Below are 142,971 nucleotides of genomic sequence, written 5' to 3'. Positions count from 1 at the left end.
GACATAACTTGTCTTTCATTTATTTCATAAATATAAATTTCCTAATGGCGGAAAAGACTTACAAGACAATAAGTACTTATATTACTAATGCAATTTTTTTATAATGGTGCTGTCTTTTTACAGTTATATTTTAATACTCAATTTACATTCTACTTGTTAAATAATGTGAACATTAATTTCTAGTTTAATATCGAGTGCCTAATAGATGTTTATCTATCGATAATATTGGAAGGAACCTTTATTTTTACTAATATTCGCTTTTATAATAACAGGCCAGTAACTTATTTAATAATCCCACCTTTCTCCCACCTCTTTGAAGTATTGAATAAATTATAAAATAATATTAATTTTAGTAATGTCAACCCTGAATGTATCATTTTTTTATTAATTAATAATGTCAAATTGTATCTAATATTCCTGCCTCACGTACTGTTTAAAAATTGGTACAGAAGTGGATATTTCTATAAAAGTAGCATTTAACAACAACAACAAGTAACATTTAATTCATGTTAACAACAAGTAACATTTAAAACATGTTAACAACAAGTAACATTGAATACATGTTACATGCTCAACTGTTATAATTTTTCAAAACATAAGACGACATCTAGTGAACAATTTTGCAACTAATTTTTACTTTTTAGACAATTTTTATATATATTCTACATAGGTACATACGATAAATTAGTTTATATCTTCAATAAATTAATACTCGTTATAATATATCTGATGATATCTAAACATTATTGCTTTATAAGATTCGTAAATTCCAAAACTTGAGAATATTAACGTTCATTTTTCAATCAATTGTTACTGCCGAATTCACGATACAAATTTTAAACACTTACAAATACATAATATTATGTTAATAATTGGACTTTATGTAATTTTAATAAAAGAAATACAATTCTTGCCAAGAACCACCTCATGTAATCCCGTAAAGTTAAGTTGTAATTATTATTGTACAGTATTATTTGCTGGATAACACTATTTATTCTAGCCGTATTGCTATTTTTAAGTGCTTGTTAAATAAAATAATGAAAAATCCACATTTTGTTTTATTCCTGAACTCCTAGGATACAAAGAGCTAAATGAAAAATTATAAGAAATTTATAGAAATTTGATATGAAATAAAAATATATATAACTAACACAATATATTAAATGAAGTGATTATCTTGTCACTTGTGACATATCATCATCATATTATATCATAATCAAGCGGCCACGTTACAAATAAAAGAATTTATGTATAAAAAGAAAACATTTATTTACACACAATTGTAATTTAGCCTAACTTTAAAGCTAAGTACTATAAAATTACATGTATACGTATATCTTACAAAACAAAACCTCTTCAAAAATATTTCATACAAAGCCAATTTTATATTGAACTACTGATGTTAAAAACACGAGTTTATCGTAATACTAATAAGGTTAAAATTTTATAATATTTTTACAGTTTTCTTAATAATACATTTATATTTGAACATTTTAGTTCAAAATGTATGTAGGTATTTTATTCATAATTTCATTTTACAATCTAATTTGTACACAGGTAACACAAATGTTGTAAAAGTTCAATGAATATTGAAATTACAGATTAAAAAAGCAATGAAACAATTTTAAAATAATCAGTTGCCAACACAATATTATGATCAAAACAAATATGTAGGTACATATTAACTAAATGAATCTTAAGATAGGTATTAAAATTCTAAGTGCAAAATGTTTACATACAAACAAAGGTAGTTAACTCAATATTTTATATTATATAATCATGCAGCTAAAAATACATAGATAAATCCATGTATTATGAAACAAATATATACATAAAAGTTTAACTATTATATCTTAAGAGCACACAAAAGAGCCGTTTTTCCATATAAACGTAGTCCCCTGTTTCCTCCCTGGATTGTGCACATTAGAGCAATATATTTTTTACTATTCATCTATCGTAACTTTCGCCATGTTCCTATATTTTCCTTTTTGTCATATCTTAACTATTAAAACAGATATGAATCTTTCAAAACGTAAGAAATAGGACAGATTTTCCGTTATGTTCCGTCTTCCATAAAACTAATTTTTGCACATTATTAAAAAAAAAGCAAAACGTAGGAACATAGCCTATACTTTTCTCTACTAAATTATGAAAAAAGTAATGAAATCGGTCCAGTATCGGAGGAGGAAACAGGGGACTACGGAACGTCGAATTTGCGTTATTTTCCTAGGTATGTTCCGCCCGAACTGCAGTTGTCCCTGTCGCGCTCTACGAGGGAAGCTCAAGGCTTAGTGTGACAGCAATAGATAATAGGAAAACCTAATTTTGAATTCTCTCACTCGTTTTATTGGCTCTCAATAATAATCCTATATACATGCCTTGGGGTGTATTGAAAGCTACTTTCAAAACTTATAAAATACAGTAATATTTCTACAAATAAGGAAAAATTCATGGTAAAAATTTGTTGAGCAACATGATCACTGGAGGGAAAGTTGCTATAAAATTATAATTAGTTTAAATGTGTGGTATTTGCTTTAGAAGGTTAATTTACATTTATGGTTTTGGACTTGCTACTTAAGCAATTAAAAAAGCAGCTGGATTAGGTACAATATGAAGTCTCTATGAGTTACGAGAAAGAAAGACAAAGGAATAGTTTTACATGCTGTTAACCCATTGAGCCCCGAACGGCCCGATCGGTCCACAACACAATAGATTTTCTATTGTGTCTGTGATTCCGGGGCCTGAGTTATTAAAGTAAACTTGTAAGCTTGTTTTAAATCAAAAATACCCCGTGCCCTGTGTGCTGTGGGTGACATAATATTATTATTAAATAGAATTTTGGATGATTTAATTTTATACATTATGTCATTAATACTTTCAATGAGAGCTAACTATATAAACACACATTGCAGCAGCTTTCACTTAAAAAGAGTTGTATAAATTATAACACTATTTTTTGGTGTATCTTATGTCAGTAATTGAAACATGATAAATCCACCATATTTTTCTTTCTGATAGACCTACCTATATTTAAAAGAAATCTAAACAGTAAAAATTACTCTTTATTTAACTAATTGACAGTTAGATGTGGGAACTAGTTGCGATAAATATTTTTTTATTTAATATATGTACCTACCTAGTTTACATTAATAAACAATTTTATTATGCAAATGTTGATTTAAAAATAGTAGCTCAAAAAGGTTTTTCCCTTGTTTATGTTATGTTTGGAAATGTCACTTAAATTATTTATGAATTTATACAATATTTTTTTGCCACACATTTAAATGTGTATATCAAGTAAACTTGATACAATATCAAAGAATTCCATACAATATTTGATACTTAAGCCTTTATACTCAAAATTGAGTTTCAATAAATAGAACTTACACTTATACTTACACTATATTAATCAGCGAGTTTATAGCTAACCACAGTCTCCATTTTATGCAAACTCGTCGAAAAAGACTTAAGCTGCACATTTTGTGCGTTTGTTATAGCTATAGGCTCGGCTTCCGACCACTTTTCTGGTATATCACAGTCTGTTTTCGCATGCACTAGTACATCAAAAGAGCACCTACAGTCTAAGAACGGTAAATACGATATTGTAGCGGCTACTTGAAGCATTACAGCCCTTATTTCTTGTTGTATTTTCTTTAGATCTTTGCTACCGACTTGCTCGTTTTTCTCCTTTGATAATGCAACATCACCATCTTCATACTGTATGTTGAAATCCCAGCATTCTAATATTTCTTTATTCGCTACATTTATAATTACTAGTGATAGCTTGCTAACTTTCTTGTTTATTATCCATTCTGAAATGTGTGAAAAACAATATTAGTAAATATTCAAATATAACATAGATTTTTATCTCATAGGATTTGAGTATTGGGATTATAATGTTAAAGATTTTGACAAACTAACTAAAAATGTTGCTTGTCGTAGGCAGGTAGTGACTGGTGAGCAGCTAGTTAATTAAATATTTTCAAGCACAAGTAGCAAGGCTCACCACTGTTAATAATAATAATAAAGTTTTATTAATAAGTACAAAGTTTTATAAAACAAGTATTATTATTATATTAGTAATGTATTATCTATTATGTAAGTATATTAGGTTGCTCACAGTCACATGGAAAGATTAAACATAAGAATGAATAAAAATTTGAATTACCTTCACTTTGTGACAGAAGATTATTTAAAAAATTTTTGATTTGTGGATCTTCTGATAAGAGTAAAGTTATTCCATATTGCTGTTCTGCTTTGAATGTTTCATGTGGGTATAATCCTCTTTGAAATAGAACTGAATTGATTGCAAACTCTGAAAAAAGATACATGCTGTAACTTGTTAGCAAACTTTGTAAGTATTTCATTAGGAACTGAGACTGTATTTTGTAAAGAAATTTCTGCAATTCAGAAAATTAAGTTATACAAGAAGATAATCGTAACTTACTCAAATATTCGCAAATTATTTGCGCAGATCCTCGTAACGTAATGCAGTTTTTCGTTTGCTGTTGCGACATGGTGTTATTGATAGTGATACAGATGATAATCTTACGTCTAAAAAACTTGATTTTTAAGGCGTTTGAATACGTACTATTAAGATATTAATATAAATTATTTTTTAGTCAAAACTAATCATCATTACAAAATACAAACTAAAAACTTTAAATCTTTTAGAAATTCAAAACCGTTTCTTTCGAGTTTTGACTGTTGACAAATACAAATTACAAACTTTTAGTCTATGGTCATATTTATTGCCCAATCCATAATCACGTTACTTTTGTCTATTAATATTTTTATTTATCAAAAAAATAATTAATAATTCACACATTTCCAATTAAATTAATGAGAATTAATGTATAAAAAAATGTTTTTATAAAAAATAAAAATTAACGTTGCGGTGCAGCGCCACCTAGGAATGCATATAAAAACGAATGATTATTTATAAGATATAAAGATGGCGCTGAAACCAATTGAAATTAGTTTATAATCATACCACTGTCCACTAGATGGCGAAAGTTTGCGCATTTAACTTAATACCGGCGTGAGATGTGGTGATTACCGGCTTCTCGTTTAAAATTATTAACTGCTGAATGGCTGTAATATCGTTTAACGTTTATTTACGAGTGATTTTTTTTATTGTGAAATCTGCTTCCAATGAAATACCAATAACGTATTCTCGAAAGCTGTGGCAAGTAAGAATGTTTTCATAATTTTATGTTATCAATAGTCTAACGATTGAAACATCATTGTAAACTTTTTTATATTATTTCCTTCAATAGCTGCGAAAAGTTTGAATCGTAGACAGAGAAACCAATTTTGGTTTCTCTGTCTACGGTTTGAATGCACGCACGTTGCATAGGTAGGTAGGTACCTAATAGAAATAAGTATTTAGTAGACCGTAGGTACCTATTAGAATTTTGAAATGAAGATATTCTTTCAAAAATAAAATTGTATCTAGGTAACTAGTTACGTACAATCTGTTCGAATAATTTATATCTATTTCAATATCAATAAATCAATTTCTATGTTACCTACCTACTTAAAAATAGATGTACAAAATCGATTCACGTCGTAAATCGATTATGTCGTCGATATGCAGTTCTAATTCGATGCATGGATGAACAAAGTTCAATGAATTTGGAATGCATTCAAGTATTCGATTAATTCGGTCCATCGATTCCTCTCTGCTGTGTTAATCACCGTTACATGTTACTTTTTACAAATAAATCTTTTGAACTCCGAAACTATTTGACCTGCCTTGATAAAAAATTGTTTATAATAATAATAACTTAGGTCCTATTGAATGTAGCATAGTTTTTAGCTTTTAATTTATACCTACTAATGAGCCGCTTACCACGTTTCCGTTCGGGTTGATCCGGGATAAAAATTAAAATAACATAAGTAGTAGGTATCTACCTACTTGTACATCACCTTAATACATAATTCCTATGTCAGATATATTCCTATATAACATCACAAATAAAATAGCTTTCTGGTGTCGAAAGAATCGATTCTTCAGTTTGTGATTCTGACAATTCGACGTTGTTATTGTATGAATAAATATTAAGTACCTACTAGATATGTACCTATATGTAATAATAAAATTGATCCTATCCATTTATTCTAACATTTCTATGTAATAATACGAAATACCTTAAAAATAATCCCTCCGCAGTCGGTTAAAAATAAACAAAATAAAAATGAAAGAACAAAGTTCGTTGATACAACTAAGAGACTATCAAAAAACAATAACACCGTTTTATTACCCATTACCGAGTATTTGAGATTGTGGTATCGAATCAAACCCGATTGAATTTCACTAAACGAATTTTAAAAGTGACAAATAACCACATATTTTGATAAAACAGTAGCTTTCCTCAAATATAAAATTACCACCTATCTTTTGAATGTATGTTGTTAATAGGGCTGCCAACATACTGTAGCAAAGATACATATTATGTTTTTGGATAATTATGGTGTTGACCACAGACATGTAGGTAGTGTTGACGTAAGGAGTCGTAAAATTTCCCTTTTTCTGAAAGTGAAGGTCAGTTAGAAGAATTTTGACAAGCTATATACTTCTTTTTCCCTGTAGGTACCTATAAACTCCTTTATTTTAACTTACTTTTTTTACTAAGTAAAAACTAAATTCACAATTTAGCAACCATATTTTGTTTCTATTAGGGTTACGTAGGTACTTATCTAGTTATCTACTAATACTTACCTACCTGATTATTTTGGTACCTACTGCTCTGTGAAAATGATTTGTAATGTAATTAATACTTTGCTTACATTGTTTTAAATTTTGTAACTGAGAAAGGGAAAAAATGTAAAGTAATCGACGTATTTTTTTATAAAGGTTTTTTCAAATAGATTCTCTTTTCCCATTTTTGGAAGATTGAAAAATAGATGATATCTATTTAAAAAAAAGTAAACTGCGACTAAGATCTATCACCGAAAACAAAAAAAAAATTTTTTAGTGTAATCAACAAACCATTTTAACATATTTACGATTAACATATAACTACAAATACATATTGTCAACTTTCTTTTAAGTAATTTTTTCACCATAAATTATTATTAACCTGCAACTAGGGCATGCAGAACCGAGTCCGGTTCCAAGTTTTTGAAACCCGGTTCCAAATCGAGCTCAGAACCGGGTAGAACCGGGTTACCCGGTTCTTTTATAATACCTCGGAAAAAAAATACGAAATTAAACAAAAGTAACTGTAAAAGTACCTGATGGGCCTTTTATTTTACGCGGCTTGTGTCTTATTTTATTAAATTAATAAAGAAACAATTTTTCTAGCAATTTTTCCTTTATCTGTGTTATTAGACGTTACTTTTACCAAATTCATAGGCTCTGTGTTCATGAGAAGTACCCTGTAGGGTTTGAGTCCCATGCGAATGTCGAAATTTGCTAAAATTTTCAGCATTTACGGCTGTATCTTTTGATGCGTTGGCTTGTGAGTTTGACTTTTTCACATCATCAAGGGAACGAAGACTTGAGAACTTACTTACTTACTCCTCTGGCGCTGAAACCCCAAAGTGGGTCTTATGGCCTTTGAGACGAGAACTCTCCATCTTCCCCTGTCCCGAGCGGTCTCTTGCCAATTATTATTAGATCGTAGCACGCGCAGGTCCACCTCTACTCGATCGCGCCAGCGATACTTAGGTCGTCCAACTGGCGGTCGGCCCAGGGGTCGCCCCAAGTATGCCCTCTTCAGTCCTCGTTCCTCACCAATTCGTTCTACATTACCGAGCCAACGGAGCCGTTGTGCTTTTATTTATCCAAGTATATTTGGCTCGGCCATTAGTTTTTCTAGTTCGGCATTTGTTCGGACTCTCCAGCTTCCATCCTCTCGTCTGGTGGGACCAAAAATCTTGCGAAGAAGCCTTCTTTCGGTGACTAAAAAAGCTTGCGTTCTTCATTCTGGGTCAGGGTCCAGGCTTCACACCCATACATAAGTATTGGTCTTTAACCGTTTTGTATATACGCAATTTGGTGTTTTTGCTCAGAAGCCTGGACGCGAGCACCTTATGCAAGGCTGCACCACATTTCAGGGTATTTTGGATACGGATATTAATTTCTTCCTCCCTGGAATGTGAGTCAGTTATAGTGCAACCCAGATATCTAAAACTAGCAACTCCTTTGTACGTCGTATCTCCAGCCTGTAGGTCTTGGCGTTGAGCTCGTGTATCTCTATACCGCTTCATGTGGAGATATTCCGTTTTTTGGCATTGATTTTTAGTACAACCTTTTCTGCTTCTTCTTTCAAGATACTCGTGGCTTCGCTCACTTCATCGCGGGTTTCACCTAACAATGCGAGGTCATTAGCATACCCAATCACCTTATGCTTTGACTTGAGTATTCGATATAAATTTCAGCTTGATACCAAAAACAAAAACATGACTGGATCATTATATGAAACAGTAATCAACAGCTTTTCAAATTCACGACAAATCTAATAAAAATATTTCAGTAGCCTAATTTTTGTCATTTTCTAAGCCTAATTATTTTTTTTTTTTTGGTAATACACCCGTAGGAAACTTTTAGTATCTAAGGTTAGACAACCAATCAGAGCCACGCTTGAAGCGTGGCACGAAAATTCGCGATGCACGTGAGTCTGACGTTGCCAGATAGAATAAATTTGTTAAAATAATGCAGCAATACAGCAATAATACTTTATGTTTTAATATTTTGTTCGGAACCGGGAGAACCGGGTTTCATACTATTCAGACCCGGTTCTCAAGATCATCAAAAAACCCGGGTTTACCCGGGTTTTTCGGAACCGGGTAAACCCGGGTGCATGCCCTACCTGCAACCCTATGTATGGTCTACCCGCTACCGTCATAAAGTCCTCATGTTTATCACCAGCCGGCACCTCTTATCTGGGGAACTAGGCGAGTGCCGCTAGAACATTCCGCCGCTTTCATTATTGAACTTATACGAACTTATCTGATGGTGAGGTGCCCACACGGTGAGATTTGTCGGGATAATGGGGCATACGATTTTATTAGTCATTTTTTAAACTAATCTAAATATTGAGATGTTAATTCTAAATCATTAATAATTTACATACAGTATTTATTATTATACATAATAAGTAATAACAAAGTACTTAGATAACCTACACAGATTTTATAGATGCTATTGTATGTAGTACTTATAGAATTTTATTGACTTATTGATTAAGGTTTTAAATTACTCATGCGTAGTAGTTACTTAATTAAGAGTTAAGACGTGTGTAGATACAAATAAGTAAATAAAACTACCATTATAATTAAGTAGCAGAATGAAAATTTTATTAAAAAATAACCCAAAACAAGTAACTTTACCCTAGGCAAAATTTATTTCGTCCCAAAATCCCCTAATCCCTAAACCCACGGTCACCAATCTAAGTCCCATCGAAGCCCAGTAGCGGGAGCTCTTAAACCCGACATTTTTATACCTCTCATAAAGGGACCACTGACCGACCGATAATTTTTCTTATTGTCTCGATAAATTAGCTTAATTAGGGTATTAAAGGTGAGGATCTAGCTCCTGGGTGGGCCAGCTGATCTTTAATTAGTCAGGGGTCCGCGAACTTCCTTGTTAAGTGTTAGTTTATCAATGATATATTGAGCTGTGGGCACCTCCGTACCTGCTCTTGCGTTTAAATGTTGATCAATGAAACGATTTGTAATGTCTTCTGTGTGTATCTTTTTGTTTTGGATGTTTATTGCAAATGTTACCGGATAAATAAGAAATGAGTTTTTTTTATAAATAAAAACACGTTAATGATAATGTTTTGTTTGAAAGCAAAGCAATTTACAAGGCCTTTGTCGAGGGTAGTAACTAGGTACCTATACTCTAACATAACATACCTAATTGATGACATGATGTTCATATTATTATATTAGACTATTAAAAGATATACCTAGGTAATTTGTAAGAGTATATTTTTTAATGTACCTACATATACCTAAATTGATCAATAGATAAGATGATACAAGTGAAGTAAATTGCTTACCTTCGAAGTGCGGCATGGCAAATGCTTTTTGATCAAATGACAGATATTAATATTTCTCTTGAATCCTAGGACACTTAGGTACCTAGTTATTGAAGCTGCGTTAGCAAAATGGGACACTAAAAAATATCTACGACTACACTTACAATCTTGCATTTTGTCTATTCGTTTTTGTTATCTACTGTATAAACATATGTAGATATTTTGTAAAATTAAATTGTAAAACTGACATGATTAAAAACTATGGAGTTTCTTGCCGGTTCATCTCCGTAGATACTGCTTTCCGAATCGGTGGTAAATGTTAAAAACATGTACCTAATGACGTTTCAAAAGTGCTTCTAGAAGAAGTCTAATTGAATAAATAAATGTTTGAGTTTGTGTTTGAATAACAGCTATAGGTACATGACAAAATGTTACTAAACGTAGCCAAATATACCACCTTTTAAAGTTGGTTAAAATTACCAGCCCCGTTGGACATTCTTGGCACACGTAGGCCATCAATCATCGTCCGTCGTAAACCAGCGCTTATCTACCAGTTCTTATCTAGCAGATAACGTACCTATGCACTAATTGAAATATGAACACTATGACAGCTTTATGTGTTACCTAATTACCTAAAGATAAGGGAAATGCCATTACGCCTGATATAGAGTTAAAGAAATGTTTATTACTTTGTGGGTAATAAATCTGGTTTATTTTTGCTAAGAAATAAAATAAGTTTAGGTATCTAAAGATAAGAAAAATGGATGAGGAAAGACAACTAACAATTCGATTTGTTAATTTTTACCTCAGAAAAAAAAGGGGAACAAAATATAATAAAATATGTACCTACATCCTATTCCTATAAGAAGATAAGTACTACAAACTACGAAAAGCAATGAATTTTGAAATTAGTTTCGACTTGATTGTTAGAACACTTAGAACTTAGAATCTTTTCATAATTCATAGGTAGATAATAGAGACGGATAAACTCGAAATAAATTTGTAGTACCTAAAATGACTGTGCTATCCTGTGATGCTATCTAACTGGCTCTAAGCAGAACTGAATCAAATCAATTGTAAATAGTAAATACCTACCTACATATTTTTATTTTTTATTTGCGATATGGTATCTACCAATAATATAATCACTAGATCTTCTAAAACCGGTTTATAAAAGAATTAATATCCCGAAGCTATTTGAGATGGCCGAAGGCTGCTGACCATAAAATTATATCTCCAAATTTAGATCTCGCTTTTAGATAACAATAGATCAAAGACTGATGGATTTTATAAACAGATTAGGTACTCAACTAGCTTTGCACCAAAGGATTTGCGTGCACTTTATAATTTCAATATAAACTCAAATTTTTTATTAAAAATTCTATGTTTCGTTTAATTAGAGTTGTTTACAGAATCAATTGTTTAATAATACAAAGCCAAGACGTAACATACTAATTCAAGGTCATATTAAATATTTTATCCTCACTTTATTATGTAAATAATTGTATATGTATACCTCATAATTACCGCAAACCAATGCTCACACGAAAAATGTTTTACACTCGAGCGTGGAGATAAAAAATGGCGTCTCTGAAGATCAATAACGACTACTTATTGTGCGCGTGCGCAGGGCGGGGCCGCTTTGATCTCGCCGCGGTACGCCCACGGGATGTATGGAGGGCTTAAGTTACTACCACAGATATAATATAGTATATACCTACTAGTAGTTACTATGAATGCTTTATCAGTGAAATAGTGGCGGAAATTTCTAGTTTTGTTAGTGGATTTGTTATTTGTTATAAAAGCGCTTTTGTTTGCTAAAAATGTTTAAGAGTGTAACATAGGTAGGTATCTGTAAATGATAACAATATTAACTACAATAGGTATAAGTAGGTAGGTAGGTAAGTAAAAATGGACACAATATCGTATTGAAAATCGGATTCGTTTATACGGAAGTAGAGCCACAGATGCTAAATGAACAAATGATATAACGTAGGTAGGTACCTACTTTTAGAGACTAAATATTTGACAAAATGTAGACAAATGTTGCTCGTGTGCTCAAATAAACGTCTAAAAAGTCTAAACAAAAACATAATTTTACTTAAATTGTTGATACGCTAAAATCGATCAAACTCAGTGAACATATCTAATCAATATCATATAAGCTATTGTAAAAACATAAACGCAGTTAATCTATTCAATATTCACTCTAACAAAACCTTCTCAAATAGGCATTCTCGTAAAAAAGATATCATTATACAATCAACTTATAGCATAATGAATATCTAAATACACTTTCTCACTAGTTAATCGTATCTAATTGAAGACAATTAGATAACAAACAATGAGATGGGAGGTCCTTTGTTTTATCTGCGGCATTGTGAAACCGCGGGAACTTTGTTTCTTATCTGTGGGAGGAGATGTTTCAGTCACGGATTGGAGAATCATTTAACGAATTAATAATTGCCGTATTATAAGTAGATATTAAAATTTAAAAGTAAAATTTAATTATTTAATTTAGATAGGTAAATGTTTTAACAAATAGGTACTTACGTAGGTACCTACTTACCAATATTTTCTTCAAACTTCGCTATTTACGTTCGTATTTGAATGAGTGAATTGCTTCTTCAGGATGAACATCGGTAGGTAAGCACCTAGATATATACCTAGGTATTCTTCATTTATTTTTTGCAAATGTAGTTATATCAATAAATTTACCAAGAAAATAATTGGTCTAATTCGTCACTGGCAGAAATACCGAAACTGCGTGAAAGTAGGCATTTTCATGAATTTTTGTATACATAATAGAATTTATTCCACCCACAACAGTTCATTCTATTCGTAACGAACAAAGGCATAATTGTTTAGATACGCAATGCTATTATAACAATCCTAAGAAGATATCAAGCTGATCAAAATGCTTCAAAAAGCCCAAATTACCACACAAAAACGAATCTCACCGCAAACATCCGTATTCACATTTTTAAACATTATACCTACTCCCAATTATATACGTATATAATTACTTGTAAATATCTCGCTACCGAAAACAGGCGCTAATTACAATTTTAATTGCTCATTTATAATGCTGAAAATATTATCCGAGAAAAATGCGCTTATAAAAACATAAAAATTAATATAATTAACACTGTATTTTAGTTAACGACTTCGCTTGCGAGCATTCAAATTTTATATCGTTTTTAATATAGTTGTTCACACTTCATAATTTTCATTTAAAAACCGTAAATTCCTTAGAGTTAAATCCAAGTATTTTGATTAGATTTTATAATTATTTTCAAGATAAATTAGACGTGATTGTAAAGTTTTAATAAATACCTAACTATATGTATGATAATATTATAACTTATCAATAAATATAAGTAATTATTGTTAACTTCAAGTAGCTTAGGTATATCTTTACAATCTATTATCCTATCTATTATGCATAGCCATATCTGTTATTAGGTGTTATTAGTTATCAATGATAACTTATCATGTTATTTCCTAATTTATGAAAAATATTGATTATAAAATTTTATTGTCCTGTTCATTATCAATATTTTGTTTATGTTAGTAATTATCCAAGATTTTATTCCAACCCCTTAGAGACGACTAACAGCATAAATTCAAGATGGAGTCACGTACAAAATTAAACGCCCTTTATTAGAGGAAAGGGTTCGTGAAATTGCAGTAGCTAAATCTTACAGTTCATTTAAAATTTTCATTACACCGACGTAAGTGCTTCGTGTAATTAATTTCGGTTTACTTTTTAATTTAGTTCGACTTTCATTGCTTGTTTAATTAATACACGAAAGCGTCTACGGGAGATATTGTATATATATATGTAACAACCAAATTTCTTAAAATCATAATTGAATATTGATTCACAGTCTTGTTTACCTAAGAACATAGCTGGTATACTATGCTGGTATACGTCCTTACTCGTTAGGTATTAATTTGTGGACATTTGGATAAAATAACAAAAGCACAGAATATATAATAGTACCTACTACGACAAAAGTTCCTATTTCCTGAAAGAAAACTCCTTAGAGCCATAAGGCTCTTAGCCTTCTAACTTCCATCGTCTATTCATATAAATGAATAGACGATGGAAGTTAGAAGGCTAACCACTTGACCATATTGTAAGTTAAACCATTATATGCCCCGTATTTGGTACCCATAAATTTAATGACCCCACAGTCGCGTACATTTCAGCGCATTAGGTATATTTCCATATTATTTAGTTATTTGCTTTTATTATTCTTTAAACGGATGCCATAAACATAGAAGCAATGTTCACTGCAATGGAATGCCCATAATATTTTAAGGTTAGTAATAAAACATGATTGATGTTAAAACAAGCGGTACGGAGGTAATGTGAGGTAGTTACCTCCTATTAATCACTCTATAGTATTTTTACGAGAGTCATACGTTCTGAATATGCACGAATGCTTTCCTAATTATGACATTTTTGTATTTTTACGACGGCAACATTATTGCTTCTTAGAATAATTACATGAAATGGAACAGGTGTTGAAGGTGTAATGTGCAATCCGCCATTTTATGAAGTCCTCCGTGTGTAAACATAAAAGATAAAAAATGTGTTTATTGTTACCTAATAACAACTTACAAGGCGACATCTGCGTTACTCTATCACGTTCCTTCTAGTATATTATAACACCTATAATTAGGTACTAATAGATATTATTTTGAACTAGGTGATCCACGCAACTTACTCTGTTCACCAAAAATGGATCCAATATTTTCATTGATGCTCTGCTTCTATAGCTCGCCTATAGCTTTCCTCATGCAAAAAATAAAAATTTTAAAACCAATAGGTAGTTTATATATAGGTTGTTCAGCTTTATAAATCAGTCCAGCTATTTGAAAGCTATCGAAAATGTATCAAAATATATTTATTGCTCGTATGTTAGAAACAATAATTCACGAAGCACCTGATAGTGACTGAAAAACCTGAAAATATTAATAAGAGAGCAGCTTGAGTTCGGTACTTCGGTATCTACGTCAAATCGGGGGGCAAGCCGAGCCAGTGCCCCATCCAAGTCGCGCTTGAATTTATTCATTATTGTGACAAAATAAATAATTTATTTATTATCTATTTGCATATAAACATCCAAGACATTTGTCGCACTAAACAGTTTGTAAGTAGACTGATAAGCATACACAGAAAACTGAAAAGCATCACTCTCCTTTACGTAATCGAGTAAAACAACTTTTTCATTCTAGAACATTTCCCGTAACATCTTCATGCGAAGTTGGTTCATTAGACGCAAGGCAAAGTTATCGCAAGAGCTATTAATCCACACTCTCTAATAAAGTGGGGGATTAAGTTTCCCTCGCATGATAAATCAGCTTTTCATAAAACATTTTTCATAAAATAACGTGAGTTCGCAGTTTCAGAAGTGTATGGGGAAAGATGGGAGTTTGTATGTTGTTTTTATATGTATAGACTTAAAATAGGAAATTGTTTAAGATCTATTTGTTGGAATTTTTGTATTGATTGTAGCGTCATGTCATAGGGAAAACTTCCTCGGTGAAGGACGAAGGTGCTATCCTCCACTAAAATATACTATTGAGCAAATAAAATATACTACCTTACTGTGGAGATAATTCTCTGAAGAAGCGTAAAAAATTACTCGACCAACTAAACTATAAACACTACTTCGAAATCATTGCCTCAAAATAATTAAATTCTCAAACGTATATTTCTATGCAAATGCTTTTCATGAAGTGTGCGACAGACGGACTGACGGACACGGCTACATTATTCATCAACATCAGGCGGCCACGCGTCCAAACGTCACACAAAAACGCAAGCGGAGCAGGATGTCGCATATTTACTTACATACCTGTGCAATTGCCGTTGCGAATTTATTCGCTGGATGGTTGGATGTGTCAATGGTGGATGTTGGTTTAGCTTATGGCTGGGGGTGTACTAATTTTAATATTTTGCATATCTGTTGTTCGGTTGAATAGGTTGCGCGGAAGATTTCCGACGGGGTCAAAAATCTTGTGGATTTTTAGGTACTTACGAGTCACGAGTCTCTACTAATATTATGAATAATATTTGGTCATTTGTAACCAAATAATCTTAAAAATTAAAAAACTTATAATCCTATAGTATAGTATAAAAGACAGGTAGGCAGTAAAATAACTAAAAAAGTGTCATTACAAAGTAGTTTAAAATTATAAACATACTTAAACTATACGTATAGGTAATCAAAGTTTATAACGTTGCTAAATAGACACGGCTGATGCCAACATATCTATATTCAAATATGCCGTAGATAAATACTAAACACGTCATGTAAACACATATAGGTAGAATGTGTTTTGCTTAGTCCCAGAATCCAGATACCATTCGAAAATCAAAGAAAAATCCCTATACACGTAAACACAGAAGCTAATTATATTTATCAAGATTTAGTCACAAGAAAGTCAACACAAGATTGAACAGTCGTAAAGGTGTAGTCACAGTCCACCTGCGGCATTGTGTGCAAATATTACTTCCGACATGTTTACCTCCTTGTCCAATTTCAATAAAAAACCTTTTCTTTTTTGTTTTCACCAAGTGGCAAAATACGACTTTTATTTCATGGCTGTCCGTCTAATTGTCTATATGAATTTAAACATGTATACCTAATGTGGGTAATAGCATGTAATACATAGTATGTAATTTATTTTATTTCCTGTCGAAAAAGTTTATTAGGACTAAATGTTGTTCAGAGAGCCTACTATAATATGTAGATACCTAGTACATATTAATGAATATGGTAATCGCATCGCATCATTATTTATTCAAACGTAAAATATCAAAACAACTACAGGTTCTTACGGACTCTTCTTCGGAGAAAAAAAACCAGACTAGGTACCATATTATATTTCCAACAGTGTACATGCAATATGTTCGCTTTTACCCATCTTATAAATTTCACAGTTAAACCACAGATTCGATACTAGGTTAAACTAAGGTCTCTTCATACGAACATTACATAACTATTCAACTGAATAGTCAATTAGACACTGCACTAATGCGAGCACGAGTTTCAGACACAGTACAGTCTGAAGAGACCGAGTACTGATTAACGATAGTAATTAGTCAGTCGTGTGCTTCATTCACCGATGCTTTCATCTCGCCGATCATGGGCGTAGCTAGCCATGGGCACAGGGTGGGGCAAAGAAAAACCGGCCAAGTGCGAGTCGGAGTCGCGCACCGAGGGCTCCGAACAAACCTACTTTTTATTAAGTTGTAACTCTAAAATGTATGTTTTAGCAATTTTTCCTTTGCAGAAACAGCAGCCAGATCCAGGTGGAGCTTTGCTCGCAATCTTATAGTTTTTGACCGATATCTCGAAAACTATCCACTTTAGGGCAAAAGTTGCTTAGACTTTTTTGTAGAAAGTAAAATTTCGCATATTTTATACCATGTAATATTTTTTGTAAAACTTACTATTTACGGTTTATGGCCTATTTGATGAACCGGTTGATCGTTAAAATATTGGATTAATGAAAAAAATGCATGTATGTACATAGTTTTCAGGTCACTTTATTGTCTACAAGTTTTTTTGAGTTGTTCCACGTATAATGTAGAAATGCCGCCACTCGGCGGGTAACGTGGCAGGCCAAAAGTTTTTTACGGATGTAATAAAAACGAAGAAGAAATTTCCAATGCAAGTGTATTTTCACCGTTTCCGAAACGGCAAAATTTTTGATTTTTTTTTACTTCTAGAAAAATTTTAATAGATTTTTTAAAATATTTTCCTTAATTTTATTCTTGCATCCGAATATAAAATAACTGCTCAATATTATTTAGTTATATATACGAAACATACATAGGTAGGTACCTTGTACTATTTATCGCCCAACGTTAAATATCTCAAAAAGCATTAGAAAAACAAGTTTCAAATAAAGTAATCTTAATAAATGGATAATGCATATGTATAATATATTGATGCCTATGCATTTCATTGATTAATCCAATATTTAAAGAGTTACTTGCCAAAAATGATTAACCGGCTCATTAAATAGGTCATAAATCACTCATAAATCGTAAACGGAAAGTTTTACAAAAAGTTTACAAGGTATTAAAGATGTAAAATTTTACTATCTACAAAAAATTCCTAATATTTTTTGCCTTAAAATGGATAGTTTCCGAGATATCGGCCAAAAACTTTTATATAAGACTAGCCGCTCCGCGCGGTTTCACCCCCGTGGCTTCTCTCCTGTTGATCGTAGCGTGATGGTATATAGCCTATAGCCTTCCTCGATAAATGAGCTATCTAACACCGAAAGAATTTTTCAAATCGGACCAGTAGTTCCCGAGATTGCGAGCGTAGCTCCACCTGGATCTGTCAGCATTTTGTGCTTTTATGGTCAGTAACTTATCCTAAAACAAAAGTGAAATTGGATGGGAAATTTAGTGCGAATTTGGCTAAATAAAAACAGCTTTGAATGGGGTAACAGTAGGTACTACACTACTTTTTCTGGCACCAAAAGTGGTTTAAATCATGTAACATAGAAGCGCAAGCTTTTTGTTTAGATCGTATTTTTTTGTGTCGCCTGACAACTTTCGAGTGAGAATTTCATAACGGATATTAAGTTTTGTAGTCAGTACCTAGATAATTACGTTTCCGATTTGGTTAGGTACCTTCCAGGTCAGAGCCAGGGTGGGGCAAGTGCCCCACCCTGCCCCACCGTGGCTACGCCCATGTCGCCGATAGATGTACGTATAGCAACGAACAAGGTACTGATGGCAAAATAAGTATTTCAGGCTTTTTATTTTTTATTGTAAGTTGTGTTGGTTTTGAAACTGATTTATCAATAATAACAATTATTCAAAAAAATTCGTTTAACAATTATTTAAAGCAGTGTAGGCACTTTGAAGCTTTGAAGAGTTGGATAGGTTTATTTTTTTGTATTTTATGGCAAAATTTAGCAAATAATTAAAATCTTAAGTATTTTAAAGATGGATTATAAAGTAGATATTTTTATAATAATGAAAGATCGCTAAAATAGAGACACGCAAGTAATAAAAAGTATAGGAATAACAATCTTATCATTTACAATTATATGTCCCTAACATTGAAGAGGGAATGCAATAAATTTCCCGGCTCCCTACATACGTACTGGCTACTGTGGGGTATGTGTAATATGTGAAGCCGAAAACAGTATATTATATATCGTTAGATACATTTCTCGTTATTAATTAATCTTCCCATCAGTGATTCTTCTTAAGTCCCTGAAAGAATTAGTAGGTATACAAAATATACCTAATTATACATACTAGGTAGGATAAGATATCAATTTGCTTCTATTAGGATTCTGCAGTGTCATAAACTATGTAATAGAATAACAGGAAGAGTCTCATAAGTTGGATTTAAACTTCATACAAATGGCATGTTACAAAGTAGAGCCAAATTAGTTTTAATAAAGGATACGAAACAATATTTCATTCAAGCTATGCTCCACCGAATATTGAAAAATATCTTCAATTCAAATATCTTCAATTAACCTAAATTGATAACAATAACATTTTTTACTCATTTCTTTTAAACTTTAAGACTTTTCGATTCCATTTTTTATATCCATCAAGCATGTTTCATCAAAATGTTATATTTCAATGGGATCGATGTCTGTTCCCGTCGCACGCATGCGCAGCGCCGGCCAATGGTTATGGCGATCAATTTCATAGACCTCGCACACACCGCCCACACTCGAACCATAGATGAGAAATGTATAGAGCTGGTAAAATTAGGATTTTATGGATAATTTGTCAAAGTTAAAGTTATTTGTAGAGAAAATTGTAGAGCACTGAACAAAGGTGTGTTGAGTGAGTTTTTTCAAAATTATAAAACAGCTGCATTGAGATTTGTGGAGTTCCTGAAAATAGGGTTATTAGTGTTAGGAATCTTAAATTTAGAATGGACCTATATTATTAATAGGATGTTTAAAATAGCTAAATTATTAGAATTAAAAGAAATAGATGTACCTACAACAAATGAAGTTAAGTGGTAGTATGCATATTTATCAATTTAAAGCCACATTACAAAGTGTTACATGGCATTTACAAACGATATTGTAAATTTCTCAAAGAGTCACTTCGTACATTATTAAATATTCATATCTGTTAAATAAGACTTAAATTGTACCTCTACTTAAATATTTACTGAATAGGTATCTTTACTTTACAAATCAATCAAAATATAATAAAGCTCTACAAAATTCTACTCTGTACAATTATGAATATCAGGTATAATCTGTGTTCACTCAATTTCAGTTATTGAACTGTTATTCAGTAACACCGCAACAAGGCAAAATAAGGGCTCGTTCAGTTCCTTCATTATGCTTTACCGATTTCACTTCACAGAGCACCGATTTATTCACTTTAATCCATTTGCGATGAAGGAAAGTTTTAACCGACTGCGAATATAGAAAGTTGTAAGTATTATCAAATGACAAATTGGATGTATGTGTATCTAATTAAGCAATTAAGTAGGTATTTTTACTTTGTTTTGCTCAATATATACTTGAACTAGGTACATTTTTGAAGTAATTTTGTTTGGCTATTCTGTAGTCAAGCTATACGAAATAGGCCTGAGAATATCTTCTTGAAATTAAATGATTAATCAAGCTTAGATACGTGACTTACATGACAATAGACAAAAAGGTTTTTTTTTACTTATATCTGCATTGCCCCAATCAATCATCAATTCTCATTTTTACAAGCAATACATAAATTGTTTAAGAAATTAAATCTAAATCTGTACACAAATTAAAATAAAATAAAACACATAGTTATAGAAATTAAAGATTTTTTGACGGATCTTAAACGCGATTTATTCAAATCAAACACTAGAAAATCCATACTAATATTATAAATGCGAAAGTAACTCTGTCTGTCTGTCTGTTACTCAATCACGCCTTAACTACTGAACCAATTTGCATGAAATTTGGTATAGAGATATTTTGATACCCGAGAAAGGACATAGGCCACTTTTTATTGCGAAATATGTACAATTATAATATTGGCTAGGATGTAGTAGTTAATAATATCAAATCTTTTTTATTTCTTACTTTTCCGTTTTTGAAGTCGGTTGTTTTTAACGCAGTTATTTTTATTTAATACTTTTTAGTGTATTTTTCAACACGAATCAAACGAGCCCAAACTCGATAAAGTTGAGTCAATATATTACTGAGTTCCTATGGCCACCTTCCGATTCCATCATCAAATCAGCTTCATGTCATGATAATGTTTCATCGCTATCCAATTTACATACGTATACAAAATTTCAGCTCAATCGGTTACCGGAAAGTGAATCAAAGTTACTTGCTACATATCAACTTAGTCATCGAGTACAGACAAAAATGCTCATAAAATAAAAACTACTGGGCCTATCCGAAAAAAAAACTTATGGGACCAATTCGACACCATCCCGCATCGAACAAAAAAAGAATCACGTAAATCGATTCAGAAACCTCGGAGAAATCTCTCGGAGGTGTACATACATAAAAAAAAAATATACCGGCCGAATTGATAACCGCATAAAATGGCATGGAGAGATTAATTTTCATTAAAGGCTCTAATCGCACGGAAAGCTAAATTTTCACAAAAAAGCTCTAATCGCACGGAGAGCTTAATTTTCACAAAAAACACTCATCGCACGGAGAGCTTAATTTTCACAAAAAGCTTTAATCGCACGGAAAGCTTAATTTTCACAAAAAGCTCTAATCGCACGGAGAGCTTAATTTTCGCAAAAAGCTCTAATCGCACGGAAAGCTTAATTTTCACAAAAAACTCTAATCGCACGGAAAGCTTAATATTCACTAAAAACTAATCGCATGGAGAGCTTAATTTTCATTTAAGGCTCCAATCGCACGGAGCTTAATTTTCACAAAAAGCTCATATCGCACGGAAAGCTTAATTTTCACAAAAAGCTCTAATCGCACGGAGAGCTTAATTTTCACAAAGAGCTCTAATCCCATGGAGAGCTTAATTTTAACAAAAAGCTCTATTCGCACGGTGAGCTTAATTTTCACAAAAAGCTCATATCGCACGGAAAGCTTAATTTTCACAAAAAGCTCTAATCGCACGGAGAGCTTAATTTTCACAAAGAGCTCTAATCCCATGGAGAGCTTAATTTTCACAAAAAGCTCTAATCGCACGGAGAGCTTAATTTTCACAAAAAGCTCTAATCGCATGGAGAGCTTAATTCTCACAAAAATCTCTAATCGCATGGAGAGCTTAATTTTCACAAAAAGCTCTAATCGCACGAAGAGCTTAATTTTCACAAAAACTAATCGCATGGAAAGCTTAATTTTCACAAAAAGCTCTAATCTCACGGAGAGTTTAACTTTCACAAAAAGCTCTAATCGCATGGAGAGATTAATTTTCACAAAAAGCTCTAATCGCACGGAGAGCTTAATTTTCACAAAAAGCTCTTTTCGCACGGAAAGCTAAATTTTCACAAAAAAGCTCTAATCGCACGGAGAGCTTAATTTTCACAAAAAGCTCTAATCGCACGTAGAGCTTAATTTTCACAAAAAGCTCTGTTCGCACGGAAAGCTAAATTTTCACAAAAAAGCTCTAATTGCACGGAGAGCTTAATTTTCACAAAAAACTAATCGCACGGAAAGCTTAATTTTCACAAAAAGCTCTAATCGCACGGTGAGCTTAATTTTCATAAAAGCTCTAATCGCACGGAGAGCTTAATTTTCACAAAAAGCTCTAATCGCATGGAGAGCTTAATTTTCACAAAAAGCTCTAATCGCACGGAGAGCTTAATTTTCACAAAAAGCTCTAATCGCATGGAGAGCTTAATTTTCACAAAAAGCTCTAATCGCACGGAGAGCTTAATTTTCACAAAAAGCTCTATTCGCACGGAAAGCTAAATTTACACAAAAAAGCTCTAATCGCACGGAGAGCTTAATTTTCACAAAAAACTAATCGCACGGAGAGCTTAATTTTCACAAAAAGCTCTAATCGCATGGAGAGCTTAATTTTCACAAAAAGCTCTAATCGCACGGAGAGCTTAATTTTCACAAAAAGCTCTAATCGCACGCAGGCAGAGCTTAATTTTCATTAAAGGCTCTTATCGCACGGAGAGCTTAATTTTCACAAGAAGCTCTAATCACACGGAGAGCTTAATTTTCATAAAAAGCTCTAATCGCACGGAAAGCTTAATATTCACTAATAAAAATAACTGCGTTAAAAACAACCGACTTCAAAATCGGAAAAGTAAGAAATAAAAAAGATTTGACATTATTATTTACTACATATTATTTATATGTGCTATTTATTAAAAAGGTTTGATGTCGGTGCACGGGCTTTTATACTAAGTGCTTAATGTTCGGCACCAACTTCAAACCTATTTAATAAATAGCACATCCATACTAATATTATAAATGCGAAAGTAACTCTGTCTGTCTGTCTGTTACTCAATCACGCCTTAACTACTGAACCAATTTGCATGAAATTTGGTATAGAGATATTTTGATACCCGAGAAAGGACATAGGCCACTTTTTATTGCGAAATATGTACCACGGGCGAAGCCGGGGCGGACCGCTAGTACTATATAAAACACATACATAATCTAAGCAAACGCAGTGGGCGACCTTATCTTGCAGATAAATGAAACTGGATAAAAACAAAGTTGCACCTAGACGCGGTAGGTACATTAATTACCATCGATGAGGAATGTATAATACCATCACTTTTTTGTATCGTTCAGTCGATACTGTATCCATATCAAAAGAAGAAAAATACAAATTACAACAAAATATAGTTAAGCGTTTCGAAAAATTAAACACAACATTAATAATTATTATTAGATAATAATTGTTATAACAATTCTTATATACAGGGTGTCCCACTATTGGTATACTAAGCGCGAAAGGACTTGTAGTTTTGCATACACTGATCACGTAAAAAATACTTAAACAACAAAATTACGTCAAAAAATCTTTGCTAATTTTTTCCTGAAAATCCATGTTTTCATCTCTAGCTTCGCGCAGCCGGCACATACCGCTTTTCTAATGTGGACATTTTGTCTATGAAAGCATAATCTTAAACGATAGGTCACGTGCTGGTGGTAAAGTTGGGCGGGTTGCCTGTTATGGGTGTTCACATAGAGTTTTAAGAATTCATCTATTTGAAAAAAAAATGCGTCTGGAATTTTATAAGTATTTTTTACGTACTCAGCGTATGCAAAACTATAACCTCCTTTGAGCTTAGTATACCAACAGTGGGACACCCTGTATATGTATTAATTGTATTCTATACCTATGTGTATCATGTATGTCTCCATGATGTTGTTGTCATCTGCAGATACACTTAAATATTTAAATGGCTAAAACATAGTTTTCGGATTAGAAAATTAACATAAACAATCGTTTTCACACATTCTACAATCAACAAACAAGCATATTTATCGTAATTATACCTACAATGTTACCATTTAGCACATCGCAAACAAACCTGTCAATCATCACTGACCACCAAACGCTCGGAATGCGCCTAATTGACACAGGCGCGCATAAATGATATGTAAATGTGATGTTTAGCGTAATGAGGTCGTGCGGTGCGGGGGGAGGGCCTTGTATGGGCAAGATATGCCCGCGCCTCTCGCGATAGCGTCGCGCTCGGGACACCAGCATCCAGGGATCTTGGGGATAAAGTACAATCGTAGTTATAGGACAGAAGAAAAATAAGAAAAAATTGTCATAAGATACGGTTACGAGATACATATATTATATAATATTTTGTCCAGCTTGTACCGACGGTTTTGTTGTTGCTAAGATAGTAGACTAAAATTCAGAACATAAGCAATATGCATCGACTTAAATAAAAGAAGTAAAAATTGATTTTTTAATTTAGAAATTTTCTCTATAAAAAGAAAAAATTTATAATCAAATCGTGCTATTAATATTTGTCGGTTTAATCGACTATCACGCAGCATAACTTGGTACAATAGCGAATAAAATAATCGAGAAACTTTTCTTCATCGGAGCAATTTAAATATCAATTTTTTACAGGGAACCTATAATTTTTTGGGCACAGTCAGTCGTATCATTTTCTTGAAATAATAAATTTTTATAAATTTTTTTATATACATATGTTTTTAAAACATCGTCTTTCATTATTCATCATTCATTCATCGCAAACATCTTTGCGTCCGCGACGTTATAAGACTACCTACACTACGCCGTTCCAACAATCCGGAAAAATCCCAAAACATTTGCACACTCGCAGCTATATAAGACGTGCCCACATTCATCTAGTTATCCCGCTGACAGGAGCAATTACGTTTTTTGCGGCTCACTTAGTGGAAATGTATCAGACAATGAGCTAACGCTAACTCTTATATAAGAAACACTTGCGAGAAAATGGCCCCAATGCATGTTTGACGCAAAAACAGATCACACGTAAGGGCATTGTTCCGAGAAGAGACATCAGGGTCTTGTTTTAGGAATTCAAATCAATGTTTGGAGCGGTGGACTTCTGAGGGCATTAGTTTTGCCCGGTTTTACGTGTGCGCCTTTAGAAGCCCTAAGTAGTGTTAATTGGAAGTTTTTCCTGGTGTCGATCAGCGCTGAGCTGATTACTTGAGTCAAATCGGATAGTGTTTGCTTTTTCCAGAAGATGGCCGAGCTAATAGCAAACTGGTAATTTGAAGGAAAAGAAACAGAACAGTTTTTACAGAGCATATCACAATATCAAGGACGTTCAGTTGATGCTTCCATAAAAAGATCTCTCTTAAACTTAAATTGATTTACCTTTCGATACAGGCTTATACTACATGACATGTGTAACTTGTGGTATTTTTTTTATATTTCGTTTCTAAGAAGATATTATAACAATGTTGCTTTAAAAGTGTCAAGTCCCATGCCGAATTAACAAAAAAATATTAACAAACGGTATTTATAATCGAATTAAAATTAATATTAACAATTAAATAAATAAATTCCTGCAATTTTCATTAAATTCTGTAATGTTGATTAAGTTTATTTCCCGCGACAAAGGAAAGCCTTCCTCAAAATGTAACAAAATACCTATAAGTAAATCTGTAAAATTATCATCCATTAACACTGAAAGTTTAGCATTTACAACACACGGATAGCATCCCAAGCGAACCGAAGCGCCAGGAAATCTACTTGAACAGATGCCAGCGATCGGCTGGTTAGCTGCAAACGGGGCGCTCCACGCTTGCATAGCGCGCATGCCTTCCGTGTTCATAGCGGAGACTGACCATTGGGAAATGATCTTATATTATTTAATATCAATGCTCTCTTGTTAATTGACGTGCGAATGAAATGAATACAGTAAATTTGGAAGCATTTTTGTTTGGGCAAGATTCTATTGCATGGCTTAGGCGTGACTCCACTTTTGGTTGAATGTTTTCTGATAGTGTAGATTGTAGATGAAAGATCTTGTTGTTTTATTTTCCTACGAATATGTAGTCTGAATATAATAAGGTTCTTGGCTTACGTTATTCATTATATTCAATAAAATAGGTTCAGGCCGAATTATTTATTCGCTTGTGTTTTAGACTGAAGAATTTATTAAGTAGCTTCACCTTGGTTTTGAGTGGATTGTTGAATTAGCGAAGTAGGTACCTATATATTTTTATCCTGACAGTAATTTACGGGAGAAGAATTGAATGCAATTAAATTTAAAAATAAATCGTTCATATGTTCTGTATGAAATGTCCTATAATAATTATTTATTTAATATTTATTTATTTAAAAATAAATCGTTCATATAGCTTTCAGGCCGTAAATTTTCCTTCCACACACACGCATTTTCAACCATTATTTAATACGAATTTCCATTAATATTATTTTTATTGTTACGACTAAAATACTGTAAGTGGCAAAATACTCCAAAAATAAATCACACCCATCACTTACACTTAATTGAATGACAAGCCGTGTTTAATTTAACATTTAATTTGTCTCCGCATAAAATCGACTATTTTTACATAAAATTATCATATAGGTATGTTAAATATTCATCGGTGACATAAGCCCTTGCCAGTACCTTGACTCTTATAGGAACAAGTTTACACTATATAAGTCAATTTTCTTTTTGTAGTTTCTTTGCGTGGCAGTTGGCACACTTACTTACTTACCTTACTATTTTATTTTATTAATTATATGTACCTACTTATATCCATTTTATAGCTTTAATTTGCATCTTATCTGAAAAAGTTTATATAATTTGTAGTTGAAGTAAATAAAATCTTTCTTAATATTTATATCACTCCTAGATAGATAATATTATATCACAAGCATCTGATTTGAGATAAAACACAGTTTTAATAGTTATCATTCTATCATTCTACACATATTAAAGACAATTTACAAACACGCAAATCACCGTAAAACCTATTTTAATTCCTGTTTAGTGTAAATATCAATAATTACACCATTTAAAAAATAATCATTAAATGTATGTAATACTTGCAAAACTGTAGATATTAGGTAGTTACAATGTAAGCCCTTTACATATGTGTTTTACAACCATTAAGGCGTTAATAGGGGCTAGCGACCTTGACGACGATTTACAAGGCGGGATCGGGGGACCGGCGCGAATCTACCGTAGTAAAAGTACGTATAAAAATTATTTAAAATGATATTTGGGTATGGAATCAAAATTTAAAACAACCATGCCCTGTGTTTCAATTTCATAAACACACTGTAAAAATACTACAATAATTGACGTTATATTGACTTAGCGTTTTGGTTTAAAGTCCAAAAATCTACCTCAGTTCATGATTTTTTTCCCAAAAACCTGATTGTAAAATAAACAAATTAAAACAATCATGCCCTTTATCATATTCGAAACTTTAATATACATTTTTTTTAGATATGTACATTAAGAATCTAAGAAGAAAAACGGTTATAACTAGAGTTAATTTTCGGTATTAAAAGGTCATTCTACCCGATTCACGCCTTAAGCTACGTTAGTTTTTGCCTGCGGCGTCATCCGCGTTTACTTTTTAACACTCTTGTAGGTATTAGCTTCACCTGCAAGTTTGTATGCTTGTATGTTTGTATGTAACCATTTTCTTTAGACTCGATTTTGAACTACTATAAACGGAAAGATATAATTTAAATTTTGTTGACTTATGAAGGATCGGGGATAATACCATAAGTTCATAAGTTTATCTTGTTTAAGCGTGTTTTTTACAATAACCAGACCAAGTCAGAACGTCCTACGTCAGACTAGATGGTTATGTTTATTTATTACTGACCCAATAGATTCGGAGATGGATTTTGAAGAGTAATATGAGGTATTAACTATTATTCTTAATAATTCTTTCTTTCTTTTATATAAGGAAACCAATAAGTCCCCAAATTCCTTCTGGCATGAAAAACTTGATGCATTCAGCAATTTTACTTCGTTTGATAAGAACATTACATTTTTGCAGGTGAGCTCTCTAAAATATGGAGATTTCAATTTTGAGAAAATTGATATTAAAATCGACATGAAAACTGCAAAATATTTACTGAGCATACCGTATCAAAGTAATATTACATACTTAGTTTGAACCATGCGAGCGACATGTCGATAACAGACACGCCTTCCTTGAAAATGTGTTCCATATATTTTTATAGCCCTGCTCAAATCTCAATTAGTTGTTAAAAACATTAATGGCCCTCATGTATTATGTATAGAAATTATTAGTGGGTAATTAAGAGGAAGAAAGACTTGCTTTAAATTCTATGATATCGTTAATCGTTATGATTTTATGATCGATTCTACATAATGTTTTTTTTTTTTTTTTTTTTGTGTGGTGTCTCTCAATGTTAGCCAGAAGGGCTTCTACATTTTAACGCGGACGCGGGGGTGAACTGAAGGTTCACCCTGATAGCGACATGCACAAGGGCGTCCCCCCTTGACGGGGACCACGAACCTCGGCTTGAGCTGTCGCTTGAGTGGAGGAGGCCAGAAGGGCCCTAATCGGACGGGTCTACATAATGTTGCATTCGGGATGGTTTATGTGAACTTCTCGGTAGCGTCCGCGTCGGGTGCTTTTGAGATAGTTATGTTATGCAATGGCTTTTGGGAAAATTGTTATTGTAATAAGAAAAGGCTTTTGGTTATTAATAATGAACTTGACTTGAAGCTTGCCTCTTGATGAGAATTTCTTAGAAAATACAGTATACCTACACCTAGTACTTCACATCTAACAACTGCAATGCATCTACATTTGAACCTTTTAGGTGGATGGATCGATGTTTCTAACTTACACACATGAACGGCTGAACAGATCTAGAATTAGAACAACAAAATATAGATAGACTAAAATTTCATAAAAAAAGAAATAAGATAGCGTTACAATGGCTTGCAAAGAATCTCACAAACCGCGAACGACGTCAGCACAAAATAATACATAAATAGCCACCCACTGGCTTATCATCAATTAAAAAGACAGTAGACCGCAAAGCGAGAGTGATAAATAAAATTACGACAATTATCAATTCTACAAGCGAAATAATAAATCAATCGTTGCAGGTTATATTTACCCACTGTTCAATGGGCGCTACCGACGCGTTTGGCGCGGTTCAAATACTGAGAGCATTAGCTGTTTATGGCACGACCTGCGCAGGCGGTTGGACGCTGCGTTTTTAATTATAAGCAAATCTATTTAAGAAATAATTTTGGTGGTTATCTTATGATTCATGTAGCATTTTATACGTAGTTGACTGAAGTGTATAGCATAATACAGAGTCCTTACATTTATTATTTAGTGCTTGAGCGGTAGGTAATGGTCTCATTCCATCAGGCGAACCGCCAAGTCCTTTGCCAGTTCTAGCATAAAAATACACTTGAAATTAATTTTGTATAGTTTTTGTGAAATAGGGAGTTGATTTTTCAGAAAATATCATTGGACATAGCAATCCACAACCCAAAATGTACCTATAGAAATAACTTAAAACAAAAGTAGATAAACTACAAAATCTAAAAAAGGTCTTTGAAAACACAAAACGGTACTTGGCAATATTCATAATGTAGCAAAACGAAAACCGTTCGTCTACAAACAGCCTAAATATTACACACAGTTCGCCTCCGTGATTGATGTGTGCGTAATAATTGCTCTTAATTGTCATTGATTGAAACTAGGAAGATCTTTAAATGTCATACGTCTACTCTATACTCTATAGAAATAAAATTATTCTTCATTACTATCTATAATTATTAAATACGTATGCAAGATAAGTACTGCGTTTTATTATAACTTGTGTTAATATCTCATGATTCATTTAAAATTTAAAACGCTACTAAAAAAAAGGAAGAAGAGGAACTATGGAGTTTCTTGCCGGTTCCACTCCATAGATATTGCTTTCCGAATCGGTGGTAAATGTTAAAAATATGTATTGACGTTTCAAAAGCGCTTCTCGAAGAAGTCTAATTGAATAAATAAATGTTTGAGTTTGAGTTTGAAGTCCATATTATAGCTACTTATAATATGGATTTAAGAAACTAATGCAAATTCCCAAGGGTTTTCCAATTTGAAAGTTATATAAAACAATATATTTTTTCTTGTAATAATTGACAAATAATTTGGAAAATCCAAAAGTGCACGCCTCATAATTTTTTTTAATAATTATTTATTAATTATTATTTTTGTTTATTTAATAACAATTAAACCACATCGAATCAGACCCTGAAAAATGAAAGGGTTCTATTCCTGAGCATACTCAAGCGTAAGAGAAAAAAAGACTCGATTAGTAGATAAAGTATTTCGGTCGCTATCGTGTTAACAAGAAAATCCTCCGCACATACAGACACACGGACGTCCAAGACAGAACTTTTTTAAACTGTTTTTTAACTAGTTTAAATAACAAAAATGACATCAAAAATATCATGAATGTTAAAAATAGTGTTTTTTCTTAATATGTGTGTGTATGTATTATCTTACAAGTGCAATGTATGATACATAAAGACATTTTAAGTTTGAAAAATCAGATGTTTTGCGCGAAGTGACAGTAGTACCCACCTCAACGCTTCGCTTATGAGGCGTGCAACAACGCTTCGCTTATGAGGCGTGCAATAAAGGGCGCAAGAGTACTTAAAAATCGAACTGAAATAGTTTTTTTTAAACTCTACATAAAATGTTGTACATAGAGCCTGAACGAAAAGGAAAATCATTTCACTTATTTTAAATTATTTATTAACAATAATCAAAATAATATAAAGCTAAACACAATATTATCCGATATTTTTATGCACTTTAATTGATAATATTATATTCATATCTTCTGCCAGCACCTTACGGCTAACAGCAATATGTGAACCAATTTCCTAAACGCTGAGTGTCAGTAATTGTTCAATAGTGCTTAGCACATTTTCAATCCATTTATATTTTAATGTACCTACTGTCTGATTATTACATTGGGGAACTTCATCCACTGGACGGATTTGGCTGAACGTTGACATAATATGAAATCTTGACAATTATATCCGTTGAAATACGTTACCACTAGCTGCACCCCGCGGTTTCACCCGCGTGGCTCCGTTCCTGTTGGTCTTTACATGATGATTTATAGCCTATAGCCTTCCTCGATAAATGGGCTATCTAACACCGAAATAATTTTTCAAATCGGACAAGTAGTTCCTGGTATTAGCGCGTTCAAACAAACAAACTCTTCAGTATAGATTATACCGATACCAACAAAGCTTATATAAGACATGAAATAAGCGATAAAATGTATATAGAGTTACGTAGCATAAAAAACAGAAAGTGCATAGGTATACCGGAAGCTATTCAGATCAAGAAAGTTTGCCAATAACAAAACGAACACAATCGAAATTATTAATAATCACCCTAAACAGAACAACAAATTCAATTCACAAATATAACTACAAAGCACACTGACAGATGAAGTGCTAATTTAGCTCCATTGAAATGAACTAAGAATAAAAATAACTAGGTTAGGAATAGTGTAAGAGCTCGGCCGGAATGCAGCGGCTGACATATTGATGCATAGCGCGTGATTGCGCGTCACTGAATGTCACTCATTGTCACATATTGTCACTCGTTGTGGCGAGTTGTCACTCGGCCGCACCTAAGTGGAAATAGATATTCGCAATATTGGTAAGTTGTTGTGTAGTGTAGTTTGTAGAATGTTAGCTTGTTGACGTTGAGTAGGTACGTTAGTTAGTATTGTTGGATTCAGGGTGCATTGTTATCTGTAAGTATGTGAAGTTTGAGAGGTACTAAATTCTAAAGCGAAGCACATTATAATATGGATAGGTACCTACGATGTTTGCGGCCTATAGCGGCCATGGCATGGCATTATGCAAATATTGACGTTTTGATTGTTATGTATATTATGTCACACACAGGAGGTCCAAGGTTATTATAAAAACATATATTAATATTGTTCAGGCAATTGTGCCAATATACCTACAATGCCAAGTTACATGAATGAACAACATTTCATCAAATAAGCAATAACCTCCGACGTCTTTCTACTCTTACTGATTATGCTATTTCCCTTACGATTATTTACGGCATACAGCTGGACACAAGACTGGTCCGCCATATTATAATCGCAGACGACCATAGACTGTCTAATGTTTCAAAGATAATAAATTGACCATAATGTTACAGAGCTATGATGAATTGGCCATTAACCCAGTCTAATGGACCAGTTTTGGCAATCACCACGTTGTATTTTAGTATAATGACCTAGTATTTGAATATTTAATTCAACTAGGTACATACAAAATGCAAAAAAATGTTGTTTTTGTTTCTTGTAATGGAATTTCAAAATAACGAATTGCACTCCAAAATCCAATTTTAAAAACGATTGTCTGTTACGGCTTTCCTTTAAAAGAGTAACTTTCTATTATTATTTAGAAACTGAATCAAAGTCCGGCGCAATACATTTTGCGCGGTCGAAAGCAAAGTCCAATTACTTAGTTATTTATTCATTTATTCTGTGCTTCACTGTGATACACTTACCTTCTTTAGGATATAAAGTTAAATCCAACTGCAATTGCAGATTACGACTTTGTCGTATAATTTATTACAGTCAACCAATACTATCTACTTATAATTTAATTTTCATTGATAATTGCTAATTTAATATTAAAAAGTTCTCTCTTTTTTGTTTGATTGTTTGATACATATGATTTAACTGAAAACGTGCTCTATCGATTTTGAAAAATATTTTTTCCTATGTCTAATACGAAAAAATATTTTTCTACATGTTTACCGACTAAAATTGGCTATTCTTTTCTTCTACTCTTTCAACCCGAGTAAAGCCGGTTCAGTAAGCTAGTAACTAATCAACAGAAACTCACAAACAACGCCGAAACAATCTGCTAGTCTAGCACAATAAGCTATTATCGAAACAAAAGCAGCACAAGCTATCATATAGATCTAAATATAGGAGAGGGCTTTGTTCTGAGGGCATTGAACTGTGAATTCGCTTCGAGACAGATTTATAGAGAGAGGACATCTCATAAACATCGCCGATCGTGCTATATTCGGGGAAACGTTGATTTCGCGAATCGATTATATAGACACCCATTATCATATATTATTGCCTTCTAATTTATAGGTTTTCCTGGAGTACCTTTACCTTATAATTTATTGAATAAAAGAACATAGGTACGATGTGAAATAATAATTCATTTACCTATTTGATGTTTGACACAGAAACAAATTTAGGTGTAGACATTACAATTAAAAGAAATGGATGATAAGTTTGTTTTTTGAAAATACGCGGGGGGGACCGTGGCGAGTTGTTAGTTATTAATTTATTATGGTCATATTATGGTGTAAAATCAGATAAGTTAATACACATTTATAAAAATAAGTTATATCAGTTTGATTAAATTGCGCTATAATAAAGACTTAAATCAACATACATACAATACATTTCTTACAATTACCAGTTAAAATCACGTCGGCAGCCACAGAGAACACACAGATAAAAAATGTAACAAGCATGAATTATTATTTGACTCGGTTGCAAATATGCGAAATAATACCGTGGGAACAGTCTGCAAACCTGGTGTATGGGTTTTGGAAGATATTGCATTGGCTAGCAGTTTATTTATTTAGTTTAGCGACTTACAGGTCGCTTCTGGAGGTATGAAATATTAGAATTAGGAGCTATATAGTTTAAAAGCGCTTTTAAATGGTTTATAAAAGATATATTTCAAAATAAATAAATTTTAGTACTTATTTTGGCTTTAAACTTTTTTTTCGTATTTGTGTAGGTAATATCATATTTGATTGAAGTTGTAACACTTGTAACATTACAAAATCTCCATCAATTGTTTTATTCGCGTTTCATTAGAAAATCGCTTGCATCCATCAGTTTCGCGCCAAAAGCAATTAAATGCCTGTAATTAATATAATATAAGTGGTGAGTGTCATGTTTTGGTGTAGCGAGGCGTGGCAGCTTGCCAAGCCCATTGTAGCGGCCATATTTCAAGTGACGTCACACTTCAGCTAAAACCGATTGTTAACATTGGTTTATATTTGACAGCTCGAAAGTTTGTTCTCAATTTGAAATTGGTTAATTAAAGAATATTGTGTGAAATGTGTGTGGATTAGCTGTGAACTGCTGCTGTGAAACTTTTTGAATTTATCAATTATGTATAGGTATTATACTTACGATTTTAATTATTGTAATGATACATGATAAAGTTTTGGTAATTATGAGATTCATTTTAAGCGTATAAAAACAATTAACTGCTATTTATACATATTATTGCACATTGAAAATTATTTCAGAGAAAATCTTCAAGTACTAGGTACCTAACTAAAGAATTGTTATTACAAATAACGAAAATACAGCAGTAAGTACAAATAATACGACAAATCTTCTTTTTGAAAACAAATATATCTCCTTCCAAATATATCGTTGCCGACCGTACCTAAAGAATTAAAATTCGCGAGTGACAAAGGGCGAAAACATATTGGTTGCACCCCTACGCGTCATCAAAGGAAATATAGGTATGGCGCGAGGGTTGTCGCCGCGAAAAAACTAATATGGTGAGCGTATCGAGGGTTGTCGACTGGCACGAAATGGGAACAATTGATATGGACACTTAGGGATGTGTAATCGTTTTTGTGACGTAATTGTTTATTTCAATATTGAGCGTGGCAAGTTGTTGTTGGTACGTTTTATTAAAATTGTACTTTTAGTTACGCTCGCATCGGAGTTATCACTAGCTTAAAGAGAATGAGTAGATTAGTGGTTACTGCAAGATTTTTATTTCAATTAAAAATCTATAAGGCAGTAGATAGATGAATATATTTATTTACGAGGATCTCCACGAAACAATTACTTGGAAATATGGTGTGCAGACTGATAATAGGTACTTTAGCGTGAATTTAATTAATTTTTGTGCTGGTGAGCTGGTACCATGTGACTTGTAAGTTGTAAGGAAAGGAAGAATAGGTATAAGTTTAAAGAATTAAGGAGATATTACTAGATAATTACACTTTAAACATCAAAGACAATCCTCATCCATTTAAGTCATTTTATATTAAAAACACTTAACTGTCAATTGTAAACAGCCGAACAAAGCAGAGTATAAAAAGAAAAAGGGGATGAGACCCGGTGAAGTGAGTTTATAAGCGCATTCCGGTCGCATTGGCGAAATTAAAAATCAAATAATGTTGTAGAGAATTATCCCCATTGCTCACCCGCTGGGGCAAAGGGGCAAGAGGCATAATTCGCTTAATATTGCTACGTAGGACGTGTCCTTTTGTAGGAGATAGTCATTATGGATCATAATTTATAGATTTCTATGACATTTATTATTTGATAGTAATGGCATATTGAATGAAATTAATAATTTATTATTTATGGTGGATTTAGTCAGACAATGAATGGATATAATCTCTAGTAGTAGAAGTTTCAAAAAGTATTAAGTTTTTGATAAATAATGATGCATTTTTAATCTTGTAGTTCGTAGCTAATTTTCATTGCTTGTTTTAAATGCAGGTTACTGCCTAGTGCCTATATTTTACTATCTACCTTTTGGGTCTGATCTGTCTCTCTCTCTTGAAGAAGAGCGTATAACTTACTAAAAAGATACATTTGAGGTTTAAACACAACCAAAATAATCGCCTAAGGTTTCCAATTCCACCGATATAATACTTTTTCTTTCTTTTGAAAAACATCTATCTCTCTAGAAAAATAAACCTACTTATCGAGTAGGTACCAGACAATATTTTTAATTATTCATAGTACAATGACTTCACCCTATATCAAAAACTAATAAAACGGCTCATAATTAATTTTACAAGCATAATCAATTTAGCACAGATAAAATATGCTGCAAGTTGCAGGTGGCCACGAGGGTCAGGGTTCGAGTCCAATAATGAAAAGTTTAATATCGCCGCACGTGTGTGCTCTCAACAATTTATAGAGAGCAATTTCGCATGTCATAAAACCGAATTAATATTGTCCTGTGCCGCGTGCCTGAATTGTGTTCTGCTTGGCGCTCTGGTGCGCCCAATAGGGAAATTTATTTCATCAAAGATTTGATAGGTACAGCATTAACGATGTTTGAAAATAATTTCACTAAATGAAATATAATTGTAAAACGGGATGTAAGAACAAAATAAAGTAGGTTTAAACGTTACGTTAAAAGCATGTAACGTTGAAAGATTTATTAAATAAGGTATACATACATACCATTGCACTGTATACATTTTTTGATTAGAAGAATAAGTTGAAATTTGAGGAAAATAAATATATTTTAATAAAATAAAGTACTTAGTTAAGTTAGTTTTTAAAACTTCGTTCAGTTGTTACACAATTAAGTGGATACTTAATTTACTGTCAAACGTTGATATAGTACAATTTTATAAACCTGTCACAGTGAAAACAGTAAATACAAAGCGGAGTAAACCCAAAAACAGTACGGACTATTCGTCAAATCGCGAGGAAGATGTGTTCATCTTCCACAAGACTTGTCTGCGGCGTGGGGCGAGGGAAGAGGGGCGAGGGCCACCATAGTATGCAAGTTATGTATAATTATGTATGTACTTGTAGAATAGTAAATAGCAATATCATTCAATGTGATTGTATACAGTTTGTAATTAGTTCGCATCTTGTGTGGAAAATAAGATGTTTAATATGTGCAAGATAGCTACTTTTCTCTTAAATCTTATGTACACAAGCAATATAATATGTATAAATGAATTTGAATTGGAATAACTTCTGCCCTGTTTCATTTTACTCATAGAAAGTTATATCTCATTGATATTCAACTATAAATGAAATCGTGAATAATCAAGTGTAAAATGTGTTTGAATAATAATCATCGTGAATTGAAAATTAAAAATATAATAATGATAACTACAAGTTATAGAAAAACGTCAATAATTATTACGATTTTGAGTACTACGATTGACACGTGCAATTTATCTTAATGTCAATTGTTTAAATTAAGTACCAATAGGCTATTTATTTCAATACAGCACCAAAAAACAGCGTAACATTTCCTCCCCAACCAAGTCATCAATTAGGATAATTCGTCTTCTTTACGCTGAGATGTTGACAATAAACGCGTAAAGTGCGTAAGGTGACGCTCGGTGACGCGTGAAATGGCGCGATTGACGTAATCAAAAGTCTCTCGTCGCCCCTCGCTTTATCAACTGCTATGGAAAATTCTCTTTTCGATGTTGTGATCGAATTATTTACAAGGTAACGGAGATTCTGTAAAGGATTGCCTCTGTGAAACGTATAGAATTCAAACGGAAATAAATTTATTTGCAAACAACGATCATAATTCATACTTCATGTTCATACCTGATGAAAGCCTCTGTTTTCTAATGATCAACTTTTTTTACTTAGATGAAGGATTGGTCTCCGCGCGCGCGCTACGACTAGATACCGCACCACCTAAAAACAATAGCTCTGCGAGTGCGGCAACTCATTTCTGTAGTGTGTGTTAGGCAATTTGTAAAGACGCTAGTGTGTGTGAAGAATTGGGCTGCCAGCTACCTAAAGTTTACCTCATAAATGGGAAATCTGGCATCTTGGAAAGAAGTTTGAAAAATATTTTTTTTCATCCTGACCTGGCCGGGAATCGAATCCATGAACATGCGACTGAAATCCACTTGCGACGCTACTATACTATAGTCACAAAGGAAAGCGGAAATAAAAAAAAAACATATTATATGAGTCAGTTAAACATGGTTAAACAGAAATAAATTATTGTTATTATACTTTTTTATACATGCATTAGTAATAGTATTAAAAAAAAGTTCAAATTATTGCTAAAAGATTTCCTCAACCACGTGTATTTTTTGGATATGCAGTACGGCAACACTGTATGGCGTCGTATTTTCGTAGAAAAAATTTTCGATGTAAAGGAGAAATTTCGATTAATACGAAACTTTAGTGATGGTACGTGATCCTAACTGTCTTTCTTATTTTTTGTTGTACTATTTTTAAATAGTTTTATGACACAAATAGGCATTTTACTTCAGATTTTGTTCAAAATCTTTATTAACTATCGGTTCGCCCTCTCCACACAATGCATGTGACACGACTGGCTTGGGTACGCCGAATTCGGCGTACTATTAGTTGCCGCATTTTTCAAGTACGCCGGCGGTATCTAGTCGTAGTGCGCGTGCGGAGACCAATCCATAATCTAAGTTTTTTTAATTACTATTTAAATAAAAACAAATTATTCTCTCTGTCTCGACTCTACCAAGACTCCAGCTTGTTTACATATTTAAGTATTTATCTTTGTGGTCACGGTTATGTTTTAGCTTTTAAGAATATTCTTAGTCCGTGTTTGACGATAGGTCTCATTTTAACATGAAAGGTACAACTGCTTACAACTAAGCCCACCTACTGCAATTCTGAAACATATATTATATTCATCGTTCATAATTCTTTTACCGCCTCTAATCATAATGTTAGTCATCTTGAAACTTTGCACATTATTCCCCGCTTTTGTAACATGATTACGGCTTAATTTCAAATAATTCTGTACAAATTGTCTGCCGGGGTACGCTCGGGAGATTGTTGAAATATTTCCGTCGTCAACTCTCCCTCCGTTTGATTACACGTAATGCGGGGAGGCAAGGGTTGTAGGGACAAGGGCCATGAATGTAGCGGGGAATGTTTTTTATAAGAATTAAAAAAGGCTAAATTTATTAAAATTAATCTTTTTGATTTTTGAGATGAAACTTACATCTTCTTTTAAAAAATTGAGATGACCTGTGAACAATTTTATCATGTAAGTGATGATCATAATATCTTTAGATTTACCAGTGGTGGCACGTGACACATATTAAAATTACATGAATTCCCCATATACCTAAAGAATACCCCCCTAATTTATTAAGATTGCATAAATTTCGTACAATATCATACATATTTTATTTTGTACACTTTTATAGGTTTTCGCAATTGAACAAAACAACGAAAATTAAAATCATATAATATATTATAATCTCTTACTATATCTGTATATTCAAACTAAATCCACACATCTCATAGCCCATGCCGTTATAAGGTCGAGAGGCTTACCCGAGCTTACCGTAATCGATGTTAATAGATGTGCAAACAACCCTGCTCTCCCCTCGGCGACAGCCACGGCCCACGAGGCTGTTTATATGCATTTTGACACTGGTGACGTGTTTGTTTGTATGTTTGTGTAACCTCAGCAAAGCAATTTGTAATCTGTGATCACTAATAATTATAAGTTTATTTGTATTGTGGGCTGACCTGAAAACAATACATCGAAAGATTATGAATTATCTATGTACATAACCTCCTAAGGACCAAGCTAAAAAAATCCTATTCTGCATTACCACCCATTGTTCTCACCTGAGTACATAAAAATACAACAGGCCTGCCACCCAATGGTATTTTTTTGTTTTTTTTATTGTTAGAGTTAAAATTTACTTGTGGGATTTTTTATCTGTGTAAAATATAGCTTATAGAATACATTTCTGAAAAAAAAACTCGTTTTATTTTGTTCCCATGTGATCACATCAGACCTAAGTGAATCCAAAAATTTTTTTATTAAAATTAGGTTTTACTTGTAGATTTTTTTATTTACTTATGTTATAACATATGAGATCATACAATAACCTCTAAAAAGTATACAAAAGAATTAAAAACAGTTTTTCTTAAATTCTAAATGTGTAAGTTTACTACATATTAGGTAATACAATATCTAAACTATCTGAACATATGTTAAAAAAAGAAATAAAAACATTGGAAGTACAATATTAGGAACTTGAAATATCAATGAGCTAACTAAAAATCGATTTGGAAACAAATGGGTCTCCTAAGTCTTCATCACTAGGAATAAAATCTCCGTCAGTCGGCTAGGAAATCGACGATATTATAATCGTCACGAATAACTGAAAAAATAAGGAAGATAACTGTTTATTTTGATTGCAATAGTAATTCCTGTTGACAGTTTAAATAAATTATAATCATAAAACAGGACAATTATACTCAAAATTACTGTAAAACAACAAAATAAATTATTAACTAATTAAATGTTTTATAGTCATTGACTACCAATGTTTTCAACTGAGTACAAAAAAAATGAAAATAATGTTGTAAGTAACGACCAATGTTCTCACATGATCACATAAAAATTATCCGTGAATTTAAAAAATACAATAGGTATGAATTGTTTCGTTAAATTTAATTAAAATACGTTCCTGTACTGTTTTTACTATTTATTTTTCAATACCAAATGAAAATCAAGTGAGAGATTAATATGATAATTAACGATTTAACTTACCTCTGTTACGTTGACCAGCCATTTTAAAAACTTGAACTAAAGTATTTTAAAATTCTGTGATTGGATAACCCATTTACCTACCAAACCTAATAGTTCAATTCAGCCAATCGCGTTACACAGTGATCATAGGCAGAAAAGCGCGGTATTTTTTAAGATATTTCGAATTTTCGATTTTGTCATCGGATGAGGACGGTGGTTGGTAATTTAGTTAAAACTTTTTGGTGCTTTGGGTGGTAATGGTGATGGTGTTTATGTACTTATATGAGGCCATTGGTCCTTAGGAGGTTAACTGTAGATTATAATTTAAGAAGGCTTTTTAAATAAATCTAGTAAAAGTGATCAAATGTATAAATTTTAATCATTCCAATTATGGAGTTAAAAACGTTGATTTTCAGATCTTCGAATCCCTTGAAAACAAACTCATTACCAGAACAATTTATACGATTAACGTCAATAAAAGTTATGAAGGAGAAAACAGCGCGAAATATTCGCTCTTACGTGTGTGTGTGTGACCGGAAGCTGCTGGCCTCTGACGCATTGTCTCGGTATTGTAATCGTATTTAATGAATAGCAAAGGCATCTCAACACGAAAAAACGTCCATGATTCTTTGCAGGTTTCACACAAAAAACTGCCAAGTGCCATTGTACAAACAGAGGGAAAAACTTCTTTTTTATGCCAATTTCGTGCGGGTTAAAATATTTTAATGAAATAGTTGTGTGTGGATATAAGAATAAAACATTTTTTAATTTATATAAATATCAACAATCCGTTTTTGCGATATTTCTAGTGAAATTGCATAAAAAACGTTAACACTATCATCCACGCGGGCCTAATGAGTTACCGATACTTGGAAATTTAAAAGAAAATTTTTAAAATATTTCACAAAGGACGGATATAAGTGCTAATTGAGTCCATATTTATAGAATAATATATTACAGCATTTCTAGATAAGTTAACGGTAATTAATAATTTCATCGAATACTGGAAACGTCACATACTTATTAAGTAATTCTTAGGTTAGTTGGTGTGTCGATTTTGTTATATGCTCGCTCAGTCGCTAATTGTATAAAATTTACTACAACGGGCCAAATTCATTTGTCATCCGAATTTTCTATTTCATGTGTGTGGTTGCCTTTTGTACTTAGTCAATGAACAAAATATTGTCACTGTCTTTAACTTTGTTTTTTATACTATGTAACTATATGCTTAATGCTGCTGATGCTGACTCTAGGTCTATTATTTATGATGGCATTATTTATGGTACCTACTGACGATTTTCAAAATAATATAACATTAAATAATAAATATCCATTTAATGCTAAATTACACAATCTAATATTCAGGACCTACCAAACAAAGGTTAATATAATAATTGAACATGACGGTGTCCTTACGAGAGATGTCACGTGTCGATAGTTAGATCTAATTGTGTTTCCCAGATATTGCTCAGTCGCTTATAAATTGATTTCATCTATTCAATTCATTCGTAAAGGGTCATCGGTTCAGTTTCAATCAGAGGGAACATATTAAGGGATTTTGCAAATTAGGCGTGCACTTATTAGAAACATATTTATTGTATTTTTCAGCCATAAAAATAGAGATAGACCGATTCTGACAAAAAGTTACGAGTAACCAACATAAAGCTATTTGATTGATACCTATACTTGGTAAAAAGGGTTATCCTAAACAGAGTTTTTGTTATTGAAGTTAATTTATCAAAAAAATAAAGTTCGAAGAAATATCTGTCATGTTCTTAGATCATTGGTGAGTTTCATTATATTTTCTTAACCTATTTACAATGCCTCTGTAAATATAATGATTTTGATGACTTGTTATATTGGCATCTTAAATTTTGTCTCTGGTTTGTGAATTTAAATTAAATTTGCTTTGTTTAGCTCTACCAACATTTTCCTCATCATAGGTTGTCTTGTGGAATTTAGCTACCTAACTAAATTCACTCTGCCATATTAGATTCATTGGGTTACCAAATCACCCACCTAAACTTTTTGATATACATTATATTACTAAGACTTCAAACATGTTAGATGCATTACGTGTATATCTAACAATCGATTATGTATGTCCAAATAAGTAGCCAACTGGTCAGGCTTCTATCCACACATATTTTTTTTATTTCTCCTCTACCACTTTCCCACACTACTCTCCCACTAACACGACTGTAGAATCCCTCACAAAGAGGTTCATTAAACCAAGTCCCAAGCAAGGTGGTGACAACGTAACCGCAAGTCGCAGCGGACGCCCCGCGGCGTCGGAACGGAGTCGGAGCGATCCGTATCGCGGGCAACGACATCAATCTTGTCGGGTCGCCTCCGTCCCGGACCCGTCTCGCACGCGTGACGTCCTATCATTTGTCACTCGTAAAAAATTACCGGACCTGCTACGTCATTGCCAATTGCGTTGTTTCGATTTTGATGTTTTTACGTTCGATTTGTAATTAATTTATGGATCTGTCAAGCCAGAATTTCTAAAGTTTTAATTTTACGTCTGTTGATACAAATTTATGAAATTTAATGAAATGCAATTCTGTAAGTTGAGTTATGAATGTACTTGATGCAATTATTTGCTAATGGCCTGTCAACTAAGATAGCTAGAGCAAATATTTTCAGTGGACAGTTAGAAATATTGTGTCTCGAATACAATAATTCAAAGTAACGCAATAAAGAGCCTTCCTTTCCCTTATTTTTCAACTTTAACAATTACCCAACAAAAACATTTATAAAAACGTATTTATTACGCGTCAAACTTAACTGTTAATTAAAGAACTGTCATTAAACGTCAATATAAGTTAGATTAAACTCGAATAGTCGAGAGGACAATTCTTCTTTTTCATACATAGAAATGTCGGCTATAATGTTATATCACCTGCCTAATGATGTCGTTGAAATGTTTAAATTCCATGTTGTTTTCAATTCGCTTTTACTTCTTCGTAATGATTGTTACGGTCTATTGTCACCAAGTGTAGTAATTACGCTAAATGGTTAGGGGTAATTACAAAATCTAAAAACAACACGTCTTGTGGTTGGTCCACCACATAAGGAGAGGTAGCTGTAACGGGTGGCATCTGCACAACACTGATATTATTTTCACCACCAACCTGCCAAATGCCAATCCATCAAACAGTGGCCAACTAATCAATAACAACCTTTCAATACCAAATATTCAAGCCCTCAAACATTAGAGATATCTATTGTGTGCACTTCTTAACCTTTTTGCAATCCACGGTCAGTTCTCACAGACTCCGAATTCCGAAATATTCGTTGAGTTTTTGCATTCGTTTCCCACAAGAGATAAACGCGATAAATTTAATTAAAAGCGGTGTCGCGTGTAAAGGTTTACCGCAAATTTGTACCCGATAGCGACTGTTTATTTGGCGGCAGAAATGTTTGGACGGACGTGTCGTTTGTATGTAACAATCCCATTAGTGCGACAGGTACTGTATGTAATCATATATTTTTATGTATAGAGAAAAACGTGGGAATGGTTTTGTAGAGCAGTCAATGTAAGCGTATTGAAAGTATTTATTTCAATAAATAAATAATACAATTTGCCCATACTTACCTTAGATCCATCGCATCTTACTCTTACTTTAATCATCAGAAATATCAGTACGGTCTATCACATCAGTTACAAGTTACAACAGAAAACTTAAGTAAAATACCTATTTTTACCTTTGATTATTTTTACCTTTTGAATTTCAGGTCATTAATTGTGCTTTCAGCATAGACCAAGTTCAATAACTTGTTATAATTTTTACTGTATATCATTTATTCTAAAAACTTCAACAATTATTTGAAACACACCTTTATTTATAACAATAGGTAATTAAAGTCTTACTGTTACGTAACAATGTTAACAGTGGATAGAAACATTAATATACGGTCGTTAGCTATCATTTATTCATTGCCCTACACTTGTTTTGTGAAAAAAAGTACCTACTACAAATGTACTTATTTCTGCTGGCAATAAAATGTTACAAGGCAATAGGCGGGGGAAGGAAGATATCGGCTTGTATCAAACGATCAAAAAGCCCGCGAAAATGACGGCTCACAAAAAAACATGGCGGGTGCTTTGTCGGCTTGCTCCTATAAACTCCTGCGCATACCACTCTACCAATTCTAATCTAATTGGTTGTTTTAAGTGATATACGTTTTTATTTTAATCAATAAGTATGTTATGCTTATGTTTTATTCTTGATATAATTGAAAAGTATCACGCAAGTTACGGTTTTCCGATTTCCATTATCATAAGAATCGAGATTTATGTGAGTGATTATTATTGAAATGATTAAGGTATGAGGATTTGATATAATTGTATGGCCGTTTAAAATTAGTGAGGCAATGCAATCAATAACATTTTTTAATTCCTTATAATTTCTATAGATGTTGTAACTCTTCTAACCAAGTTCCTTAGCAATGTAGACTACGACCATTAAACGTGGTCGGTGGTGGCAACTGCCAAAGCCCATGGACCATGAGCGGTTATAGCGCTACAATAATACCTACCATTAAAAGACAAATCTTGGATATCCACACAGAAGACGCATCACATGAGTATAAACATAAAAATATGATGTATAAAAGTAATAGAATCGACATGTCAAGAGCCATCCTCAGAACTGCGTCGAACTCTCAATTATAAACAAACAGCAGCGCCGATTTTCAGCACCTGACTTTCAAATTTCTTCATTACAAGTAAAAAATAAAAGCAGTTGCTAATGACATGTTTATTATAAATTGTTGGGCAGATGCGTCGCCCGCTGGTACTTCCCCATATCTGGGATATCAAATACTTCTAATTTTATTTCAGTCGGTGGACATTTTTTGCCGGCTTTCAAACATCGGTTCCACTAGGGTTGTTCCTTGATATTAATTAATTAGTTTTGATATCATACCTCTGTTTTTTACGTAACGCCTGGTATGTTTTCACAGTTGTGAGTTAGAATAATGAATTATTATGCGGAATGCGATAAAAACCTTGGACATTCAGAGAAAAACTAACATATATAAATGTTATAAAAATAATTGAAAACAACCAACAGCTGGGTTGGCTTATTATTAGTATAGAAAAATGTATCTAAGTTTTTTGTTTCAGAAAAAATATTAGATATACTAACAAATAGGTATCTAATGCAGGAGTGGTAACGATTCTTATTACTCAAGAGGATGTGGGTTCATTCCCACAAAGAATTTTTCAATAGCTCGTAATGTGTGTTTGCTATGTCCTTAACACATGTATACAAATAAATAGGTACGTATGATTAATATACGCTTTACTTTCTTTACCTTTTTCAGAACAAAATTATCTCGACACTCAGTTTACCGCTTTCGACGTGTAGTCACATGACCAGCTGAAAATCAGCGCCATTCAAATATCTTTCGTTCAGCATTTAGCTAAAGTTGTCTAAAACAATAACACTGTAAAAGTAAATTTTGGAACAATGTTTTTGATAACAAATACTTTCTCTTTCTTTATTTTTGGCAGCCCTACTAATAAACGTGTGTTTCCCAAACCCGCGGCGACTATTTAGGGATTCCACTTCGATTCCAATTCCGATATATTCTGTTAATCCCACCGACTATTAATGTTCCTTTGTTTTAAGTCGCTAGTCGCCACGATTCGTGAACATTGGTTAATATATAGGAATTGAATTAGACATTGTTATTCATAGCCCAGAATAGCGTTGTGGTTAATCTTTAATTGAAATAGATGTTGGTTTGATTGCTTTGGAAAATACGATATGAAATTTTCAGGTTTGATTCATTTTATGCAGATTTGTAATTAATAAAATAATGTTTGTGGTTTAGCTACTATTAAGTGTTCTGTAACACCAGTTTAATGTTATGGAAAAACTTGGGAGTCATCATTATCTTTTATTCAATTATCGACGGGATACATGACAATTTTTATCATGAACAAAGATAAATCAAACTAGGAATCGACTGTGTGTGTGCTTTTTGCATTGCTTGTTTATCTATAACAACAGAAATCTATTTTACTTTGTATGTATTTATTTATTTATTATTTATTTGTATGTATAACTGAGATTATTCCACGTAGAGTCAATCACTCATATTTCAAGAATGTAATCCAAGACATACCTAATGCGAAATATATTAATGTAAGCATAATCACATCAATGTAGAGAACATTTTAGACTACAACATAGGTATCTCACGGTAGCATACCTAGCTATCGATATACGTGGGAAACCTCACATATAACTAATTAATGATCATTTAAGACTTTCAAATCACTCCAATTTAGTCAAATCTTATGCTTGCATGCTCATATAATATTTCATACGCATTAGTTATATCCTTATTAGAAGTTTAAAGTTTGTAATACAGTGTAAAGTTGGTAATGTTTATGATTTTTTGCTCTAAAATACCTGCACTTATGCAAAAAATATGGCAAATTATTTCGCGCAGTTTGAGAAAATTTACAAACTCAATGTGGTATTAATTAAAATTTATTTGATAATCCTGATGTTTTTCAGTTTTAATGCTTATACCTATAACTGGTGATTCAACTATAAATGTGTAAATTCGATACATTGAAGAAGAATTTAGAATATTATATGCAAGAAATGATACGATCGATATCATTATGTTATGATGTTACACTATACCTATTTACCATTCATGAGTTTAAGTTGATCATCAATTGCGTGATTCAGGGAACATACGACCTCTTAGTGCAACAAACGTAGCAAACGAATCAGGATTTGCCTTACAACCTCTATAATATGTACCTCATGAACTATGAACCGTTATGCAAACACTGCCCAATTACTAACCAATACATCAACCAAGCTGCGACATCCCCCGCCCCCCGCCGCGCAGGAACAGTTGCAATCACCGCGGGTGCACTCTAAACGTCTCTATCGACCAGCACATCACGTTGTCTACGATTTATGGACGGTAGGTGGCGCCCCGTAGGAAAATTACGACGAATAATAATTGATTAATAGCCCCAGATTGTATCTGATGGCATTCCACCGGCGAGATCAGTGGCTAATTAATTTCAGTGAGCCGATGGGAACGGGGATGATGTGACCTTTTCTATTTGAGAGTAACTTTTTCTTCTTGCTCTAGGATTATAGCAGACTATATCCTAGAGCAGATTTGTTATATAGGTACCAGAGTAGGTACCTATATAACAAATCTGGGAAGTTTAGTTGTTTGGTAGAACCCGCTACTCTCAAGAACTACATATACAATCGATGAAGAAAAAAATAACAACAGTACGTTTCATAATTTTTGCTATATTTTCCATCACTGGTCAACCCAGGCAGAGCTGGAAGAATCATAGTAAAAAACAGCTCAAAGTAGAATATAGAAGTTTTGGGTTCGATTTATGGTAGAGACTAAAGAACATGGCTATACACTATACAGTATACATATATCACGGTTTTACGGTAGGAGAAGACTTACTCTCCTGCTAAGAACCACTACCAGAGGACAAATTTATATGCAAATAATATTATGTCGCAGTTAGCACACATATTATTGGAATTGATTGTTGAATTTCATGTCAATTGTTACCTTAAAATTCTGCAACTATCTTTGAAAGATAAAAAATTTCTGTGTGCAGTAAAACGTGGAAAAAGTAAACCAGTCATATCGTATGTATTGTACCCAAAAAGTCAAAATTTTTATTACCTACATACATTTCCTTGCATTAGCTCACCTACAGAATCCGAGGATGGTTGCAATTTCGTCCCACGAACCTTTCGTACTACCTAAAGCTATCCTAGAAATCAATAAATACACACACTCATAATAATAAATCAACAGAATAAAAAATATCAAAACACAAACCCAATAGACAAACTAGACCCTTGATTCCTAGCGGAGGTCAAAAAACAAAAACCCTTTATTGATTTAAAGTCATCGATGGGCGATAGCCGATAAGGAAGCGCCGGGTTCGGGCTAACCATTACACAATATTACCAAACTCATAAATATCAACACTCTTTACTGGAATATCAATTTAATTATCTTTTTTGCTTTATGGACACCGTCTCTATCATAGAAATCTGTGGTCTCTATGGTGTAGCCTTGTAGGTTGCCTACAGAGTTACGAACCAAATTAGAAATTTGGTGAAGACAGAATTGATTTCTTTATGTTATCGTTTGCCTACTTACTATGACATGGAAAATCTCTTTTTTTAATAAGAAAATTATCTATATAGGCGTTTACACACTAGAAGTTTTTGATGGTTGCTTGTATAAAACTCCACACATTATAAAATTTGAAACCTATTTTTTCAATGCTTGGATAAAACTAAGGATAAAACTTATCCGTCCAATAAAGTATTACACGAATGTCACGTAAACTGTCAAATACGGACAATTAGAATAAGTTTTTAAAATGGTAGTTTTATACATTATTCGACGAATAAGTTTTATCCAAGCATTGAAAAATCGGCCCTTAACTGTAGATATGTATTACCAAGCTACCACATAACGACGCAGACGAACAGAGATGTCAAAGTTTTATACAAAAAGCTAATATTCGAGTCATTAATTCTCAAAACACGTAAAGAATGTCCAACCGTTGACCCCGCGCACATATTTCGGTACTAATATATATTCAAAACTTTTTCATGTCCAATCGATTTATCGGTTCTATTAATAAAACAAATAAAGCGCTCCACAGAGCTTGTAATCTAATTTAAAAGCCACATACTTGTGTAAATTTATGGCTCCCGTGTTTTAGATAGCATCTATCTAATGTTAGTTAACAGAAGCTACGATATTACTGTGTCCGAAACTATTTCTTCAACGACGATAGAACGCAAGCTTCTGGTCTCATTGGTATTTACATGAATGTATGTAAACAGGAGATTATTCTAGTTGGTGATATCTTTCGGATTTTTATTCGTCTCGTTTATGTCAGAAAACCTACTGTTTCGAATAGTTGACCACATTATATAAGCAAATGAAATAAAACCACACATGTATCGATGTGAAAAATATCTTTACTGTTAATTGAGGAAGTTATAGACTATACAAATGTTATATTCGGTAGCAAGAAGTAACAAGTTTGTAGTGTTTGGATTAAAATAATTTATTTTATTAGAAATTCTATTGTTGTGGTTCAAAATCATCCGATTGGAGCAAATATTGTGAAATCTAGGTCTATTATAAAAATCATCAGCACAAGCTGAGTAGGTACGCAAGTAGCCACATCATTAGGTTTATAATATGTCATGAACTTAATAGACCAATAATTATCCAAATAAGTAGGATACGATACTTTTCACATAACGTAATTGTTGATGATTTGAGAATAGAATGAACTACGGCATTGAACTTAAAACAAATTTTCTATGAAATATCCGAACACGCGGCCACAAAACTTGAGCACTGTTCTGTTATCAGCTACACGTTCAACAATTGTTCCTTACATGATAAGGAGGCCGTAAACCTTGCAGCGGAAACTCCACACCACCACAACACGTACTCGGTACAGTAGCTGCAGCATTCCTTGGCACGGCTTGGTAACCGCGGAAGCGGGGGGCGTCGCGTGATTTATTCTAATTTTTCAAGCGAACTAATTAATTACCCTAATTTATTGCTCCGCCAACTATTCTTACATTTGTATACGCAATTAGTGCTCAAAAGAATGTTGATTGCATCTCGCCGGCACGCTGAAATTGTCCACGGTTAACAATTAAAATTAACGCTGTTGTTATAATAACATTCTTTCTCAGTCTATTAACATTTTTGGGCGATATTTTTGATAAGATTTTCGGTAATAACGTGATGTCGGGCGCGATAGTCTGAGTGACGATTTGTCTGCAGGCCGCTCGCTATAACTAGGTAAACCCTCTTATCTGGTTTAGGGTTCTTTCGACACCCTTTGATGTGCGTAATCTGGTCCTTATCTCTGCGCAGTAAGGTGCAGGCCGCGGCGCTTTATCTCCGTGTACTCTAATCGTCGGATGCTAATTAAATTCAATGGGCCACCTGTCTGTTGGTCCGATCGCTACCGAATACTTCTAATTAATAAAAAGGCCGCGTTCAAGTTAATGACACGTTTTGTTGAGATCTTCTTGTTGATATGGATGGGTGCGGGCTTGGAGATGTGTTTCATGTTTTTCAAGAGGTTTTTTAGAAATTTTATGTTAAGTATTGAGTTTGGATGCTGGAATTTATTTGATGTTTGAATTTAACGGATTTTTAGAGTATCACAATCTATAGATGTTAGATACAAATAATTTAAATTAAAGTGTTTGTGTTTAATGTTTATCGTCTTAATAGATTTTTATTAATAGCATATTAAAGTAGGTACTAGGTAGGTACCTATCTTTAACTAGTGTAGCGTCAATTACTCAAACGTTCGTCTGTTTGTTATAGCATCTCTTAAAAAGTTGCTGATTTTGTCGAATTTCTACTTGCTAATACATCAGAGAGAATGAACTTAGACTAAAGTTTTATTCCAAAAGAATTTGTCCTCGTGCACAGAATTGGTTTACAGTTAGTGTTGGCCTGTTAAAAATTATCATTTCATCTGATATTAATAAAGATTTCATCAATGTAAATTATTAAATTAATTATGCATGTACATCTTAAGATCTTGTATCGATAATAATCAATAAGGGCCCATAATTGCGAAATACTTTGACACATTCTGAGATGTTGTTTTGTTCGTGACGTTACAAGATGTCTGACATTGTTACACGTATTTTGCCGTAACACTACTTATAAATTAATTTCTTAACTACGAAATACATAAAATGGTAAACTATATCTTAAACTTCAAGTTAATTTTATACCTATTGATTTAAATAAAAGAAAAATAATCTAGAAAAATAATTTATGCTTCCGTGTGATTGATTTTCCAAGCCGACTTCAAAAGCAATGAAACGATATTAATGGAAATTTTTCTTTGTGCCTTTGCCTTCTTGAGGCTTCTGCAGAGGTCTATTTAAGTATTTTGTTTATTATCTAACTTTAAATAATACATTTTCTGAATCTTCAATTCTTGATCGCACATTGAATTAAATAAAAGACATCGAAAGTTCGTTCACGAAAAATATGTGAATGCAAACTGCAAAGGCATGCCAATATGATGCTCGGAATTTGAAACATTTAGCTTATTATGTAAATATGTAAACAGATGCTGAGCGGTCCAGACTGTGCGGAGACGGACATTCCAACGAGATTTGTAATTGTGAATACGTTCGCCAAATGTTTAACAAGTAGGTACTAGGTAGGTATATCTATACTGATATGATACAGCATGAATGGTGAAGGAATATACAGTATGTCCGGACATGACATACCGATATTTGAAGGGGCTATTCTCCAGGTATTTTTATCGACAATTCAACCCCTCTACAGTCCCCTACCTCACCCCCCTCAAAATGGCAAACCTATCAATTCGGATAGTGAATTTATGAAAATTGTAATAACTTCGAAAGTGAGTGTCACAAAATACTAAATTTGGTTTTATTTGAACAATAACAAGTTATTCTAGGGACCACTAAACAAATTTAATTGATAAGAGTGATGAAACATACTTTAAAAAATTCGAAAACCATTTTGAGGGGGGTGAGGTAGGGGACTGTAGAGGGGTTGAATTGTGGATAAAAATACCTGGAGAATAGCCCCTTCAAATATCGGTATGTCATGTCCGGACACACTGTAGGTATTGTGAAGAAACATTGAAGAAATCGATATGTCCAAGAAAAAAGGAGGATAATATCTACCACCTGCAACGTGGTGGAATATAGCCTATCATAAGGCTGCAGAGTTTTTTTCGTAGTTTATTTTGAACGAGCACCGAAGTAGGTAGACTTACCTACCTATGGCCACAGAATAATAACTAGTAGCTTGCTATAGCTTACAAATGACGAATTATTTTTGCAGAGCATACTCATTAGAGTTATGCTCTTTGATATTTATCATAAATATCGGAGAGAACTTGGGCTATTGTATTGTAAGTTGTAACACCAAACGTCGACCAAAAAGCGGAACATTAATGTGAGATTGCACTTTTTTTAAATAATCCTTTTGAAATAGGTATCTACAAATTACAATACAGAAGTTGCCGAGAAAATGAGCTTAACGTAAGAAGGTAGGCACTTAAAAATAGAACTAAGCAATTGCTTTGTAGGTACCTATAAACAGGTAATTTCATGGAGTTTTATTTCAAAAGAGTTATTCGAGTCATGTTTCAAAATGAAGGTTCGCTTCAAAAGCCAATATAATTTGACATTAGAGAGCTGTCCAAAGCTAACCCTCTGTTGTAGGTACAATATCCCTTACACCATAGGGACCAAAAGTTAAAAGGGGCTCGTTGATTTCATGTCCTTCAGGCTTCATCCCTTTGCTAAAACTATTTTAGTAGCTCCAGTAAGTACCAACCTACCTACCTAAAATTTAGAAATACTTAGTACAAAACAAATAACGGTAGCTCACAAATAAATTATTGGTAGTAATTTAGTAAAATAATTTGGAAAATCCAAAAGTGCCCGCCTCATAATTTTTTTTTAATAAATATTTATTAATTATTATTTTTGTTTATTTAATAACAATTAAACCACATCGAATCAGACCCTGAAAAATGAAAGGGTTCTATTCCTGAGCATACTCAAGCGTAAGAGAAAAAAAAAGACTCGATTAGTAAAGTATTTCGGTCGCTATCGTGTTAACAAGAAAAAGGATCCGCACATACAGACACACGGACGTCCAAGACAGAACTTTTTTAAACTGTTTTTTAACTAGTTTAAATAACAAAAATGACATCAAAAATATCATGAACGTTAAAAATAGTGTTTTTTCTTAATATGTGTGTGTATGTATTATCTTACAAGTGCAATGTATGATACATAAAGACATTTTAAGTTTGAAAAATCAGATGTTTTGCGCGAAGTGACAGTAGTACCCACCTCAACGCTTCGCTTATGAGGCGTGCAATTGGAAGTATTATTACCTATATGTATCTTTAAAAATACATATAATAATACTTCCTACTTTTTGGAAAATATTTGCAACCCATAACGCTAACATAATTTTAAAATTTTATCTTCTACAGATTTTCTCTACGCTAATCAAACGAAAAACATCTCTCCACAAACGAAACCAAAAAAACCCACGTAAATCAGTTGTTTATGTTAATAGCGTATAATTGAGCTTCATAAGTCACCAGCAAGATGGCTGCGCGGTAATTGGTTTCGCGGAACCGCACCGCCTATGGATTGTGCAAAAACCTCTCCAATTACCCCCCCTCCCTGTCCCTCCGCTCTCCTCCTCCCCCGGCCACGCCCCGCGGATACATTACAAGGGGGTTAGGAATCTGGTTTCGTGGGCTACAAAGGCGCCGACGTGTGGTGCGAATTGCTTTTGATGCAGGCTTAATGGAGAGGTGGATAGTCGAATTGTACCTAAATATAGTTGGTTATGTAATAGATATAGAACTGGCGTGGACATCGTTTAAATTACTTACATCTTTTGGATATTATTTAATAGTATGTATTCTACGACATTAAACCTATCCTAGGTCTAATGACGACGGTATTTAGGAATAAATCATAATTGATTCTTAATTAGATATCTAGTATCTACTATAGGAAAATTGATGGATTTCAAGTAGGTATCTAGATATTATAAATGCAAGTTAGTATTTAAAATTTAAATTAATTCTTATTATAAGTAATGCGTTAATGAATATCACATATCACTGTTAACTCATTATATCTAAACCTGTGTCATAATAAATACTAGGTACCATAAATTCTGCTTCTAATTCATACATTTTTATAGGTCAACATCGTTAAAATTTTTATTATTTCATGGACATGTCTTAGAATAGTAACTTATTAAAAAAACACGTTTAGAAGCACTAGCTTTTTTAATAATATAGCAATTGATACCAATCGAAATCCTTACCAAAACATGAAGGTCTCATAGTTTGGCGTCGGCAGCCCTAATTACATTGTACATAGGGTTGCGAGTATCACGAAAAAATGACAAGTATCACAGTTTCTCAGTACAGAGTACAGGTAGTTAATAGCGAGCTCGTTCATAATGCAATGCTAATGCGATCGTTTATATACGTGGGTACGTACGTGTGTGGCAGTGTTGCTGCTAAACTTGAGAACATGGCATATTGTTGAACGTCTGGTTTTCAGGTGCATGCGGATGAATTAAACTTAAGTTGAAAATTGTTTGTGACTTTTTAAATTTCCGTTGAAAAAATAATAAATTATACATACAATTATACTACTTAAGTAATTGTTGGATATTTGTGTAAAAACAGTTGAGTGTGATTTGGTTAACTTGAGTCTGAGTAACCTAAAAACGTAGGTAAACGTAGGCAACCGCAACAAATAGATCAAATTGAATAAAACATATTTACAGATCTTTCTAATCCGACTAGAACGCTCTCCAACCTGCAACGCATCCATATAGCATCGATATGAATGCCTCGCGCGCCAATGTCCAGTCGCCATTTATCTAAATCAAGCCGCGCCTCAATAGATTCTGCTAAATCGGAGCGTGATTGCGCCGGTGGTACATGGAAACATCTAGAGGCAATCAGCGGACATTTGTATCAAGAAGCTATAACTAATGACTATTAACTTATAAAATCTAATGGCATTAAATCAGATTGTTTTTTTTTTCAGTTGGAGTTGAAATTGTGATCTTAATGAAATTGGTACTATGGCTTTGAAGCTTACGTACGTACAAATATAGGTACGAAAACGAGATTTTCGTGGTCTATTTCGGTTCTACTTGAAGAATATTTACAACTGAAGTATCTCTATCATTTGTTGACAGACCTTAATTTATTTCTAGACAATATGAAAAAAATACAAAAACCCATACCTATGTACATATCTTTGAGTACATAAAGTGTAAGATATGACCAAGAGGTATACCTAATTAATTACATTCAACAGAGTATGATGGAATAAGGGCGAATTTGTAGTTGCCTTAACGACAGTCCTCAGTAAAGATATAGTGTAATACACAAGCATGCATTTAAAGTTCCGGTGCAATCAAGTTCATTAGAATTGAAATGGATACAACGAGATATCCATTTCCATTGTACCTACAGTCATTCAAAGAATGACAATAAGGGAAAAGAAATGGAAACGGCCGATCATCATATTCTGGTTGATAATAATCGATAATTTCGTCTTACTGCATGATAGATTGATTTGAAATATTACTAAATTCCGTAAAAAAAAACCTTCGTTTGACATATTGTAATTGAAAAGCATATAATATGTAAGGTCTTGTCATTGTATCAGCCGTTGTTACAATCAGTTACAATGATTAGACTGATGCAATCATCCAATCTACCACCAAAATCACACCAGGATTATCTACTATTTATTCAATTTGCGAGTGGCGCACGTGATGAAAATTGCGACATTAGCCTAGATACAGATTTGTCTCGGCGCCATTTTGGTGTCAACGTACGATTACAGCATGCAATGATTTTAATGAATTATAAATGCGAAATTCACATACTTTAAAAATTTGGAGTGCTACATTTGTTTTGGTTTGATTGGATTGAGAATTTGTTACCATTTTAGTATAATTAGTTTAACTGAAAAATTTAACGGGTGTAGTTTGGACTGAGGCTAAAGTGACTATCATTTTGGTAAAGCTTCATGCAAAGCTATAATTCCAGATTGACAATATCTAAATTGACAGCGGGACAGCATTCGAGAGGTATCTCCATACACTTTCGTGTATAAGTATCAAAGCTTGTATCAAAGTGTTAGCTAAGAACATATTCTTCACGATCGAAGCTTAGAACATTTTAGAGTTTTCCTGAGATGCTAATCTATGAAAAATTATATCTAAGGATAATATTATATAAGTAATGTGAGCTTTTTCCAAGCTTAGCCTTTCAGAAAAATATCTTCCGCAATAGACAAACAACTACTGAATCCTATGACTATTTGATTTATCTAGGAAGAACATTGCTTTCTATATAATTTATCACCATCAGTCTATATTTGTATCCATTGCAGGAATATAGAGCCTTCTTCGAGAGCCATAAATCACTAGGAAGGCGAAGTGTGGGGTAGCATAATATGTAGCATTTCTACGAACATTTTCCAACGGGTTTTTCTCATCACCGTTTCCTCACAATATTTTTTTTATTTCTTCGATCAAAGAGGGATATATGTAAATGTAGGTACAAATAAATTGTAAAGTAAGCGTATAGAGCTTAAAACTTTTAACGTTATTACAATTTTGGGGTTTCATTGTAGCTTAATCGCTAATCGATTTTATCCTAAGGAAAAACTATTTTAAAAATTTCAGCATAAATCAACATGTGTAGTGTGTACGTTTCTGCTCTTTTTATCTTGCTCTTCAACTTTTCATTACCAGGCAATTTAGTACCTTGTGGTCTATTAACCTAGTTGGTGGTAATCATTAATTAGGTAAGTTAAGTTGAATGCCATAAAAATGCCAAATCTTTGGCTAGCCAGCAAATTAACCCCCTCATCCTCAACCACAACCAATTCATAATGTTCCTCACAATGAATGGCCATAATGAAAAGTGTCAACGCGTATCGCACTTCTAACCTTGCAATGTCGTCGCGAGGAACGCGTGGCATCCCTGGCTCGCGTGACGTCACAGATGGTGCGGTGGGCGTGGCCTGGCCCCGCCTACCCGCACACTAGCACACACGTATAACGAAACAATTGCGTTGAGGCGGCATTTTTTAAGACGGCAAATGAGATAACGTGACACGAGATACGATGTTCTGCCCGCTCGACGACTATAGTGTGAGGTCCTTAGGTTTGTATAGTTATTGGATGTTGATATGGACCAAGTTAAATAATAGACATTTTTAATAGTAGACATTTTTAATAGATACGGTGAAGATGGAGCTTATAGAATTTCTCAGTCTTTTAATTAGGTAGGATCGAGCGTTGCTAGGCTTACTCAATTCAGATAACATTTTTTCCCTATGACTATGACTTGTTAATTTTAAGGGATGTGATATATATGTATCCTGTTGAGAAAAGTATAATAATAATTGATATATTACTAGGCCTTAAATGACATTCATAGATAAAAAATGAATGAAAATTAAGCAATTGCAAACCAGTACACAAAAAGACAATTAATTAATAAATACCTACTTGAAAAAGCCTAAACAAATTTAAAATCCATTAGCTTTTTATCTTTAGAAAATTTCCTACCAATAGGGGTATTATTTGCAATTTTAATAAGAGAATCGGTGACCTACTTGATAATGTTAGAAAACAAAAATGAAAATGGACTCTACATGACTGACTATAAGACACATAATAGCATGAATGAGTATTAGAAAGAGGGATGCGGGCTGCATAACCGGGATGCATATCGCGTGCATAATTTGTGCAATATTAATTCACTGATAGGAATGCACCCTATTCACTATGCGATATGAAAATCACTTAATATAAACCGACACATATTACTCTACTATTCATAACATAGGTAGGTACCTTCTTGAAATTTTTATTGATTATCTGGCAAAAAATGGGCACCTACCTACTATAGTTTTTAAGTATCTTATATACTTATTTATACACTAAATGTGGTTCATAATACTTTTTTTTCCATTTAATACAATTACACAAACGAAGGTAACAATAGATTTATAATTATCTACCAATTAAGATTTATACGTGGAAAGTATATATAATTCATAAATTTTTTTGGATGTTTCCCACGATATTAAAGTATTTTCTAGAATAGTAGAAAGTCTACCAGTGCAAAATTGAAATAAGAATTATTTGTGACATTGTTAACGAGCTTAATTATTAGCTCTTTTTTAAAGATATGGATTTTAAAGTTTAGCTGTAACCGCGTTACAGATAGCTACAGTAGGTAGGTAGTAGGCAGTAGCGCTACTACGCATATTTTGTTTTGAAGTTAGGAAACTCAAAAACACCGATTAGTTTTTTTTTTATTTAGGTGGATATTCAAATGTCAAACTCATACACAGACTGAAACTTGTTACCTTCTTGTTACCTACTTAGGTATTCAATTAGGTAGACTTCTTCTAGAAAGAACTTTTGATTCCTCATAACATAGTTTACCTACCATTTAGGTAGGTACCACTTGTTTAACCAAGTGTAAACCCTGCAATTCGAGGGTTGAAGGTAATGATAAATCCTTTTTTTTATTTTTATTATTCTAAACAATTTACAATGCTGTAGTAATTTCATGTGTATTTTTTTTAAATTAGATTATAATTTGTATTGTTTGCTCGAACGATTTCAAACTTCTAACGCAATGAATTATTACTCCATACGACATTGTCGTAATTTATTCATTCACAACATGCACTCCCTGGCATAAATCACACATACAAATCCAGTTATTTGCGTACATAAATATTGTAGAGACCATTAGATATTTTCTTTGTTAGTTACTCAGTTAACAGCTAGTTCTTGATCAAAAAGCAACAAGAAATTGTATTTTTAACAACTTATTTATTTATTTAAATTAAATACACATAACAGGTTACAATCTTGCCGGGCATGGGCCTATGGAGGCGACATATCAATTTCGGGAGCAGATCGCAACCCAACAAAATGTGTACAATTACTACTACAATGAGATACACTAGGTATGTATCCATGCATAGGTTCCTTCTATTAATTATTTATACCATCTGTTATATCCAAAATATCATATTATACCTACTAACTACATGGTGAACGTTACACTTACTAAAAACTACCTACCTACTTATAAACGTATCAATGATAGAGTCACAACCGATACAGCTGTCCTATCTTAAACATCAAAATTTCCGAAACGCGACAAAAGATTTTTTATACTCTGTAACAATACTTAACGTTTATATTTGAAACGGGAAGTGTCGGGGGAAGAAAAGGGGGAGGGGTAAGGATTTATGCGGCCGCGACACCGCGAGATTTATCGACATGCGCGTGCGCACGTGCGCACTGCGCACCAAACGAGACAATAGTGTATACGCCCATTGATGGCCAGATTTTACAAGTGCAGCATTTCGACAACCTGTATATTTGTATAATTACGATGTATTTAAGATTTAGTACAATCAAATGGACCCTGGTAGTCCAGTAGGAGCAGTATCTGAAAATACTTACCTATGTAATTATTGGTATGCAAAATTTCTTCATGCCAGTTATTGTGACGTTTATAGAGATTTCGTATTTGTTTTATTTACATATTTGCTTCTATCTGCTTACTTTCGAATTGATACAGATGCAGGCGTATAAAAACACACAACGAATATTTGATGATTTATGAGCTCGTCTTGAATCTTCGAAGTCTTGTAATCAATATTTTTAATAAATTGAATAACAAAAATAGTCTTAATTCGTACCACCAACTTACGAAAACCAACGAAACAGATGCGGAATTTCCCCATACGAACCCAGAACTACATGTGGTCACTTCAAAGCTACATTAATCCGCCTTGCATAACGACAGCATTTGATAAGCACGCACCGATCAATCAAGCGCACTTGTCGGCGATTATGCTCGATAAATCTACTCGTCTTAACACAATAAACAGCTCAGCAGAGGCAGTGGACGTTTCCTCCATTTAGTTTAATTTATTTGGTCGTCGCAATGCAACACGACCAGCAGTCCGGAGTGGGGACGTCGTAAACATGTCAGGGGAGACGCATCGGCCGCAGACCGCCCGTAAACATCGCTATGTAAGACTCATCTCGGATTCTTTGTGTCTAGTTGTGTAATTACAATGTTGCTGAAAGTTTGCTCCTGAAAAAAGCTAGTTCTCAAATAGGATCTATGTGGCTAGAACTCTTTGTTACTCTAACTTACTTGCAACGAGGGCATATAAAACTAGCATGTACGAATGTAGAGACACATGATTTTTTTAAAATCTTTAATTAAGTTTCTGGAACAATTTGCAATAACTGGACTTTTTTACATTTCCCTTGATAAGATTTTCCTTGCACTACTAAGTACATAATACATAAGTATACACGATGATTCTATTACTGAAATATTATCTACAAGCACAAATACATTATTGTGTTCAAGTAAAAATAATGCCAATTTTTGCAACGCAGCAACGAATAATATCTAGTAAAAAGTTTTCCCACGTTTTCTTTCTACTTACTTTTTACCCTCTGCAAAATGTTTAGCTATATTTCCACCGTTTGAAACACCGCCGGACAGGAAACATGTATTTATTACACGAATTAATGCCGTCTCTCCAATTACTGTAAATCTATTGAGAGACGTTCAATCAGCTCCCGAAGTATGAATCCTAAAGATTAATACACATTGGTGTCGCGCCAAGCCGACATCAAAGACAATACTAGCGGGTATTAGTGTGAACACGCTTTATTTAGTCACTTGTTACATGTGCACTAATATCGTATTAAATCATACTAATGCTCGGTGTTTAGTTAAAAGGCACAACAAATCAGATAAACTGCGAAGCGTGTGACGAAGGATTAACATATGGTTTTGATAATGTTGCACATTAGTTTTATAGATTTTAAAGTGAAACTTTTATTACATCGTCTCAAACCTTTTGGTCTGTGTAGCGCATGTCGCGTGACGGTCGAACCGTACGATAATTATCGTACAAATACTGTACAAATACGATAATTTTGTGCCTAAGTTTCACTTTTACCGTGGTTTCATAAAACCACACAACATTTATTAATTATAATTAGGTATAGTTTCTAAAATGTGAACTTGTTAAAAATTCAAAAAATAAAAGCAGTTGTAAAATAAAAGCAATATTCTGGACTTAAATGTACCTATTATTTTAAATTGACAAACCTCAATTATCAAAGCAACAGAACAAAATATTAACTTTGACTCTAAGTTAAAACAACTCTAAGATTGACAATCATATAGCAATAAACATACATCACCATAATCTAGCACTTGTGCTATTAAGAAATCAAGCAATCAACAATTATTATTGGAGAAAAACTAAGCTTTGATCTCATCAAAGAATCAAATCGTCATCTCGATCAATCTTTGACATTTATAAATCGCACAACCTGTTTAAATGTAACAGCTGTTAATTCCAATTATTTTAAACCTTCGGAATTAATTCCACACTAGAATTATCTCGTTACAAAATGTATTTTCAATCGTGGACGCCGTTTACCTCGTAGAGCATGGGCGCGAATCCAGTTAACAACAGACAATGATAGAATATTTGGAGAATGCGTCGCGGGTCGCGGGCCGCGGCTCAATGGCGCGCACAGCTCGTACAATGAGCTATCGGACACGCGTTCCCGCGAAAATAGCATTGTCCTAGAAACATTCGCAATCCAAAATTCCCCGAACGTTCGTACGAATCTATCGCCGCGCCGTGAGAAACGGCGTCGAGTGGGCTAACGACCGCTTAAAAATACGAGAAGATATAACCAAATGCGTTCAATAGTGGCGGGTGAGCCGGCATTCCTTCGGAATTTATTAGCCGATGGTGCAGAGGCCGCCGACGACCGATTTAGTTCGGATTTAAACAAAGGTAAATGTCGTGCGGTATTTTTAGTTGCGCCTCTAATGTGTTCGCGCCGCTACCGCCCCGCCGCCGCCCCGCCGCGGTCCCGGGGGAGCCAGATTGTCACTATTAAATCAATGCTCTAGTTAGTGTCCCCCAGATGCTATTCGATATCTATGAAATGTAACAGCGTGAATCGTTAATTACTAAATTATACCTACTGTACAATAGCATACCGACTTAACTGTTTCGTTTGAATGTAATATATTTACCAAGAAACAAAATTTATGTTTTAGATACTTACCACTTAGTACCTACATACAACTACCAAGTCTTTCATATGAAAAATTAACTGAAACTACCTACAAATAGATACCTAAATCCTGTATAACCTGTAACTACGTATTTCCAATATCCATTGAATTGAACCCGACCAAGGCATCATACCCGTGCAAAAAGCCCCGCCGCGGCCGCCGCCCGGTCTGCCGAATGCCGCAGAACTCTGCTCTTTTATTCATGCGACGCATTCCGCAAACAAAACAAGCGAGATATCATCATTTGGATGCAACAATTGACATGTCACTGCAGATTTTACGAAATTATTGCATTTTTGAACGTTTTACTTGTTAATAAGATTAATACAGGTACAGCATTGGGATTAAAGTTTTTGGGATAATTAAGAAAATTTACCCCTCAGTGGATTTCCTTTCACTAGGTAGGTACTTCTTTAAAACACACGATTTCAATAATTAAAATTTAAAACCTTATTTTAGATACGTATAAAAATTCACTCCATAAAACATTACAACCACTAATTGTAGAGCAATGGTTTTGCATTCAGATGCGAGAATATTTTTTCTTCTATTATAATTTATAAAAAAAATAAAGGTGTATTGAAAAATGCATGTTATTGTGGCAACTAGCACCCAAAAATTATTTATTGGTATATGATAAGAATGCTAAAGTAAACGTGCTGTAAATAATATCAGTGTCAAATGAATGTAATGAGCTTCGATACAAATCGGTAAATTATCAATAATTAATCACTCAGTACTAATTGCTCTTATTTTGTCCGCTAATTACCGTGGGAACGGACCCGAACATGCACTTATCTCTAACGTTTGTGGCAAAAGGAAGAAAACACATTGCGGATTTAATTCCAGAGTAATTTGCTGAGATTTAGAATATTTAATACGATAAAAAAAATAAGTTTACGCCACCTACGTATTTATCTGCGTAATCAGTAATGCATCGAAGACTGTTTGCTATTGCCTTTTATTCATAGATTGAAGTAGTGCAGTAGGTACCTAATAACCAAGAACCAAAATACTTGGTTGACATATTATGACATCTTCCAACCTTTTCTTGACCAGCGTAGTGGAAATCGAATTTAATACTCAGAGCCTATGTTCCTGCAGTTAAAACGAAATGAATATAGGTAACAACTAACACTAAATACCAAATTATTATGTGCCCAAGTCTGTTGTAACTTGTGTGTGTTCATCTGCAACATTATACCTCTATACATAAAAACGTAACAAAGATATTATAAAAGACGCGAAGGTTTTAATTTTCTGCCTGCAGTATTGCAGTCTTCTTAACTGTAGGTAATTCCGTTTATGTATAGTCTGAATTTACAAGCTAAACTCACAATCTAACTCCAACATAGCTGATAATAGTTCCAACTACTCATTATTGTAAATCAAAGTTCTTTGACAGTAACAAGTAAAACCGAGTAAAAAGCATTATGGTTCTCCATAAAGGATTTGCAACAATGTTGCTGGTGAAGCAAAGTGACTGCGAATATAATAAAAACTTGATATCAAAACTTTGTTCAATGTTATTTCAGTGTTGGTTCGGTTCAGGGACCTTTTTCATATGCTGTTTTCTTAGAATGTGGAATTTAATAATAATGCTTATGGCATTTTATTTAAGGTATAGGTAACTGTTTGTTCGAGTTTCCAGAATGTTTAATATTTCGTTATTTAATCAGACACTGTTTCATCATTAGAAATTGAAATAAAAAATACCCATACTGCTCATCTATTTCGATACACAAAAATTAATCAATCTTTTTACATCCCACTACAATTAAAAATAGCAGCAATGATATCGTATCTGTAACGGAACAAAATAAAACGACATATTTATCGGATACTCGTCGTGGGGTATTAATCTGGAGGGTTAGAGGGCGCACACGTGTGGCCGGACGTGCGACACGATCTTTTGTACGGATTAACACTTCTAGCTGCTGTTTTACACCCTACGACACGACTTACGATACGGATTATAACTAAACTTATTTTTAGATACTAATTAATTTTAATTGTTCCATATGTACTCTATAATATATATTTTATTGAAGAACATTTTGATTGCAATGGCAAATTCTTTATTGTTTTGTGAAATAAGTTATAAATAAAAATTAGGTAGAGACAGCCAGTAAGTAATTAATACAACTATAAATATTAAATATAGGTACTAGAATAAATCCACTAACTGAATGTGAACTGACTGAGGTAACACACAATATAAAACGAAATAAAATTTCCATACGTTGCACTAACTTATTTTACTACGTCTTAAAAATAGTCGTAAAGTGTAAATGAGCTGACAAGTCATTAGTTAGCGAGACAACGTCTTAGTATAAACAGCTACTTGTTTATCCAACACTCTACACCTCCGGAACTACTTAACTGGATTATCCAATTTCGTCCGATCGCTTCACCTCGTGTTAATACCTTAGTCCTTAAGTAACGTAACTATCTATTTGTGCATATTGTAAAGTTTCAGTTTCAGTTTGGTATAGTAAAGTAATTGTTTAACTTTCTCTTTAAATTTTACGCAGTATAAATAAAACGTATTGATTTAAAAAAAATGTTGTTAGGTTAACTATTATTAATAATAAAAAAATGAAAAACTAAATTTAAATTCATCTAGATGTCGAGACTCGAGACTGGAGGGAAGTCTCCTATACTAGGCGTACGTATCAAGTAAATACCTATTATATGTTATAGTTATTATTCTGTGGTAAGATTATCAAGTCTTATCACTTTTGTGTCAAAAGTTTCATTAAATTTGAGGACACAGAAGCTAGTATCCAAGAAGCTTACTAGTATCTAATCTGTGACAGAAGCTCGATGTAAAATTGTAAAATGCTACCACAGATTAGATACAAGGCGCTACATTACTTCGTATTACTGCTTGGGTACGATGAGTGGTAACCTGCCCCCCTATGCAAGTGGCTTTCTGTTAGCGTAGCGTTCAATAGAATAGACTACGAATGTATGAGATTGACGTAAGCTGTAGATAAACGTATCTACAGCAGCGTAGCTCCGTAAACTTTTATTTATCCTTCCCAGTCTTTTTATTTTCTTCATGTCGTCAAACCTTGAATCTCTGCCCTTTTAAAATTTCGAAAATTACCTGGGAGATCGTTTACCATCAGGCAATCCACAAAAGTTACGACACATAGTCAGCCAGTTGAGCTGGCATAGAAAAACCATAAACAAAACCAATTACACGTGTATTTCAAGTATTACACTCCTATTTACAGCAGTATAAAAGAAGGCGCTCCACTTATAAAAACATCTTCAACAATATCATAGTAATTATACCTGGTTCAGAGCCGATTGCAGACGCGCTGAAGCGCTAAAGCATGAAGCATATCTGGCTTGGGTTGATGCTCGACACCGCAAGGCCAAGGACGTGTCAGACAAGAAGAAAGCCTTCAACCGGGCCGCCAAGTCCTGCAAAAAGGCTCTACGGAAAGCTCGATTTGACCACGTCAGCCGTATAGGGAACAAACTGGCTTCTTACCCCTCTGGTAGCAAAGCGTTTTGGTCCCTGGCTAAGACGGTTGAATCGAATTTCTGCCGCCCCTCACTTCCTCCACTGCTGAAACCGGATGGGTCGCTGGCTCACACAGCCGTAGAGAAAGCGAACCTTTTTGCTTCTCTTTTCGCGGAAAATTCTCGTCTTGATCCCGCAAATGCGAAACCTCCCAGTCTACCTGGATGCGAGGTGAATATGCCGGAAATTCGCATCCGTCAGACTGAGGTGCTTAAAACGCTGCGGAATCTTGACGTGAATAAAGCCAGTGGCCCTGATGGAATTCCAGCTATAGTACTTAAAACCTGTGCACCTGAGCTTGCTCCTGTTTTGACACGCCTCTTTCGCCTCTCGATGACGACTGGAATAGTACCGAAATCTTGGAAACTTGCCAACGTGCAGCCCGTGCCCAAAAAAGGCAGTCGTGCCGACCCCTCCAACTATAGGCCAATTTCAGTCACGTCCATACTCTGTAAGACTATGGAACGTGTACTGAACAGTAGGCTCCTGGCACACCTAGAAGCGAACGACCTTCTCAGTGACCGACAATACGGGTTCCGCCGAAACCGGTCCACTGGGGATCTTCTAGCGTACGCCACCTACATCTGGAGCGAGGCCATAGAGAATCATGGTGAAGCACTTGCTGTCTCCCTTGATATCTCGAAGGCCTTCGACAGGGTCTGGCATGACAGCCTAATTGGCAAGCTTCCATCCTACGGTCTGCCTACCGGTTTCTGCGCCTGGATCTCAGATTTTCTGAGAGACCGGTCAATTCGAGTAGTCGTTGATGGCTGCTCGTCTGACCAAATGGCTATCAATGCCGGGGTCCCTCAGGGATCAGTTCTCTCTGCAACACTCTTCCTGCTACACATCAACGATCTGCTGAAACCCGGTATCTATGGGTACGCAGACGATAGCACTGTTGTGGAGAGATATGTATCCAGCGCGCGGGCCAGTATGGCACAAATCCAGTCTCTACGGGAGGCGATGGTTGATCGCATGAACTTGTCCTTACAGGCGGTCTCCGACTGGGGCGATGCCAATCTGGTCAAGTTCAATGCTACTAAGACCCAGGCGTGTCTTTTCTCCGCTAAACGGAGTCCATTCCATCTGACTCCGACTTTCCAGGGTGTATCCGTACCGATAACCAACCACCTCGAGCTTCTTGGCGTCACCTTGACGCCTACTCTGAACTTTGGTTCCTATATAGAATCCAAAGCCCAAGTAGCCTCCAAAAAGCTTGGAATTCTGGCGAAGGTGAGACAGTATTTCAGCCCGGGACAGTTGCTCAACCTTTATCAAGCACAAGTCCGATCGTGCATGGAATACTGCTCTCACCTCTGGGACGGTTCCGCCAAGTACCAGCTAGAGGCGCTTGAGGCGATAGAGAGGCGTGCCAAGAGGCTTATAAACGACGATGAGCTAGTAGGCAAAAAACTCCAGAGCCTCGCTCATCGTCGCAGAGTGGCCAGCTTATCGGTTTTTTACCGGATACACTTTGGTGAGTGCGCTGCGGAACTACACGAACTTGTTCCGCCATCCCCATTCTTCCATCGATCGTCGAGGCGCACAGATTCTAGGCATCGCCATATGGTGGACGTTCCATGTACCCGGACTAAGCGGTTCGATTCCACATTCTTCATCCGAACCGCGAGGGACTGGAACGCGCTTCCTGAATCTGTGTTCCCCGACGAGTACAATATGGGGGTCTTCAAGCGAAGAGTGAACTGGTACCTACTAGGGAAGCGCGTACCATCTTAGACTGCATCTAGCTTTCCATCAGGCGAGATTGTGGTCAAGCGCTTCCCTATCTAGAATAAAAAAAAAAAAAAAAAAAAAAAAATTAATATGTTTCTAACCATTTCCTAATACCCAACATGCCACAACGACCGACGCAAGGTCATGTTTCCGCAAATCTGTAATTGTCTCTCGACTTTCAGTGCACTACTATTTTTATGTCATGCCATAAAAAGTGTTTTAGGCGTGTTTATTGGTCTGGTTGAATTTTTTATTAAATAGACCATTAAATGCGGAATATGTCTGATGTTGGTTATTATTTTATGGTTGAACTTAATGGATAAATAGTCCGGTACCTAAACAGCTATTATCTAGGTATTTCCTAGGTTGCTCCTAGGTATCATCCTGAGAGCAGAGGCAATCGTTGAATTTAGGTTTCTAGTGAAAAGAAATACTTAATGACAAATAATTTAAATACACACAATAAAAATTTTGATTAGTAGAGCTTGTGCTCTACAAGATGTTAAAATTCACTCGTCAAAAGTTATTGCATGTGCGTAAATAATCCAGAAGCTAATAATAGTAATAATATAATGTGACAAATATATGCCTGCAATAAGCAATTTTAAGGTAAGGGTGTGCTCAAGAAGTGGACATTTGACGGTGTCTCTATCTACATGTTCTTTTTTTAGGGTTCCGTAGCCAAAATGGCAAAAACGGAACCCTTATAGTTTCGTCATGTCCGTCTGTCCGTCTGTCCGTCTGTCCGTCTGTCACAGCCGATTTACTCGGAAACTATAAGTACTACAGTGATGAAATTTGATGGGAATATGTGTTGTATGAACCGCTACAAAAATATGACACTAAATAGTAAAAAAAAGAATTGGGGGTGGGGCCCCCCATACATGTAACTGAGGGATGAAATTTTTTTTTTCGATGTACATACCCGTGTGGGGTATCAATGGAAAGGTCTTTTAAAATGATATAAAGTTTTCTAAAAAACATTTTTCTTAAAGTGAACGGTTTTTGAGATATCAGCTCTCAAAGTCGTAAAAAGTATGTCCCCCCCCCTCTATTTTTATAACTACGGGGTATAAAATTCTAAAAAAAATAGAGGTGATGCATGCTAATTAACTCTTTCAACGATTTTTGGTTTGATCAAAGTATCTCTTATAGTTTTTGAGATAGGTTGATTTAACTGTAATTTATTATATTTGCTGCTACGGAACCCTTTGTGCGCGAGCCCGACTCGCACTTGGCCGGTTTTTTATTAATCGTGCTGAAAAACTATGAAGTTCGTTTCTCTAATCCGTGTGTTGCACTTAATTCTTATGATAACATAGGTAATAATGTGTTTTTAAGAATTTCTGCGACAAATTCTTAGCTAATGGTACCTAAGTAGGTAAGTATAACAAAATACATATTACGAATCTAAATTCTCGTGCAATTGCTATTACAGAAAAGAATTATTCACGGTTTCACAGTTTTATAAAGAAAGCAGTAAATCGCACAAGATAATAAATAAGTCTACTGAATAAAATATAAATAATGAATAAATCGTGTTTAAAACTTTCTATTTGCGTGTATCTCCACAATTCTAGAAACCGAGTAGGTATTTCTTGTATTAAATACGAAAGTTGAAATTATTGTCATATCCATATACTTAATGGTCTTTTTATTGTGATTATCGGCTTGGAATTTATGTAAGATCGGATTATGTATTCATCGTTTAACTATCTGTATAAATGAATAATTCCTAGGAATCACTCGTGAGAAGCGAGAAAACATATGTAGGTACGCACTTTAAACGGTATTTTCCATATTAGATTAAACTATTTCTTCATACATACTACATAGCAAAGTTACACAACTCCTCCCATTTATCATTCTTATATACATACGCCTTGGTTCAAACGGTTATACATAAAGTTTTATTTTGTATCCTATTTTTAAGGTTGTAAAGGTTATTTTGCATTCACAGAGGTAGAGATGAAAGCAGATATAAAGGGGCATCTTAGATCGCACATAAAGCTGTCTTTACGGTGAATAAATTAGTGCTAAAGCCTAATGGTCTAGTCTAGATATCTCTGAATTACGTGTTTAGTCGCTGGAAGATATTCCTTTCTCAGGCTTAATAAGACCTCTTTTATTTAGTTTGTACAGTAGCTATACAAATTTGTTTTTATAGCTACTGTAGAAACTAAATAAAATTTTTAGTTATCTTGGGTTATATGAAGACGAAGGACCGTTCCCTGATTGTAAAATTAACATACTTTCCTTTTCTAAATTAAATTGATTTTTAATAGGAAAGTCAAGTCACGAAAACTAATGTATCCAACAGAACATAATTCCTTCCATACATTGAGGACACAATCGAAGCATTAGCTTAGAATAACATTAAGTACTTAGGGGCTCTATTTACTTTACCTCCTTTGGTATTTTATCACACATTGTTTCATAGTTTATTTTCTTATCCTCGATTGATGCTAATCTTGCATCCATAATGTATCTAGGTAAGTACCTATATCTTCTTTTGAAGGAAGGAACTTTTCTTGAAGGAACTTCTCAATTCATAGCATATCTTTTAAATGTAAATATGTATCTATCATTTCGCTCTCTCATCATCGCTTTATTTAAGTATCTACTTATATACAATTATTTACAAATATAGATAGACAACTAGGTTTTAAATTGAATTCTACTACACTGTTGTATTCTTTAATATTCATTGTGTTAATAAATAATATAAACACATTACACAAAAATAATACAATTATCGAAACTAATTTATGTAAACACTAAAAATAAACAGGGAAGCACTATAAATAAAATATAATATAATAAAATAACAAGCTCTTGGATCACTTTCAGTTACTTGTAAGCAAACTGTCGATCGCCTCTCGGACTAATTCTGCGGCACTTATTTCGACATACGTCATAAAGTTACTTATATGGATGTACAGCAGCCATTAAAAGTCATAAAGATTAATTACATTAAAAATAACATTGATGGAATTCAATATATTTTTTTATTTCAATTTAATATTTACAGGTAAAAATATATTATAGTATATTTATATATTCATAAAGTAAGTTTTGGGTGGGCTTCTGAAACTGAGACATCTACCAAAAGTTCGATTGAAGGACTCATTGTAAAACATAAGGGTTCAATACTGTATACACATAATTTTGTTTATTAAAATCGATTACCATAGAAGCGAGAGCCGGTCTTTTACGACTTTGCATCACAGTTTTTTATGAAATTTAAACTGAAAATAGTTGAGCCATGCCGCATACGCTATTTTTTTGAAAAACTTATATTAAAGGTGTAATCGTTGCACGATTTTCAAGGGTGAAGTCCTTAATAATACACAAACTGTACAAATTAAGTGTAATATTATGTCTTAAACTACACCCATTTACACTAAGAAACTTTTTTTCAGGTATCTACGAATAGTGCATAACGAATTTCAGGATATTACCTACTAGATTTAATGATATAAAACTAAATGATAACACTTGATTCACAGAAAAACTCACAAATAATTGAATCTAGTTTCCTCTCAAGTCTTTTTATCGTCTAAAATCTCAAACCTTTAATTGCACATTTGACATTTCTTTAATCGCGTGGAATCTCCCAAATACCTCTATCCAAGATCAGCGAAGCGAAGATCGGCGATAGCTCTGTTGTTTTGTTGCAATGTGTTAATCCAGTCCTGATAAAATCGTACCTTTTTAGGTTAAAACAAACCACATACTTTGTTATGGTAGGGATAACAATTGGTTAGCGAGAACCTATGAAGTTAAGGTGTTGGTGGATGCTTAAATATGTATTCAATGTTATGTCGTATTGCAAACATAATTAACTAGTAAACTACCTATCAACTGTGTACAATGCTCATATTTCTAAAATGTTGTCATCATTATATCCTGTCCTATCCTATCCTACTAATATTATAAATGCGAAAGTTTGTGAGGATGGCCGATGTGTATGTGTGTGTTTGTTAATTGTTACTCTTTCACGAAAATAGGTACTAATGAACCGATTACAATGAAATTTAGCACACATATATACAGATTACAGAGTAACCTGGACTAACACATAGGATAGGTTTTATTCCGAAAATCCCGCGGGAACGGGAACTATGCGGGTTTTTCTCTGAAAACATGGGCTTGGCCGCGGGCGGAAAGCTAGTATAATAATAAACTCGTGCACTTGGTTCGACTTGATTATTGATGATTCTGCTGAATTCATTACACTGACATAATTATATTAATATTTATAATTTATCTACTTTACTATATAGCAAAGGTCTAGATTATATCTGACTCTCACTGACCTGTACACAGAGTACTATCTACTGTGGTACTATGGAGTGACTACTGACTAAACTCACCATTTGTTCTATCAAACTGCTTTCAGTGCGGGGTCGCTGTTTGTTACCAATAATTCCTTGACTTACCTAATAATTATGACAAACATATATATCATTAAACGTTTCATCTATTATTCGTCCATCTATTAATACATAAATCCACCTCCAAGCCACATGTCATAACCGTTCAAACAGATGCAATCGAAGTTTATCAACAAAAAGTCAAAGCGCGCCGGTCGCGGTGTCACCTCAGTAATTTATTATAGGAAAATATCCGTCTTATTAAGCTCTTAATGAGATTTCGGGTAATTAGGTCGGATTGGAATCCGGAACCGCTAGGGATGGGGCACATGTGTTTAGTTGGGATATTGTATTGAGTAGGTAAGGCGGTTATAGACTAGAGGAGAAACGCTTACAAACTATTGCGGAGTATGGGACATGGGTGGTAAATGGTGATAGTACAGATTGAGCTAGCTCTTTAATATTCTTGAAACTAGCAAGTGCCTTAAACTTTAATGAACTGCACTTTCTTTATAGAAGTAAGAAGAAGTAGGTAGTGGCAGGTAGAGATGTACCCTTAAAACAACATCTAAAGTGAAGAAAACCTAAATCTATACAACACAAATAAAAGCATTACGAAAGATACATTTTCCCAATTATTTCATTACAAGTGTAAAGTTTATGCAAAAAAAATTTTTCCATAAAATACACAAAAAACGTTTGTGTATAACCAGCCTAAACCCCATAATGAGATAGCAAGTTATCAGTCCGGTCACGGTTTATCGCTGTTAAGGGTTTGTTTGCGCCTTGCGTCTTATTTCAGAAACGCCGCTAATGGCTCTTTTTGTGAGAAAATGTCCCAATTTGCATTTAAACGCAGTGGAGATGTTGGGACATGATCATTAGAAAGTACTTCTGCTTAGCATTTACGTGTAATAAATAGGTGATAAATGCATAGATATTGATAAAAGGATGATTTTAAATTTTAATTGAGTGAACTTTTATTTCATAAAGGATGTAATAAATAATTATTTTCTATGTTATCTTATAAATAGGTAGGTAGGTAGGTAGGTATGTAAGGGTAGGTATACAGTTTGAAATGCGTATTTAAAATTAAGAAACATTTTGTTGATCATTTTGTGTAGGTATAATACCACAAATTGTATGACATAGGTTGTACTGCTATGAATAATGATAAGTACCTATTTACCTTCTAAATATGTAGGTAGGTACCTACTACATAGCAGATTTATGACAATAAGTGCAATTTATGTCTACAATATGTTCGACAAGCTTTTTGCAAATTAAGCTTACAGATATTACCTACAATTGTCGTACCTCTTAATATCGCCAGTCTTTCTTCATAGGTAACATTTACTGTAACATAACATTTGTTTATTTTTTTCAGGCTTGTCTCGTAATATGACAAAGGGGCCGCTAACAAGCCGCCAAGGGCAGCTGCCAAATACACGTCGTTATGATTAACTACACACAATATTTGACAACTGTTTTTGTGATGAACTTTTTGCATTCATTTTGTATCTATCTTATAAATAGCAAATCTACTTCCAGTATTAACATCCAATAATGAATAAATAAATATTTGTTATGAATCATTTGTTTTATTGAACAACTAGCGGTCTGCCCCGGCTTCGCCCGTGGTACATAATATTTACGTTTTCTCTACATAAGAACCATCCTCGTACTTCAAGGAATATAATAAAAAAAGAATCATCGAAATCGGTTCAGCCGTTCTCGAGTTATGCGCTTACCAACACATTTTGCGATTCATTTTTATATAAAGGTAAGAATAAGATATTCAGAAGTAATTACTAGTATAGGAGGTTAGGTTAGTTTCTTGATAAAAAAAAATATCAAAGTCAATTAAAAAGTTTATGAAAATTATTGTCTAGATATCGGTATAGCTATCCATTACTGACTTAACAACGATCAGAGACAGGACGCCACAGTAGTTTGTTCAACCTATTAAAAAATTATCGTCATTAGTAGGTACCAGTTATTTTAGCGATAACAAAAATCTCCTTAGTCGAAAAACTTCACAGGATAAAATTTCATACCAAACATCTACATAATAATAGGTAAACACCGCGTTATTTCATTATATCTCAGGTTTTAAACACACGTGGAATATCTTTGTGCAAATACAAACAATAACTAAGTCTCATCACAAATCCCCAGAGAAGCTATTAACTTGAAACTACTCTTTTGGGGATTTGGGAATATATTGTCTACATATTGAGTTTTATTGTTGTGAGTTTTACAGTTAAAATTAGTGCCCATAAATCACTAGATGATTGTCACCATTTTACTAAAATAGGTACGTTTAATTCAAATAGGTACATCGGAATATCTTGTAAGTACCTACCTATCTTAATTGAAACTGTATTGTTAGGCATAAATTAATACAGTTACCCACTTAAAATTTAATTGATAACTAGTAACAAGTAACAACGCACATATTAACAAGTTATAGCTATTTTTGTTCAATTTGATTTTGCCATTTTTCAAGTTTATTATGTAGGTAGGACCTACTAGCAAAATAGCTAGATCAAGAGGAAGGATTCGTAAGCAAACTTAAAAAGCTCAATTAAATTTTAACCAGAAGAAAGCATAGGTAGGTACCATAGGTACCTAACTACCTAAAAATACCTTAGTTCTTATTTATAAAAGGGAAATAATAAAACGAGCGACTGAAAATAAAGTGAGCGACTGATTATGAGATACGTCTACTGATTTAATAACTTGAGCGGTATGAATTTGAGTAATCGACAAATAAACTAAACAAGCAACGAATATTAGTTGATAATAAAATACAGATTGAGCGTACTAAAGGAGGATTGTGATTAATCCATTTGATATATTAGAATTCTAAATGTGCGATTACATTACTATATGAGCGACTAAATTACTAGTTGAGCCGCTTGAGCGAATAGATTACTGACTAAATTACGCTCATCTAGAACGACTAAAAACACTAGAAAAAATTGTTCAAATAGTTATTTGATAAAACTTTCAAAAACAAATTGAACTGATAGTATACCTACTCTGTCCATTATAGTATTTTTCAAAGTGATTTTTCTATTCGAAATACCTCGATTAATATAAAATGCCACTCAGTATAAATAAATCATAATTGCCAAATAATGAATATAATACAAGATGTAATTTTGTCACTCAATCAATTAATATTAGGTCGCTCAAATATTATGAAGCTGCTCATTTTGTATTTTATGTAACGCAAATTAATGTTTGTTAGTTGCTGATCTATTAATTTTTCATCGCTCGCAGTCAGTCGCTCACTTAGTAATTCTGTTACCCCAACTAATTATTTTTGATAGCTAAAACTTAATTTACAGTCACTCGTTTAAATACTACCCTTTATAAAAGTGCACCCTTATTATCCACCTATTTAGATACATACCTAAAAGAGTGTGTACCTATACAGACATATCTACACATTAATTACCTTCTCCATTCGCGTATATTCGCTAGAAAAACCATTATCATTGGCAAACAATCGCATCTTTAAACATATTAAATTAAATGATATCCATTTTAATAGAACAATGCGAAAGAAGTGATGCGGAAAAGATAACTGATGTGTTACCTACGCACATTCTTATGTTAAATACCCATGTACCTACCTATTATATAAAATTACAATTTACATTAGATGCGGTTTCTCACCTAAACGATTTTTATATTATTGATATGAAAGGGGTTTTTAAGAATTAGGTAGGGTAAGTCCGGGGTAGTTGGCCATAGTTTTTTCTAAGCTCTATCAAAAATGAAATACTGTTGTTTTTGTGATTGTATTTATTTTTTATTAAACTTTAAAGATTCAGCTATGATATTCTAAACATAAAAGTAATAAATTCCAATAAGATCACCTTATTAATTTAAGTTTTTTAAAAATCACAATTGGCCATCTCCCCCGAGGTGTACGGGCGTGATGGCCATGGCACTAGAGGTAAGATGGCCATAACTCAATTATAGGCTTACGATTCCTTTTTAGTCCCATTTCATAGTGTTAAGTCTTCTTTATCTTCTTCGCCGCGTTTTCTCGGTTGGTGTCTCCCCCTTTTCAGTTGAAGTCACTGTGGAGACCGCTTTAGAAGCTTTTTCAACAAGCACGTGTCCCGGACGACTGTTTAGCTGTAGTCCAGATTGATCCATATTAAATACGCAGTTAGAAGATAACATCTCATTGTCTTAGATAAGGATGCATTCAAGCAGTTGAAATTATGCATTTACTTCTAATTTAACTGTTCGGCTGATTCGTAAGCTAAAGCGCCTTTACTTTTTAGCTTGCATTGTTTTGAAGTAACAAATTTCTTCTCGTTTTCTTCTCCAAATGAGGTCCCATTGGTCCTTTCTTGATATTATTTTTGAAGTGATACTTCTTTAAGCGTGTTGAGAGTAAAATTTCAAAGTCGCGTCATGACAATACCGTCACGTCATAGACTAAGGCGACGATTTTGGTATCTTTGAATCTTGCCAAAGAAGCTTCACTTGTGACACGTGTGCTCGGCACACACACTCTTTTTATTTTTATTCGTCATTCTAATGTTTTTATAGGTATTTGGTACTGGAGCCCTTCCATGCGCACTGATAAGCTATCATTACTGCATTAATAGTTGCTTTTAGCGATTCTTCCAACCTCTCACAGCCACTGCATTTCTCTTGTATTTATTAGGCATCTAAAACAAATATAAAGATAAATCAATTATTTGTACAAAACATAATTTTTATAGTATGTAAATATGGCCATCATATACCGACTAGAATTGGCCATCTGCCCTTATATTCCGCGAGAGATGGCCACATCAATATCTAAACCAAATAATGACATGAAACAAATAATTTTGACGTTATAACGTAGCACTGTTCTTATACTTTACAACAAATACAAATATCACCATTATTTTAAGAAACTAACACCACAGTTGTGAAAAACAGTTGACATCTAAAAAATATTCAAGCTATTCGAATCAAAAAACAAAAGATTTACTTACTTTTTCTTTGTTTTCCGCTTAATATTTTGCCGTACCTTTGCCCTCACACACGACGCGCAGCTAACTAAGCGCTAAATAGTGACATCTAGTGAACGAGTCCCTGAAATATTTCGATTGGCCATCTCTCCAGTATGGCCATCTACCCCGGAATTACCCTAGATATGTATTTCATAATAATTATTGTAGTAGGTACCTACTTTAGTTTACGTTGTCGATATCATCGACATCGGAGGAGTTTTAGAAATTAACTAACGTTAAAATAACGTTAAATTCTATCTATCGTTTTTGAGTTGTCTCACAGCTATGCGTTTATGGTGAAAATAAACCCACAAACAACCTAAATAAATAACATTTACAGCGATTTCCCGAATTTAAATGCAACCACCCCAGCAATTAAGGAATTATAAACAGTTCCGAAGTTTTCCAATAGTGTCTAATTGTGTGATATCCTCATTAACGCTCCATTAGCATAAATAACGCAGACAAATCGTCTGTTTGTTTAACGATAGCTCAGGAACCGAGGAATGTACCGAATCCATTGAGTGTTGTTATTTGTGTCGCTGGGACGCCATTAACGGCCTTTATGAGTGCTTCAGATTCTATTGTTCGCGGTTGAAACAATATGCTGCTAAGTTTATTTCCGTTCTATTCATTTAGAAATGTTTTTACAAGTTCCTTAATTTTGGTTGTTGAAATGGATCGACTTAATTGTCACCGTATTTTCATGGTATTTTCAGAGGTAGCTGATATTTATAATGTGTTTTTATGTAAATTAATGTCTGTGCCCTATTGAAGTAATTCAATTAGATTTAAGCATAGTTATAGCAAAGTATAAACTATACATATACATACTAGACTTTATATTATATAATAAACTAGCGGTCCGCCCCGGCTTCGCCCGTGGTATCTACATGTTTAAACTATCCTATCTCTCAAGTTGGATCGAACTGCACATGGTGTGCGAATTTTATTATAATCGGTTAGGAGTCCATTGAGGACAAACATTGTGACACGAGATTTATATATATTATAGATTGCCACTAATCAAGAATTTCTATAGCTCATTTGGTCATTTATTATGTTGTATAACCTAACAATGTAAATTGTAAAGTTTCATCAAAATCCGTCCAGTAGTTTTTTCAGAAAGAGTAACAAATAAACATCCTCAGAAACATTCGCATTTATAACGTAGGATATCAGATTTGTAATGATTTTCTGAAAGCTTGTCTTATAACTCCAAAATAATTGTGTTCTTAAATGTAGACGAATTGCTACTACAAGAAGATAATGACGTTTTTTATATAGCCTAAGGTACCTATTCTTTCTTTATTTTCTTGAAGACACATTACACAATCAAATAAAACTAATCGGAAATTGTTTCCTCCTTCTAGTATAGTAGTATCTCTCCTTTGTTATTTCAAACATCCATTGAATAACTTTTGGATGAAAATTCAGAAAATGGATATAAATAGCACTTACTACTAATTTATTGTTTCATATAAAATATACCTACATTTAAGAAATAACATTAAAACAACCATTCGATTTTGTATATTATATTTATTGAGCCCGCTCGATTTAAGCTGTAACAATATTCATATAGATACATCATAATTAGGACGCCTTCACACTACCTACACGATAACTCGCAGTGTGAACACGCCTTTACAATACGGTCATTTACAATTGAAGCTGTGATAAAACTATAGATTTTTCTAGATATTTATATATATTTCCTAGAATATATCAAATAGATTCGCTTACTTACATACAATTGTTGTAAAAAATGTGAAAATTAACCAAATCAAAGTAAGTAAACGAATCTTTTTATATAAGGACACAAGGCTTTTTGCATTTTTGGTAATTTTACATTATTGTTGATTTACATAATTAATAATTATGAATTAAGTGGCATGATAATTATTTAATTAATGTCCCAATTACATGAGAAATCTGAAAGTTGAACATAAATATAATATCAATTACATAATATTTAATTATACTTTTTGTGGTTATTATTCAATTACAAATGGATATGATTATATTATATAAATATATAATAAGCTGTTTACATTATTATTTCACGTATATGATCAGCATTGTAATTGTAATGTTAAATAATGATCAAATAAAATTATAAATTAGAAAGGGGCGTTATTTCTAAGGGCCTTTAAATAACTAACACCCCCCATAATTTAGAATATCTAACCAATGATAATTATTTATTATCATCATTAAATAAATATTTCGCGTTTTATATGATTCAAGTTTAAAAACATTTTAAAATTATTTAAGACTTTACCTACTAAAAAAACTAGATTCTTATGAGAAGCAAAATATTTATTTAATTCTGATGATAAATTAATAACCAATAAAATACAATAAAATAAACAAATTCCAACAATTACATGCCACCAATTATTTATTTTCATATTAAATCCATAGTTTTATAAATTGATAAATATACACATTTAGTTACTAAAATCTATATAGAAACAAATTCTGGTCGATTTTATTATTAATACATTTTTCTTGCTAATTTTTATTGTTTAATTAGGCAAATATTTTTTTTTGTCTAAAGATATTTAGATATAATGAATTTACAATTTAATTAAAATAAACTTAATATTGAATGAGGTAATATGATAGTGGAAAATTTTTTTGTTCTTATTTTTCAAATCCCGAATCGAAATTAGAAATTAAATCAAACAAGTTTTAATTTTACGATTATAAAAAACAAAAAAATAATTTGCCCAATCAAGCAATTAGATACAATTGTATAAACGAGCGCAGAGCTGCGAGACCCGACGCGGTAAGGATTCCGTATTTACATTCGCGGTAGCTTTCGTTATTGCACATTCATTATATTATACATGGAGTATCCAATGCGGTTACGTTATTCAACTATTGATATTGATAAGTGGCAGTGAATGTGAAAATATGAGTGTGTTCTTTTTAACTTCCGACATCAAAAAAAGCTACACAGTATTTGTTTGAGGTATTGTAGAATCATTTATCCATCAACTTAAATTACATTTTACATGAATAAGTACATAATAATGTGAAATACTGACATAATACATATTATAATGTAAGTTTATGAGATAAAAATCATGACAAATCAATTGAAAACACAATTATGTTGTATGTAACAATAGAAAAACATAGATGTCAGCGTTAGGTTAGTACCTACAGACTAGACTACTTTCTTCAAGAAATAGTCCTATACAAAATGAAAATAGATATCTAGCTGTACTGCAGTACCTATACTATGTCGAAACTAATCCATTCAATATAACCATAGTATAAAATACTATAATATAACACAGTATCTATACTAATATTATAAAGCTGAAGAGTTTGTTTGTTTGTTTGTTTGAACGCGCTAATCTCGGGAACTACTGGTCCGATTTGAAAAATTCTTTCGGTGTTAGATAGTCCATTTATCGAGAAAGGTTATAGGCTATATATCATCACGCTACGACCAACAGGGGTGGAGCCACGGGGGTGAAACCGCGCGGAACAGCTAGTAGTTAAATAACGTGTAACAAATGGTCATATCGTCGGTCTCGCTACTCGTATATTCTAGCTACACTTAACTATGTACACTACACTAACTTAATATATCAGGTAATATGCACTATTTACATATGCCTACACTAGCTATGGCGCCTGACTGTGATCTCTCATTTAGGTAAATAATAAGTAAATATATCACTGGATATAAGTAGATAAATGATAGTAATAACTGGATATAAGTAGATAAATGAATGTTCCGTATAAAACTTAGATATTAATGAACTTTTAACGGTTTAAAGTGGGTTTATTTACCTATTATGGATGTAGTACCGTGATTATTTAAAGAAAAATTTCAGTTTAAATATACGTTCTCTAATGCCTAAGATTTGTATGTACACGTATTACCTATATGTATAAGTTTTATGCAAAAGTATTAGACATTTTTTAATGTAGAGATCCCGATTTCACTCTACTCTCTTATATTTAGAAATGAACCTATATAATAAAGTAAGCAACGAACCTATACAAAGCTTTAGTTTGTGACTTTTCATTCAAAATTAAAGTTAAATAATAAAATAATGTATTTTAAGCATAATAACTTTTGCCTTGTAAAGCGCATTTAATCACTAATGTCTTGCCTTCATTTACAACGCGTGTTTACATGTAAACATTTCAATAAAAACCAAACATCTATATAACAGAACAATTAATATATTTTATTCGTTGCCAATTGATAGAACAGATGCGTTCCTTACTGGTCGCTCGCAAAAAGAGTAAAAATGAAGACATTATTAAAATAACTTTAGGTAATTAATCATGGAATATCACCTGCGACAAGCCTGCGACTTATTATTCATTGATTCGGTTTGACCCCAACTGACCACTCGACCAGATGTCGCTATTGTATTATAATTGTGTCACATTTAAATGATAACGTTTTGAATAAGGGACACATGGTGACATGATTCATGTCGGCTTTTTGTTTTAGCTTCACGTTTTGCATTTATCGAAACGATTAAAAGTTAAATTTTCGGAGTTTCGAATGAAACACATGACCATTTTTCGCATATTCATAAAAATCCATTTTATGGAGGAAGGACCTGCATAGTTAGAAAAACAGCGCCCAGGCATACCTAGGTATGCAAATTCCTTTATAAATTCAGCTATTTATAAAAAAAACCTAATGAGAGATCACAGTTGAGCGCCTAAATCACTAGACCTAAAACTAATGTCTTTTTACAGCCTTAAGAGTTTCCGTCCGCGACGCGTCGCAGTCGCAGCCAGTCGCAGCCAGTCGCAACGAGTCGCACGCGCTTAGAACCAATATAGGTCTTTAGACGTGTCCTGCACCTGTGCTTCAAGACCTGCGAAGGAAAAATATTATTAATTTCTTTTAAATAGTGAAACAAAATGAATTGATTAATATAGAAAAAACATTACAATGTTATGTTTATTTTTTACACATTGCTCAATACCATATGCTCATAGGTATCTAAATTATAGGCCACTGCTAAATTATATCCGCCCGCGACTTCACCCGCGTTTGTCAGAAAAACCCGCATATTTCCCGTTCCCGTGGGATTTTCGGGATAAAACCTATCCTATGTGTTAATCCAAGTTATCCTCTATATGTGTGCTTAATTTCATTGTAATCGCTTCAGTAGTTTTTGCGTGAAAGAGTAACAAACACACACACATCCTCACTAACTTTCGCATTTTTAATATATTTAGTAGGAAGTAGGATAGGATAGCATAGGATATAATTTAGCAGTGGGTAGTTCAATGTAGCATTTTAGTTTTTACTTTTTACTCATATTTCAGAGAAAAGTAGAGACACAAGTTGATAGAGGTTTTATTTTGTAGAGAAAATCATATTTTTAACCTCATAAAACCACTGCATTCTGCAAACCCATATCATTTTCTTTACGTTTGTTACGTAAGAAGGTTTAATATAACCTACGAGCTCGACAGCAAGTATATAGAGTTAAAAAATATTTAAGAGATCTCTACATTTTAAAAATTTGTAAGCAGGTACTTTTAAAACACATATTTCTCCAGTAACACCATTATCCCAATATTAATGACCGCTCTGTTAAATCAAATAAACATGTTAAATACGATGTCGAGTATGCTGTATGTATGTCAGTGGGCACCTCGCGATCGGCTATGATTTATGGGATTGTCTCGCGAGCGGCGGGCGGCTGATTGTTATAAATGAGCTCGGGCTATCAGTTCGATTCCCATCTGTTAACTGATCGACTGATACACGTGATTAATACAAATATTATAGTCGTCATTTTTCGATATGTACGATTTAATCGATATGGAATGGACGTAGTATTTTATAAGAATTAAGAACATTCCTTATGATAAAAGTATTTTTAACTAGAGCAATATACATTAGGTAAATATTATACATATTAGTTGTATACGTAGTATATTATTATTAGTCTGTGATATTAGGTAGGCTGAGATGTTTTGCGAAACCTATTTAGAAATTAGAATTTGCACATCGACGTGACGCGACGGCCGGATACCCGGTCTATTATACATAGTAAATAACGCTCCTAATTTCTAATGAGTGGGTAGTCATGTATTTTGTATAGGTATACGTACAATCTAAAAAACTTTTATTACGTGTAGGTATAAAATTTTGCTAGATCTTGCAATCAAAAAGTTGACTGCAACATCTTGCAAAATTTTATCCATAAATAAGTTATTACATACGTACCTACTGTACATACTGCTCAATACATACATAGTAAAATAAATTTATACATATTACAATTAAATATGTACGCATAAATAATTAATTATTTTTTAAACACTAAATTGCTCGTCGCCATAAGTCAATGAATTTATAGTACCAGGGCAGCATACATCGCTGGAGGTTTGTCTGCTAATTATATATCTATCTACATAGCGAATAAAAACGACATTCCTTTATCATATTAGGCGCGAAAAAAATTCCTTGAATACATTCATCACTTCCTACGTTCATAATAATACGTGACTGCTTATTAATGGGCTATTATAACAGACTATTATTTCTGTTATGACTCAATAATTATAACTTTATTCAGTTAGCCACATTACCGATTCATAAGTCTACTAAGTACATAGATACTTAATGGTATACCTACTTACTAGAAGGGTTGAACACCTACCTATAACAAAATTTACATAATAGATCCTAATAAATCGAACATTACCTATATACCTACTTGCTTAAGATTGGAATATATTTCAAGTAGGTAGCTCCTTAGATAGGTAGGTACTGAATCGTCCTTAAATTGCAGAAACGTTGAGTTGCAAAATATTATAGACCAATATTCTTAGTTTTAAATATGAAAACTAGGGATGTAACGATACATGATTTTGCCGATACGATACCGATACCGATATTTGTAGTAATGTATCGGCGATACCGATACCGATACCGATATCGATTGCTTGGTAGAAAAATAAATAGTGAATTATGCATAAAAAGTTACCAACATTTAACAGAGACAACTGTTAATCGTATTCTTTTAAATAAAAATGCCAAATCAAAAAACAACAAAACCATTTATTTTAGTACTAGCGGTCCGCCCCGGCTTCGCCCGTGGTACATATTTACTAGGGTTGTAACGGAACTCCGCCTCCGCCTCCGTTACTGCGGAACTTCCGCAAAGAATTTAACCTCCGCCTCCGCATCCGCCTCCGCAAAATTTATGCGGAGTCATATCGGAAGTTCATTTACGATACAAACAACGCGCAAGGAGCGACGCTAGGCGACGCAGCCGCTCAGCTGCGTGTTTTCAAGTGAAATGGTCGAGACTCGAGAGTTTGCTTAACTCTTAAGCCGCGGGGAACACGGCCAAGCGGGTGGTGGGAGTGTGAGTAAATGAATAACAGGAATCAACTTGTCAAAGCGTTCGGTACCGCGTAGTTGCAATTGAGCCGTGATTGTTTTTAGTAATTTTGTGCGTAATTATTAGTTATTGTTATTTAAATAACGTGATGAAGCCGAAAACTAGTGAAATTTGGCAGTACTTTGTAGAAGTAGACGATAATTAGTATAAATTTTCCCAACAAATTTCACCTCCGCCTCCGCCTCCGTTAACCTCCGCATCCGCGGAGGCGAACCTATTCACCTCCGCATCCGCCTCCGCCTCCGCTAAGTAGGCCTCCGTTACAACCCTGATATTTACGTTTTCTCTACATAAGAACCATCCTCGTACTTCAAGGAATATAATAGAAAAGAATTATCGAAATCGGTTCAGCCGTTCACACGTCATGCCGTGACAACGCGAAACGGGTGCAGACCCGCCGCCTTTTTATAGCTTCCGCCGTGAAGCGCGTCGAACGCGGCAACTGATACACAAAAAAAAAGTGTGTGCGTGTAACCTTTACGCGCGATTGAAGTAAAACGCACATGTCAATATAACCTTGTTATTGAATATTATAAAATGTCGCAATTGTCAGAAATTTTTTTTTTAATTTACTTATTTTAAAAGTAATAAATAAACAAGTATATTTAGAGATTTTCAAAAAATTTTGCAATTTAAAATAATGTTTTTAAAACTGTTGAATTTTTCATTCACTTTGCTATTCACAATTGATCCGTTTGAAAATTTGAAAATAAATAATCCTAATTGATTATGATATTTGCCACTAGCTGGCGTATAAGTCAAGAAGCGTGTAGTATATGACATATACTTACAACCAATCAGAATTATTATTTTTAAATGGCGGAAACTACACAGCGTTACTTCCGTCAGAAAAAAAATCTGAGTTACTCCCTAGTCGCGCCTAAAGAAGTTTTACTTCAATAATCCTTATGGCATGATTCTGTATTCACGCGCGATGACTTATAGCGTATTTCATGTATAACTTTGGTGTTTCTACACCGATTTACATGATTCTTTTACTATTCACAATTGATCCGTTTGAAAATTTGAAAATAAATAATCCTAATTGATTATGATATTTGCCACTAGCTGGCGTATAAGTCAAGAAGCGTGTAGTATATGACATATACTTACAACCAATCAGAATGAAGGAGTATGAAGAATAATTGTGCCAAATTTGGTTAAAATCCGTCGTGTAGTTTTTGTTTCTATAACGAATATACAGACAGACAGACAGACAGACAAAAATTTTACTGATCGCATTTTTGGCATCAGTAGCGATCCCTTATCACCCCTTCATAGTTTTTTTTTTAAATATATTTCATGTACAGAATTGGCCTCTCTACAGATTTATTATAAGTATAGATTATTATTTTACGAAGTCAGTTAAACTTACACATACAATCAGTACCTAATAAAAGTTTACTATTGGTAGAGTTTTTTCAGAAAACAAAGTGCGCACGCGCGGGCGGCCTCCCGCATCGTTCATTGGGCGCGGGTTTTTGAATTATTTGATATCAAAAAAATTGGTTGTTTGTAAAGTAGGTTTACGATCGAGATGTTTACGTGATAACATAATGCAGTGGCAGCGCTCGAGATGAAACGGGAGATCGGTCCGTCTCTCTCTCGTTATACCTGCGATCGCGCTCGTGAGGTTTTGGTGTGACACAAGTTTATGAACATGTCACCCGACTAAAACGATTTTAAAAACGTTATCACGTTAAAAATTAAAAATATTCAAAATTATTTATATCTTTCCTTTACATAAACAAATTTGTGATTGGAGCACTCCTAGTAAGCAAATAAAATGCTTGTGTCAGTAGGTTCCGCTCTTCCTTAACACTATTACAGAAACAGAAATAAAACAATATGAATGAATACAATGCAAAAACATAAAAGAAAAGAAAGAATTTAATAAAAAAATATCGGTATCGGCTGATTTATTATCGGCGATACCGATATATCGGCTTGCCGATATATCGGCCGATATATCGGTATTGGTATCGGTATCGTTACATCCCTAATGAAAACCCTAGTTCCGTAAATTAAAATAGGTACAAAGAGCGCTTTTAACATAAAGTTTTAAGGCCATCTGTATTCTATAATCGCATACCTACCTATCTAATTTGTGAATATCTATAGGTAGGTATATATAACTAACATTATCGACAGTTCCAGGAATACCTATAGGTGCCTGTAACGTGTTGACTGTTGAATTATCGATGATAGGCATCATTTTTTAAGTTGGTTTTCTTCACATTCGTGCGAAAAGCGAGGTCTAGGTATGCGATTATGCGAATAACAAACACGAATTTAGGTATCTAGATAAACAGTGCAGCAATCGCTATTTCTATCAATGTGCTTCTATATGCCTTGCGATTCGTGTGTTTGCGTTGAAAGCTTTTTTTTTGGAAATCCGTATCCATTTTTATTTTGACAGTAGGTACCTACCTAAATGATAATATAGAAGCACATTTTTCATAGAATCAACGCTATAATTCCTACTCCGATATTTAGACTGATCTCTAATTGTTGAGGGTTTAAAATAATAAACAACGTTTTTCATATTTTTCCCAAGAACAAAACCATAAGTTTTAATGCGTGCTAATTACCATCAGATTCCAATATCAATATCTTAATAAGTTCGATGAAACGTCTCGACGTTTTTGCGGCGGACGACGAGGCATCTTTTTATCTATCGATCGAAATAGACTACGTGACAATGGACGCATTCATTACGGGGGTGGTGGACAGTGGCGGGTAATTGACAATGCGTGATTTACCGTCCCTCCCCGTGGCCGGTGGACGACCGGCTCCCCCCGCGGCAGGCGGGGGACTGCGGCGCGCGGGCCGGTGCGGGCACTGGTCAGCGCGCCGCGATTGGCTGCCACTCGCCCCGCCCCGCCCGGCCCCGCGCCCCTCCGCCCGCACAAACCTCACCCGCCACTACTTCACGTTTCTGAGAGCCTGGTACCGGCGATCCACCGTCGGATCGGACGCTCGGACATAAAAATTCTTCGAATTCTTTGAGATATTGATGGATATTTTTATTACTTATTTAATTATTATTTAAATGAACTTAATTTTCTGTTATATATGATTATTATTCCCATTTTGAAGTAAAAAACGATAAAAATTCAATTATTATTAAGATGCAATGCTGTTTTGACGGTCTTAGATTACAAAATAAAGGATCACAATCTGATTCGATTTTAATACAACTTTTCCTTAGGAGACTTAAAATAAAAATAACATTTGCTTTATCATGTTGTACCTACCTAGGTTGTGTCTACCTAGCTAAAGTAACAATAAGATGATAATACATATTATGTGGGTCAATCAATTTTTAAAGGTCCCGATCATAATTTTCTCGTATTTTTTTTTTAACTTAATTTTCAGCATTTTACTATTTCATTTAGAAGATAATTCTTCGTAGATTAAGATTATATAGGCAGCAGTGATGTTGATTACATACATTTGTGGATTTAACTTCACGAACCGATCTATTCACGGGAAATAATGTCCTTTGGACAACTTACACAATAGCACTTTTTTAAATGTTAAATTCCCTTCAGAATTAAAATAAATTCTTCTAATATTAAATAATAAATAATATTTTGATATTTGTTCTATTTACACCCAAAATACGAAATATTTTTATTAAAATTGAAACGAATGATGTCTTTTGAACAACCAAACAATGTTTCATATATAAAAAAGTTTCAGTAAAGCGGAAATAGTGATATTTTTTACAAAAAAACTATTAAGGCGAGCTTGTTACGTATCGTATTATTGATTTTACTTAATTAAAATGAATTGATTCTCGATATAACTGAATGAATGAAGTATAATGTGATTTTCATATGGGGACATCTTAGTCGTCTTGATTTTTGAAATGTTAAAATTACAATTAAACTAGACATAAAATTGCGTAATAAAAATGTGTTCCCGAAACAGCCGAGTAATAGACAAAACATGAACTATTTAACTGTTAAAGTATAAGTTTTATATAATTATTGTCCTAGGGACAACCAAATTGTCCATGGTACAACCACTTTGGTTGGCCAAGTGACTGGTTGTCCGCGGGACATTTTTAAAATTTTGACCCGCCAAGCAAATACTATTGTTATTTTATATATTAATCTCAGCTCACACTAAATTATAGACGAAAGCGCATCTCGTGTAGTATAATTGATAACAATGCATCAAGTACTTATGTTTTAATCACAGTTGTCTGACGGACTGACAATAAAGCCACCCCACACTCACCAACGTTGCTCGGACGACTGTTGCCGTGATTTTATACAAATCAAAATGGCGTTTGAGCCCGACAGTTAATTATTGTGTTTAGCTTGTTGTTTAGGAATCTACCGCGCCATCTGTGTTTTGTTTTCATAACTAAATTACGGTTGTCTGTGAGACCTGTGCCATGTAGATGATTTATGGGGACAAAAGTAAAATGCCTGAAAATCGTATTATATCCAATAAAAAAAAAATTATTTGTATGTTTTTATGTCAATAATCATTAACTGAAAAAAGAAGTGTATTTGGTATTTATGGTCGTGATAGTATGTGTTCGTGATGCGAAGTTTGTTAATGCATTGTAGCTTGGGGACAAATGTGATAGTACTGGAAAATTGCATTTAGTCTCTGGACAACCATGAAACTACGCACAAATTAATAAAACAATTAAAATTTTGTTTACAATAATGTTAGAAAATATTAAAAAGAATATAATTAAAACCAATTTAACTCTTTATGATTTCATGTTTATTAATTATCGTTCAGGGACATGATGCGTGTACCGTCGGACCATTAAAAGTTGATCGACCCATGTATTACATTTAATTAGTGTAATGACTTAAATTGACCTAGGTCTATCATACAAAAGGAATATTTACCTAATTACACATAGGTACGTCCATCTAATTAAATAAAACCCTGAGGCTGAGAACTCTTTCTTGTTCAAGATGAATAGGTAAGTTAGATAACGAATAACGATCAAGTCAAACAAGCGCCGTTGATTTCATGTTGCGCATATCTAGATTTTTAAACCTATGTAGGTAAGTAAGTAGGCTATCTACCAATGAATAAAAATATGAATTGTGTTTCTTCATTCATTTATAATAACGAAGTTTGGTTCACATGTCTACAATATAGGTAATCCGATTCTTCGAATTCTTCGAATCTATAACCTCCTGAGTCCCGACATTTTTTTTTCTAACATTGTAAATTTGTCCGCATGTCCTTTAAAAAGAACTATTTCGAGGTGTGGCTGAAGTCCTGAGACTTTGCGTGCTTCGAAATAGAGCTTAAAGCTCATACAATTTTTTTTGCTAGAACAAACATTATTGACATTTAAATAAAGATCATTTTGGCATAAAAAATAATTCTGTGCTATTTGTTCGTCTTATAGGCCATTGGGTCTTAATACATAACATGCCGGGGTAGAATATGTCCGTTACAAAGGAATCTCGGACTTACAGTGAGATTTTTTTTATAAATAATACCAATTAAAAACACATTTTTGCAATCAAAATAATCAACTTTTATTAAACTTTTTTATTATAATGTAAAAACAAGTTATAAAATCACGAAACTCAAGTCTTACTTCTATCAGTCTGAATTATTTATCAAAGTTAATGTCATAAGAATTCTTAGTAAAATAAGGAACATACAAAAGAACAAGCTAATATTAATAACCCAATTATGGAATGTTATAATTAATAGCTCCATACAAAAATAGAAAATAAAAAATAAAATTATAAAGAAAAAGAAAAAATTTAATCAGAATTATGAAATAGCTTAAAGCAATTTCGTTTTGCTGTTAAGCAAAGCGACAGATTACATCCTAAACATTTTACTGATGTTTTTTTAGAACATCCTTCATTTCTACAACGACTCTGAGTTGTTAACATTTCTGGTAAATGATCAGTGCCATGCTTTCGTCTCAATTTAGAAGGCAAAGGCACTATTGGCGGACGCCTCTTTTTTACGTTTCTTCTTTCCTCCGGTTCACCACTATCATCCAGCAAATCATCCTCTCTGTAGAGATTCTCTTCTATTAGTCTTTCTGCTATCAGTCTTTTGAACTCTCTAAGTTGTACTATTTTATGTCTACGGATACCTTTTTCTATCTGTTCTTGTTTAAATTTAATCCATGAATTCGTGATAGATAAGTCCAAGCAATGGGATATGAACCTTACGGTCCATTTACGAGTTCGTGCTCTACTTGGGCATACTGCTATTAATCTGTCGGTTAAATCTACTCCGCCCATATTGCTATTATACTCTTTTATAACTTCGGGACGTGAAACAAATAAGTATTGTTTTGTTGATCTGTTGTATCTTCTACAGTCATCAAAATTTTCAGCAGCATGAATAGTGGACAGCAGTAACACAGATTTATTGTCCATCCATTTAGTGAATGCCACCTCCCCATCATTTCGGACTAGTACGTCACAACTCCCTCTTCCTTTCCTCATTAAAGTTTTATCATCGTCTATTTTATTGATTACTTCTTTTGGCACGCGATTTTTCATTATAGTTCCAGTACATTTTAAGCCTCTTTTAGCAAGTTCGTCTGCCAATCTAACCGTAGTAAAATATCTATCGAAATAAATCAAATGACCAGGCACTAAAGATTCAGTAAGTTTAAGTACAACGTTTTCACCTAAATGAAATTGGTTATCATATGCAAAAGTCTCTTTTCCTTGGTAAATAGTTAAATCGCAAACAAGACCATTTGGATTGGCCAAAACAAAAGCTTTCATACCAGTCGGATGGGGCTTGCCAGGGCAATACTGTCGTATTGGACAGGCCCCAGTAAATGGAATGATCATTTCATCTATAGAAATTTTCTGCTGCCTCCCTTGTGCTTTGCAGCCTTGGAGAATTCTATCTAATAGAGGACGAACTTTCCAAAGCTTGTCCTGTTTCCTCATATCCATAGTTATGTCATTATCAAAAACTACCTTCATTGAATTTCTCAACAAAAAATATCTGTCTCGCGTCATGGCTTGTGTAATCACAGGTAAAGCATATTTTTGGTTCCAGTAAATTCTGATTTGAGACAGTGGTAAGCACGCCATAAGTAATGTTATCCCAAAATAAATATAGCATTCTTCCCTAGTTAAATTAATACTTCTTCCAGTTTTTTCAATTGAAGTCTGATTAGTTTTTTGAACAATGGTATCGATCAAATTGTCGTCAATATACTCGTTAAGGTATTTCATTAAATCTTCGGAATTTACATTATTAGATGGATAAGAAGGCTCTTGCAAATGTGGCATTGACTTAGTAAAACTCCGTCTCCCCCAAAGTTCTTCATTTTCTGGAGTAACTGGAAATCTTTGGGCCCTGCCGCCTCGAGTAAGTACTCTACCTCGAGAACGATAACCACCTGCATAAAAATAAAAAAATATTTAAGACATCGAAGAAATATTCATACCAAAAATATAAATTGTTAAAATACCTAAAACCTACCTCTAGTACGCACTCTTCTCAGGCTAGTTGCTATCTGTACTGGTTGCGGTGTGGCTTCTGGTTCGGCTTCAGATTCTGACGTTGTACTACAAAGGTGGTCTAAATCTTCTGGGAAGGGTTCGGCTGTATCCGAATCCTCATCTTCAAATTCAGATTCGTTTAAAATTGTTTCCAATTGTTCATCAGTCAATCCTAAATAGGAAAAAAAACAAATCAATGAAATTTTATAGGAAATCCGGGATAAAAAGTAACCTATGTGGTATTCAGAAACATAAGCTATAATACTACAAAGTTTCATCAAAATCCGTTTAGTAATTATAATGTGATTGAGTTACAACATCCAAACATCCAAAAGTTACATTTATAGTATTACTCTAAATAAATGCCGAATATCCTTTTTCCCGTACAAATTGAATATGCCTAATTATATAGCTAAAACCGAAAGTACTTTAAAACGAACATACTGATATTTGGCTAATTATTCAATCCAGACGATTAAGTTTTGATAAAACTATAACATTTACCTATAAACCATAACCATATCTCAATAATAAATAAAAAGTTAACACATTTTATAAACATTTAACACGAAAAAACAAGTTTTTGTTTACCTGCTGTTCGTTGGTGCTCCATTTTCAATCTTGAACACTGCCCGAAAGAAGAAATATCTGTTCTCTGATTGGCTTAACCAATAGTAACTGTTTTTTGCTGTCAATTTTGTCATTGACAATGACGTTTGTGTGTTTCGGCGCCAAATTTTAAACGAAAATCTAATTTGTGTGTTACAAAGAACATGCGGTCATCATACAAGTGTACTGAGAAAAATGTCGGGACTTCATCATGTCGGACAAATTGTTCTGTTTAAAGGATGCTAGGACTTAGGAGGATATACCTACAGGATCAAACACATTAGGTATTTGACTACACAGGTAACGGATTCTTGAACTTTTTATATTGCAAGCCAAAATAAGATTGATAGCCAGTTCACAACTTCTAAATATATTCTGTAAATCTAACCTCTCAGTTAGGTACACAAACAAGTACCTACCTACTGTATAAATAATGTACTCAAATATAATGGACAAGACTTTATCGCCCAGTCTGGTAACGGTAACTAAATCCTAATTTAGGCAAAGTTTAAATACCTATTTATTTAGACTGCTAAATAGATACACCATTTCATATGCGACACACTCGTAACTCGTAAATATGAAAAGAAACTCACATTATTTTCAAGTTAACTGATACAAGTCATGACATCCGTGCGCACGCATCTATCAATCAAGAGTTTTAGACGCAGTACTGAGCCCGAAATGCGAGCAAACACGCGATATAGCCACTAGTTATCTGCGTAAATAACTCAATTCATAGTATATATTAGCAGGTGTTTATAACTTATTTAAGGCTGTCTATTTTTTCGGCTTTTGTTTGTCCTTTGTATGTTATAAAGTTCATCAAAATTGTGTTAGTTGTTTTGGCACGATAGCTTAAATACGATAAATTTTTTAAGAATGTATTTACATTGTCCACTCATTGGAATGCATAAAAATATGTGGAATTTGCATTTTCGATTCAATAATATGTAGGTTCGGTATTCCATACTTTGAATTCCTTCAAATCCACCGCCGTTAATCAACCTAATTAATACCTACTTATAAAACGACAAAACGAATAATTACCTAGTACCTACATAGATACATAATATGTTAAGTAGTATTAAGTACCTATAAATACTTATTTATTTGTAAAATTACTTATTTGTGACATCCCTGAAACATTCTTAATAGACATAATATACAATTATACATGTTATTTCTAGCTATTAAAAAAAACCAAAAGAATAAATCACTCAGCGCACTGCAGCTACTGTATATGCAACAAGAATCTTTTATATAATTTTAATTAACTCATTAATATTTTATAATTAATTACACCTATCTAGAAGTACTTCTCAGTCACAAGTAATAAGCTTACTTAATATATTGGTAGGTAGGTACCTACTCTATTGTAGGGTTGCCAATTAAACATGTTATGTACATTATAGATAATATTGAAAAAAATTATCATAACTAACAAACTTTTCTGTAGTTAATAGCGAACATATTTTATTTATTAACTGGGTTTATTAACGGGGTTGGGAGTAGTAAAAAAAACACGATGTACTAAGATAAATTAATTAAATTATTGTAGAGTTTGATCCTTGATAAGTTTGAATTATATCTGTCCGTTTAAATTGGGTCAAAATCGAATGCAAAAACTAATAAATGGAATTGTGAAAAACCTTTACCGTCCACCATTTACAAATTTTCCCCAAACACCCATATTAATCTACCACCCCCACAGATACATAATGATATATACATATACATGTATGTCGGACCCTCACAAAGGGGACATGTGTTGTGGTATTTGTCAATACCGAGCCCTTACCCTTAGTCCCAACCCTTGTCAGGCAGCCCTTTATTTGATAAGGCCTCACAACATCATATAGCTAGCTTTGCTATACAAGTTATAGTTATAGTTATAGTTTTGAATTAAATATTGTCAAGGATATAATACACTAGCTGTGCCCCGCGGATTTACCCCCAGTGCTCCGCTCCTGTTGTTCTTAGCGTGATGCTATATAGTATATAGGTAGCCTACCTATAGCTTTCCTCGATAAATGGCTAACTAAGACCGAAATATTTTTTTAAATCGGACCAGTAGGTCCTGGGATTAGCGTGTACAATCAATCAAATAAACAAACAGACTCTTCAGCTTTATAATATTAAGTAGATACCTAAAGATGTTGAACTAAAAAAGCTTTTCTACCAAATATTTCTCAAAGCCGCTACCAGTAATTCACAAATATTTAAAAGTCATAATTTATGCAGTCATACTTCTGCAACTTGTATTGATAATATATACTGTGGCTGCATCTGTTTAGAGAAAAATATTCTCAATACATTGACTTCGGATCACTGTGGCCAGAAAGTAGTTTTTGAATGGGATTGCATACCTACATTTAAAAGGATTAATGTTAGGCCTATAACTAAAAAAGGCATTAATAAATTTAGGAATAATATTAATAAAAACCTGCCCGTACTAAATGTTCAATCCTATCCTAATAGTCCTTGTGAAATGTTTAAAAATCTTTTTAATTTAGTACATAAAGAATTTGAAAAAATATTTAAAGTTAAATCTTTAAATATTACCAAGGATTTACCATTTAGTAAATGGGCGACAGCTAGTATACATAGGTGCAGGAACATTCTTTATGAATTATATGGTATGAAGCAATATAATAAAGACCCATCTTTTCTTAGTTATGTTAGAAATTACTCAAAAATTTTTAAAAAAGTTTGTTTCACTGCAAAGCGTTTGTATATCAAAGAAAAAATACGCGACTCTGATAATAAAGTTAAAACAGTTTGGTCAATTATTAATGGTGAAATGGGTAAAAGCAAATCAAGTAATACCATAAAACTTGTAAATAATGACAGGGTTATTGACAAAAGTGCTGATGTTGCGCTTGCTTTTGAAGAATTCTTCAGTAGTGTCCCTGCTACTATTACTAATAGTTTAAATTCGTCTTCAGCACTTGCAGAGACCTTTTTGAGGGACCATGTTGCGGAGTGCAGTACATTATTTGAATTACGACACGTAACTGCTAATGATATTGTTGCTGCCTTTAAGACGCTTAATCTTAAAAATACTTGTGATCTTTGGGGAATGTCCGTAAATTTTGTTAATAATATAATAGAAAATATTGCGAAAAATTTAGCTTCCATATTTAATAAGTGTTGTGACTATGGTACATTTCCTAATTTACTAAAGCTTAGTAAAGTTATACCTTTATTTAAGAAGGGCGATCAAGAAGACTGTAACAATTATAGACCTATCTCTATTTTACCAACATTAAGTAAGGTATTCGAGAAGTTAATATTAAACCAATTGAGTAGTCATTTTGCATCTAATAATTTACTGCACACCAAACAGTTTGGTTTCACAAAGGGGCGCTCAACCACAGATGCTGGAGTTGCACTTCTAACACATATATATAAGGCATGGGAAAACTCAAAAAATGCTCTAGGGATATTTTGTGACCTCTCCAAGGCATTTGACTGCGTTGAACATTGTACTTTGTTACGTAAACTTAATCACTATGGAATTAAAGGAAAAGCCCAGAACCTCATAGCGTCATACCTGCATGATAGGATACAGACTGTAGTTGTTAATGGAGAACGTTCTAGCGGTGCGTCAATTAACATTGGTGTTCCACAGGGGTCAATTTTAGGTCCCTTCTTGTTCTTGGTATATATCAATGATCTTCCCTATTATTTGCAGGATAGGTGTGAAATAGTTCTGTTTGCAGATGATACCTCATTAATTTTTAATGTGGATAGGCATGACCCAAATGTTGACGAAGTGAACAGTGCTCTTTTACACATATCTGAATGGTTTACTGCCAATAATTTATTATTAAATGCCAAAAAAACCACTTGTGTTGAATTTTTACTTCCTAATGTAAAAAAGTTGAACAGAGATATTACCTTGAACGGGGAGGTATTGCATCCTACTGAGTCTACTGTATTTCTAGGGTTAACATTGGACGAGAAACTACAGTGGGGAGCCCATGTCAACACCGCTGCAGGTAAGCTCAGTTCTGCTGCATATGCAGTCCGAAAAATAAGGCATCTCACCGATGAAGATACGGCTAGATTGGTTTATTTCAGCTACTTTCATAGCATTATGTCCTATGGAATTCTACTGTGGGGCAGGGCTGCAGATATAGAAACTATATTTATCTTACAGAAAAGAGCCATTCGCTCTATATATAATTTACGTGCTCGGGACTCACTAAGAGATCATTTTAAGAATACTGGTATCCTTACTGTACCATCACAGTATATATTTAATAATATTTTGCATGTACACAAAAGCTCTGACTTACACACAAGAGTAGGAGATAGACACGATTATGGCACAAGGAACAAGAATAGAATTGAAATGCCATTTTTCCGATTAGCTAAAGTTAAAAATTCATTTATGGGTCAAGGTATACGCTTATACAATAGAATTCCTCACAATATTAAAGAGTTTAGTAGTTCTAAATTTAAAACTTACATAAAAAATGTACTAGTTCAGAGAGCGTACTACAGTATTCAGGAATATATGGACGATAAAGACCCATGGAGGGTTGTCGCGTAAAAACCACAGGACAGTTCTTTGGCATATTATGTAGTTAGATATAAGTTACATATTATGTAAATTTATTGACATTATTTAAAAGAGCAACTATGGAGTTTCTTGCCGATTCTTCTCCATAGATACTGCTTTCCGAATCGGTGGTAAATGTTAAAAATACTATGTAATGACGATTCGAAAGTGCTACTAAATAGTAGTCTAATTGAATAAATGAATGTTTGAGTTTGAGTTTTGAGTTTGAGTTTGAGTTTGAACACCAATTAATTTCCAACATTTATTTATATCTTGTTAATGCTATGCATTTATTATCGTACTGATTTGGTTGTTAATTAACATAATAAAATGTAAATGAATTGTACACATTTTTATGCACGGTACCTATAATCTGATCAATTACTTAGAAATAACAGTTGTTATTAAATGAATATGAACTATCGCTTAGTGCCTTAGTACATATACCTACAGCATTTTTTACTATTTCTGTTCAGTGATTTTCGCGTGATAGTGACAAACTGACAAGTTACATCCATACCTTGTTACAAACTTTTGCATTTTTTATATTATTAGGAGCTTCTAAAATTTATACTTTCCTAGTCCTACATGCGCATGCATGACACATATGAATTACGATTGTATTTTCCATATCATCAATTAAAAACATTCAAAATAAGCCGAGTTAATAAAAACTTTTATCTTCCTAAAACTAAAACCTTAGAAATAACTTTTTTCTAAACAATATAGTTATACCTATGAAAACAACCTTACAAACTTCCTCCATAAAGAAACACAGAAATATAGATACATATAACAGAGACAAGAAACGGCCTCGAGACAATTACAGACGGCCATTGCTCATCAGACATCAATCGAGGGGAAGAAAAGGGAGGGAAGGAATTTAATTTGGCAGAGGGCCGCGCAAATTAATTTTAATCGTCGTCATTAGCCGCCATCGCGTCCCTTTAACTTTGCCGCGCTTTTTGCCCGCTGATTCCGAGACTTAGCTACGTCGGTTTATCAACTGTTTTTGTTTAAACTATTGTAGCTTGGGAAATTGTGATTTGTAGTTGTTGATTATCGTGACGCAGGAATCGCGGGAACATTGAAAAAGCTATAATTTTGTTGTGACACCGACCATAAACATCTTTTTTTCAATTTTAAAACAAGGAAAACAATGCTCTCAGAATGAAGTTCACAGTCATCATTTTAATTTTGAAAAGTTCATTTTAAAAGAAACCAATTGGTAAGTATTAAATAATAATAATTTTTTACACTAATAATAATTGTGAGGGTAGATATTAGTTCACATGAGGAAAGTCTACTAGGTTTTGATGCAATATATTAGTTTTGATTAATAAAGATGTTTTAGTTAGGTATATAGATTACTAGCTTTCCGCCCGCGGCTTCGCCCGCGTTTTCAAAGAAAAACCTGTTCCCGTAGGATTTCCGGGATAAAACCTATCCTATGTCCTTTCTCGGGTATCAAAATATCTCTATACCAAATTTCATGCAAATTGGTTCAGTAGTTAAGGCGTGATTGAGTAACAGACAGACAGACAGAGTTACTTTCGCATTTATAATATTAGTATGGATTCTCATTACAACAATATTACAGCAGACTGCAGAATATTCAAAAGAGCTGTTCACTTAATAATTAATGCAAGTTTGAACTAATCTCAGTATTCACACACATTTTGGATACAGGATAGCTATAGGTAGGTAAATACCTACACCACAACCAAGACTTTACTTTCAAAATTATAACCCCGCGAAACTCAACCGCGGTTGCCGTCAAAACCGGGATAAACATTGAACAAAAGCTCAGAGACACGTTGTCTACAGGCCCCGCCCACAAACCGCACAAACAACAAATCATCACAATTAAAATATCTGCGCTTCACGGAATGTCTTTGAATATTAAAATTCGTTGACGATGCGCCCGCTCTTATTTATTGCCTCTCTCATCGGGTCTTTTGATTCAACATTAGACAGGCAGGAAGCGTGTAATCAGTCAAGACTAGAAATAATGCTCCAACACTAAAAGCAATTGTTAATAAATATCTCGTGACAAATGCCCCGTTTCACTCGGTTCCACATAAAACATAAATAACGTAGCATTTTTGTCGTGGCAATGTTTATCCAATTTACTCGCTAGCGTTTTAAGGTTACTACTATTTATATTGTGGACGCAAATAAATTATTTATTTAGTTCGTGCTTTGAGTGTCTTTTGTTTGATATTGCCGACAATATTTTAGGTCGTTTTCAAATCAAACTAATGAATCTTACCTGAGTTATTTAAATAAAGATTTTAATCATATTCCAGAAGAAAAATCGCCATATTATTTATTCCATGGTAAGTATTTCAAAAATGTTGCAAGGCAAGGCAATGGCCACTTGGACACTCTCAAGTATTTTGCATAAATTTTTACCATCTCTGATTATTTCCCATTCACCACTTTTATCCAAGAAAGCCAGTATTATAATTACGCGCATTTTTAACTAACAAGATTTTCTTTTCTCCTTTACTTTTAACCAACACAAATCTCGATTCATTAACTCATACCGACTAGTCAAGATCCATTAAACTCCTGTACGCATATATGTATATAGCATGAATAATATAAATATGTATATGAAAAGAGTAGTAGTGGCGGTTGAATGAGATTCAGCGGAATGTAGGCAAAAAGCGGGCTGGCGGGTCGCGGCAGGAATGCTATGGAATTACCTCCGCGGTTCGCCTGACCACGCAATTATACCTGATTATACGCCGCTGTTTGGCTGTGACATACGGATTATATGCGTTTATCTATTGAAGAAACTTATATAAACTGGCTCTTATGAAAATCTGTGTAGAATGAATCGCCGAAATGTATAAACGTAAGAATGACGAATATGTTGATGGATAAGTCGGTGTCAGAATAATGTGTTTAAGGTGGTACCCCGGAGCAATTTGCTTTAGGTATACGTCTTTCAATATGATTAAAATATTAATGTTACGGAAAACCCTGATGACGGAACCATTTCTGCTTGATTCAGAAGTAGCCTTTGTAAACCGTTTGCTCCTGGCGACAGGTAGAGGAGTACTGAGAACAGCACTTATACTTGGAAGCAGGAATAATGTACAGAGCAAAGCTCTGATGGTAGGAGCAGAAGCACTTGATTCAGAAGTTGTGCCTACTTCAATACATAATGTGTACCTGAAGCGCACAGCAGTACAAGGTACACTCGTTATATTTTTTTCAATTTCATTTTTTTTTTGGAGTAAAACTTTTTAGGTGTTAAAGTAAAATTTCAAGGTGGCGTCCTGGCAATACCGTCACGTCATGGTGTAAGGCGACGACTTTGATCTTTGAATCATGCCAAAGTTTCAATTCTGACACGTTTGCTCTGCACACACGCTCTTTTTCCTGAGCCACGGATACCAGGAGCGCAGCGGCTGCAGGGAGCATAGAGCGGCACGTACCTGGCGGCGGGTAGGAGTAGGGCGAGCAGGCGGCGGGGTCGAGCTGCGCGTGGTGCGCGTGGCCCCACTCCACGGGCTTGTACTGCGACAGCGAGCCGCGGCCCAGCAGCAGGCCGCCGTAGCCCGCCGCCGCCATGTTGTGGTGCGCGGCCGCCGCGTGGTACTCCGCCGCGTGTCTGTGCGCCGCGTGCCCGTACCTGCACACGACACATTCTTATTTATTTATTTCAAGTCTTAGTTCCATTTACAATCAATAATATCATATCCAGAACACTTTATAAGCAAAATAATCAAATTAAATAATACAGTAGCACCTCGTTAAGTCGAACCTCGATAAGTCAAAAACCTCCAAATCTCGAAAAAATGTCTTGTTCCCTTCCCTTCAAACCCGAAAACCTCCGTAACTTGAAATCTCGGCCCTCTGTTAGTCGAAATAATCACCGAGTCCCTCCAAGCCATTTTGGTACATATTTTCACTCTATAACTCGAAAAATTAAATTTGACCTCTGTATCTCGAACATGGCAACATTTTATTTTACAATCTTTATAACTTGATCATTTGGACTTTAACAATTTGCCGACAGTGCAGTACACTATATTGTTTCTTAGAAAATATTTTAGGAGTATACGATAATAAATTTATGACTCACGTAAACACGTGTTTGCATTAAGTAGGTATCTGATGACGAAATTATCGATTCAGTAGCTCAGAAAACCGATACTAATGATTAAGATGACATAGAAGACGTGAATAGTACATGCGCTCCATGCGTTTCCATCAAAGAGGCAAGAACCGCATTGAATACCTTACGAAATTTTATAGAGCAAACCAGTATCTCTGAAGAAGAAGAATTTTCTGTTCTTTATAGATTAGATAATGCTAGAGAACAACCAAATTATCTAAAGCAAAAAAAATACTGACTTTTTTAATGCCATATTTTTTATTTTAAAATGATTTGAAATAATGTTGATTTATAATAAATAAAAACATGTTCGTCACCTCTGCAAGTTGAATTTTAATGTACTTTACCTCTCTAACTCAAAATTTATAAGAATAAACCTCAAACTCTGTATGTCGAATCAAAATCCGCCTAAGTCGAAATCCTCCATAAGTTGAAAACTCTATAACTCGAATTTTTTGGCGTCTCCCTTGATATTCGACTTATAGAGGTGCTACTGTATTAACATTTATGATTTAACCTAAATGAAACCAAAAGGGCGAGGCCACAACACTGCGTTGCGGCGTCGCGTCGTAAAAATCTATCGTAATCTATCGTAAATATATAATCTATGTAAATCCATGTCTCACTAGAAACTGAAACGTTGGTTAGCGTCTTTTCGTTCGATGTCGTACCTATCCGATGAAATTTTTGCGACGCGACGCCGCAACGTAGTGTTGTGGCCTCGCCCATAGTCGGTCAACACAATCCATTATAGAAAACGACTTCAAAATCAATGAAAATGTTGAATTAATTTACGAATTTAAATGAATAGATACCTAAATAAAAAAATCACAATGTAGACACAATCGACATTTCGCGTTCAAATTAATCCATTAAATTTTTTAATTTCTATGATAACGTTTACTAACCCAGCATAATGCTGATGCCAGGGGTCATAGTCGTAGAGGTCGAGTCCGGCACACGAGGGTCCGGACGCGGCTGCGTTGAAGAAGGATGCCGGCAGGTTGCGGGATGCCATCGGGACCGCTTCTGTACAAATATAAGGTATATTATATGAATTTCATGAAGCAAGAATAAATTGATGATATACTGGTGTAAGTGGAAGGTAAGTTACTATAAATACTACGTTTCTAAATCATTACTTTGCATTAGAAACGTAGAAAAAACTTTATAAATAGTATTTATAAAATTATGTTAATGTTAAACAAATAAAAGAAACAGGAACACAAAATAGATTTTATTATAATGTGATTTAAAATTTATGATTTTATCAGAGACCAGCAGTAGGTCAATAAGAAACTCAAAAGAATTGATTTAAATGACTACCTACGCAGATAATTGAAGATCAAAGAAATAGACCTAATTAAAATGGAAAAAATTCTTGTGAAAAATAGAAATATGCATACAAAAATCTTGCCAATGTAAATTATTAGCAATCAAAATATTTCTTCCATAATTTTTTTTCCAGATCAAATAAATCAAACACGATTTCATAGGAAATTCAAATATATTCTACCGAATTTTCCTGGCTCCCACGGCGGTTCCAAGAACATAGTTATTGTCTCAGCGGCTCGCCTTTGATCTGTTAGATCGTGAAATCCATCAATATTGGCAGCTCCGAATAGAACGAGATTCAAGATAAGGATTTGTTGAAGTATTGAAAATGTCGGGCCTTTTTCATTCGTCAACAATAGATAAAAAAGGCAATATGAGGCTGTTCAACATTAAGTATTAACTGATATGTTACATTATTCTTATTTTCTTTATTATTTACATTCAAAGAAAAACTTAACAAATACTGAACGCTTCATCATTGTCCTTAAACGAAAGACTAACAAAGGTTTGGCAAAATAGCGTTCTGAAAAGTGAATGACAAACATAATCTTTCCTATTCACATCATTACATCATCGCTGACGAACATTCCCGTAGTAAATTGTCGTTTTTAATTTTATTTCCACGCATGTCTTTCCTGGTCAGCACTCAGCTCCCACGGCTCGCATTCCCGGAACGCAGCCTTATTTTATTGTCCCATCCGAACCCCGCCTTTGATCTCTTATCTCGACTCTTTATAGTGTCAACTCGTTCTATACCTAATAGTGTTTATTTTTACCACGGACGAAACAATCCGCTGCTATTCTTTTACTTTTTCTTCGATTAACTTCGGTTTTCTTGCTTTATCTTTATCTGCGGAATTCACTTCATGCTCCGTGGCAATTGTTTCATAAACACGTACAACGAGGTTTTAAAAGAGAGCCCCAGCGTTTATTTCTGAAGCCACTTCAATTATCTCAAATGATGAGTACGTTATCTTCAGTTACATCTAACAATCAGTTGTTAAATTTATCTTGAAAATGTGAACCACTAAGGCCGGAAGAAACTATTTAAAGAACACGAAATAATATTCTGAAAAAATGTACTAGGAATGCTGTGTTTTACATCATCGCCAATTACAGCGTTGAAAACGCCATCAAAGCATGGAATCTAAACGAAATACTGTTAAATTGTTAAGGGCCAACAAAAGAAATGTAATGTTTTAGTAATGTATTCGCGCTGAATAGCATCACGAAAGGGCCCGTCATTAGCGCTGCCGCAGCGTTCCTTTTTGCCGGCACATTGCCGCAAAGCCCAATGGAGCATGGAGCGTTTTTGCCGCGCGGCTCCTTTGCCGCACATTTAAGTGGCCCTTTTTCCGATCTAATCGCAGATATGTCCTCGAATTCGACCTACTTTTTAATCAGAACCGGTCCGCGTTGCGTCATTCCGATCGCTCGTCTCAAACATTGCCTAGATTCGCGAGTTCACTGCAGCACTCAATATCGAGCGAACAATGGGCAGCCAAATGAAGTGCTGCAAATGTACCTGTGTAGTGAAGGGTTGCGGCGCTGGCGGGCGGGCGGGGGGAGGGTGAAGGGGCAGCGGGAACCGTGGAGCGCTCTATTCCCGCAATTAAAGCGAAGTTTAATTAAGGCAGACTGATTTATCTAGTGGGTTGTTGGTTGCGTTGAAGCTATTCCGCGAAGTGAGTGTTTTTGCGGACGGTTCGCAGTATCGGCGGGGGAGGCAAACGGGTCGCGCGGCCAGAAGAACAAGCGTGGCGGGCCAGGTGCGATCGATACTCGGAAACGGGAACAGGACTTTACCGGCCTCCGCACTCCACACTCCACATACGTAATGATTCACACGGCGTGCCTCGTTCACAACGTTCGCTGGATTCAAATACGATTTTTATACTGGCAACATTGTAAACGGGATACGTGCTGTTTAATGGATTTTCAAGAAAAGTATCGTTTTTGTATACGGTTAACTGTTATTTCAGTGTAGCCTTTAAACAGTGAAATAAGTTAATACGAAAATATTAAGTTCAAAACATAAGTCATTTAATCAAAGGTTACTTATGAAATAGATAATTAATGTTGGAAAAATTATATCATAATAATTAAAAGTGAAGTCATTAAACTATAGTAAACAATAAACATCATTATACAAATGCCCTATTTGTATTTTTGTTTTTATACAAGTTTTAATGACTACCGCTTCTAGCCCCTCTTTAGCTCTTTCTACTATTAACAAAAAGCTCAATAAATAATAAACGAAAACTGCAGCCATAACTCGTACAACCCCAAATTGGATTACCAGCCCCGCCCTACAAAAAACACCTCCCTAAGTCTACACTAGGGACTGACGAAGATTTAAGTCCTACTGGATATCTTTTATACTTAAATCATAATTATTTTTATGTAATGGAAAATGTGAAAAGTTTCCAGAAACAAACACTTAAAAGAAAGAAAAAAACATTTAGGTATTAAATTTCCCGAAGTGAGTAAAATTTAATATTAATTCTTTCTGCATACAATTTACCGATTGAACATTCTATTTATAATATTGGTTATATCGTGAAAGTGTTACAAGTTTAACAAATAAAAAATACGAATATTGATCCGTCGAAATAAAGTAAAGCAGAAAATACACTTCAGAAACCAGAAACGTTTTATGATTTTTTCCCGTAGTTACAGGTATTATCTATAATATAAAAATGAATCCCAAAATGTGTTGGTAAGCGCATAACTTGAGAACGGCTGAACCGATTTCGATAATTCTTTTTTTATTATATTCCTTGAAGTACGAGGATGGTTCTTATGTAGAGAAAACGTAAATATGTACCACGGGCGAAGCCGGGGCGGACCGCTAGTATTATATAAAAATTGATTTCAAATACCTAGTTAAAAGAAGTACATACCAGCGTTACATTGAACAAACTGAGAGGTGAGCGTAGCAAGTATGGCATAGCGACAGCTTTTTACACCGCTGTGTGCGACATTTAGCTAGCGCTTCTAGTTCTTTAGGTCGATGGACGAAATCGCTTACTTTACGTTTAATTAAATACTTCGATAGATTGACGAAGGATTTATTATTTGGGGATAGAACCGCAATACACAAGTGGAATAACAAGTAGCTGTGGGAATTTCTTTTCGTGATAGTCGATAATATATGAGAGGGTATTTTTATTGGAATAGTTGAACTTTAAAGTGTATCTTGTACTTTAGAATTGCACTTTTTTGGTTATTATGAAAATCTGTTTTTATTACAATGATTTATTGTAAGGCTTTTAATAGAAAAGGAAAATTATACACAAGCTCATTGTTCTGATTTAAAAAACCGTTTATTATAGTTATTAGTTATGTACTTAGTAGTATTTTTATTCTGTGGTAGTAGGTAGGTACCGGCTTTCCATTTCATTTCTTATCTTTTTGATTATAATCTCTCAGGCGAGGCAATTTTATTAACGTTTATAGTTAACTATAAAGGTTAACGATGAACACGAGGACAATATAACCAACCCTGTTTTTACTTTTTATTGACTTGTTAAAGATTAGCCTTCTTCATATTATTTATAGTAGCGGTAGGCGTAAGAAGTAGTAATATGTACCCGCATCCCGTCTAAAGCAGCACGTTGGTACACGGTGGGGTTTTAGTCTGTAGGAATCCGACATAACCCACGGCTCCTTCCCCGGGAGCCGTGGGTATCTTAGGCAAGATTTCCCCACTTGGAAAAAAAAGGCGTAAGAAGTAGTACCTATAGCTATGGTGTAAAAACTGAGTCCTACACAACAGCAACCTATATCCTTCCTACTTCTTACTATCCTATCCTTCCTTCCTACTAATATCTACAATGCGAAAGTTTGTGAGAATGGATGTGTATGTGTTTGTTACTCTTTCGCGATTACAATGAAACATAGCACACATATAGAGGGTAACTTGCATAAACACATAGGATAAATAATTTTATCCCGGAAATCCCACGGGAACGGGAACTATGAGGGTTTTTCTGTGAAAACGCGACCGAATCCGTGGGCGAAAAGCTAGTTTTTACATAATTGTTAACATAAATTAAAAAGTACAGATCCAGTCGTAATAAATAAATTCTTATATAATGTTTAATTATATATTTCGTGACTATAATGAACTGTTTATTTATTTAATCAAATTACAGAAAACAATCGCAAGACGAACTGAACGTTTACCGTTAATTGAATAATTGAGGAGTAATCACAAGGTTTTGTGCTAATGAGACATTATTTTAAGTTTTAATTTATTTATGAATAAAGACTATAATCGCTAGAAATTAAATTTATGAAGCGTTTAGTTTTTGCACGCGAATTCAGCTCAAAACCGTTTGTTGTGAATTGTGACGTAAATAAATAATTAAGTAAGTATGTATATAATTATTGTATTTAAAATTATCTAATCATTATTTTCCTTTAATAAGAAATTGGTATTGCACGCCTCATATGCGAAGCGTTGAGGTGGGTACTACTGTCACTTCGCGCAAAACATCTGATTTTTCAAACTTAAAATGTCTTTATGTATTAGGTATACATTGCACTTGTAAGATAATACATACACACACATATTAAGAAAAAACACTATTTTTAACGTTCATGATATTTTTGATGTCATTTTTGTTATTTAAACTAGTTAAAAAACAGTTTAAAAAAGTTCTGTCTTGGACGTCCGTGTGTCTGTATGTGCGGATCCTTTTTCTTGTTAACACGATAGCGACCGAAATACTTTACTAATCGAGTCTTTTATTTTCTCTTACGCTTGAGTATGCTCAGGAATAGAACCCTTTCATTTTTCAGGGTCTGATTCGATGTGGTTTAATTGTTATTAAATAAACAAAAATAATAATTAATAAATATTTATTAAAAAAAATTATGAGGCGTACACTTTTGGATTTTCCAAATTATTTGGAGAATACTTTCATTAATAAATACAATAATAAATCACATCGAAAGATTACCTATTATTGTTTAATTTTGAGTTATGATCAATTTAAAGAAATATTTTGTAACAAATAAAATGATATCATCTAAGATGCTTTTTCATTATGGGTACACTAGCTTTCCGCCCGGGGCTTCGCCCACGTTTTCAAAGAAAAACCCGCATAGTTCCCGTCCCTATGGGATTTCCGTGATAAAACTTATCCTATGTTAATCCAAGTTACCCTCTATATGTGTGCTAAATTTCATTGTAATCGGTTAAATAAAATAATAAAAAAATTACAATATTATATACCTACCTATGTTTTTATTTACTCCTAGCTATAGGTACTTTCAGAAGCAATATCTATTAATATCAATAAAGCATGAAATTAAATCGATCAGTAGGTTTTTTTTTTTATATAATGAAGAGGTTAATCTATATTAAATGCATTCTAGATGTTAATACGAATTGCACATCCATAAATATAAAGCATTCATAGGTATTGTTTGGTCCATTGATTTTCACACTAATAATTGTTATGTTCTGACTATATAACGTCTTATTATGTATGCAAAGTTTATGTGCAAGTGATTTCAACTGCCACTTCTTTTTTTACTGACCTTATTGGGTAATAGTTTGCTTACCTACTAAGCAGTACGTTTAGCAACAAAATCGATTTTATAGTTTTTTAAATGGGTTGTTGATTCATGAATTCATTCATACATGTCATGTGCAGAGGCGGCTCGTGACAAAATTTTATGGGTGTTCACTTGAAATAAAACACTGAAAATACATGGCGTATAGCAGTACATTTATCAAAAAAATTACTTTTAAAGGAAATACATACTTACGTCTTTCTTTTTGGTGTGCAAAAATATCTATAACTTAAAGCGACAAGACATTCGTAAATGTCTGTTGTTGCTTTCATCACAGCCACACAACCACGGTGTTTTCACATATTGTTCAGATTTAAACACACGCGTATATGTTTTCGTTTTTGTCGTACATTTGCGCTCCTTAGGGCGAGCCGCCTCTGGTCATGTGATATTTTGACATAAATGTACTATAATAGAGTAGACAAAAGATGTAAATATCTATTTCCTTTTTTTCGTCGGACAGCCTACTCCAAATGTACCTAAGTCTTGTATCCTACATCTAAATGCTTAGTTGATAAACATTAATAATTAAAAAAAAGTTGTGTGGTTTTATGAAACCACGGTAAAAGTGAAACTTAGGCACAAAATTATCGTATTTGTACGATTATAAATTATCGTACGGTTCGACCGTCACGCGACATGCGCTACACATACCAAAAAGTTTGAGACCATGTAATAAAAGTTTCACTTTAAAAATCGCAGAATAAATATCCCAGCACAAGCCTACATTATCTTAAAATCAACGTATTTATTGTTAATTACGTTTGCCGTTTCTAATTTATTGTTTTTGCAGAACTTCCATATACGGAAGATATAAATGCTGCTCTAATTGATCTGCATTACGCAACTGCACATTATTCACAAGGTATAAGAATACCTGTTCGTTATATTTATTTTATGGACAACCTTCCCACCCGGGCTGCGACCCTGGTAGTTATAGGAAAAAAATATATTGAAACAAAAAAAGAGTAGATTACGTGATTTATGGTAATTTTAAGTTAAATTGTGTATATTTTTTATAGGTTTTAAAAAATACCTATTTAACTTATAAAGAAAAGTCTGCATTTTCTTAATTTTTATGTACTTAACCCATTTTATAGACGAATTTTATGACATTCATCTGAAATACCTACTAAAATAACAATCTTGTAGGTACCTAGTATTTAAATTTTGAGAAAATGAAAGCGATACTGCAGTTCCCTATCCACTGTTTCATGTTTTACACAAATAAAACTTACTCTAGTTCTTTCTTCGCATACTTTATAACGTTTAAAAATTCATGTGCCATAGATATAAATATTCAACTGCTTTTAATGTGATTCAGTAGCAGTACTTCACTCACGGTAAGTCACAGTACAAGTACTAACAATAATTTATGTATGAAATGCTAAACCTGCTTTACTACGGAGACAAACACGCGACATTTCCTCATCACAAAACATACATTGCTGGTTTTATATAACAGTGAATGCACTTGACTTCTAAAAGGTAACATAAGCAGCAATGTAAAGCGTGTGAGATAGATGCTGATATGCAAGATTCACCAATTAAAGATCAGCGTGGACGCCGCATCGCCGCTTTAACAAGATGTTTGCAAATCGACCGGTTATCAAGCACCTATCTACAGAAATAAATAAAGTTTGTAGCGTCAATGAAACAGCTTTTTACTAAACGCTTTTAAATGTGTTGAAAGTTTAGTCTCAGTCTAAAATAAAGGGTGTTCTGTAACTGGAATATCTCCCAATATAAGGTGTAAACAGGTAAATATGTACATACGCATGAATCCCGCAAGGATCCCGCGCAAAAAGTACAATCGACGCTAGAAATATCCAAATGGACTAGAAACTTTCAAGCGATGTAAATAATTCTAACACCCAGAGATTAGAGCCACTGCTACGGACCGATCCCTTCACAAAAGAAAAACGTCTAAGCATTTGTTCAAGACAGCTGGAAAACACTTTAGATGTGTCTTATTTTGTCCCAGTTATTAAGTTCTAAGATTAGCAAGCGGGTAAATGCTTCACGTGAACGTGAAGCATCCTATTCTGAACGTGAACCATCCTATTCTGCCTGATTTGGTGAACCAAATCAGGCAGAATAGGATGGTACACTCCACAGCGTCAGCAGCGTCCTCCTGGTCCAGTAGTTCTATCATTTCGAATAAGCGACTAATTGCTATCAACCTCAGTCTTCCAATATCATCACCGCGAAAGACACATCAATGTCCAAAATATTCCAGAAAAACCTGTGCCCGTCTAATTCTCCCAGTCTAAGGCGATTAGCGGCTAATTGCTATCAGCTCAGCCTACCAACAAAAAGAAACATCCAGTGGTGACGCGTGATCACATTACAGGTACATGCAGGTGTCAGTTTTCATCGCGTTACGGAGAAGCGAATCATAAAAACTGTTACAATACTCGCTCATGTAATAAACATAACTCGATCAATCGGTTCGCGCGAACCTCTCCCTTCTTCATATACCACGAATTGTGCAGTTTTTGCTGAGATATTGCTATGATATTATAGCATTGATTTTTCTTGAAAAGTCACATCACTAAGTTGCTAAGTTTGTATCGTCATTGTACAACATATTGTGCCTCGACACTCGTCAGTCTTTAATGGTAGCATAAACCGTAATATTCTATATCTTGCGGACTAATATAATTACTGCAAATTACGTGATACAATCTTCTGATCTCAAATTTCAAATTATAAGAGATGACATTTTTATGTAGGTATGTTTCAAGGAAATTTGGAGGAAGCCTATTAGTACGAGATCCGACAGCAGGATTAGTGCGTTCATCGATTTTTTGCGAAAACCAAAATTTCATTTGCTAAATGTAATTTAATTAAAAATGCTTGCGGCCAAATTTTGACTGGCAACCTAGATATACTATATTCTCCTAATTATAAATACACATAAAATTTTGCTTTTAGCAAAAAATCTATGAACGTACAAATCCTGCTGTGGGATCTTAGACTATATCTCTAGCAGTGCACGTCCTGAAAGGCTGGAACGAAGGAAAGAATTACGATTGGCACTCACCCTTCGGCTTGTCAATGGACAGCGCCCTGGCGAAGTGCTCGTCCACGACGGCGGCCACGTCGCCCGAGTAGTGCGTGAACACGACGCAGTTCGCGCTGACGTACTGCGCGCGCGCCCGCCCGCCCGCGCCGCACTCGCCCTCCGACTCGGACGAGCCGCCGCCTGCGCAACATTCACATTTATACGTCTTCATAATTATAATACATGAGAATATATTATACATAGAGCGTAACATAATTAATGCTATATAGAATACATACAATATTATGATATGCTTAAATACCGTCACAGAATACATAATAGTAGCTAACTTATCAAAAGAAGAATTAGCGTAAAGTGAAAATATCTTAGACCACATCGCTTACCAGCAGGCGAGAACGTAGTCAAACCCAAGTCAACCCTATGGCTCATAAAAATAGCTCACAACGTGTCGTAGTCATAAAAAAGATCCGCATCGCGAAATTTGTGTAATGGTTCTTATGAAAAGATAATTGTGCCAATCATAGAAAGAGCACATGGCTAAATTCATGCCGTGACAGACCGGCTATGCGACCACGACGCGTTGTGGCAAAGAAGAAATTGAACCGCTAGCACACCGCTAGGCTACTGACTATGTTACTTCAGTGGGAAGGCAAATTTATTCTACTTTTTCTGTTTTATTTATAGGGACACTCCACGCTACCTAACATGTATAACAATATCTTAACAAGCATGACACATCATGCTAGTACAGAATATAAATAAAATACTTTTTATTTACATAATATTATGGTAATGTATAAGTAATAAAGACATAGAATTATTTAATAACATCGTTACACAGTACTCAAAACAACATGACATTTGAATAGCTTCTTTTTCTGCGTTTTAACTTTTATATATGAATATGAGTGAATTACGATGTAAATTATTACAACATTTATTTGAACGAAAAATACATTATGGAACATCTTATAGAAATATCTTAAACGGTTTTTGTAAACTTACTAGGAGGACTCATCCACTTTCTGTATTTGAAAATTGTGTGTATGAAATAAATATATTTTTCATTTTCATTTTCATAAACAACTTCAAATTACAATACCATTCAATAAAGGAAGTTCACTTTATCGAGTTATGTCAATACTAAGATATTCAATGGCTCCTACTCCATGACACAGCAGTTTTAGGACTTATTCAAATTGGCGACGTTGCCAAACCGTCAACAAATGAACCATAACACACTTTAAAAACGCAGAGCTCATCTTCAGTCAATAAGTAGACGTTCCTGCAACAATTTATATTTTATACAATACATGGACAGCTTACCATCAGCACTGGTCCGTCCATGCGCGGACAGGTCCTCCTCCTTAGTCCGCAAACGGGGCGAGTGGTGGGGTGCATGCGCGTGCGCATGATGTGCATGGTGCGGGACCCCATGCGCGTGGTGCGGCAACCCGTGCGCGTGCGGCGGGGAGCCGGGCGACTGCGCGCCGGACGACGCCGAGCCCGAGCTGAGCGCTGCGCCGCCCACCGCGCTGTACTCATTGCTCGCGCTTTGCACGTTCAACTAGAGAGGATAACACATTTATTGGACGTTGTAAGATGATCTTTAGACCGAACAGACGTTTTAAATCAATGTTAAAGTGAGAAATCTTATGCTATTGTGGGTAGCTAAAACTTATGCTCCCCTGGTCTGTTTGGAACAACTATTAGACAGGAATTTTTGTTCATATACCTACATTTTAATTAGCACGCAATTTCAGGCAAAGCAATCGAAGAACGAAAGAACTTTGAATCTAGAGAAGAATTTAAGATTTCCTATAACAATCTAAGAAATACATAAAGCTGTCTCTAATAGGTATAACATCAATAGGTAATCCCCAGCTACGTATAAATTTGTCATTAGGTATTGAAATTACTCTATTCTTTGCAATTACTGTAGTGTTTGCACTTTGCAACGTTTCTTGTTATAACTTATAAGATTAATATTTTGTTTTTACAATTATTCAGGCGACAACACAAACGCGATCTTTCTTATTTATAAATTACAATACTGTTTATAAATTACAAAACTGTTTATTGGGACTTGGGAGGCGGTTTGCAATTTGTAATTTCGTCGTAATGTTTATTATTCAATGAGATTAATGCAGTTGGATGCAAAAACAACAATGAGTGGAATAATCCCTGAGAACTGCGCTAATCAACGGGTAATGTAAGTACTTACTAATTCAATTAGTGAATTACAATATTGTCGTGTTCTTTTTGTTCGATGATGTTTCTCAATGTAAAGGTAAGATAATGTAATGTAGGTATTACTGGGTTGTTCTCTCGGTTTTCGTTTGACGCGTGTTTTACTATTGTGTTCAAATTCAAATTGAAAATGATTTATTGTGATTCACAGCATATTGTAAACAAACAAGTTTAATAATTATTTCTTAATACAATACATAAAAGATTAGAGTAACATAAACAGAAGCGGGAATTGAAAAAAAAATCTTACAAACAATTACCTATTTTGGAAAATCTCGAAGAGTGGAAGCTACTACAACTAATTGAACTTAACACTAATATTGATACATAATATACTGAAACTAAAAGTGTTATGATTAAAAACATGAATTGAAAGTATTTATTTTAATACATAGAACGATTTTAATCAAAGGTTTATCTTGAAGATGAACGAAATAAAATGGAGATAAAATCTTGAGCAAAACTCCAGTATTTATTAATAATTAATGCAAACAATATCACGCGTAGTAACCAGTTTAAAAATTATAGCTACTTAAATACATTTAAGGCAATGTTTTTATGAACTTGTTTTTATGCAGTTATTTATTTATCTTGGAAAAAAATTACAAACGCACATATAAATGACGCGCAATCAGCACTTAGTAGGAAAAAAATAAATACGCGTATCTACTGTCAGATTGAATTCCCACGACTTATGTAATTCATGAATTAATATTATATACGCTTAGTGGATATTGGTAATTTTTAAAAGCAATATTAATAGATAGAGCTATTAATGTACCTACACTAATATAAGATTTTGATATTCAGCAAAAACTTAAGAAAAGTGGATGTGCGTACAATAATTATATTCCTTCTTATTATTACCTACTTTTTGAAAAATCTATACAATATTATTAACGTTTTATTCGTGGAATTTATCCGTAACTACAGTAGATAGAAGTTTTTCTTTTGGTTTGAAAAATCAGCAGTTTTAGGTTAATGTGATGTTCACTGGAAATCACTGCAGAGAATTTGATTCTCGATTAGATAGATTTAGTTTTCACCAAGGTTCTTTGAGGTTTATAAAAAAAAATACTAAATTTAGGGAATAAAAGAGACCAACCCGAGAAACGATCCACACTATGTTAAATTGTATCCACATTGTATTACATTGTCAAGGAACAGTTGCGCAAGAGCAAATACAACAAAAAGTCACGGTTTCCTCAATCACATATCGATACACATTCTTGTGTCACTTGATTGCTGCTGTGATTTTAGGGTTGCCACTTGACCATAAAAACTGACAGTTAATGTAATCAGTGGATAGATATGGGGATTAAAGACTAATTTTATTAAAACCGAATTCCATTATTTTTATAAAGTTTTCTGTGATTGAAAGATACCACTTACCTGAATTTGTTCAATTATGCATGTTTTATTTTATGTGGTAGGTGTGGTTTATTTGAGTATGGACTAGGTACCTATTATATTTCACGCGTTAATCTTTATTTCTTCTATATTCTATAACGATTGACTGTAACTATTATTTTATTTATCAATAGACAAATAAAGACGCATTAGCATGCAATGCAAAAAAATAATAAAATATATTTTTGTCAACCCTACACCCAAGGACCGTCATCTTCATAAAATATTAATAAATAGTGACAAGTTAACAACTTCTTTGATTTCTCAAGAGAACCTTACCGTTGAATAAAATCAACCATTCCATGTAATTGTAGATGCAATGCAGTATTTATTTAAACATGGATAATTCATGTCGTTATGCCATTATTAGGTACATAATTATTGCAATTAACAGATATATAACATACAATTTAAAAGCTTTTATAAATAAACAATATTATTTAAATAATTATTTGCTTTTTTAGAAGGTATTGTTAAACATTGATGTAAGAATACAATTAATTTTAACCATTCTATGTGACAATATTCGGAAATTGATTTTTATTACCATAGGATTGCCATGAAAACGTTTAAAATAGTTACTGTTAATAACATATAATAAAAATACCGTTAGCATCACATGATTCAACATCACATAATGAACAAGTTAAGAATTAATAAAAAATATGCATATTAAATGAACACTTTTACAACATACAATTTATCTAATAATTAATTAATTAATTATATGACACAAGACATCTCCGTTGAATCGCCGCCACTTGTTGGCGCCAAGATCAAATTACACTAACCTGCATTTATTTTCAATCACACATATTTTAGATCTAAATTTATTGTTATTATTAATCGTAAAATTATGGTAATTATAATGCTTCATGTTGGATGTATACCTTCGAGTTATCAATTAGGAACTAAGAACAAAATAATAATGAAAATTTTAACAGGATTACAGGACTATCGGCTCCCTAGTAGGTAGATATAGTTTATTTGTTCTAACTTCAAGTAAGTAAGTAAAAAATAATTTGGAAAATCCAAAAGTGCACGCCTCATAATTTTTTTTTAATAAATATTTATTAATTATTATTTTTGTTTATTTAATAACAATTAAACCACATCGAATCAGACCCTGAAAAATGAAAGGGTTCTATTCCTGAGCATACTCAAGCGTAAGAGAGAAAAAAAGACTCGATTAGTAAAGTATTTCGGTCGCTATCGTGTTAACAAGAAAAAGGATCCGCACATACAGACACACGGACGTCCAAGACAGAACTTTTTTAAACTGTTTTTTAACTAGTTTAAATAACAAAACTGACATCAAAAATATCATGAACGTTAAAAATAGTGTTTTTTCTTAATATTTGTGTGTATGTATTATCTTACAAGTGCAATGTATGATACATAAAGACATTTTAAGTTTGAAAAATCAGATGTTTTGCGCGAAGTGACAGTAGTACCCACCTCAACGCTTCGCTTGTGAGGCGTGCAATTAAAAATCTAAACAATTTTATAGTTTAATAATTGCAAAACCCAACAGGTTTTCACATGGTTTTCATATGATTATGAAAATTACCAATGGGTAGAGTTCATGAGGAAATATTATACCTACCTAAGGAAAATTATTAACTTTTCTCCAAGATTACCGAAGTTCCTAATTAGATTACGAGCAAAACCATAGCGGGTAGTTAGTAGTTAGTACAGCAATAAAACTAATACATATTTACTAGCGCTAGCAGCTGGCCGGTTATCGCCAGATCTCGGTATCAAATATCACAGTTTTAATGAGCTGTTATCTTTATGTCTCAAAGGTGCGACCCCGCTCACCTAGTTTTCACTTTCTTGTAGTTATTCGATATAATGATAATATTCAAGTATTTACGTTTTTAACGTGATGATAATATAGTTTTTAAATTGTTGGTTAATCTCGTAACATGTAAAAGATGGTCCTCGATAAATGGGCTATCTAACACCGAGATAATTTGTCAAATCGTACCAATAGTTCCTGAGATTAGCGCGTTCAAACAAACAATCAAACTCTTCAGCTTTATAATATTAGTCAGGATAGATAACAATAGTAGGTAACTTGTATTGAGATTGTTTAAATTAGTATTTATTTTTCATTGCACCCAGAACAGCCTGGTTGCATCATGCAATCATGCATGCTTGACAAGCTATTAAGTCTAAACAATACCTATACTATAAAATCTGTACAATAGGTACCTACATAACAACTATTATTACGTACGCAATTTGTGAATTAGTTTTAATAGCCAGTTTTTATAAAATTGAATTTATTTAAGTAGGAAGGTATGTATACCTACATATGAAAAAAAGCAAAACAAGGAAAATTGAAAGTTGTATTTTATTTAGATTGAATGTTCAAATTTCAAAACACGTTAACTAACAAGTTTATATTCGTCCATTAATTCGGTTTAATTGCTCCTAGCACACTACTAGGCCCTAATAATAAAATAAAATATACATACTACACATTCATATCATTTATCTTATTTAAAATTGATCAAGATAAAAATTGTAACATTATCACTTCAATCTCCGTAATTTAATTAGGGCTCAACATACTTTGTATAAAATCATAAAATGGTCTATTTTAACGTAACATAGATTTATTAAACAGTTCTTGTACACGAATTAGTGATGTATCACATATGCAAATTATTATGCAAATATAGAAATTGTTTGCGCGTTTACATGTGCTATTTAACGTTTTGTCTCGCAGACTATCAATACATTTTAACACATAGTTTCACACGATCAGTATATCACGGTCGGAATTCGCGTGTTTTAGTATGAAGGTATAAATTTCTTAATTGTTTCCACTACGCGCGATATAACACTTGGTAATGTAACGGTATTTACGGAATTTGGTTAAACGTTAATAAAATATGCTGATCGATTAAGATGTTTCTGTGTGTTGGTTATATTTGTAACGAAATATCGACAAGTGTGATAACATGTTGTTGACAAATATTTCCAGTTATTTGAGTAAAGAAAAGATGTAATCAACTGCATCAGATGTAATTTGCGAACATTCTTCAGTCATAATTGGACGCTTTTTCATTGATCAGGCATTTCTTTTCAGTTAAGTTTCCTGACTTTGGTCACAGAATATACTTAACAGAAATGTCTTTGGCATTTCCATACTTTAACATGGACCAACATTTAAACTTTTGAACTAAGTATATACCTAATCTTTTAGGTTTATACTTAGTTCAAAAGTTTTTATGGTAAATCTAGATTTCTCAAATTTAAAACTTGAAGACACATGGACAATAAGGTTCAATAAGAGAAGATAGGACAAAATAGATTATAGTAACAATATACACTGAGAAAATTTTGCTTTAGCAAAGTACCAATTTAGCACGGTTAAAAATTATTCTGCTGCATTCAATCAAGACATATTTAAAATGTGCATTAAAGCTTTGCTAGTATTATACAAGCAAGTATTGCTAAATATTCTTAGCTATTATTAAAAAAGTACTTATTTATTTCAAAATTAACGACTCGGTCAATATTACCTTTACCGAATTAGGTTCAAAATAGACAAGCTTACGTTATTATTTAATGATAAGTAAGTTATTTATTTTTAGACTTAACTATAGTTGGCTACTATTTACACAGAGTTCGGTTAAAAATAAACAAGCTTACATTATCATTGAATGACAAGTAAATCATTTAAATTTAGACATAATATTATTTGGCTAAAATTAAATCACTTGCTATGAAGCATATAACCGTGTTTCTTACTTAAAAACAAACAAGTAACTTATCTATTGGTACATAAGCATAGCTCGGCAATTAAAACAATGGAGCGAATACTATTTTTGACCGAGTAACTTGATAAAAATTAAACAAGGAATTGGCTGCGTAGCCTGCAAAGTCGGCCATTTCTATCAAATCATAGTCGAGTAACGAACGTGTCTGTTGAAGCGCCGCCTCAGCACCTACAAGGCAGATTCAAATTTACATTAAAAACAATAATTTTTCATCATCATTTTGAATTTTAATCAAACTATTATAGAAGAACAAGATGCAGAAGACAAACTATTATGGCTCAAAAACTCCTCTGAGCCATGGACAGCCGTAGAACTAAAGTGGCAAGAAACTACAGAGACGAGGCTCATTGCTGCAAAAGAGTTAACCATAGCTCCAATACCTCAATACAATGAATATGCTGCTCTTAAAAAACCCAAAGGATATCTTCTGGTGAGTTAAGTTTTTTAGAATTTTTTGTCTGCTTTAGTTTAATTACTTTTGTATACTTACTTACGTTTTTTTTTATTTGTTTACAGCTAGAAAAAGATATGAAAAGCAAAGGACAATATACCGAAATCACTGAAAGCTTCCCCACAATCAAACCAAAAATAAATTTGAATTAGTAAGTTACTTCTGATCAAGCATCATATTGTCATATACCTATTACTTTAATATGTAAATTACATAAGGTAGGTACGATATAGTTCCGATATGATATCTGCATATCTACACATCAAATTTGTAACGAGGTTCAACCAGAATATTTTATAATAGAAAACGAACAATATGTAAAGAGCTTATTGTAGGTACTTAAATTTTTTTTGGTGCAAAAAATGTTTAAGTTTTAGCATTTATGATCATTTTCCCGAAGACGAATGTGAATTATGTTTCAATGAGAATAAATTCAAATGTTTAAAAAAAATGACGGATTTACTTGTTGGGTTGTAATAAAATTATTAGATCAAAAAGATTACTTATTCTCCTAGCTTATTCTATGGTTTTTGCCTAAACTTTTGACTTATCAAATACATTTATAAGTACAATTTAGGTGTATTAACTTGCTTAAATTACCTACCATAATGGTTGTTTGTTTTTATGTAAACAAACCTAAACCACTTTCATTAGAGAACAAACTCCAACATCGCGAAATAAAATCAGCTGTTCCGTAGATTTTGGCAGAGTAGATAATTCTACTTTTGTATATGAAACAGCTGATATTTTTTTTACGATGTTGGATTTGGTCCTATACCTAATTAAAGTTGTTCAGGTTTAGTCTGGAGTCATTCCTTAAAAGTTTGCTCATGATTTATATTTCACCCTGTTATTGTGAAAATTAAAACACAGAACTCCAGTATCGTTTCTTGACATTGTGAATTGTGTACTATTTTTAAAAGTAGTAGTATTTAAGTGTAAGTAGTAGATAATATGTTACTTGAAATGATTGTATCATGTACTGAATAAAGCTAATTTCATTAATGTGCATAATTTTCTTTCAGTTTCTTCTAAGTTTTTGGTGTGTCGGCAAAATTAGTGTTGTTTTCCTACATGAACGTTTCATTGGCTTTTTTTCCGACATGCCAAAATTTTTCCCACTGCATTAATAATGGTAGAAATGACAACATATCGAACTAGATAAATATTTTCAGTATGAGCTGACCTCACATTGTATACAGGGTGTAACAGAAAGGGGGTACACATCTAAGCAGGGCGTGATGTACTGATGAAACTGAACAGTACATCACGCCCTGTTCGGATGTGTATATCCCCTTACACCTTGTATAGGTTTTACGAACATTCACAGGTCAGCTTATACTGAAAATATATAGCTTAATATGTGTCGTTTGAATTATTACTTGCAACCAAGTATTTTAGCTATGGTTACCTAATAAACCCGCCTAAGAATTCAAAGTAACTTGGCTAAATATACCAATCTTAATTGACTAGAAATAACAGAGTATATTTAGTTATAGTTACCCAATGAACACGATTGACAGTACCCAGTAACTTGGCTACGTATACAAATTTTTTATTGAGTAGAAGTAACAAAGTAGATTGGCTGTCCCTACCCAATAAATATGATTAACATTATTGTGTTACTTAGCTAGTTTTACAAAGCAACATATTTGAAATCACTGAATTACTTTGCTAAAAACAACAGAGCACGTTGGGTATTCTTAAAAGAGTAACACGATTGACTATAGTAAATAGGTTTGTTAAGTTTACTGAGTGAATAGGTTAAAAGCAACAAACCCTTAATACGTATTTTTGACCACCTTAGTAGGCTTATATTACCAACATACGTTAACAAAGTTGACTTGTATAATTTTAGCAACAAACTTTGCAGGCTCCCTCCGGATCAAGTTACTCGGTTGTAAATAGCAGCAACTTGATTATTTATAGCCGTTACGTTTTCTCAGTGTATGACGTAGTTAAGTAACTCACCCGATCGTACTGAAAGTGCGGCGCGTGGTGGAAGGATCTGGCGGCGCCGCGGCCGTACAGGTAGGGGTAGTAGGCTCCGTACATCACCTCGGGGCAGCTCACCGCCATCCCGGCCGCCGCGCGCGCCCCATGCCCCCCGCCCTACCGCGCACCGCACCGCTCGTGCCCGCCTGGACGCTGTGGACGAGACGCGGATAAGTCCTATTGAAGTAAACATACCTAAGGCACATAAGGAGGCATATAAGGAGGACCTATTGAAGTAAACATACCTAAGGCAAGGTTGTAGACAGATTCATAGTTCGTAATTCGTATGTACACTGTGTTAAATTGGAAACCAAACCTTGATTTATTCAATGAGGCTTCTTCTAATAGCAGTTTTGATTCTTTATATTTTTAGCACAGAGAAGAGCCGGCAACAAAATCTAAACTTGGTTTATTAAAATCATGTGCATTTTACTTTATTATTAATAGGTATAATTTAATTAGTAAGTTGGTAGGTAGGTACACGCTGAAATACCATGACATGATAATGATGATAAGGAGAACAGATAAGAGAAAATAATTGCAAGAAGTGGGGTTCCATTCACAATTGACCATTTTAATATACCTACTAGGTACACTTTTTATCATTTTTAAATTAAGTAATAACACGATTTTCACAACATACCAGATGCATAGGTATATGTATAGTACCTAGATAGTTAATAGATCTACACATGTCGTAAAATTAAAATGTTTGAGCTCTCTCAAAATAACGGTGTTTTCATAATGTTTATAGCTATTTATACGATACGAAGAGACAAATAAACTCACTAGAGAATAAATGGATAAAATAGGGAAATAGGTCCGAAATAGGTTAAGTGGGAACTTCCTGTAAAATTGGATTTTACCTATGTAGGTAAAATATAAGTAATAAACCTGCCTATATATAGACAGGTTTATTACTTCGTATACCTAAATTACAAAAGCAAATTTGCTCAAGTGATAAATTTATTTGTATATGGGTATTTAAGGTAGGTAAGAAATAAAAAATATACCTAGGCTATTAGGAAGCAGTAATGAAATTTTCTGATTTCAATATTGATTCAATAGTTAATTTTTTTTTTTGTTACAAATGAACCAAGATATTTTACACTTCATAATATTAGCATGTATACTTTGATTTTAGTAGTACTAGAGCTTTTTATTAATACATATATCATAATGTTAGTCCTTTTCATTGAGAATATAATAGGAAACCGGGTAGGAAATCAAAAGCAGAAGGATCTTTCATTATATGTACCTAATTATTTGTAGAATTGAATGGGCTGGAATTTTATCATTTCAGTCATCATCTCGATACAAAAGATTGGGAGCGCCGTTCATTAAATGCGTTGAAAACCGTGTCAACTTTACATTACTTTAAAACCGATTAAAAGGCATAAGGTATGTTTCAATTTATATATTCCGATCAGTTAATAAATGGGACTAATAAATAATAATTAGGGATGTAACGATACCGATACCGATACCGATATATCGGCCGATATATCGGCAAGCCGATATATCGGTATCGCCGATAATAAATCAACCGATACCGATATTTTTTTATTAAATTCTTTCTTTTCTTTTATGTTTTTGCATTGTATTCATTCATATTGTTTTATTTCTGTTTCTGTAATAGTGTTAAGGAAGAGCGGAACCTCCTGACACAAGCATTTTATTTGCTTACTAGGAGTGTTCCAATCACAAATTTGTTTATGTAAAGGAAATAAATAAATAATTTTGAATTTTTTTAATTTTTAACGTGATAACGTTTTTAAAATCGTTTTAGTCGGGTGACATGTTTATAAACTTGTGTCACACCAAAACCTCACGAGCGCGATCGCAGGTATAACGAGAGAGAGACGGACCGATCTCCCGTTTCATCTCGAGCGCTGCCACTGCATTATGTTATCACGTAAACATCTCGATCGTAAACCTACTTTACAAACAACCAATTTTTTTGATATCAAATAATTCAAAAATCCGCGCCCAATGAACGATGCGGGAGGCCGCCCGCGCGTGCGCACTTTGTTTTCTGAAAAAACTCTACCAATACCGCCGTCCTTTAACTAAAAAGCCGTTAACCCTCAAATGGTCAATTTTCAGTTTTAAATGTAGGGTGATAGAGTTCAGAATTCTCTATCTTTCTGTCTAAGAATCATTTCTCTAGCTTTAATAGTTTTAAATATATGAAAATATTGTAAGCCGTTAAGTAACACAATTTTCAGCGATTCCATAACTTGAAAGCGTCTAACCAACACTACTTCGCTAAATTTCCTTTAAAGTACCTTAACCGCCAAATTTAATAATTATTTTTTAGCTTTTTACTTGACTAAAAGTACGTTATCAGATAATACTTGACTATAGGGACGCAAAAGGACTATAACTGCTTTATGATATGCTTTCATATAACGATTCCAATGGAAATCCTTACCTTATTTGCAGTTAATCGCCCTTAACGCTTTTTTAGTTAAGTAATTTTATTTAGGAAAAATTCTAATAACACTTTTTTGCTTAGCTACAAAGCAGCTAACTCTCATTTTTTAGCTAAAAGGCAGTTATCCGATTCTGGTGATGCATCAGTTTTGGAGATGAGAGTGATGATGAAATAATGTCGCTCCCAAGCAGAGTACCGATTGTTTTTTTCTTCTTTTACAAGACGTATTGTTTCTGATCAGGTTTACTAAGTTTTAAACAATCTAGCAGCTAAATTACGGAAAATATAACAAGTCAAAGTTACGAAAATTTGGTAGATAATGGTTACGACAATGCGAACTTTCAATCGTACTTCTCTGTTTAGACTCTGATTTGTCTCTGTAACCGAGAAAGAGAAGAAAGACAGTCTGTACTATTTAATTTTTAAAACTATTTAACTATTAATTAAATAAATAGTACTAGAGATGGTGATACAAAAATTGTTAGGAGTACACTACCTTTGACCCGCTGAAGGGGAGTCCATTTTGCAACGATTGCTATTTTTTCTTATCTTTATATGTATTAGATTATTAAGATTTGTATTTTTTACATTGTAGCAAATAAAAAGTTTTCTACCTCCTGCTATTTTCCACATATTCTGGTATATTATATTTTCATTTTATCTGAATTTGGATGAAAGAGTCTTCTAATCATTTGATAAGCGGTTCTACATTATTTATTAAGAGCATCCCACATGTAAGAGCTTGAAGCCCTATTGAAACCAGGGTGTATTTTTTCAAAAACCTTGTGCACAAGTCTTAATTTTTTTTTCAGGAAACGATTTATGTTTACATTGTTTGTGGTTCTATATGTACTCACATATCCGTGACTCGTATGATGGCTTCGCAGAAGAATATTTATAAAATAACGTTAAAATTGCAATTCTAAATGACTATACGGTTCCAAAAAAGAAAAGCGAGATTTATCTCAATCTTAACCCCTTAATGAGCCACTGTAATGAAATAAACGTGAACATGACGAGAAATAAAGGTTAATTTTATCGAAAACTCAAAAGAGTCATTTAGTAAAAGAGTTTAAAATACTTGTTACTCACAATAAGACGCTAAAACCATTAATTTAGATAGTGTTTAAATCCTTAATACTTAAACCTAAAAGCTTTTGATCCTTTTCCTTTCCATTGGTTGACCTAGAGGATGTAATTCCCGAGAGCAAAGCCTCAGACAGCAGCAAATTTTTAACATTAGTAAGATTAAAATTTAGTACAACTATATAGAATCATAGTACAAAAGCATCCAAAAGCCCTTAAACGCTGATTATAAAGTTTTTGAAATTTAAATTAAAACGAAAGTTATAGCTTAAAAGTAGTTATAGTAGTATAGTAAAATGAAAATAAAAATACTAAATTACTTAGCTAAAAAGTCGCTATGGTATGTGAACGGCCGTCTTGTCCAGTAAATAGTTAAAATTTTCAGATTATATGCTGAACTAAACGAGAAAAAGTGAATTTAAAAATAAATTATAACAGTTTCTGGGTAAAAACTAATATTTATATATAATATAATTAAATGTCGATCGATGTATCTCACAATAATTATTGTAAGTGTCATAATTTTTAAGAAATAACGATTTCCGTGTTTTTTGCCATTTACTCGAAACTCACTTCGTGGGCTTAACGGCTTTCTAGTTAAAGGACGGCAGAATAGTAAACTTTTATTAGGTAATGATTGTATGTCTATTACTTAAAGTTTAACTGACTTCGTAAAATAATAATACTAAAATAAATGGTTTTGTTGTTTTTTGATTTGGCATTTTTATTTAAAAGAATACGATTAACAGTTGTCTCTGTTAAATGTTGGTAACTTTTTATGCATAATTCACTATTTATTTTTCTACCAAGCCATCGATATCGGTATCGGTATCGGTATCGCCGATACATTACTACAAATATCGGTATCGGTATCGTATCGGCAAAATCATGTATCGTTACATCCCTAATAATAATGAAACTTTTGAAGAGAATATAAATTTGTTTTATTCTGTAGATATTTTGTCTATTCATCAAAAGCGCTTGTTAACGAAATCTAGTTGAATATTCCCCATATACCTAGGTAATAAATACTCGCGCAAATTATAAAATAAAACGAGGCAATTATAGTTGATAAACAAGCACAAATTATATAAAAGAAGGTCCGCCCGGTAGTTATAAAGTTCGACCCTCTAATTCTACCCACGGGCGCCGTATTACGACCTCTTATCTTATTCCCAGTCAGTTTACGCCGTGAATTGAACTGACTGGCAAATTCACATAATAACAGTCAGTTCAATTCACGGCTTAATCTGTCTGGAAATAAGTTGCAATAATACGGCCCCAGTCCAGTGCTTCACAGCATGCATCGCGATGTTAACATACGGTCTACAAATCTGTGTTTAATTATTGATACGACTATTAAGAAAGGCATACTTATTATAGGTTACCTACATCCAATTAACCAACTTCAAAAAATGGATGAGTGTTTGATGAGACTTCTTAATTCGACCGCAGACCGTGTAGGATATCAATATTGGTATTTGGTAGGTATATAACATATTATGTTTTATCTAAGTATATGTGTTATTCCTAATTATTGGAAATGGTATCAACTATCAAGGTAATAGAAAAACAGGATCCAAAATTTTTTACCTAGGTAGGCTAAAAGGTTACAATAAAATTAAGGCGAAGTCGGTGTTTAATATAAAATCTTTTATTTGTTAAAAATAATTTATTAAAGTCAATATTTATTTTGGGTCTTTATAAAGCTTTATGGAAGGTTTTATGGTCATGCGTGTTTTTGAGTTGACTCATAAAATTTTAATACGCACTTATATTATGGTTGACACTAAATTTTGTGCAACCGAAAACAATCAAAGTCGTGAGATATAATGCACTTAACATTTTATGAGACTGATCTTCGAAAATATATTTTCACGATTCGACAATTTATGGCATCAATTTCCGGTTGAATGATTTGCATTGATGTGATTATAAATGATCATTAAATACCTATATAGTATATTATACGATACACATACGACATCTATATAATTGTTATACTTTTCATAGTTAGCTCTAAATATTGTCTACAAAATTAAAAAGGAATTACATCCAATTATACCTACGTTTCAGAAACCCGCGTCAATAATATCCAGCACTGTCGTATTAGGTATGTATTTAAACACGATTATTATCTAGTTTTGTATTCAGCCGTCAAAATCCGTTGCGTAGTTTTAAAGATTTAAGCATATACCTACATAGGGACATAGGGATATAGGGACAGAGAAAGCGACTTTGTTTTATATTATGTGGTGATTATTGTGTGTAGGTACCTATATATTAATTATAAGGTAAAGTTTTATTGTAATCAAACTACTCATTTTCAGCTCTAAGCATTTTCATAACTTCATTGAATTAATAATTGACTGAAAATTCATTACATTTTCTTACCTAAGTATATTATATTTACCTACTATTGAGGTAACTATTGTTATTGATATTATTACGAAACGATATCATAATATTACCTATGTTCGAAAACGTTAAATACATTTTCACCGATTACAATTCATCGTATTATCATGAAAATATATATTTTCAGGAAACTTTAATACATACATAGGTACATATTATGTACAATAAAAATAATATAACAAATTATTATATAACAATAAAAATATGTACTGATGCACTACCATTTTAAACTAAAAATTTATAGTTTCAATATGTTTATTTAATTCCCACAAGGGTGCAGTAAATAAGGTTTTAGTATAGGCTTGTGACTTGGAAGCGAGTTATTTAAACTGGTTCCAGTCGAAGCAAGTCATCGCGGTACAAACGGACAGTGTTGACAAACAGTAGCTTGTTACATGTATTAGTTGCTAATGATCGAAGCAGATTTAGGGGGGATACTCTAACGAACCAAACGAAACGAACTACCTATTAAATATGTACCTAGTATTATAAATCTAGACACTAGTATAGTCATACTTACTATAGCTAGCTACTATAGGTAGCTTGTTAATTTTTTTTCTTATTTTTGAGTATTTTAAGCTGCTCCTGCAGGGTGGCCGGGTGGCAATCTACATATACTAATATTATAAAGCTCAAATCAAATCAAATCATTTATTTGCAATCAAACATGGTTACAACACAACAAACAACTTACATAATATAATAAGTATATTATGTGGTACCTACATTTATTGTCACATTTGGAACAATGTCTCCTATCCTAGGAAAAAAACCTGTGATATAGGAGACAATCATCCGTCCTTTGTTACAATTAACATAAGAATTAATTACTAAGGGTGAAACCGCGGGGTGCAGCTAGTAAAGATATATAGGTTTAAATTAAAAACATACCTATTTAAATAATTATGTAAACATACAGGTATTCGTATTGATACCGCATTTCAACATGTAGGTATTCTGTATCTAGGGACATCTGTTGACTGTTCTATGTTGTTTTTATTTTATTCCTTGTAATAAACATAACTATTATCTCGTAGAAATAATGAAGATGTTAATTGTAAACGATTTTGCAATACAAATGCCGGTTTTCTTACTATGATACCTAGTCATATCGTATTCATGTCCAAGTAGTGTTTTCAATGTAATTAGATGTAACTATTGAGTGGGTAGTCAGTTTTTTGGAACCCATTCGTCCATAATTATTACATTTGTAACTTCTAATAAATATGTAGTAGGTACGAAAGTACATAGGAACTTATGGGTTTTTAAGAGAGCAGGAATCTGTTTCCATTTAATAGTAGGTCCTACCAAGTAGGTAATATCTACCAATGAAAAAATAATTATACTTATCTTAATTTTTGGAAAAAAAGGGCAATACCTAAATAGGGAAGAATAGGTACGGTAGGTAGGTAGGTACCTATGTATATACAAAGTAAAACCAACAATACTTAAAATGATACTAGGTATTTCAAATTTTTTTTAGGTACTAGCTTTCCACCCGCAGCTTCGCCCGCGCAGTCAAAGAAAAACACGCATAGTTCCCGTTCCCGTGGGATTTCCGGGATAAAAGTAGCCTATGTCCTTTCTCGGGTATCAAAATATCTCTATACCAAATTTCATGCAAATTGGTTCAGTAGTTAAGGCGTGATTGAGTAACAGACAGACAGAATTACTTTCGCATTTATAATATTCGTATGGATGAACATTTCGATTTGCATCTAAATTATGTTTATACCTAAAAGGTACCTTAGATATGAACTGTATTATAAACTCTTTTTCCTTGCTAATTCGTAGAAGTACTAATGAATAATCAATAGGAGAACATACCTATCTATCTAAACAACTATTTTTTTAGATTGTAGGTACAGGTTACATTACATAAGACATGCGACAAAAATATAATCAGGCTTCATTCATTCATTGTTTGTTTGTATATTTTACCGCGATTATAGATTACTAATTACTATAATTATGTGTAATTTTTGTCACATAGTACCTACTTACTCTACGTGTGCCTGCCGTGTCAAATTACAAAAAAATCTAAATATTTTTAAATAATTTGGAAAATCCAAAAGTGCACGCCTCATAATTTTTTTGAAATAATTATTTATTAATTACTATTTTTGTTTATTTAATAACAATTAAACCACATCGAATCAGACCCTGAAAAATGAAAGGGTTCTATTCCTGAGCATACTCAAGCGTAAGAGAAAAATAATTTGGAAAATCCAAAAGTGCACGCCTCATAATTTTTTTTTAATAAATATTTATTAATTATTATTTTTGTTTATTTAATAACAATTAAACCACATCGAATCAGACCCTGAAAACCGAAAGGGTTCTATTCCTGAGCATACTCAAGCGTAAGAGAAAAAAAAAGACTCGATTAGTAAAGTATTTCGGTCGCTATCGTGTTAACAAGAAAAAGGATCCGCACATACAGACACACGGACGTCCAAGACAGAACTTTTTTAAACTGTTTTTTAACTAGTTTAAATAACAAAAATGACATCAAAAATATCATGAACGTTAAAAATAGTGTTTTTTCTTAATATGTGTGTGTATGTATTATCTTACAAGTGCAATGTATGATACATAAAGACATTTTAAGTTTGAAAAATCAGATGTTTTGCGCGAAGTGTCAGTAGTACCCACCTCAACGCTTCGCTTATGAGGCGTGCAATATTACTAAGTATAGAGTACCTACAGTACCTACCTAGCATTACTGCATTACATAGTAATAGGTACCTACTCTTAAGATTAAGTTTACAATAATTCTAAAATTATTAAAATTAATTGTACCATATTGGCGTTAAATTTTAAAACAATAGGTATACCTATACCTTCTTATTAAACACGTAGGCACAATATAGGAATACACCCAACGTGCCATAACAATAATAATTTACATGTGGATTTTCATTAATTAAACTGTAGGAAAGTTAACTGAAGTTACCTTCTCTCCATTATTCAACTTTATGAAGTTACACATACAATCATTAGTGTATTAAGATAAGTTTATACAATTAGAACCTGGATTTGAAACAAAGATAAGATTTTCAATAATAATTTATTTTTTTATCAAATAAAATAGAATCGAATTGAGAACTTCGTCCTTTTTGGCTGAGAAGACTTTAAGCAAAGAAAACTTTAAACTACATTTTATAGAACTGATTTAACAGTATAGATTACCTACCTATGATTAATTTTATCATAAAATAGCGGAAGAATCGACGCGCACCTTAGATATTATCTAGTATTGTGATATTTTTTATAAGTATGTATTAATTATTAAAATAATGTGATGGTAGGTACATAGGTAGGTACTCAAAACACTACATTAATTTCAAAATTTTTTAATGTTCTGTGATTGTGATTATTTAATGCTACAGAAATTCTTTAATCTAGTCAATGAAATTCGTTATTTAATGCTACAGAAATTCTTTAATCTAGTCAATGAAATTCGTCTTTCCTTCCTCTGTAGGTAGGTACTCCGTACTCTGTAGGTAGGTACTATTAACTATTAGGTATATGGTATAACATAGAATACCTAATATAATTAATAATTTAAATACATATTTAGTACTTTGCTTCTCATGTACGTACCTACCTAGGTAGGTACCTAATTAGTAATTACTAATTATTCTTTAATTAGCACTCAATAAATTGTTACGATTTTACGCAGTTCTCGCTATTTATGTTGTATTATGTACCTAAGTATCTCTGTACCAAATTTCGTACTGGGGTCCGGGGTCGTATTGTGACTTAACCATCCATGGTTTTTGCAATCATAATATGAATTTGACTGTCAAATCAATTCACGGCGTAGGCGTAGGTAGATATTTAATCTGTTTGGAAATAAGAGGTCATAGTACGGCCCCAGATGAGATCAGCCATTTGTGCGTTGAAAAGCAACAAGCAGCCATACACCTACCTGTTTATGATACCTATTTATTGCAATTAAAAAAGTTTTGATTTCTTATTAATATGTATAAAAAATAAGTAGGGAAGTACCTATCACTATATATAAATAATAATACCTACCTATTTTTAAACCATATGCATGCTCGTTATAAAAGTAATCACCTTTATGCGAAAAATAATGCAATAGAAATATCAAAATAATTTGGAAAATCCAAAAGTGCACGCCTCATAATTTTTTTTTAATAAATATTTATTAATTATTATTTTTGTTTATTTAATAACAATTAAACCACATCGAATCAGACCCTGAAAAATGAAAGGGTTCTATTCCTGAGCAACTTTTTTAAACTGTTTTTTAACTAGTTTAAATAACAAAAATGACATCAAAAATATCATGAACGTTAAAAATAGTGTTTTTTCTTAATATGTGTGTGTATGTATTATCTTACAAGTGCAATGTATGATACATAAAGACATTTTAAGTTTGAAAAATCAGATGTTTTGCGCGAGATATCCAGATTTGAGATATCCAGATTGATATAGATCATATCCTAATCTATAGAAACGACACTTGGTTATTTGAAATAGATCTATAACACTAGACTGTTAAGGAAGTCACTGACCTTTTTTGTTGGAAATAATTGCTATAGGTAATTTATTTAATTAATAATGCCCTTTACGTCAAGTCATTAAGAGCCCGATGTTGTAGTTTCCACGTTTCTGGAATTGAATTGATTACTGTTACAATTTTAGATTAATCCTTAGTATAAAATGGATAGGTAGGTACCTATTACAAAGTAAGAAACTGTGTTTGTTTGTCCTTTTTTTAGTTCGTAACGGAGTGAAAAGGCTTTGAGGCTTATAATACCTATTATCTATTTGGACCTTTGCACAGCTGCAGCGCGACGGCAAATCATCGCAGTTGTAGGCAGCTCCTCGAGTTCTTTTACCACGCGAGCGAAGCCGCGGGCGGAAAGGTAGTATGTATCTACATACCGATATATTATGTCCCTAATGAAAACTCTTCTTTTAACGGATAGTTAAGAACTTATAAAAAAAAACGGAGCCAAAGCTTTCCCGGTCCCTAACCAGATTCATCAATTATCCCGCCTAGGTCCGGTAGTTAGGTAGGTACCTACCTATGACTCTTGTAGGTTGATACAAGTATAAAAGTATCATCTAGGTACCTACCTACGAATGACTAGGTAAATATGTACATGAATAATAGAACCTAATCGTTTCAATCAATCAATACACATTCATCAACCTATATAGTAAAAGCAGAGCAGATAGGTTACTTAGGGCCGATTTTTCAATGCTTGGTTAAAACTTATCCGTCCATTAAAATATTACACAATAATAAATGTCACGTAGATAAACTGTCAAATACGGGCAATTAGAAATTTAGACTACGTTTTTAAAATGTTAGTTTTATCGATTCGACGAATAAGTTTTAACCAAGGATTGAAAAATCAGCCCTTACATACCTACCTAGAGGTAGGTATTAGAATTATTTAAGTATATGTACCTATTATGATTTTCAATTTTGTATCTATCTCTATTTTATTTACCTATATCTATAAATCGAATATCATTTTAAACGTTACTACAATATAAATACAGAGAACAACATCAAAAGTTTTTAGTCACTTGATTGGGTAGGTACCTATTTTAAAAATAGAAAATACCTATGATACAAATTTAAAATTAATGGACACGTACTACTATTATTACCATAATAATAATGATTAGGTATAGGTTAGCCTTTACTATCGTAAAATTATTGCTTTGTTACCGCTTCTTTCAGTACCTGAATTGATTTGAAAGATATTCCAAATCTATAGGTTATAATATATGTAGGTATTTACCTAACATTTCAAATTTAGGTATATGTAATCATAAATTTGGGATTTTAAGTGTAAACTGTAAAGGTACCTAGGTACCTACTACCTAATCAACTTTTTGTTAACAAAAACAATTCAAGTTTACATGAATAACACAAAATCATTTTTATTTATTTATAGATAGGTTACCTAAGCTTTCTGTGAATCACGTATGTTGCAAGTAGGCGCCAAACTTGGTAAAACCCAGACCAATCAATAAAAAAGAATTCCGAGTTCCAACAGCTGTCTTTTTTTTTAGTTTATTTACGTAGGTATACAATTTGTTAGAGAAGTATAAAATATTTGAATGTCGTTAAACCTCTGCACAAGACTTACCGATACCTGTTCATACAACTTATAAATTCCGATAAGAATCCGATAGGCGCTGATTTATATTTTCGGCATGTTATTATTCACGGCCGATAGGATCTCGAGCGGGCCGCTAATAGCGACTCGCACGTGTAATTACCTTCGTATCTGTGTAACGGTCACTCAGTATCACAAGTATCACTCACTACACTGCACTGGGGTCAGCGGTCAACGGTCGGAGGGCACTGTAACACGCGCGGTGTCGGTCGGCTCGCGAAGCACGGAGCATTCACGCGAAGAATGCGTTCAAGGCGGCGCGCCGCGCGATACTGGCGCGGCGGGGCGAGGCGGCGAGGCGGCGGCGCGCATTGGCCGGCCCGGCCCACCGCTCGCCCCGCCCCGCGCCCTCCCTGCCCCCCGCGCACCTCGCCCCGCACCCCTCTCGATAACATCGCGCGCTTTTTGTCGCGCGTTTATCGGACCTCTGCCGCCGTTTGATGACGGATAGTATAATTGGCCATTTGCGTCTAAATGTAATAAATTTCGAATTGCCCTCAATGAAAGACGATTGTGACGCTGGATAATGTTTTATGAATGCTGTCATGGATGTATTGACTTTTATATTCTTGAACAATACAGCTATGAGGCGTATGCCGACTTTATGGTTTTAGAATTGTTCTTTTTTTTTCGTAGGTAGGTATGTAGGTACCTAAGATTTACAAAGGTTATTAATTTTTAATACGGTGGATCTTATCTTTGCAATTTATACATATATATAGTTAAGCACTGTGTAGTTTTTCTTATGACGTTAATAATAGTTACCTACAACAACTATAAGATCCTACTGTACCTAAATACCTAGGTAGGTATAGGTACCTAGGTAATAATTAATCCAGTCAATTTGAAATTATTATTTTTTAGCTTTTGGTATCTAGATACCTATTTAACATCTTCAAACTCCGGCTCGTGGTACGAATAATTTAAATAGATCAGGCGCGGTCCCAGCCTCATATTTTGGGGGGGTCACGCGGCTGGAAAGGTATGCATCCTCCCCCCCCCCCCAATCGTACTCGCTAAATATCGTATTCAATAGAAGTGATAAGCAAAAACTTGAGAAAATTTCTATACGTTTTTTTACTTATTTTTAAATTTACAAAGGAAAACCGGCCAAGTGCGAGTCGGAAGCCGTTAGCTGCAAATTTCGACATTTGCAAGGGATTAAAAACAGTTTTAAACGGAACTTTAGATGTGCGTGTGACTCCGATTCGCAATTAGCCAGTTTTTTTGTATATTGTACCTACAGTATAATTTTTTTTTCTATTTTATCGAGTACGATTTTGGGGGGGGGTCATGTCCCCCGTGACCACCCCCCTGGGACCGCGCCTGAAATAGATAGGTAGATAGTTGTATATTCAGGATTTTTCGAAATAGAAAAAACTAAAAATCATGGTCTATAAATAATAACGACATATATTTTTAGCAGTATTTTATTATAATTACTGGTCAACTTACAAGAATTATCACCTTTATACGACATACAATTTTAACTGGTAGAGAATGATAGTTTTAAATAACGCTTGATAACTTTTGGCTACAAAGCTTGGATATTAACCGATATACATCATTAACATCCTTTGTAAATAGAGGAAAGTTGTGTTTTGCATCTACAGATGCTGTTTACCAAATATTGTAAGTTACTCAGATCTTCTTTTTAAACGCGTTGCTTCGACGGGTCAACTTCAAGCCAAAAACACCAAATAAAAACTGTTTATATAGCAGTATTTTTTTTCTGGGTCGTAATCCTCAGTAGGTAATTTTACCCTTGATAGGCACGGCACATATATTTCTTTTTACTTCATTTTTTGGAAAGCTGAAATACGTAAAACAAAAAAATATTACCTAGGTTAAAAGTATAAATTTCAATGTTTTTTACATTGAAATTTATACTTTTAACCTAGGTAATATTTTTTTAGAACAAACCACAATATGTGAGTGCAATACCGATGTCGTGTGTGTTTCATTAGGTACTACCTAATATAAAAAAATTTAAAATGGTGTTCTAACCTCGTAACGCCCAGGCTATTTTTACCAAACATTGGCTTGCAGCCCAAGTACCTTTTAAAAGGTTCACATGGTACGGACCCGGAGGTGATGAAATCTAAAAAAAGTGCCTTATTATTTCCGTATGAGCGTGGGATTTTTTCTGCATATAAATGTATGTCAGTGGAAGGTTTTGAGACACTAAATAACCCCAAATTCGTTATTCTTTATTTAGGCATATGGGCTTTAATGTATTACAAAACCCGATTTCGCAAAATTCGTATTTTTTAAATTATTGATTAGCGGTAGACAATATAGGGTTTATTTTATATTACAAAAAACAATGAACATAAATATTTGGATTAATACATGTCTTCCAAAATTTTAATGACCAAAAAGATATCTCACACTAACAATCTGAGAAAAAAATATCAATTTTTGAACAATATGATCATTATTTTCTGTACTTATTATTTTTAAAGGCTAGTTTATCACGTGTTTTAGGATTTCTATCAGAAGAAATCCACTTCCAACAGATGACAGAAGCAAAAATTAGCAAGTTTCTAAATTGGACCCAAAAACACTATATAATAGCAACCCATATACCTTTTAAAATCAGAATGATAGTAGGTAAATTGATATATTTCTATAGAAATTTTAAATAATTTCGCAAATAAGAGTTGGTTTTTAATAAAAAAATATTATTTTCAGATTCTTCAGAACTGGAAGAGCTTTCTTGGTTTTGGTTTATATGTTGTAATCCTCATCTCCAAATAGTTCATACTCTTCTATATCTGACTGATTTAATACTTCTAAAGCTTCTTCGATTTGCTCATCTCTCATTGGGTTACCTGAAAAGGATAGGTACTAAAATATTCTGTAACAGACTAAATAATTTACTTTATATTATGAAGGAGAAAACGGTCTAAATCATAAGTTTCAAAGGCAAATCAAATTGATTAGTGGTTTATTCCCTTATACCTTTTAAAATCCAATAAAATGTTAATACTCTTATACCTTCTAAAAGGTATCCAGATTTTACGAGGTTATTTTACACGCATATTCTTTATTTTCGCGTAAATCTAAATGTAATTATAATATTTACTTATTTGTCAACAAGCAGAGTAAGATACTCTCAGTTAAAAACCTACGATTGCATCAATAATCATGGATTGAACTTACCACGTCCTCTAGTCAGTCAAGATGGCCAGACTTTTCGCCGGAAATTACATATATTTTATTTTTCTATTGGCACTATTGCTTAACCATAGACAAAAACATACTTTCCAGTAGCCGGATAAAAAACAGTAATTAGATTTGGCGCGTAATTTAAAATGTTACGGCGTTTTCAAATCAGATACTGTCAGATACCTTTAAAAAGGTACCGTGGGCGTTTATGTCATAAAGTTGGATAACAGCTTGGGCCGGTACCACTATCGAGCTGCATGCCTTTTAATAGGTATCTGGGCGTTACGAGGCTAAATGTTCATCATAATATTGTTTAGCAATATATTATCGTCGCTATCCGTAAAAACGGGGCGGATGCCATGCCACATTCCGGGGCGGATGCCTGACCAACTCAGCCACTCGTGACCCGCCAGAGCAATCGAATTTATTCTATTCTTTTCAGTTTTATGTGTCTGAAGGGACACACCACGCGCCATCTATTGAGATGATTAACAGCCATTTCAACCAATATGAAGCACTTTTCAGTGAATACAATATTGTAACGATGGAACACGACCTTTTTTGTTGAATTTATATTTTTGGTTTTATGGCATTCAAATGCTTTATAAATATAAATTTATAAAGAATAGAAAAAATTCGATCACGAGGCGGGACTCGAACCAAAAATATAAATTCAGGTACCTATCTAAGTATCTATTACAAACACAGAACAGTAAAAACAAATAGAAGTGTGAAGTGGGCGTGGCCCACGTGTCACAAGTAAGGTAAGATCACCTAACTTGCTCTCAGTTGTGCGCAGAAAAATATTCGAGTCGGTTGTCAGCTGTCAAACCTTTTTTCCATATTTATTCATTAAATAGGACGTGTTGTTCAGTATTAGAGTGCAAAAATGATAGCAGATGAAATAATATCAGCAATGGAGGCATTTCATACCATCGGTAAGTCTTATTTTTATTTATTTTACATATATTTTATGTTATAACTTCGCTTGTCGTAATTTGTCAAAATTGTACACAAATATCTAGTCAAAATGAACCTTAACCCATAAGAAATTAGTACTATTATAGATTGAACAGCAAACAAGACTTTCTAGAATATTATTGCAATAAACAAACGAATGTCGGTTTAGTGATGCTTGTGGCGCATATCGACAGTATCGATACTTTAGAAAAGAAAAACATTATAAATATTAAATTTTATTTTATTTTTCCTTAGCTTTCATTTGTCCAATTTATTTTATAGATTTCCCAAAGAGGCTTATTTAAAAGAGAAATGGATAAATGCAACGTGACGAGTTAACTGGATGTCGAACAGCACTAAGCAGTCTAACAAAGGCCACCGATACATCAAACCTACAGTAGTTCAAGATTTAAAATAATGCATATTTTCTGTTTGTATTTTGTAAATATAGATCTATACTATTCTATTCCGTTTTTTATTTAATAATAATAATATAAAAGACGTACTTAGTAGTAATAAACATACTCCAAATGTGACGCATTATACTATACTCATATAATAGAAAGAAAAAAAAATGCACAAAAAAATATTTATTTGTGAATTATCGATAACAAGGCTGACATCCCTTAGAGCATAGCATCAGATAAATATCAACTTAATGTCATTAATGTTGAGTGACACAAATTTCAACCTTATCTCTATGTGTTGAGGTTCAAAGTTATATATATCGAAAACTAACGCCCTCTGTTGTGGAGTAGCTGAATGTTTTCGAATTTGGAATTTCTGAGCAATGAGAAACAAAACAGCTAAAATACCTAGGGATGTTATACTAAAATAAACCGTAACATCGTGCGTTAGGGTACATATTGAAATGCTGAATTTATAACCTAAGTCAGTTTCTACTCAAATTAATCTGTCCAATCAAAGACATAGTTTACTTGTAGTGTAATGTATAACTATCGGTTTAAATGTGTGGGTTTGGCGACACTGGTTTTCATACTAATATGACATTATAGCACTTCTATATGTTTTTACTGTTCTGTGATTACAAACCATTGTGGTCACCCACAGAAAGAGACAAAAAACAACACTGACGTCATTCAAGGTTATATTTTCTTGTGACAAGTTAATGGTCATAGTGCAATCTCCAGTGTATTAGTATAGCTTCTTGCATGGACCCATCATTAACTTAGTAAACAAAGCATAATATTATCATACCTATATACATAGATATTATCATGATAAACAAAAACTGTTACTTATGATAAAATTAATATTATATATTATTGGAATGAATAATAAACACAAGGTAAACACCACACACTATAAAGTTAATAATTCTATGATTGTGGCTACAAATAAGGACTCTAGCGCCATCTATCCGCAAAGACGTTACTTTTATCACAATATCCACACTACTTATACCAGTGCAAACTTAGCACCCCATCTATGGAATTTTGGGTCGAAAATGACCTTGATCGTTAGGTCCCCGTTAGGTCCTTTAAGGTCCACCAATTTTTTCGTTAGGTCCCCTTTAGTTTTTTTTTTAATAATTTTTTAAATTTTAGGTATAAAAAAATTACACTTTAGCACCCCATCCATAGAATTTTGGGTCAAAAATGACCTTAATCTATAGGTCTTCGTTAGGTCCTATAAGGTCCCACAATTTTTTCGTTAGGTCCCCTTTAGTTTTTTTTTAAATATTTTTTTTTTAATTTTGGGTATAAAAAAATTACACTTTAGCACCTCATCCATATCAAAATTGGCGAATTTTATCAAAATCGTATTCTTTACCGTTAGGTCCGTATAGGTCCATCATTGAAATTGTTAAATTATTTATTTTATTAAAATCTATATATTTATAAGAAAGTCGTGTTAGTTACTCCACTTATAACTCAAGAACGGCTGAACCGATTTAGCTGAAAATTGGCAGGGAGGTAGTTTAGAGCCAGGAGAAGGATATAGGATACTAAATATGTACCACGGGCGAAGCCGGGGCACTAGTTATAAAATAATTGAAACCTGCGCATGCGCCTTAGAGCATTAAGACATGCGCACATCATACATAAACAGCGCGAGATTTAAATTGGTATCGTTTCATTTATTAAATCAATAAATAAATCTATACTAGTCACGTCTGGTTCGAAAGATGAGACTGGCTTTTTATTTCGAAAATTTATTTGGCAACACTTAACCCTTATTAAAACGCTGGGAGCTATACTTCCCACGTCTCAGATTGAAGTAAATCGTGTTTTATTTTTATATGCTTAAACCTAATGCAGTGTAATATTTATCTACGCAATCTTAACATTTCAGAGAACTTTTTTTCATGGAAACACTTTTCAGAGAATTATTACATGTCATGGTAAACACACGTCAAAGTCAGGTGACGTGATTTTGCAGCCGAAAACGACCGTTATTTTTTAGTTTTTGGTGTAGTGCTCAAAAAAAATTAGATAAGTAGATTTGAGTACTAGCTATGTAAACTAGACTATATTACGGTTGCGTGAAACGTAAAAATATACCCAGAATCTTTCGTTAATACCTTGGTAGAGTCGATTGAAATCAAGTCTTTAAGTGGGAAGATATCATCCCAGTGTTCGTCACTGCACACGACATTCGGAAATTCTATATATAAAATCTGTGTGTCTAAAAAGTCTTTTTTAGTTGGTATAAGAAACTTATTTATTGTTATTCGTTATTTCCTGATCAGATAATTAGAAATCTTAACTCAATACATTAGTATTTACCTATTGTTTTCATTTTGTTTTAGAAAAATGCCATTTTTATGTTGAAGTCATTCATTTTTCAATTCCCGAATTCTTCCCTCAGTAAAATAAACTTGCATTGATGAGTAAGTACTTTCACCTCCTTTAATAAAAAACTTCATCTTTATAATTTTTTACGATAACATTAAATTCACATGTGGAGTCAGGGCAACTAACTAGTGTTTTAAAATATTGATGTCTGGAGTGGACACTGGGAGCTATAGTTCCCACCTATCCAAACTTTTAACAAGAGAGAACAGATGACGGGATATATACTTCCCACCGAAAAAAGGGTACTTCCCCCCCACTAACCCCTTTTTTGTGTGTATTTTTGAAATCTACGACCCAAAATTACCCAGGAACGTATAGTACGACATAAAAGAGATGAAATTAATTATTTTGGAACTAATTCGTTTTTCATTACCTGGCAACCCTGAATTGGCAATGTAGCTGTCAAGTTGAATAAAAATTTGTTGTTTTTTTCGTGAAGTGGAGAATTATTGAGATAAAATTGTTATTTAGAACAAGAAATTTAAATAAAAAAGGAGACATCATGAAAAAGGTTAAACGTAGCGGTGTCCGTGATGTGGTGTAAAAAGTTTTTATTCGGTGTTTGTCCGAATTTCAAGCTGGAAATTTATTGACTGATTTGGAAAACGTTTACAAACGTACAGCAGAATATACCGGTGAGATTCCATTTATTTTTGCTCAGTACTACGTAAAATAGAATATTCCATTAGTGACGAGTGTTTAATGTATGTATGTATGGCGATTATTACGTTTTCGCAATTTAATTTGAGGTTATTTGTATGTAAACAAAAACTAGTTTTTATAGTGCGACCAGCACAATTTGAGTCAAGAAGTTATATCCAATCCAACCAGCCTCAAATAAAGTACCTAGTTTAGATTTTACTACATAGTATAGTGATAACTGTTTTCATACAGCTATCTATCTATTAATCAATCAAACCATAAGAAAAAAAATCATATTTACTGTATCATATTTACAGATACTGAAGATGCCCCGTACCCTCTTGCCAGTACTTCGAAACAGAGTGATGATCAGTCCTTTGAAGGAGTAGAATATTTAGATTTTGATGAATTATATTAATGTACAAAATTTATCTACAAAAAAAATAAAAATATGTGGTTTTCAAATCGCCTTGTTTTTTTCTACCCGACGGACCCAGAAAGAGGGTAATGTGTTTGAGCTGCATGTATGCTTGTTTGTTTGTATGTTTGATTCTATGTGCGCCTCTGCAGTCTAAACACTTGACCGATTTTTATAAAATAACTAATTCCAAATACATTTAAGTAAAATTTGACCTAGGTAGGTCAATTAAAATACTAATGTATTTTTGTCTTAAATTTACACTATTGCTACAATGAAACAATTATAACGGTTTAAATCGCGGTATTTATTTTAGATTATATTATATAGATTTTTGGATTTTTATTCTATAGTATCAAGATCGCTTGCGTCGCAGTATCAGTGTTGCTATATGAGCGACGGTGGCGCCCTCATTTATTTTCATCTCTTTTGTGTCGCACTGTATCTTACTTTTTTCTTAGCTCCTCCACAGGCTCGCGTTTGAATAAGGGTTAACAGTTAACTGTCATTAAAACCTGAGTTGTTGATGTGTCAAAGCTTGTCAAAGTGATTTTATTTTCTGCGATTTTAGCTTAGGATTTTAGTGATTTCTAATAATTGAAAACTGAGTTGAAAACATGACGAAAACTTTAAACTATGATTAATAAATTTAAAAAGAAACAATTTGAAAGAGATGTAGTTTTCAAGGAAAAACACACAGTGTGACTTGATATTTTGATACTTTTCATCTTGATTGCATTGCACATTATATGATTTGTTTAATATTATTATTATTATTTTGCATGGATGATACCAGTAATCCAGTTATAAACTATTAAAGCAACAATATAAAATTGAACGATCTGTCCGTTCAAAATGTTTAAAGACACAAAATCAGTATCTCAACGAGATTTCTTCTATGACCGAACCATGTTATTCATGTTGAAGAGCAGTACAAAAAAAACAAGATGGAATAACTGCAGAAATGGAAGAGTTAATGATGTCAGAGATAATGATAGTGATTCTTATTCTTTATTCGCGGCTGAACGCGGCTTTTAGATTTAATATGATTATATTGATTAAACAAAATTTAATTGTATTTTATTATGTTTTTTATTACTTTCACTAGCTGTTCTTTTTTTTATCTGTATCAGATAACTGTACCAGATTACATATATATAATATTATATAGATGAAGAGTTTGTAGAGGTTGTTAATCTCTCAAAAAAACAAAGCTCGTAATAATAAATTAAAGTATCAAAACTTTATTTCCAACTATAACCTAAGTTACCATTAGGTTACCTTAATATGATGATTTTTTGAATTTGCCGCCTTTTCCAGTCTTATCTTTCGTTAGCCGGACTATCACCACAGTATCACCATATTTCCTACAGTATGGCGACGAATGTACTTGTGCAGAGAAACGGAGGGGAACTGGCGGGGGGTCGGGCGACGCGGGCCGCTTAATGCAATCACGCTGAGTTTGCATTAACTATCGCGAAAGGACGACGCAGTCGTATTTTTTGTGTAATAATTTTATTATACATAGGTA

At 33.5% G+C, this 142,971-nt stretch overlaps 2 protein-coding genes and 2 long non-coding RNA genes across 5 annotated transcripts; 1 reads left to right on the top strand and 3 right to left on the bottom strand.

Annotated features, from left to right (window-relative positions):
* Positions 1–1,764: 1,764 nt before the first annotated feature.
* mad2 (mitotic arrest deficient 2) lies at positions 1,765–4,697 on the bottom strand. Its single transcript, XM_090107207.1, has 3 exons — positions 4,448–4,697; positions 4,169–4,315; positions 1,765–3,812 (listed from the first exon to the last, which is right to left on the bottom strand). Exons 1-3 carry the CDS (start codon positions 4,515–4,517, stop codon positions 3,406–3,408), a joined length of 624 nt encoding a protein of 207 aa, XP_089963333.1. The 5' UTR covers positions 4,518–4,697; the 3' UTR covers positions 1,765–3,405.
* A 76,448-nt stretch (positions 4,698–81,145) lies between these two features.
* Positions 81,146–133,698, bottom strand: vg (transcription factor vestigial). Of its 2 annotated transcripts, none has more exons than XM_090107417.1 (7): positions 133,534–133,698; positions 121,293–121,469; positions 112,743–112,983; positions 111,435–111,596; positions 102,376–102,496; positions 100,785–100,981; positions 81,146–82,122 (listed from the first exon to the last, which is right to left on the bottom strand). In XM_090107417.1, the coding sequence occupies exons 2-7, from the start codon at positions 121,398–121,400 to the stop codon at positions 82,073–82,075; spliced, it is 879 nt and encodes a 292-aa protein (XP_089963543.1). In that variant the 5' UTR covers positions 121,401–121,469; positions 133,534–133,698; the 3' UTR covers positions 81,146–82,072. The 2 variants fall into 2 exon arrangements, with proteins under 2 accessions (XP_089963543.1, XP_089963544.1); XM_090107418.1 differs by lacking the exon at positions 133,534–133,698 and adding an exon at positions 133,401–133,516.
* A 2,339-nt stretch (positions 133,699–136,037) lies between these two features.
* Positions 136,038–136,884, bottom strand: LOC149904319 (uncharacterized). The gene is made up of 2 exons (XR_016457234.1): positions 136,596–136,884; positions 136,038–136,264 (listed from the first exon to the last, which is right to left on the bottom strand). It is a non-coding gene; the product is annotated as an uncharacterized LOC149904319 (long non-coding RNA).
* A 3,945-nt stretch (positions 136,885–140,829) lies between these two features.
* LOC149904318 (uncharacterized) lies at positions 140,830–141,453 on the top strand. The gene is made up of 2 exons (XR_016457281.1): positions 140,830–141,015; positions 141,340–141,453. It is a non-coding gene; the product is annotated as an uncharacterized LOC149904318 (long non-coding RNA).
* The last annotated feature ends 1,518 nt before the right edge of the window (positions 141,454–142,971 follow it).

The sequence above is a fragment of the Colias eurytheme genome, chromosome 11 (assembly GCF_061535395.1).
Source record: "Colias eurytheme isolate Ceu_HAF_F1 chromosome 11, ilColEury1 Martin Lab GWU primary, whole genome shotgun sequence".
In the NCBI taxonomy this organism is placed as follows: Eukaryota; Metazoa; Arthropoda; class Insecta; order Lepidoptera; family Pieridae; genus Colias; species Colias eurytheme.
Note: the sequence above shows the minus strand (reverse complement) of the source record. Positions and strands in the feature narration are given on the sequence as shown.

Excerpts from the sequence above, each read along its gene's own strand:
- mad2 (XM_090107207.1), bottom strand. The coding sequence starts at position 4,517 with ATGTCGCAACAGCAAACGAAAAACTGCATTACGTTACGAGGATCTGCG. Across the intron at positions 4,316-4,447 it reads AATAATTTGCGAATATTTGA|AGTTTGCAATCAATTCAGTT; the intron begins GTAAGTTACGAT and ends ATCTTTTTTCAG. Across the intron at positions 3,813-4,168 it reads TCTTCTGTCACAAAGTGAAG|AATGGATAATAAACAAGAAA; the intron begins GTAATTCAAATT and ends CACACATTTCAG.
- vg (XM_090107417.1), bottom strand. The coding sequence starts at position 121,400 with ATGGCGGTGAGCTGCCCCGAGGTGATGTACGGAGCCTACTACCCCTAC. Across the intron at positions 111,597-112,742 it reads TGGACGGACCAGTGCTGATG|GCGGCGGCTCGTCCGAGTCG; the intron begins GTAAGCTGTCCA and ends AATGTTGCGCAG. Across the intron at positions 82,123-100,784 it reads CTACTCCTACCCGCCGCCAG|GTCTTGAAGCACAGGTGCAG; the intron begins GTACGTGCCGCT and ends TTTCCTTCGCAG.